Genomic DNA, 137,293 nt, shown 5'->3' on the forward strand with positions numbered 1-137,293 from the left:
GTACAGGAGTCTTCTGTGACCAACCAAGGTGGAGAAAAAAGGATAAGCAGTTATACTTTTAGCCTTGGTAAATCATTTACCTGAGTTCTCACTTGAGTAGAATGGTACCATTGTTCCCAGCTTGGGTTATGGCCAGGACGGAAACTTGGAATTGATAGGAAAGATGTGATAAGAAAGAGAATTTAGGCATTACTTTATTCTGGCCAGGATGTACAACAGAAATTATTTCATCCACACATGCCTGGGTTGTGCAGTGAAATTCATTCCATCACACATGCATCTTTACCAGACTTTTCACATATTTATACATACAAAACCACAAAGAAATTCTTGTTCATTGGTCGTAAATTACACAATTCTTAGTATTCAATCTCCTATTGGTTATTGATCCCTTTGCCTTCAATGCTAGTTTGGTCTTCATTCTTTGGTTCCCTTATCAATCTTTTCCCAGACCAGATGTCGCCAGCTGCACCACTGGGGGTAAGTTCATGAATAGTCATTTATGTCCATTTATGTGTATCTTCTGGCTACTCCCAACCCGTAGATACTAAGCTCATCAGGCCTTGCCGGGTGAACAGAGTCTTTTGAAGAGAAACTGCAATTCCCCTCCCCCTGGGCAAAGCTGAGCAAACTCCTGACTAAAGTTACATAAAAAGTTTTGAAAGTTGTATCATTTCTGACACCATGGGCAGGGACACCTTCCACTAGACCAGGACCCTCCAAGCCCTGTCCAACCTTGAACACTTCCAGGGATGGGGCAGCCACAGCTTCTCTTGGCAACCTGCGCCAGTGTACTTCTGTCGTATCTAACTTATGGGTGACTAAAGCCAATCATTTTGTGATCCTACCAGCTGAGGTCCGGAGCCTTTGGAGCTCTCCTGGACCACAGTGGCTGCACCTGCACCTGCCTTGGAATGGGAGTTCATGAACCCTCAAGTTTGTGATAACAGTCATGAACCCTCAAGTTTGGAAAGATGGAGGCTGAGGAGGCTTTGGCTGATCCCCCCACCACACTCCTCAAGGTGCAAGCCCCACCTGTTGAGATTCACTAAGGGATGTGACATATGTCCCTGAACCTGAGGGGAACTTTTGGCAGACTCCTCTGCAGGGATCAGCACAGATGTTACACGTCTCTGCATGTGTGTGAATTGATTATGCTATGAGTGCTTTTGTTGTGAGCCTGTTATTAAGTCACTGTTAAAATGTAGCCAATGCTATTGAATGTTTAATTGTTAAATCAGTCCATGACTGAGTGCTGCAAAACTCTTTTGCACCCTGACTCTTTTGCATCCTCGGTCTCCATGTAAATCATCCTAAATGGATTCCAGTCTGATTTTCCTATGCATACTTCAGCCATGTAGTCAGTAACAGGGTGAACATCGTAATTGAACTCCCTTAAGTTGCACTTTCACAAATTTGTATTAAAATATGCTTTTTGTCATCACCTTTGTATTAAAATCTACTTTTTGTCATCACCTTTGAGTGCCCAAACCATTCACCGGTGACACCAGTGGGCACACACAACTCCATACACGTGTGGATATACCCATATGTGAGTCTGGCCACAGAGATGGAGCCCTCACAGGAACATCACCAGCAGCACCAAAGCCTCATGCTGCTCCCCGCTGGCTAACCAGTCCCTCAGTCCTTGACTGGAAGAATACACACACACCCCCCCAGACGCGTGTAGGTCCATGCACACACGCGTGCAGATCCCTGTGCACACGCGGTGTGCAGAAGCCAGCTCAGCCTCTCCGCCTGCCCGGCAGCTCTCCCTGGATCTCGCCCCGTCTCTCCACTTGCGGCCACCCGCAAACACCAGCACTCGCTGTCCCCCGTGAATTCCCACCCGAAGGCGGCCCGAGGCCCTGCTCCGCTCCCGGGAGCGAGTCGGGGGCCGTGCGGGCACGGAACCGCCCGGCAGCGCAGCAGCTCCGGACCGACCGGCGGGACGGCAGCGGGGCGGGGAGAGGGGCGGGCAGCGGGGCCGCGGAGGAACCGGGACCGGGGCGGGGAGAGGGAGCCGGGAGAGGATGGGGAGGGAGTGTGGCTGGCAGCGGCGCCGGACGAGCGGCAGAACGGGTCGGAGAGCGGCGTACGGCAGTTTTTGGCTCGGCTCAGCGGCAGGAGATGGCACCTGCGGGAGTCAGACCCCCATCACGGCCCAGCTCCCTTTGGGACCCTTCCCAAGGCCGTGCCAGTGCGGTGATGGAGCGGGAGAGGGACATGCAGGCCCAGGAAGTGTGCGAGGAAGAGGAGAAGGGCTGTGAGGGGGTTTCACGAGGAAGCAGCCTCTCGCTGCCCAGCAGGTGAGAAGCGGCTCCGTCGGGCAGAGCGCTGCAGCGTGTGCGGGAGCCGTGCCGGGTCCGGGGGTGCCCCGTGCGAACCGCTCCCGGCCGGGCGAGGGGCGGCTCCGGGGGTCTGCGAACCCAGAGGGGCTTCGGGGATCCCTCCCACAGCCCCTGCCCGCTCCTCGCTCGCAGCCCCCGTCCCCCTCCTCCTCGAGGTCCCCGGGCGTCCCAGGCAGATGTTCCTCCCGGAGATCCCCACTAGATGGGCCCCGCGGCTTTGCGGTCCCTGGACAGGTTCTTCTGCACAGGCAGCAGCGGGAATGTGGCTCCTGGCTTCCACTTAGGGTTGAGGGGGCAAATGACGGCTAAGTGAGAAGAGGGATCTGCCTCACGCGGAGGCGAGGCTGGACCCCGCGGCAGAAATGGACTCTGATTTGCACAAAACGCAACAGAATGGTGTAGAAGGGGGCAGATTGCTAATTTAACCCTAGTGAAAGGTGCCCTTGGCCACGGCAGGGGGGTGGGACGGGATAATCTTCAAAGTCCCTTCCAACCCAAGCTACTCCGGGATTCTATGAACCCCTTTACAACCGAGGCCACCTTCCTCCAAAGTACACCAACACTGGCTGGAGCAGCTGCAGGAGTTGCTCTCCCTGCCGTGGGCTCCCCGATCACTCCTTTCTGGCCCCCAGCACAGCCGGCTGCACTCCTGGCAAGCATTTCCCTCGCCAGCAGAATGACCCCACGAAGCTGCGAGCAGGGCAGCACAGTCCCGTGGGTGGAGCAGCACCCTGGGGTGCAGGAGGTGGAGTGGGGCTCACTGGTCAGTCACAACAGCTGTAACATCTGGGCACCAGGGAGGCCATTTGCTGTGGGACATTGCTGTAAGCAATTAGATCTCTGCAGTTATTTTGCTGACAGTCTAGAAAACCCCAGGAAAACCCTCATGAATAACACTTCTGGTGCCTCAGTCCCCTGCTGTGGAAGGTGCTGATAACCCGCCTCTCTCCTTACCTCAGCTCGGGAGTTACCATACCATTCATCCAGTTAGGCTTTCCCAAGGCCAGCAGGGCTTGGCAGGACACAAATCCAACCCCTTGCTGGGTTCCTGCATCCCCAGACATCCTCCATACCCTGCATGCAGGACTTACCTCCGTAAGGCTGAGCAAGTGGTTGAGTGACTGGTGCCAGCCAAGGGTTTCCTCTGTGCCTCCAGAAGAGCAAGCCTGAGCACTTTTTGGACTCACCAGGATTCCCTGGAGCTCTGAGATTGGATCTCCAGCCAGTGAAATGGACCCAGCCTCAAAGACCCTGTAGCCCCCCAGTACCACACGGCCCAGGGCTCAGGTGACCAGTGTGCACCGGCTGATGGTGAAATCCTGCAGAGAACTGCAGATGGGATGAAGGGGGGACACTGGCCGGAGCTGGCTTCTCCATCTCCCCCTGCTGTGATTCAGCAAATGCAGGTAGCCCCAGGCTGCTTCCCAGTGCAGGGGGGACGCTGGGGACAGAGCTGACCTGGGACACAGGCGCTTCTCTTTCGGAGACAGTGCCCAGCACGGGCAGCCTGTCCCACCCCCAGCCCAGCCAGTGGCACGCCAAGCACTCGCCCGACTCCCCATGTGCTGGTAAAGAGGGAACAGCTGCAGGGGCCCTTCTGCTGCCTCAGGAGCTGGGACAGCACCCAGAGTCGGGCCGGGATCTAAATTTAAACTCGTGCTTTGTGTGTTTGTACATGCGAGCGCAGGCTCCAGCCCCCACTCCCCCACCACCTCCCCTGCTGCAGGGAGCAGACAGAGACCCAGAGGAGCTCCAGCTGGCTGGGACCTGGGGAAGGGGGGCTCGACTGCAGGGGAGGAGGGGGAGAGACAGCTAGGGGAGCAACACCATGGAGCCTGCTTCTCCCCAGGGTGACGTGAAGAAGAGGCAACAGAAGGAGAAGTCCAAGAAGCCGGTACCACCGATAGCTCCTCGTCCACCCAGGGCTCTGTTCTGCTTAACCCTGGAAAACCCTCTGCGGAAGGCGTGCATCAGCATCGTGGAGTGGAAGTATCCTCTGGCTGCGGGGGCTTGGGGGCAGTGTGTGGGTGCCTGTGAGCATGGCACGGGTGCTGGGGGGCACGAGAGCTGTCAGCCTGTTCCAGGCTCGTGCTGACTGTCCCATCAGGCCTGTAAAAGGCAGCGAGGCACTCAGGGAGCCCTGGCCTAGGCAATGGCTGTGCAAACTGGGGCATGAATAGGCTGGTGGGGAAAGCTGGGGCTGAGGAGCGGGTCAGGCCACGGGGCCTTTGGTGGGGTAGGACAGGGACAGGCAGGGACAGCCTGGGGGCAAGGGACTTGTGGGAGTGAATGTGCTGTGCGTGTTGTGTGCTGGGGAGAAATGGGGGACAGGCTGTTGAGAGGGGAGGGGGTTTGGTGTGTCAGGAGGGGGCACAGTGCCCATCCTGGGGCGGGGTGGGGTCAGGCTGGGGGAGTGAGGGCTGGGGACAAGGTGACACCCTGGGAGAGAGGTTTGGGGGTGGGTAGTGAGACCATGGTGGGTCACTTGGGATGGCTCTTTGTGTGTATCACCATTTGCCTGATCCCACAGCTGTGCTGTGCCCTGGTGGGGGGCTCCACCAAATCCTTGCTGACATGATTGTCCTCTCAGCTCCCTTTCTCATCCCTCCCTGGTACTGCTGTCACAGGTGAAGGCTTTTGTAGGTGATACTGTTCAGAGGGATAGTCTTTCTTTGTGCCTTTGGCTTACTGTTGTAGCGTGGGTGTTGCTTTTTGACCTTTTCACTGGGGCACTGTAGCTCAGAAATACCAAAAAGTCATGTTTCTGCCATGCATCCAGGAACTATCACTTTGTTCGCCTGTATTTTATGTAAAGGAAGAGAGTGGGAGATGAAATATTTCACTTTGATTTCAGCAAAACATTTGGGCTCTAGCAAAAATGATGGACTGGGGAATGGAATCAAGTTCTTCCACCACAACTTTTCTCATATTCTCTTATCTTTGTATTCCTGGCCTAGGCAGGATGATCCCAGCCCTGGCCAGGCTTTACTCTAGGAGGTGGCTTGGTCACTTTAGGCTGGATGTGTTGCTGTGGGGATACCAAAACCATGCCCAGAGATGCTGCTTTGTCCAAAGCCCAGGGAGCCCTTGGCAGGCGTGAGGTCATGCTCACAGCTCTGGTGGTGCTGAGTTTGAGGCCTCTTTCCTGTACTGCAAAGGGACTCTCTGCCCTTCAGGGAGTGGGAGCAGAGCCAAAATTGGGGGATTCTCATTTTATGTGTCTCTGGCAAGAGAAACGATGGTTCTGTGGGCACACAGAAGGGAGCTGTGCCTGTGTCTTAAACAGGCACTGAGTAGGGAAGAAACTCGTGTGTGCACCCGAGTGGCAGGGGAGGAGCTGGAAATAGGACTTACATCTTCCAGCAGGCTCAAACACGTTCTTCCTCCGGGGCCAGCACATGCCAGAGCAAATGCATAGCACAGTGGGGGGATCTTTCCTGCATCAGGGCTCTCTGGAAGGGCAGAAGGGTGGGGATAAGTGGGTGCCCCAGCAGAAAGGTGGCATGTGCAGGTGGTTCTGACCTGTGCAGGACAAGTGATCCAGGGAGTCAGGTTTCTCCAGCCCCTGGCTGTATTTATACCCAGATGCACCTGGCTGCCCTCACTCAGGGATCAGGGTATGCCAGGCGTGACAGGGTCGGGTTGTTCCAGTTCCTGTGGGTTATTATGGTCTGCAGGGACATGCAGGCTGCCGAGGGGAGATTAGCTGTGACCCTCTTCTGTGGGGATACCAGGGCTGTGGGTTCAGTGTGGCAGTATGTATTCCTGCTCCTTGGGCCCATCACTGCTGTGTAGCTGCTGCTGTCAGGGTACAAAGCTGAGCCACAGGAGTGGTCCTGATGCCTTAAGATGTCCTTTCTGGTGCTGCCTAAGAACTGATGCCTTAAGAGGCCTCCTAGAATCAGAGACTAGACAGGAGTAAGGGAATAAGAGGTATTTATTTGAAAGGCCTTCAAAGGTACACCCTGGGGAGCCTGAAGCTGTTCTCAAAATGGATCCCAAGATGGACCCCAGGTCACAAATTCTTCACACTTTTATAGGTTTGGTTCATTTTCATAGCAGGGTTAATTCTCCAATGAAAGCTTCAGTTTTCCCCTCAGCTTACCCCCCTTTTGAGGCTCTTTGGTTTATACTTTTGGCCTAGGACAGTCTTGGTGTCCTAGGAAAGCAGGGCTGGAGAGGCTTTGTTATGTCTACCTAGCATGAGAGAGCAGAAATTAACAGGCTACAAGAAACTTCAGAATCACACACCAAGCAGTACAGAATTTGAAAAATATAAAGGTTAAAACCTAAGGCATCAGGCCAGGGTCTTTTTCAAGTAGTTAAAGGGTGGGTGCCATCACTCCACTCAGCCCAGAGTGGGTGAAAGTCAGGCTGACTTGAGGCAGAGGGGGTTTTATGCTGAAATTTGCTCTCATCTCAAAAAACCCATGCTCATTAGAACAAGGAAATCTGAATGTTGTGCAGCTTACTGGGTGTTGTGTGCATGACAGCCGGTCCAACAGCTTGGTGGTTGTTGGGATGTGTCTCACTTTGTGACGCCATTCTGGTATTTCAGGTCATTTTGCAGCCAGGAGAACTTAAGGCAGATGGGTGAGGAGTCTGGGGACCCTGGAGGGCCACAGAGCTGCAAGAGGCAAAGGCCTAATTCCTGCTGCAAGGAAGATGTGGGGACCCTTGGATGCTGTGTGGGGGGAGCACACTGGAGAGAAAGAAGTCAAATTGCAGGACAAGGAGATGAGGAGGATGCTCTGGGTCAGTGGCAGGAGGCAGAGACACTGTACCTGGTCACACTTCATGTCTGGGTTTTGGTTCAATTTGTTTGATTCCCACTGCATTTCTACCTCATAACTGTGCCAGACTTGAAGAACCACAAGCAGCAAGTGGATTCCAGTTACAGGAGCTCCAGCCGAGGTCACCCTTCAAGGAGGGCTTGTCTTGCTCTGTCCAAGCAGGCAGGGAAGCCTCCAACCCCTGGGCTCTGCCTCATTCATTACCTGGCCACAAAGGGGAGCAGCTTTTCCAGCTGACTTCAGTTTTTAACGTGTCATCAGGTTGATGGATAGAAAGGTTCAGAAAAGGAGAAAAAGCCTGTGATGAGCCCAGGACACAGCTGACAGCACTCAGCCAGCTCAGCTGGCCATTGTGGATGGCATGCTGCCCAGGTGCCCCTCGCTCTGTGATGCTGGACTGGACACTGGTATGGCCACCAGAGCCCAAGGCAGCCCTCAAGGGTGAGTGCTGGGGGAAGCAGAGAGTGGGGGTCCCTGGAGGGAGAGCCTGGCTGCAAATGATGCCCTGGAGCCAGAGTTTGAGCTCTTTGGAGGCTTCAGGAAGGTGATAGCTGAAGCTTGTCCAAGCAGAGCAGTGACAGCAGCAGGAGCCTGCGAGTGACCAAGTGCTTGTCCCAGGGTCTTCATGGGGTAATAGTAAGTCACCCCTTTCCTTCTGAGATGTCAAACAGCAGAGTTTCTCTCTCAAAGGGGGTGGTACAGTCCCAGGCTGAGCACTCTGTTCTCTCCCAGCCCCAGGCACTCCTGGGGACAGTCGCAGGAGCGCTGCCTGTCCTGGGGCACCGAGGCTGGAAGGACACCTGGGGCTGTTCTGCCAGAGGAGACCCTGGATGAGCTGGTTTGCCCCTGGATACCTTCCAGCTAGGGCCATACAGCCCTTGTGAGGCCTGAGCAGCAGGAGTCTCCCTCGAGGATGCTGAGTGCAGGTGCTTAGGTTCAGTGCCTACATTCTGCAAACGGGTCCTGACCCTTTGTGATGGTTCACTGAAGGATGAGGAGGGGGAAGCCACCAGCTCTCCTGTCCCTTTGTCCTGTGCCACAGCTGACCCTCTGCAGCAGCCATGCACTGAGTGTCCAGGCCCTGCAGCTCCTGAGGATGTGCTGAGGCTGAGGTCTGGCTGCTCTATGTGCTCTGCCCCCGTGGGGGGCTGGTTCTCCACCCACACCCCAGCAGGACAGGACAGGGCAGGGGTGGGATGGTACCTGCTTTTGCTTTCCTGTCTCCACTCCTTAACACTTCCTCTCAGACCCTTTGAGATCATCATCCTCCTCACCATCTTTGCCAACTGTGTTGCGCTGGCCATCTACCTGCCCATGCCTGAAGATGACACCAACATCGCCAACTCCAGCCTGGTAAGGAACAGTTGGGACCCCTGCCCGTGGCCCCGGGTGGCCGAGGGCTCTGCAGAGCTGCTCGCTTGGTGTGACACGGGTACAGGCTGGCAATACCTCTTCTGGGGGCATCTGCTGCCCCAGGGGTGCAGTCAGGCAAGTGTGGGTCCAGCCAAAGCTGCTGCACTCAAAGGCAGGCAGGGATGGGAAGAAGTGGCTGCTAAATGGGTTTTCAGAGGGGCTGAAACCACCTCTGGGCTGAGGTCAAAGGCAGCAGGTCGGTGTGTGAAGTACATGTGAAGGAAGAATTGATGCCAATTAAAATAAAAAAATCCCACTGATTTTTTAAAATCACACTTTCAAAAGGAAACATTCTGTTCCAGAAAGGCTCAAATGGTTTGTTTCAGTGTTTTGGAGTAAATTCTTCTGGCCTTTCCTTTCAAAACTGTATTTTAATTTTGCTACTTTTTATTTAAGAGGGGGAAAAAACCTGTTTCTGTTAGGCAGAAACATTACTCCTTTCCAATCATTCCATTTTCTTCCTCAGTCGCTCCAGTTTTCCTGGAATACGATGTTTTGATGTGACCCAAATCAACAGTCTGCACTATTTTTAGTTTACCACTCCTTTCTACTCTTCAGATCCCCGCTGTGGTTCAATCCACATTGATTTCCATTGAGAGACTGAGGGTGATTGAATCAAAACGTCTCAATCCCTCCTTTTAATGAAATGCTCTCTCCTGCTGGTTTCAGGGCTCCTCAGGGTAAATGCCCACGGAGGGGCAGTTCCTGGGGTGTTCCTTCAGCCTCCTGGCCGGTCTGACCAGCTTCCCCAACCCCTCGCACTGGTTTTGGATTCTTCCCTGGCTGGGGCAGCATAGCAGGGTTTGGTAGGTGCAGTTACCTCAGGGGAGAGGTTAAAGAGGCAAAGCTGGGCAGGCTGACCATGGGAAGCAGGAGATGGGGACATGTTGCTGTTGTACCGGGAATGGTGAAAAAAGCGGCATACTTCGATCCAGAGGAAGGGGATGGGATTATTTATTAATTTCCAAACTCGTTTCTATAACCTGGTTCACTTGAATGACATAAGGTTATTGTCCTTTGACCATCCACCTCTCAGGATGATTGATTAAACCCTACAACACCCATTTCAAAATATTTCTCCAGTCAGTATCCTAACAATACTGCATAACAAGCTGCAGGTGGCAAGATAAAAGTATTGTTTACAAAAACCTCTCACTGTTCCCAGCTAGCGTGCGTGTGAAAGCGAAACTTCCACATGGATTCTGGCAGAAAGCTGGAAAATTTCTCTGCATCAAGCTTTCAGCATCCACAGGGCCAGTGGGGATGGGGGCTTCCCTCTGGGGGGGCTCGGGATGTGGCTGAGCCCAGTGAGGGCAGAGCTGGGGGAAGCCCAGCGGCGTGTGGGGGTAAGGGCATGAAGTGGCAGCGGCCTCTCAGGGCTCCCAGAGCTGCCCAAGGACCTCTTCCATGAGCAAGAGGCAGGTGGGCAAGGACCAAGTGATGCATGAATGAAATTCCATCTGGTTTTATTTATTGTACATTAGATGACTTATGCTGTACCCTGCTGGGCGATTTTTCAGCCTGTTGCCATGCCAACAGCCCGTGGTATCAAGAGCCAGAGGCAGCCCCAGGCTGCTGTTCTTTCATCCCTGCTGGCTGTCCCTTTGTCACCACATTCTGGTGGCTTTGCAGGAGCAAACCCAGCTGAGAATTTAGCCAGGGACCCATCGCCTGGGGCATCCTGCAGGTAGTGAGGAAAGGCTTGCTGAGGCATTTTCCTGCAGCAGAGAGGTGCTGTGATGCATTTCATCTCTCCCTGTCCCTTTTCTGGCTCTCTTCATTACCCAATCCTCTCTGGAGAGGGTTGAGTTTATAAAAAGACGTTGAAATTATTGAGAAGGCAAAATGTATGAGGGGAAACTGAGTCAGAGCAGTGAGGACGTTGCCCCACGTTGTTTGTGGAGGCAGGAGTGAGGTTCCCTCTCATCCAGGGAGCCTCCTGCAGCCCAGGCCCTCAGAGCAGTGACAGCCACTCTGCTTCAAAGCTCTCCAGCAAGGAGAGTCTCAGGGGGAGAGGATTCCTAGGAGACCTCTGCTGCCACTGCCTCCCTGCAAGGTTGGAACACCTGGAGAGCAGCCCCACTCTGTGTTTGCAGGACCAGCCAGGGAAGAGGTGCAGTCAGAGTTTACACTGGGTTTAGAATTAGGCTCATGAAAGCTTGGTTAATCAGCACTCATTTTTGGGGGGTGAAAAAATGCAATACCATAAAAATGAAAATAGTGAAATTAAATAACCCATAAATTTTCTAAGAATCCATTTTGCTTTGTCCTGGAAGAAGCACAGTTGTTTAATTTCAGCACATTTCATTATTATTCTTTCTATATTAGATTTCTTTAGATCCAGAAGGGTTTTTTTAACCCTGTTTTTATCTTTTCCTAATGGAATCAAATTATTTTCTTCAACCCTGATGAAAGGATTTTGACTTTTCAACTTGTTCAAAAATTCACAGCATTTATTTGGACTTCTACTTGAGTTTCCAGAGTTTCAAATCCCACTGTTTTTCACCGGACACCTTACTCCAGGAGCAAGCAGCTTCAGAGTGTGTTTAGCAAGGCAGGTTATTCACAGGGATTCCCCCAAGAAAATACAGGTGGCTCTGTGTGACCTGGCTGCCTGACCTCTGTTTATGAGCAGAGAAGAAATAAAGCTGAATTTAGAGTACAGTTCATCTCCCAGGGCAGTTGAGCCATTCCTGCAGTTCCAGTGGGTGGTGTTTGACACACTGCACACACTGAAATATCTGGTTTTCATAGGATCATAGAATTGTTGTATGGTTTGGGCCAGGAGGCTCATTCCACCCTCTGCCATGGCAGGGACACCTCCCACTATCCCAGGTTGCTCCAAGCCCCGTCCAGCCTGGCCTTGGACACTTCCAGGGATGGGGCAGCCCCAGCTGCTCTGTGCCAGGGCCTCCCCACCCTCACAGGGGAGAATTTTTTCCTAATATTTAAATCTACTCTCTGTCAATTTAAAGCCAACTCTCTTCAAAGTGTTTCCCCGCCAGTGGGATTCAAGGGTGGCTGCTTGGAGGGAGGCCAGCCTTTCAGACCACCAAAAAGCAGCTGTCCTGAGTCCTGTGGGCTTTGTAGGAGAACCAGGTAGGACATGGGGCCCAGGGAGTGGGGGACAGAGCTGGAGCTCGGACTGTCAAGAAGACAATTCAAGCAGCACAGGTAGTGGCCTCTGTGCAGGCACGCTGCTGTGTCACACGTGATGGCTTTAGGTGCTGTTCAGGAAGAATGAATGTTTGATGCTGAGGAGTATGCTTCTGAAAATCCCACCATTTTGGGCTGTATCTCAGCCCTGGGGTCAGGGAATTCAGTGCTTTTAAAGCCTGAACATAGCCTCAGGTGCAACTCGGTGACAGGAAGATGGACGTCTGATGCAGTTGCAGGAGTCCCAGCTTTTCATCTGCTCTGGAGAGCTGTAGTTACTTGTGAGTCCTGCATGATGTCTGTCACCCCAGGGCTGTGTCATGGGCATCTCGAGGAACACAGGAACAGCTGCATTTGGGCAGCTGGCTCGTGTCCCACAGTCCCTGAGCACAGTTTGCTGGCCCATTGCTGGTTTTGAGGAGCTGTTGGGGCCTGTGCCTGGAGGTTGGCATGGGTTCCTTGCTGCTGGAGAGTCGTGATTGCATGTGGCTTTCCTAGAGCTTGGGGTCACCCTGGATCTCCTGGAGCCTTCCAGCAGCTGTGACAACAGGCAACACCCCTGCATGTCTGCACGCACAGACTCGATGCCTGAGCTGCAGAAACTGCTGCTGCTCTGCTGCTGGCACCTGGAGGGGTGCACATGCAGCTGTGTGAGCCACCCCTGCCTCCCTCCTTCCCCTCACTCTGGCCTGGGGCCACTGGCAAGGGCTGGCACCCTGCCCAGCTTGTGGCTTGGCCACCTCTGTGGTCACCCTGGGGTTTTGGGTAGGCAGATGGGCCGGGCCCCTCTCATCTCACCCTCCAGAGCTCACTGCTCATTCTGAGTGTCACTCACAACACCACAGCCTCCTTGCCCTGCGGTCCCCAGCTCCACAGCAAGGCTTCCTTGGAAAGGACCTTGCTTGTCCTGCGGTCCCCAGCTCCACAGCAAGGCTTCCTTGGAAAGGACCTTGCTGCCCCTCTGCTCCCAGCCCTGGAGGAGGCTGGATTGGCTGCAGCTTCTTGAGATTTCTGTTCTTCCAGCTGGGCTCTGCATGCCCTGGGTCTGACAGGCACCACTGAGCCCTTGTTCATACTGCAGTCAAATCCATCTGGTTTTGGTGACTGAGCTGGTAGCACCCACCAAAGCCTTTTCAAACCAAGCAGACCTAAGACATCTAGTGCAGGGAGAAGCCTCGGGAATGCCACCAGGGTGTCTCACAGACGTGGGAACAGTTGTGGGACAGCTGGTGTGATGTGAGGCAGTGAGGAGCTCTGGATAGCCAGCGAGGGAGATGCAGTGGAGAACAACTTGTAGGACCTGTCCACTCTGAGCTCTCAGAGCTGCTGTAGGGGGGTTATGGCTTTCCTGGTTCCTGTGTCTGCAGCCCTGGTGTGTCTCTTGTTTGTGGGCAAGGAGGAGCTGTGGCTGGAGAATGTGGCAGGCAAGTCACAGCATTGCAGAGCAGCTAGGGGTGGAGTGTCCTCTGGAGATGATCTGCTCCAACTACCCGCTCTAAAAAATCTGTGCTACCAATTCAAAAATTCTCCCAAATTCTTTCCTGCACGTCTTCCCATCCCAAGTACTTCCTGTGCTGTGACAGAGGCCATTGTGGAGAGCAGAAGTGTTTCTCTTGATGTCTCGTCCTGGCTGTGGTCTGCAGCAGTCCCAAACCCCGCCTGCCTTCCACTGTGCCCTTCCCAAGCTGGGTGCCAGGGTTTCCCACCGCTCAAGGGAGACTTCCTTGGCTCCAGCTCTCACTTTCATCTTGTTTTCCAAAGGAAGGGGATCCTGTGAGATTGCTGTAAATGTATTTCCATGCATTACCTGTCCTGTCCCCTTCTCTGTCCCACATCTGCAGGGTTTCGTTCACCTCCATTCGGGGAATAGGAGAAGGACTCTGAGCTGCTCTGTTTTGCAGAGGATGACTGCTGCAAGCCTCTGGGGAACACCTTTACAGATGTTTTATGGTTACAAAGGGCTTAGAAAGACTTGAGCAGCGCAGCTCCCTGTCCTGCATGTCCTGGTGCTGGCATCCCGTGCCTGTGTCCTGGTCAACCCATTGCTGCACCTCCAAAAAATGTTTCTATTAGGGTGGGCTGGAGCTGCAGGGGAGAAGGGGAGCAGGGCCCAGCTGGGACTGGGAGGCTCAGGGGGAGGTGCAGGGCTGATGGCACAGGAGCAAATGGCACGGAGAAGGGCAGAGAGCTGGAGACAGTTTGGAGGAGTCGATGGGGAGGGTGAGGGCTGTGAGGTCTTGTTGCAGGTGGATGTGGCAGGGGTAACTCTCCACCTGTGGTCATGCTGTGCCCTCACCACCTATGCCCCACTTTGCCCAGCTGGGAGACTCCATTCAGACCCTGCTTCCCCTGCTCCCTGGGAGAGGGCCCCAGGTGATGCCTTGAGAGGCCACCTAAAAACAGAGACTAGACAGGAGTAAGGGAATAAAGGTAGGTATTTATTTGAAAGGCCTTCAAAGGTACCCCTGGAGAGCCAGAGGCCGTTCTCAAAATGGACCCCGAGATGGATGACAGGTCATGAGTTCTTCACACTTTTATAGGTTTGGTTCATTTGCATAGCAGGGTTAATTCTCCAATTAAAGCTTCAGTTAATGATGTTATTTCCCCAAGCTTACCCCCCCTTTAGAGGCTTTTGGTTTATACTTTTTGGGCCTAGGATGGTCTGGGTGTCCTTGAAGAGCAGGCCCGGAGAGGCTTTGTTATGTCTACCCAGCACAAGAGAGCAGAAGTGAACAGGCTGCAAGAAACTTCAGAGTTACACACTGGGCAGTACAGGATTTGAAAAATATAAAAGTTAAAACCTAAAGCATCAAGGGACACAAAGGTGGGGCTCGTTCCAGAGTCCCGTGTGGCTGCTGGGACTGGGAGCTGACGATGCTGAGCAGGCTGGGGCTGTGTCTGTGATGTTGTGTCACATCAGCGTGGTGCACACTGTCACCCTGCTGCCCACAGCTCATCCAGCACCATGGGTGGGGTTCCTGTGTGCCCAGAGGGTTACAGAGACCTGTATCTCTTCCTAGTGGCTTTTTGGCTCTTCACACCTCCAATGCCAGCTGTGCCAGACAGCCCTGTGCCCTGCCCTAAGCATCCCTCAGTGGGGAGCCAACCCTGAGTTCTGGGGTGAGGAGGGGACAGTGGGTGGCAGTGGCACAGAGTGTGGGTCCCCAGCTGCCAGAAGCTGGCCAGGGCTTCAGTGAAGCCAGCAGAGCTGTGTCTGTCCATGGCACGTGCAGGCTGTGCAGTGTGGCCCTCATGGCATGGGCACGGGGTGGCGACTGGGCCGTGAGTGCAGTCCCTGTGCTGACCTGCAGCCTGGGCAGCACCAGGGCTGGAGGAAGCACTGGGTGATTTCTTCTCAAACCAGCCTGGGCACAGGAAGTGGGGTCTGCACCAGTGAGGGACGTGTGGTCCCTGACTTGGTGTGAAGTCTGCCAGGATGAAATATCCTTCAGCTTCTTCCTGCTGGTCTTTGGAGGCTGCACTAAGTTTGCCCTGGCTTAGGCTGCTGCATTGTAGCCATGTAAGTTTAATTGCCAGTACTGTACTTGATCGCAGCCCAAAAAGCCACCCATGGCCTGGGCTCACCCCCACAGCAGGGAGGGGATGCAGGTACTGGTGGGGATTCTGGCCCTGTGCCCCGCTCAGGTGAGACCCCACCTGCAGAGCTGCCTCCAGCCCTGGGCTCCCAGCACGGGAAGGACCTGGAGCTGTTGGAGCAGGTCCAGAGAAGGCCACAAAGATGCTCTAAGCCTGGAGCCCCTCTGCTCTGGAGCCAGGCTGGGAGAGCTGGGGGTGTTCACCTGGAGAAGAGAAGGCTCTGAGGCCTCATTGCAGCCTTCCAGTACTTGGAGAGGGCTTATAAGAAAGATTGAGACAAACTTTATAGCAGGGTGTGTTGCAGTAGGACAGAGGGTGATGGTTTTAAACTGAAAGAGGGTAGATTTAGATTAGTTATAAGAAAAAAATGTAATACAGTGAGGGTGGTGAGGCCCTGGCACAGGCTGCCCAGAGAAGCTGGAATTTGCTGTTCTGTCCCTCCCAGGCTGGGGGAGGGTGGCTGGGAGCAGGGGGCTGCCTGCTGCCTCTTCCTTGGCCCAGGTTTGAACCTTGCTGCTCACTGGCTGGACCTGGTGAGCAAATACCCTTGAAGCTGTCCAAAGCACCATTCATCTGCTGTGGGCTTCTCAAAGGGAGCTCTGAGGAAGAGCAAGTCACCTTTTGATTCTGGGCAAGGGGTTTTCAGAGAGAGATCCCTTCTTGTGAGAGACCCTGGAGCCTGAGTCTGTTCTGCTGGAAAATCAGGGCATGGAATTGACTTTTTGCAGTGCTGGATCCTGACATCAGCCTCAGCAGCTGCATCCCGCTCCAGGCTGGATCCTGACACTCACCAGCCTCAGCAGCTGCAGGGCTGCTGTAGCTTGTAGTGGGCTTTCCTGCTTTTCCTCTGCAGCCGGGGGGACACCCCACCACACCACTGGCTGCTGGCATGGTTCTGCAGCCCCTCTGTACCTGAAATGATCCCCATGGCAGTTTTATTTGCATGGGATTAGCAAGGACAGGCTTTGGGGGACAGTCCAGGGGGCATTTGTCCCCTAAGGGTGGGAGGTGAGCAGTGTTGAGTTGCCATAGCTAAAACCTTGAAGACAGAGGCAATGCCAAGATCTCTGCCCTCAGAGCCAACAAGAAACTGGCATTGTGTGGGTGACAGTCACCTGGGGACACGCATCATGCTCACTGCTTTTGGACATGGTAACTGAGTGAGCAATGCTTCTGTCTTGGGCTCTGGCCCTGGCTTTGTAAAAGGAGAGGATTTTCCATTTGGCAGGGCATGGGGACCCTGGGAGAAAGGTGTGCTCACAGCACTACAGCATTTCCCAGTGGAGACCCACTCCCAGTTTGGTCTCAGAGAGACATTTGTGCCTTTCTGAGGGTGATTCCCTGGAGATCCCAAGCAGGGATGCTCTTTGCCCTTCAGGGGATATAGGCTGAGGAGAGGGACCAGGGAACACCAGAAATATAAATAGCCCCATCCACCTGGCTGCTTCAGAAGGCTTCTAATCCCAGTCTGAAAGGGACATGGGCAGCAAGGGCAGGGATGGCAGTGATGGGCAGAGCCAGCTGGGCACAGGCAGCTCTTGGCTGCGCTCCAGGGACAGATGAGCCATCCTGGCCCTGCAGCTGCAGGGCTGTGCCAAGCCCCTGCAGTGGGGTGCCAGCTCCTGCCTGGGAGGGGGTGCAGCACCTCTGCCCAGTGAGCCCCAGGCCCGTTTCCAGCAGGTCACTTTGCCAGGCAAATGTCTGGCATTAGGCAGGAGTCCTGAGCCCAAGGCCTCCATTCCCTGGGAGCTTCCTTATCACCCCAGACAAAAGGGAATGCCTGATACAGCTGGCTTGTCCCACAGTGACTGTGCAGGGTCTCCAGGACAGACCCAGCAAGCCCTCAGCTGGAGAGGATGAGAAGGTGAGGTCAGTGCTGCCTGTAGGAGGAAGGCTGTGAGGGAATGAGAGATGAGCAGCAGGGAGGAGAGGCACAGAGGAGCAGTGCCTTGGGCCAGGCACCTTTAGGTGGCTTTGCTGGAGCAGTTTGTAGGAATAGGCTCAGGGCAGGGTCCTGGCAGGGGCTGTTAAAGGGATGGGAGGGGCATGCTGCAGGCCAGAGAGTGGCAGGGGGACATTAAAGGGATGGGAGGGTCATGCTGCAGGCCAGAGAGTGGCAGGGGGACATTAAAGGGATGGGGGGCATGCTGCAGGCCAGAGAGTGGCAGGGGGACATTAAAGGGATGGGGGGCATGCTGCAGGCCAGAGAGCTGCATGTGGTGGCTCAGCACTGGTGCCACCCCTTGTCCCCAGGGTGCTGGTTGGGGTGTGTAGGGGGGTACAGATGGGGTGGCAGCAGGGACTGAGCCGGAGTCACAGGGGGTGACTGTGCACGGTGAGGACCCCAGGGGAGGTGACAGTCTGGTCTGATGAAGCATTCTCTCCTGCTTGCCTTTGCAATCCCCAGGAGAAGATCGAATATGCCTTCCTCATCTTCTTTGCCATCGAGGCGATGCTCAAGATAATTGCCTACGGCTTTCTTTTCCACACGGATGCCTATCTCCGGAACGGCTGGAATGTGCTCGACTTTTCCATTGTGACTCTAGGGTAAGGAAAAGTGGGAAGGCTGCTGCTGTTCAGCTTGTGCCAGGCCTGTTCCACAGCCAGTCAGGGACTGGTTTTTCTGGTGATTGCAATGTGTTTGGGGATAACTCCTTGACTAAGTTCATGGCCTTCTCCCATGGGCTCCCTTTTCCTGCTCTGACATCCACTGGGATCCTCTCTCACTCCTGTTTCTTCCTGTCTTGACTCCTTCATGCTTCTTAGGTCCCCTGGAGAAAGGGGGTGGCATGGGGTCCTCCAGGGTTTGCACACAGGGTGGGAGGTCCCAGGCTGTCAGCAGTGGAGCCGTGCCCAGGAGCTGGACTTGCCAAGAGCTGCCCCCTGGGTGAGGCTGAGCACAGCTGGCAGTCCTGGCCTCGCTTTTCTGCCTGCAGAGCTCTGAATCCTTAGCTCAGATTCCTTGGTCTCCATTCTCATGCTCTTCTCTTTTTCCTTGTCCTTCCTTCTGCTTCTCCTCCTTCCCTCCCTATGCCCTGGCTCTTTCAGGCTCATCACCATGACCCTGGAGCAGGTCAACGTGAAGCAGGGAGGGCCTTCGGGGGGAAAAGGCGGCTTTGACGTGAAGGCCCTGCGAGCATTCCGTGTGCTGAGACCCCTGCGCCTGGTGTCCGGAGTGCCAAGTGGGTGCTGGGTGCCCTGCTGTCAGGAAGGGCTGGTGGCTGGATGGGACCTCTGGGCCTGGCCAGGGTGGGGAGCCATGGGATGGGTTTCTTATTGCTGCTGGATCAAGCCCAGCCACAAAGTAGGTGTAAAGGAGGCACAGGTCCTTGCTTGTTCCTCCAGGTGGTAGTTGTCAGCCCTGGGGATCTGCAGGTTGGCACACATGTGGGTGCCTCCAGGGCTCAGCATCAGTGCCTTTGTGTGGCCAGGATCTCGCTCAAATTTCTCAGAGCAGGGATCTTGTTCTTCCGTAACTGCTGTGAATACAGCCAGGATGAGAGCACCAGAACAAAGGGAGGGGCATGAAGCAGCCTTCAGCACTGCCTGGCTCTGTTGTGCTCTTCCACGTGCATTCATGGTGGGTAGAAGAAAGGATTTCCTGCTTCAGAGATTTCAGTCCCGCCCCACCTGTGCCCCTCTTCCCTTGGCAAGGGGCATTTCAAAGGCTGCTTGTTGGTGGGCTGGCAGGGATGCAAGGTGCACCCAAAGCTGTTTAGGAAGTGGTTGACCTCCTCTCCCTTCATCTTTGTGCAGGCCTTCAGGTCGTCCTGAACTCCATCATCAAGGCCATGGTGCCCCTGCTCCACATCGCCTTGCTGGTCCTCTTCATGATCATCATCTACGCCATCGTCGGGCAGGAGCTCTTCAAGGGCCGGATGCACAAGACCTGCTACTACCTCGGGACAGGTAGAGTGTGGTGGGAGGATGCAGCAGAGGCGTCTCTGTGTGGCTGCTGTGAGACCACAGGGATTCTGTGTTCAGCAGAAAGTGTGGCCTTGCCAGCATCAGGCCTGGGAGCGCGGCAGGACTGAGGGATGTGTGAAACAGCGTGAAGCTGGGCGTGAGGGGTGGTGAAAGAGGCGCCATTTGGAAGGGGAGGAAGTGTGGGCTGCTGTGTTAGGCCTGACCTGCTGCTCACACCATGGCTTTGCTCCTCAGATGTGATTGCCACGGTGGCATCAGAGAAGCCAGCCCCATGCACCAGCTCCGGCCACGGGCGACACTGCACCATCAACGGCACCGAGTGCCGCAGTGGCTGGCCAGGGCCCAACAACGGCATCACCCACTTCGATAACTTTGGCTTTGCCATGCTCACTGTCTACCAGTGCATCACCATGGAGGGCTGGACTGAAGTTCTCTACTGGGTAGGCTGCAGCACTTTGTGCCCAGTTTGGTGGAGGTGATCCTGGTCTTGGCTCAGGGCAGGGAATGCCCTCCTGGAGACAGCACCCCATGGCAGGGCTCTACCTGTGAAAGACTTCTGCCCCCACCAACCTTCTTACTGAGATGCACATCCCATAACACACCAGTCATGTCTCTGCGTCCCTGCAGGCACTGCCTGAGCTGTCCTTGCTCTCCAGGTAGACAGGAGATTGCTCCAGCTCCCACCCTCGTGTGGGCCAGGCACAGCAATGCCTGTGGATGCTCCTCCAGCAAAGCCCATGTTTTGCAGTCCTTGGGAGACAGTTGTGCTGAAGCTTAGGCTTGGGGCTGATGTTTAAGTCTGCTCCCAAAATGCTTGGGTCCAGCTGTAAACCAGACACAGTGTTCTAGGCAGCCAGGACTTGGAGCCGGGTTTATGTGCCACCATCCCAAGCACTCCCTTTGGAGGGGGCAAAGATCCCAGAGGCTGTTGAGGGGCTCTAAGGGGAAGCAGACAGTGGACAGTGCCTTCAGAATATTTCACCTGCATCTCTCCTTGCCAGGTAAATGATGCCATGGGGAATGAATGGCCCTGGATCTACTTTGTCAGCCTTATCTTACTTGGCTCCTTCTTCGTGCTCAACCTGGTGCTGGGGGTGCTCAGTGGGTAAGTGCCACCCTACCCTTTCTGCCAGCAGAGGAGTTTTAACTATACAAGAAAGAAGCCTGGAAAAGTTCTGTTCTTTTTCCTCTCTCATTCCTCACCCTTTTTTTGTTTTGCATGCTTAGAAACACTGAGCCGTGAGTTACGTTTTGTGTTAGTGTCCATAGCTTTCTGACATTTTAGCTCAACACTCAACACAGAAATCTTTTCCCTGTGGCACAAGCAGCTGTCAGCAAGCCCAGCCTGGGAGCACGTGGGTTGTGGTGTGTTCTGCCAGCACACCCAGCAAAAGGAGCTGAGCGGGCAGCAGTGGTCACTCCACGGCTGTGGGTCTGGACACTCCTCACTGGTCCCTCCAGCTGCCCTCCTGCTGTGAGCACACACAGTTTTCTCATGGCCAGCCTAAGGAGAACATCTTTGATGAGTGCAAGGGATCCAAGAGAATGATTGTTAGTCTAATTACTGCTTCAACAGCCTCGTCCAAGTACACCAATGAGCTGTCATCAGTCTGTTATGACAGTCTAGGCCAAATTCAATTAGTGTTAATTCCCCCAGTGGTACAGTTAAAACCTGAGATGTTACGCTCAACCTACCAAGCATTGCTGTGGGACTGCTACCATCCCAGTTTTGTTGCTTGGAAATATGTGTTGTCCTGGGAAGTGAGGGGGGCTTTTCTCCTCAAGTCTGTGTAGGGTCAGGGTCTTTTTTATGTGTTTCAATCCTTGTTTGTGCAAGTGGATCACTCTTGTCATCTCTGTTAGTTCACAGGGTTCGTTATACCCTAATTACTTGGATTTGTTAGGCCTCTAGTATGACAAGAGCCATGCCACTGCAACATTAAAACAAATTGGGTATTACTATAACTAAAACAAGTTAAAAAGCACAAGATAAACCACAGGAACCTGACTCTTGTATAGGGTTGGCTGTAACAGCAGGACAAGCTGGACTACAGTCATCTGATCCTGGAGTAAGTTGCTGGCATGGTAAAGGTTCTGGAATAACATTGCAAATACAGCTAAATTATGTTTGAGATCAGGAAAATTATTGTTACCATGTCTGAGACCTATTACTAACACAGGCACCACCAGCACGGCTGGGCAGCAGGTCCACAGTCCTGCCAGACACCAGGAGAGAAAAGAAATTAATTGAAAGAGAGCAGGAAGAGTGGGCAAGGACATTGGCAGACCTGTCCTTTCCATGTTACCATGAAAAGAGTGTCCTGTTTACCTGCCATGTGATGAGCTTACCTTCTTTCCATGTGGAGAGCTTGGGGCACATTTTTGGCCCCAGGATGGGTGAGACCCCACTCTGATGCTTAGCAGGACAGGGGAACTGCCCTGGCCTCCAGCATCTGGTGTCCAGCTGCAGCACCCCGCAGCGAGGAGCTCCCAAAGAGCAGCAGTGGTGGGGAAGGAGCCCTGCCTGCCATCAGGTGATGGCCCCATGACCCTGCATCGTGGGCCAAGAAAGAGGAAAGTCACCGGAGCAGTGGAGGGGCAGCGCTGGTGGCAGGGTACTTCAGGACTTTCTACAAGGGCTGGCCTGGCACAGAGCTGTGGTTCCTGACCTCCACGCCATCCCCTGAGCCTGTGCTGCTTGCCTTGTCGCAGAGAGTTCACCAAGGAGCGCGAGAAGGCCAAGTCACGGGGCACGTTCCAGAAGCTGCGGGAGAAGCAGCAGCTGGAGGAGGATCTGAAGGGCTACATGGACTGGATCACCCACGCTGAGGTCATGGACAGTGATCGGGCCAGGGGAGAAGGTACCAGCTCTGCTTGGTCACAGACCCTTAGTGGGGGAGTTGGGTTCCTAATGCTGGTCACCTAGAGAGGCAAGGTGGGAATCTCTGAAGAAGTCACAAAGACTCATTTTGCCTAAAAGACCCATGAAACAAAATGCTTTGGCTTCTGCAGAACAGTTTCCCTCCTCTTTTTTTTTTTTTTAATTTTTCTGAATCTGACCCAAACTAGCAATGATTTATCCCTGGTGCTAATCCTCCACCTCAACCACAGTATTTAATATCTGCAGACCCCAAGCAAGGCCTGAGTCTCCTTTGGCAAGAGGCACTTAAATGGCCTTGAGGAGCGTGTGCCCCTGGTGTGCAGGGGTGCCGTGCAGGGCCACAAGCTCTCACACTAGCAGATGCATGAATTTCTTGCCATCACTTGACAATTTCAAGGGGTTAGAAGGGGTTAGCCTGTATATCCACCTCAGGGAAGGAGGTGGATATACAGGCATCTAAAAAAGCTCAGCAAAGCCTGGGGAGCTCTACCACAGAGCCACAGTGTCTGCCGTGCCACCCTGCCTGGTGAAAGCACTTTAAATGCCTCGAGCTGAGTGATGCATGTGTGCAGAGAGCCTTGGGAAACACTGGGACAGACAAAATGCCTCTTCCAGAGCTGTAGCCCGTGTTCTGTTCAGCCTTTGCTCAGATCCCAACTGGCCCCAGTTTTTTCCATGCTGGGGTACCTTCTGCTGTCCATCTCTGGGCTGCCTCTGCTCTTCCTGCAGGGCAGGGATTCCTGGTGCTTCGTGCTTGGTTTGCACCTGATCCTCAGAGCCTTCTGCCCAACTTTTGGTTGCTGACTCCCTGGGATGGCATTGTTTTGAGTTCCCTTCTGATGGGGAACCTCTTCCTGGTGTACTTCTGGAAGAGGTTCCCTCCTACATGTTCTTCCCAAGGGCTCCAAGAAAAGCCTGTAAATGTCCTTCCCTCTAGGTATGATGGCATCGGATGAAGGAGGGTCAGAGACAGGGAGCTTGTATGAAATTGAGGGCATGAACAAGTGGATTCTCTTCTTGTAAGTGTGCTCTGGCTGAACCATCTGCTTGTATGTGGGCTTCCACTGCCTCTCACTTGCTGGCCCAGCTGGGCCAGGCTTTCCTGGTCAGCCACCAGTTTCTGGCAGAGAGACAGGGACTGGTGCTTGGGGGAAGATGCAAACATCGGGCAGCGAACAGGGAATTTGGCTGGTACTGGCAAAAAGCTTTTCAAGGTGAACAGTGTCCTTGCTGTGGGACCAGGCTCCAAGCATCCTCCCATGGCCTGTGCAGCACGGCATGTAATTCAGGAGCTGTGCCTGCAGCTCCTAACCAGAGGTGCTGGAGGCCAAAATTAAGCCAGGAGGGTGAATGACCTGCAGTGCCTGAGTGAATGCACTGAGTTCCAGGGGCAGGTTGTGGTCCTCATCCCTTTTCAGGGAAGGCACTCAGAAGAGGGAGCAGGGGTGGCTTTGCCCTGCAGGCACAGCCCAGGAGCCTGGGTCTGGCCAGCTCTGCTGATCCTTTGCCATCTCTCCAGCCGTCAGTGGAGGCGTTGGAACCGAATGTTTCGTAGGAAGTGCAGGGATGTGGTGAAGTCCAAGTTCTTCTACTGGCTTGTCATCCTGATGGTGGCACTGAACACCCTCTCCATCGCCTCTGAGCACCACTTACAGCCAGACTGGCTGACACAAGTGCAAGGTAAGCAAAGAGCCTAAGAGAGAAGGAGGGCCCAGGACACCCTGCTGCCCCAGAGACTTGTGTGAACTGCTGTGAGTGCACAGCCACAGCGGCACTGCACAGAGGCTCTTAGACACACACAGAGCCTTGTTGCCACACAACTCACACTGACCATGCGTGTGTACTCTTAGGGACATGATCTTGCCTGGTGAGCACACACACAGTGTATCCATGGCACCTCTGCACATGAACACACGTGGCACGCACTTGAGCAGTGCAGCCACTGCACCTCCACCCACCCACACACACCCAGAGGCACATGGAGCACAGGTGTGCACACACACACACAGCTCAGCCCCACGTGCACACGCACACCCCACGTGCCCACCCTGCAAGGACTCACGGGCGCTGTACAGCCGTGTGCTCACACACACCAGCACACAGTTGCACATCACCCCCTCACCTTCCTCCCGTGTGGTCCGCGAAAAACAGCAGCTCAGGGCTGGGTGGGCCAGAGGAGGGTGAGCAGCCCTGCCCTCCTTCCCTGCCTGCTCAGCCATGCTGGGATTGAGGCCCCTGCTCTGACAGGCCGGATCTCCCACCCCAGACAATGCCAACCGGTTGCTGCTTGCCCTCTTTGTGGCCGAGATGCTGCTGAAGATGTACGCGCTGGGGCTGCGCCAGTACTTCATGTCGCTCTTCAACCGCTTCGACTGCTTTGTGGTGTGCTCGGGGATCCTGGAGACCATCCTCGTGGAGCTGGGCACCTTGTCCCCGCTGGGCATCTCGGTGCTGCGCTGCATCCGACTCCTCCGCATCTTCAAGATCACCAGGTTGGGGAGGGAGCTGTGGGTACTGGCAGCTCACGGTGCCCAGGCATCACTCACAGTTCCTGGGCATCACTGGCCCCGTCCCCAGGGGAGGCTGCAGCGTGAACAGAGCTGGTGGCTGCTGGGTGGAGGAACTAGGCCGAACTGGGGATTTGTCTCCAGGCCATGGTTTACTGGGAGTGGCGAGTAGGACAGAGCTGAGGCCCCACTCTAGCTCGGGGTTCTAGGATGTTGTGAATGGGGGTGCTGTGGGCCAGGACTCGTAGCTCTTCTTTGTGGCCCCAACCCACTGTGTTCACCCCTCTTCCCCATCCTGCTTGCTGGTGCCCTGTGCAGGCAGCAGCGTTATCTTGCTTGTCACACCATGTCTGCAGCTTTGTTTCTTCCTCTTGGAGCCTGCCTGGAGCAGTCCCAGAGCCCAGCCTGGGTCCAGAGTCCCCCTTGTTGGGCTGCTGACACATCACCTTGGTCCCTTTGGCTAGATTCCCTGTGCCTGCCTGGTCCTGCCCACAGCCTTCCCCACTCTTTCACCTCCCACATGCCCCTATCTCTCCTCTTCCCAGGTACTGGACATCTTTGAGCAACCTGGTGGCCTCTCTGCTCAACTCAGTCCGCTCCATTGCCTCTCTGCTCCTCCTCCTCTTCCTCTTTATCATAGTTTTTGCCCTGCTGGGCATGCAGCTCTTTGGGGGCAAGTTTGATTTCGAGGACATGGAAGTGCGCCGCAGCACATTTGACAACTTTCCCCAGGCCCTCATCAGTGTCTTCCAGGTTTGGGGCTGTGGGAAGGACAGCGGGGGGCTGGGGGTCTCCAGGCAGGAGTTAGGTCTCAGGGGGATATGGGTTTGTGGGAGTGATGTGGCTTTGGGACAGGAACAGGGAAATGCAACTGGAGTCATGAGCAGTAGTTCAGGTTCAGGGCTGAGCAGAAAGGAGGGTTTGACCATGGGGCTGGAGGGGCTGTGAAGGTTTGGGGCTGGAGCCAGCAGGGTAGGATCAGTCTGTGGGGTTCTGTCATGCTCTGCTGTGAATGCTCCTGAGTCTTTATTACTGCTCTGCTCCCAGATCCTGACTGGAGAGGACTGGAATTCCATCATGTATGATGGGATCATGGCCTACGGGGGCCCATCCTTTCCTGGCATGCTGGTCTGCATCTACTTCATCATCCTCTTTGTTTGTGGGAACTGTATCCTCTGCCTGCAAAGCCAGGCCCAGGCCCCCTGCACCCAGCCCCATAGCATCAGCTGCACAGGACTGGGAAGGTGGGAAACAGGGGCTCCCCTCAGTGATTCAATGCTTGCCTTAAGCTTTTCGGTTCTGAACAGCAGTGGAATAAACCACGGGCTTCAGGGCTTGCACTGGTGGTGGCTGAAGGCTGGTGTCTGGAGGAAAGCACATCTGGAGCAGGTCTGGATGTCTGGCAGGCAGAGATTCAGCCAGAGAGGGCAGCCAGCTCAGAGCTCAGTGCTCACAAGGGATGGATGCTGGTTAGGGATCACCAGCCAGGGTTATCACAAGGGCCAAGCTCCAGGAGGGTTTCTAAGGGCACCCTGGAGACCATGGATGGCTCTGGCCACATCCTCCAGACGGGAACCAAGTCCGTGTCCTTAGCACTGTTCTCCCAGATATCCTCCTCAATGTTTTCCTGGCCATCGCCGTCGATAACCTGGCTGAGGCTGAGAGCCTGACTTTAGCCCAGAAGGCCAAAGCAGAGGAACGCAAACGGCGGAAGATGTCCAGGTGAGCGCTGCCATCCCCAGCCATGGGAGCTCCCAAACGAGGTGCTTGGGTGTGAGGGGACAGAATGACCTTTCCTGTGGCCCCTGCCCAAACTTCAGTTCCTGCTCTCCCCTCCTCTCTGCTTAGAGGTTACCCAGAGAAGACTGAAGAGGAGAAGCAGATGATGGCAAAGAAACTGGAGCAGAAAGCAAAGGGAGAAGGGATTCCCACAACAGCCAAGGTCAGTTCTGGTGGAGGTGAACCTTGGAGAGCTCCTGGGGAGGGCCCAGGCTCCTTCTCCCACCAGCCAGGATAGACAAAGGCTTGGAGCCAGCCTGGGTCTGGGCTCTTGACCAGAATCGCTCCTCGTTGTAGCATCCACTGGTGATGGGTGCTGTTGGTGATGGGGGCTCTCTGGGCCCAGGCAGGACACGTTGCCTGGTGACACAGCTCCATTGCTGGGGATCCTTTTTCTCAGATCCATTTCCTTGCCCATAGCCAGTGGTCAGTGGCTGAGATGGTCTGGTGCACACCAGTGTGGAGTGGAGCAAAGCAAGTCAGCAGCATCCCAGACCTCCCTTATGTCCACACCAGCCCCTCCACAGGCAATCCCCTCTGTTCAGCCGTGCTGGCTGCGTGCTGAGCTGCCCCTGAGGAGCATCTGGCCAGCAGCTACTTCCCTGTCCACTTTGCAGAGATGCCCTTAGAAACTCACACAGGAGTTGCTCCATATCTTACTCCACCCCTGGCATATTTGCGTGGCTCCAGGCTCTTGCTCAGCACACATTCCCATTTCCCATCCTCTTTCCCTCGATTGCAGCATCCCCTCACCCAGCTCCAGCCTGGGCCAGCACTCCATGTGCCTGGTGCTCTGTTGGCCAAATGTAGAGATGCTGCTTATCCCACATGGCTTCCAGGATGAGAGGGTCTGGCCAGCTGGCACATCCTCCTCTCTGTCTCTCCCTTGTTTCAGTTGAAAGTGGATGAATTTGAATCCAATGTCAATGAGATCAAAGACCCCTACCCTTCTGCAGACTTCCCAGGTAAGACTTGTCCCTGGCAGGGCAGCAGGAAGGCTGGGCAGGCACTGCAGAGGGATGTGTGTGAGGAGCAAAGGATGTGGTGACCTTTCACCAGCCTTGGGGTACTGAGGTCCCTGTGGCTTGCATGCCAGATCAGGATTATGGGATCGGAAGCTTGTCCATGAGGTTGTATTCCCTTTCCCACTCTGGATGATTCTTTTCTTTTCCCTTCTCGTGGCCACCCTGCAGGTGATGATGAGGAAGATGAGCCTGAAATCCCCCTGAGTCCTCGGCCACGTCCCCTTGCAGAGCTACAGCTGAAGGAGAAGGCTGTGCCCATGCCTGAAGCCAGCTCCTTCTTCATCTTCAGCCCAACCAACAAGTAGGCACTGGCCCTTGTCCCTGCCCTGTAGGGCCAGGCATGGCCCAGGTGCCTCTGGCACCAAGTGCTCACAGCGGGGTCCTGTTTGTGCATGACAGCCAGTTCTGAAGGGAACCAGCTCACAGACATCCTTCCATGCCTGGGGCCTTCCTGTGCTCAGGGTTTCTGCCATGCTGCCATGACCCCATCTCATGTCCCTCTGGCCCCTTGCAGCATCTCAAGGCATTTCTGTCCCTGGCAGGTTTCGGGTCCTGTGCCACAGGACTGTTAATGCCACCTGGTTCACCAACTTCATCCTGCTCTTCATCCTGCTCAGCAGCATTTCCCTGGCAGCTGAGGATCCCATCCGGGCCGAGTCCTTCCGCAACAAGGTGCCCGTGGAGATGTAGAGGGTTGGGATGGGTGGGGGAGACCTCGTGGAGACTCCCAGCCCCCCAGCAAGCAGGGACTTACTTGCCAGATGCTGTGCCTAGCCTGGGATTGCAGCCCTGCCCCTGGGAGGGCAGTGCCCTCTGGCAGGAGAGGCTGGATGTGCTTTCCATTCTGGGTGCAGTTGGGACAGCGTTTTACTGCTCCATGTCTCAGTTTACTTCTGGGTGAAGAGATCCACCAGACAGGGTGTGCAAGATTATTTTGGTTTGAAACTGTGGTGACTTACTGGGGAAAGAGACATGCTGTGAGGTGGCAAACTGGATCTTTGGTGTGTGCAGTGCCCTCGGATGCTGCTGGCATGCAGTGGTTGGAGCCACGGCTCCTGTCCTGCAAGGTACCAGTGGGTCTGGCAGGGACTGGGGGATCTCACATGAGACAGCCTCCCAGGGCCCTTGGGGTTTTTGGGGATCTGATGCTTTCAGGTGAATCAGGTCAAGCCTAACTCACCTGGAAAGGGAGAGCTTTGTCCCAGCTGCAGATTGGATCGTGCACTGGAGAAAATCAGCAAAGCTGGGAAAAGTTCTGGAGTCTTCTTGGTACTGGGCTTAGAGACTGTTGAGCTGGATGGGCTCCCTAGTCCACAGAGTGGACAATTCCAGGATGTTTGAACACACTGAAGCATTTCCCAGGTCACCCAAATCTCATCCAGTATTGGTGTCTCTGTCCCCAGATTCTCGGATACTTTGACATCGGCTTCACCTCTGTCTTCACAGTCGAAATTGTCTTGAAGGTGAGTCCTTTGCCCCATGGTCCTGCCATGAGCATGGCCAAGCACATAGGTCTAGACTGTTGTGGCCATGGACACTCACACTCTTTAGACATTCATGCTCCTGAAGGTCTCAGTGAGGAGGAGCTGCCAGCTGATCCTCCCCGAGAGTTCCTTCATGCACTCTGGGTAGTGCATGACCTGTCCCAGAGGCCATGTGTCTTCTCTAGTGGGGTCCAGCAGCTAAGTCAGCTGTGCTGTGACACGGGGACACATCAGCCGTGGCACCAGCTTTTTCATTCTGACGTGCCATTAAGAAAAAGAGAGAAAGAGAAAGCAGTGAAAACCTGTGGACCAAAGTCGTAACCCAAGCTGCTGCCACATGTTGTTCCACTCCAAGAGTCTTTACTATTCTCTTCTTTAATTTGCTGACTGACTGGGAGAGTTTTGTCTCCAGCCAGTGCTGCACAGAGGATTTCCACCTGAAGTCACCTGCAGAGGTCTGAGCAGGACAGGGTCCCCAGGCCAAGGAGCTGGGACCTTGTCCCTTGTCCACCCTTCCCCCTGTGGAGGGACCATGCCCCTGAGCCCTGCCTGACCTCTTTCCTAACTCCTTCTGCTCCCCAGATGACAACCTATGGTGCTTTCCTGCACAAAGGCTCCTTCTGCAGGAACTCCTTCAATATCCTTGACTTACTGGTGGTCGCTGTCTCCCTCATCTCCATGGGAATCGAGTAAGCACCTCCATGTGCCACAGAGTGGGCACTGGTCTCTTCAGGCTGGTGGGGCAGCTGGGGATGGTGGGTGGAGGAGGAGCAGCTGGCCCAATGACCGCCCATGTGTTCGTAATGTCACGTTTAGGGGACACGGACAGCTGCCCGCAAACTCCTTGAGTGTCAAAGGTCAAGGAGGTCAAAGGACACTCCTTGAGTGTCAAAGGTCTATGGGTAGAAATTCAGTTTGGATCTGCTTTCTCCAGCTGCCAGTGTCACCTGGCCTTACATGGGGTGATGGCCGGTGACATCCGCGTGTCTCTGCCATCCCTTGTCCCTCACTGCTGGCCCCAGCCTGCCCTCCATGGCTGCTTGGTGGGGCTGTGCCAGCCTGGCCTGGGCAGGGAGGTCACCTCGTCTCAGCTGTGCCTTCCTCCCCAGGTCCAGTACCATCTCTGTGGTGAAGATCCTACGGGTGCTGAGGGTGCTGAGGCCTCTGCGAGCCATTAACAGGGCAAAGGGGCTGAAGGTAAGCGAGAGGCTGGGACGGGGGGACCTCTTCCCGTGGGTATGTGGCAGGCATCGTGCCCTGTTCCCGATTCCCACCACCCGTCTGTGAAGGGCTCTGCCCACTCCCTCTGCCCTTGGGTGTGGGATACAGAGCAGGGGCTTGCCCCAAACGTGGTCACACCTGCACTGTCCTTCACCTCTGCAGCACGTGGTCCAGTGTGTGTTCGTGGCCATCAAGACCATAGGTAACATTGTGGTTGTCACGACACTGCTGCAGTTCATGTTTGCCTGCATCGGAGTTCAGCTCTTCAAGGTGAGTGGTGCCTCAAGTGGGCTTCTGCTCGAGCACATCCTGGCCAGGCTGTCCTGGACATCACCTGGGGATGGTGTCTGCCGGTGCTGGGGTCAGCACAGGCTGTGCTCTCGGTGCTCTGTGAGGGGACCCGCCTGCTCCAGGCCTGGCAGTGAGAGGAGGGCAGGAAGCACCCAGGGTACTGCCAGGCCCTGCACCTGCAAAGGGGCCAACTGCCTCACCTCACTTCGTGCCTCAGTTTCCTCTTTCTAAGGCAGCTGGTGCTTCTGACTGATTTCCTCTGTGCTTTGATTGTGAAGGGTTTCCTTTCTCAGGGCACCACTCCTGCTCTCTGGGCCTCGGCTGCTCTAAGGCAGAGCTGGCCCTGGCTGAGCTCAGTTTTATTCTAATAACTGAGCTTAAATTCTGAGCTGATGTAGGAAGAGCTTTCAGGACACCCAGCAGACTGAGCAGACCTGTCAGCATACCGTAGATTTTAGTTAATTCTCTGGTTACTGCTTTCTTCCCTATTTTCCAAATAGTTGACTCCCAGATAGGGTGAGCTAGGTAGGCCTCAGCTCAGGGCCATGGAAGGTTTGTTCCCATCACCAGGCAGTGCTTCTTGATCTCAGCCTGGGATTGACCCCAGGTCTGCCATGACTCTGGAAACCCCTTGTGAACTGGGCTGTGTTGGCAGGCACAGTGGGGAGGCCAGTGGTGGTGGTGGGCCAGGGTGGGAGGCTGCGTGGAGATGGTGGGGGAGGGACTGACTGAGGGCTGGGAAAAAGTCAAAACTCCCCAGGGCTTCTGAAGTCAAAGCAACACCACTTCTGGTCTCTGTTGAATGCAGGGCAAGTTCTACATGTGCACAGACCCATCCAAGCTGACAGAGAAGGAGTGCAGGTAAGAGCTCTCTGCAGCTTCCAGGTGGGCAGTGGCCAGGGGTGGGAGCTGGGGGGATGTGGTGGGGGATGCTTGTGTTCCTGCATGGGAATGTTGCATCCAAAAAGTGGACCTGAGGTGTCGTCGTGTTCTCCCTCACCCTGGGGTAAATCGGGAGCAAGCACAGGGCTGTCCTCCCCTCCCAGGGACCGAGGCCAGTGCTGCAGCACGTGGGCTGAGGGGGGCCCTGCACTGTGTCCCTTCTGCTGCAGGGGTCAGTTCATCAACTATGTGGACGCGGACCCCACGCAGATTGAGGTCCAGCAGCGGGTCTGGGTGCACAGCGACTTCCACTTCAACAACGTCTTCTCAGCCATGATGTCGCTTTTCACAGTCTCCACCTTCGAGGGCTGGCCACAGTGAGTCTGTGCTGAGGGAAGGTCTGTGCTGGGAGCAGAGCACTGCCATGGGCCTTGGCCAGGGTAGAGAAAGGAGAGCTATCCAGGTTGAGAAGCAGGACTGCTCACCCTGGCAGTGGCTGTGCAGTTGGCAAGGTTACCCAAGCAACCCTGTCCCACCACTGTTGGATGTCCCCAAAGCTCTCTGTAACCTTCAAGAGGAGACATGGTCTTTCCCACCCACTTAGGATTTCTGTTGCCTCCATTTCCCTCCTGTAGGCTGCTGTACATGGCCATTGACACCAATGCTGAGGACGCAGGCCCTATCTACAACTACCGGGTGGAGATTGCAATGTTCTTCATCATCTACATCATCCTCATTGCCTTCTTCATGATGAACATCTTTGTGGGCTTTGTCATCGTCACCTTCCAGGAGCAAGGGGAGAATGAGTACAAGAACTGTGAGCTGGACAAGAACCAGGTAATGGGAGTGCTGGAACAGGAGAAGGAGGACCAGCCCTGGGTCTGGCACTGCTGGGGCTGGATGGTTTGGATCAGCCCTTCTTTGTGGTGACACTGCTGACACAGATGAGTTGCACCTGCCCCAGGTCTGTTTGCTGCTGGGGCAGGGCCAGCTGGACCCATGTCTAGCACAAAACAAGCCTTCTGAGGGAAGGGCAGAGGGGACCAGAAACAGGGAGTGGGTCTCACCTGGTAGGGTGTCCAGAGTGAGCTGGAGCAGAGGGCTGTGCCCAGTTCTGGGCCCCCCAGCACAAAAGCAACATAGATGTACTGGAGTGAGTCCAACAAAGGTGGTGATGGAGGGTCTGGAGCATCTAAGGAGGGTCTGGGAGTCAAGTCTGGTGTTGAGAAGGCTCATAGGGATCTTACCTATGGGTATAAACACCAATGGGAAGGCACAGAGGAGGCTGAGCCAGGCTCTTTTCAGTCGTGCCCAGTGACAGGAAAAAATGCAATGGACACAAACTGAAGAAAACAAGAAATTCCATTTAAACATTAAAAAAGCCCTTTTTAAAATGGTGATGGTGATCAAGCACTGGAACAGGTTGCCCAGAGAGGCTGTGAAGCCTCCATCTTTGGAGCTATTCAAAAGTCAGCTGTCCTGGGCAGCATGCTGCAGTTGGCCCTGCTTTGGGCAGGAAGCTGTGACTAGACCAGCTCCAGAGGTACCTTCCGCAACATCGCCTTCTGTGATGCTCTCATGCCATCCTTCTGGCTGGGGACAGCAAGGCTGAAAGCAGCAGAGGCGTTGGCAGAGGATGTGGGACACACTGGGGAGGACATTGGACAGGAGTGGCTGCTGGCCCAGGAGTGCTGTCACGCTCCTGCACTGAGGCAGCAGGGGCAGCTCGAGCTGGGGGTGCCAGGGTGATGTGAACCACACAGAAACGCAGCAGAGATGGCCCTGGGCTGCTGGGGAGGGACAGGCCTGTGCAGCCATCTCAGTGCCCCCTTCAGCCCTGGTTCATCTGATGTCTTCAGGGTGCTCTAAGCTGGTCCTGCTGGGATAAGCAGGCAGGCTCTGGGCTGGAGGGGTCAGGCCAAGGGCAGATGGCCATTGTTAGAGGCAAAAGATGACTTTGGAAACTTGTCCCCTGTGGGTGCTCCGGGGTGTTTTTGCAGGAAGCACAGTGGTTGCATGCCCCACTGCTGTACCTGGCCCATGTGGTTGGGCTGGGAGAGAAGGGTGATCCAGCCTGGTTCTGGGGGGTGTGCAGTATTGCTGGTGGTGCTGAGTGTGTGCCCTGCAGTGGGATCACACCTCCCCTCCCTCCCTCCCCAGCGCCAGTGCGTGCAGTACGCACTAAAGGCTCGCCCGCTGCGCCGCTACATCCCCAAGAACCCCTACCAGTACCAGATCTGGTACGTGGTCACCTCCTCCTACTTCGAGTACCTCATGTTCTTCCTGATCCTGCTGAACACCATCTGCCTGGGCATGCAGGTAATGGCACAGGGTGGTGGAGGGGTGTCTGGAAGTGCACAGGCTGGCTCAGCCCAGTGATCCCCAAGGGAACTTCCTGATAGGAGGTACTTGCTTATGGTGTGATAGGGGCAAAATGGGACTGGTGGTGATGCCTTTTCCTGGTCTTAAAATCAAGAGTCAGACACGGTTAGAAGGGAAAAAGGGATTTTACCCTGGTATTTATTTTAAGGATCCTTAGGTGCACCACGTCCAGGTCGAATGCACCTCAGTGCCCACTGCAATGCACCCCCAAAAGATCTGGATTCACATTATAGGTGTTACTAATTAGCAGATCTATCAAAGATTCCCCAGTGAGAGGCTCGAATGAGCCCTGCTCCCCAAGGAGCCTTCCCCTGGATGGTTCTATCTTGGTTTACAGAGTGTGTTCTGGAGAGGACCTTGGGGTCTGGGGCACACTGATCCCTAGCTACGAAGCTTCTAAAATGTTGAGTCTCTTAGGTTGACAAACAAGTCCAAGAATGTAGGGAAAAAGCACTGAGAGTACAGAAGTTATAAAAAGTATAACAGGGGTATAAAAGGCAAAAAATCATCGTGGCATCAGTGGGATGTGGGGACCCCAGAGAAGGGCCTGTAGGGGGGAAATCTCCTTTTTCCTGAGCCGTAGGCCTGTCTGTGGGAGGGGGATCTGCATCCAGCACACACCTCTGAGCTCACAATGGAGGCTGGATCTGCCGTCAGCTGATGGCTCCTTCTGCCTTACCCTCAGCATTACAACCAGTCTGCAGAAATGAACCACATCTCAGATATCCTCAACGTGGCCTTCACCATCCTCTTCACCCTGGAGATGGTCCTCAAGCTCATGGCCTTTAAAGTCAAGGTGAGAGAAGAGCACGATTGGCATGGAAAGCAGGCCAGGCCAGGGGATCCATTTATCCTGCATTTGGCGTCTCTTGAAGACAAGCACCCCTAGCCCTGCAGCTCCAGAAAACTTCTCCTTGTGAGACCTTTAGGGACCCCCATGTGCAGGACCTTGGAGTTTCTGGGGGAACTGCTGCTTGTCAGGGCTACCCTTGCTAGCCAAATCCCACCCAGTCCAGCTGGCCATTATTCCCATCTTCAGGGTCACTAGTGGGGTCAGCTTTAGCCATCCTGACCCACCCTCCTCATTCCCCTCCACTGCAAGACAGGACCAAATAACCGAGCAGAGGGTGCCAGGTCTGGCTACCATCCCTTCTTCTGAGGGTCACAGTCACTGAAGAACCTTCTGTATCCCTTCCTCTGGGCTCCAGCATCTGTCTCCTCCTTGACTTACACACTTGCATGTTCACTCTTCTCTGGCTCCTCCCTGACAGGGCTACTTCGGAGACCCCTGGAATGTCTTTGACTTCCTCATAGTGATTGGCAGCATCATCGATGTCATCCTCAGTGAGATTGATGTAAGTGCCGGGGGGCTCGGGTCCCCACCCGAGGCTGCACTGTAGCACCTGCCCTGGGACGAGGCAGCAGTGCTGGGATGGTGTCCAGCTCTGCAGGGGGATGGTGTCCTCTCCTCTCTCCCTGCTCTGCTTGGTTCTGAGGAGGGACAAGCCAGGATCAGCACCTGGCATGAGTGCATGGAGAGCACAGCTGTGGCCCTTGGAGCATTGAAGCCCTATTCAAACATCCCCAACTGCCCAGCATGTCACATTGCCCCCTCCCCTCTGGTCTCCTGAATCTGTAGGCACTGCACTCCTGTGGAAAGCAGTTGCTCAGGACTGTAAGCAGCAGGCTGTGTGCCAGCCCCTGCCCCACTCACTCTGTGCATGCCTGGATCCACACATCCAGCCTCAGATCAGTGCAGGTGGGAGTAAAAGGGTTCCCACAGCTCGCTGTCCCCACAGGAACGATCAGACACATCAGATTTCAGACATTTGCTTTGTGTGTGTCCCTTTACACAGTGGCCTGTACACATACCCACACCGGTGGTGTCTGTGTGCCTGTGTGAGCTGCAGACATCCCTGCAGGAGCTCTGCACTGTGTAACCCGTGGGGCTGGTGCCTCAGGCAGTGCCTGCATGGTGAGTGCTCTGCTGGGAGCATTTTCAAAGCAGTGCTAGGAAGCCAGCATGCCCCTTCCTTCCACAGCACGGGGACATGCACACCTGTGTCTGGCCCTGAAAATGCCCCCCTGCTGTGGGAGGTGTGTGCTTCCTTCAGCAGCCCTGACGGCAGCTCCAGGAGCAGCTGCAGAATGGGGCAGAAGATGGATTAACCCTCTCCAGTGACTTGGCAGTGCCTCCTCAAAGGGGCAGGGCTTGCCAGCTGTGCTGCACTGCAGGGCTGGGTCTGGCACTGCTGCTGCCTCTGCCACCCCTGCACAGGGTCACCTTCAGATGTTCCCTGTGCAGGAAGGTGAGGCCCTTGGGAGCAGTCATCTTCTTCTCTGTAGGGTGGTCCAGGTGTCACAGAGCTGGGATGAGCAAAAACCATCCACCTTCCTCTCCTGTGAGAGCCCTGTGTCCCTCTGCACAGTCCTGCCCATCAGGACAGCCATCCTCTGGGCTTCTCAGCCTTCATGGGCTCCCAGATTTCGTGCAAGTGCCAACAGCTTTCATCTGTCATCGGCTCCTCCTCATCCTTGCCCATCAGCTCTCTGCACCTGTGACTTGGTTTCCTGCCGGGTCTCCTTCCCCAGCCTGCTGCCACTCAGCTGAAGTTCAAGGCGTGCTCCAGGCCCTGGACTGGGCAGTGGTTTTCAGTCCCTCTGGAGCAAGAGACCACTTGGCACGGGTACCAAAATCCTGCTGTCCTTGGCTGAGCGTCTGTGGGGATGCCCAGGACACAGATCCCAGGCACTGGGAGGGGTCTGGTGCCCTGACTGGGCTGGCAAGGACTGACCCAGGTACTGTGCTCTGTGTGCTGCAGCACTGTTGACAGCAGCAGGGCTGTGCAGAAGGCCAGGCAGAATTTTGGGAATGTTCTATGTGGCCTGAGCTTCCTAGATCCTTTCTGCTGGGTCTGTGTGCAGGAGCACTAAGGGCACTGGTCTCCTTCCCCAGTTCCCCAAGATCTTCAGGGACCCCTGTCACAGCCAGCCCTGCTCTGGCAGTGTTCATCTCTGTCCCCTCAGGGCTGTCTTACCTTTCCTAATGTGCTGTCTTCTCATTTCCCACATCTCTCCCAGCACTGCCAAGTGTTTCTCAGCCATCTGGGATGTGCAGGGGGTTGTGATTAGGATTAGGAGGCATGGAGAGAGGGGGTGGGGGCAACCTCACCTTCCCTTCTGAAAAGTCTCCTCTCCTCTCCTCTCCTCTCCTCTCCTCTCCTCTCCTCTCCTCTCCTCTCCTCTCCTCTCCTCTCCTCTCCTCTCCTCTCCCAGATCCTCATGGCTCTTCAGTCCCCGTCTGAGTTCCCCAGATCCCCGGGGGTATTGGGAGGTCTGAGGGAAGCAGGGATGGGGGCCCCACTGGCAGTGCTACCCCAGGCTCTGAAATGTGGGAGACTGGAGTGCTCCTGCTGCTGTGCTGCTCCTGTCACTGCCCTGGAAGCTCAGTCCCTGGCAAGGGCCAACCCCTACAACCTGCCCACTCCCCAGTTGCTGGCTGGGACCCCAAGAATGAGCCTGGGCTGAGCAGGGGGCACAGGGGCTGGAGTCAGGGGTTGGTGTTGAGCCCCCTGCCCCAGAGTATCCCGGGCAGAGAGGAGCGTGTCTCCGACTGGCTTTGAGGAGCCCCAGGGGGTTTGCCTGCTGCCCACCCCTGGCACTGCCAGGCTGGGTGGCAAACCTGCACCAGTTTCACCAGTCCAAGCTGCCATCCTGGGAGCAGCCCAGCTGGCTGCAGAGGAGGTCAGCTGCCTCCAGATCCCTGGGCCTGACCATGGGAGGCAGCAGAATTCCTGAGGGTTGGCCCAGCTGTCCTGGGCACAGCCCTGCCCCTTTGAGGGTGTGTCACAGCAGGCACAGCGGTGGGTGAGTCCCTCATGGTCTGTGTGTTTCCTTGCTCACCCAGATGCTGCCTCTGCCTACCAGCAGTCACATCACCTTGTCCCTGGGCCCAAGGGATGGAGGGCCTCTGCCTGCCCTTTGCTGTTCCCCTCCTCTCCAATTTCCATCTTCTTGTGTAACCACCCCTCCCTCCCTGTCCTTCCTGCCTCTCTTGTGCTGACTCTCTTGTTCTCTTGACAGACTATTCTTGCACCCAGTGGCGGATTGTACTGCCTCGGTGGAGGCTGTGATGGCATTGTAAATATCAGCTGCATGTGCCTGCTGTGCTCCCCTGCTCCTCTCTGCCTGTGGCCAGCGTTTGCATGTGCCCTGCATGTCCCTGAGGCACACCAGAGCCAGCTGTTCTCTCTGGGGTGTAACTCTGCCCTCGCTGAGAGGGATTTGGGGTGACACCCCACCCACACAGACCCCCCTTCCCACCCTGAGAGGTGCAAGGCTGTTCCCCAGCCCTCCTGGGCCCATCTGAAAGCCCAACCCTGCCCTTCACCATCCCATCCCCTGGAACTGCCATATTGGAGGACCTCTTCAGCTGTAGGGGGCAGGAAAGCTGGCCTTGGTCCTCCTGCCCATCACCCTGGCTGCCTAAAGCCTGGAGGGATGCAGCCAGAGAAATGGCTAAAGGGGTGATCCCTGCACTGTGCCTTCCCCCAGAGCTGGCTGTGTCCCCTGGGTGCAGCCCAATGTCCTGGAGGGCTGAATGAGCCAAGCCCTGCACCGGTGGCCAAAGATCACCAAGGGGGTGCAGTGGCAATGGGGTGTCCTGGGTTGGTCTGAAAATGTGGAGGGAGCTGACTGCAGGGACGTGCCAGAGCCTCTTCCCAGGGCCCTGGTGCTGGGAACTGCAGGGTGCAAGGTGGTCTGCACAGGACACTGCCCAGATCCCAGTGGTGGGGACGTGGTGCCCTGGGGCTGATGGGATGTTCATGATCACTGCACTCACTGGATGGTCACGAGGCACCGGGAGAGTGACAGGCAAAAGAAAGAGGTGGGAGAGGAGATGGAGTTGTTCAGTGCAGCCCTGGGAACTCAGAAGTGTGATGCTGAGGAAAGTAGAGCTTCTGGGAGGGGCATTTACAGCTGGATTTTGTTGCCCTGAAATAGCTGGGAGTGGGTGGCCTGAGTGAGGGGAGTGAGAGGGATCCGGTGGCAGCAGTAAAGCCCTGGGAGGCTAAGGGGGCAGTGGGAAAAGCATCCCAAGCAGTGCCAGAGTCCAGACAGACAGTGCCAGGAGGGTCTGTGCCAGGAGGGCTGCTGGTGGCAGAGACTGTGGCTGAGGCTGTGCCATGCTGGAGCTCTCAAGGGCACAGGTGACCAAGCCCCCAGCATCTCCAACCACCACTGTTAGGTGCTCCCAGACAAAACCTGCTCCTTTCAGGCCAGGAGCCATGCCTCATGGCTCACCTCCTGCCTGCCCACTCCGCCCTGAACCCCTGGGAACATGGCTGTTCCCCCTTCAAGGGGGATACCCACAGAGAGGAGGCATCACTGCATGGCCAGGTGACGCTGGGCAGCACCCCCCAGAGACTCCTCTCTTCAGTCCCTCCTTTGGTTAAAGTCCTGCTGGAACATTCTCAAAACAGCCCTTCTCTGCTTAAACAGCTGTCATTACCCCCTCCTGTGCCTGGTGCCCACCCTACACCTCACCCTGCAAATACAGGATGTGCTGGGCAACAGCCTGGTGGGACTCAGCCTGTGTGTGGTGGCCCTGTGGCCCTCACAGCTCTCCCAGTCCCCGTGTGGCAGCATGTCTTCCTTCCTGCGTTATCCCAGTGTCAAAGGCGTGAGCATGGGGGCCTGGGGAGATGAGATCCCTGGGAAGGCTGGGGGGAGAAGTGCCAGGGGGAAAAGCACCAGCACATCTTCCTTGCAGTCTGATCCTGTGTGCAGGGAAGGGCTGTGGGCACCGTGACGGGTGCCTGGGGGTGGGGTCTCCTTACCCTTCCTCACCCCAGGACCTGGACCCCCCCCTGCCTCGAAAGCCTGGAGGCTTCAGCACTCCCTGTCCTGCAGCTGCTGTGCTCTGCCTGCAGGACTCTGATGACAACTCCCGCGTCTCCATCACTTTTTTCCGGCTCTTCCGGGTGATGCGTCTGGTGAAGCTGCTGAGCCGGGGTGAAGGTGTCAGGACCCTCCTGTGGACCTTCATCAAGTCCTTTCAGGTGTGTCAGGAGCAGTGCTCCTCTCCCAAACACACACAGGCCCGGGGCTGGCAGCAGTGGCTGGTCCTCAGGCTGGTAGCACAAGCAGCCTGTCCTCAGCAGGCAGGGCAGAAAGCTCCAGCACTGGGAGGCTGCTGACCTCAGATTGGGCCGGGGGCTTGTGGTGTGTAGAACATTGCCCATGTGGGGGAAAGGTGTGTGGGACTCCCTGGCTGACAGCACTGTGTGTCAGAGCTGGGCCAGGTGCTGGCAGGACCTGCCTGGGCCCATTTGTCCTGGTCCCAGCTGGCTGGGATCTGCAGGTGGGTACCTCAGGGCACGCTGCAGCATCAGCTCACAGCCCTGACCTGGGCAGTTCCCTCAGCCCTGGGCAGCCCTGGGGTGTGCTGAGCCTCTGTCCAGTCAGCGAGACCCCGTGGGGGCTGCCATCAGCCTCCCATGAACCCCAGAGAAGGGGCCAGCAGGAGGGTGGTGAGAGGAGCAGGTAAGCTGTCCCTCCCCACACAGGGACCTTGATGCTGGCCTCCTGCAGCACCTCCAGAGCTGAGCCCTGTCCCTGGGTTGTGTCTCACACAAGCCGTGGTCCTTTTGTCGTAGGCTCTGCCATATGTGGCCCTGCTGATTGTGATGCTTTTCTTCATCTATGCTGTGATTGGGATGCAGGTGAGGGGCACAGGGGCAGGGGGGTGGGAATTGGTCTTCATCAGATGCCCTGAGCCTGATGGCACCTGGGGAGGTGGGACAGGGAGGGACTGGTTCCTCTGCCAGGCCTTCTCTGGGACTTTGCACATGATGGGACCTGTTTACCCTGGTCTGCAAGGATGTTTGCCACCCCAGCAGCCGCCCATCCCTGGGTTTTAGCCAGGGCAGCTGAGGCACACGGCAAAGAGCGCCTGGGGAGTCAGTGGCACGGCCCAGACACACAGGCACCAGTGCTCGTGCTGGCTCAGGAGACCTTGTCTCCTCGGCCCAGATGGAGTGCAGTTGTAGTCAGGGGTGTTTTCAGAACTGGCAGGAATGTCCAAGTAGCTTCTAAGCCCCAGAGCTCCCACACCCCAATCTCAATCTCTTTTGGGCATGCCCAAAGCCAAATAAACAAGAGGAAGGGGAGCTCAGGCACCAGAGGTGCTCTGGAGGGTGGTTGGTGCCTTAGAAGGGATGGCACCCTGGAGACCTCACACTGGGACTTACAGATGTTTGGGAAGATTGCCATGGTGGATGGGACCCAGATCAACCGAAACAACAACTTCCAGACCTTTCCACAAGCTGTGCTGCTGCTCTTCAGGTCAGTCTTGTCCTGTTGTGTGAGCAGCTCCAAAGGGAGCCGGGCTCTGAGCCTGTGGGAATGCCCAGCTTGGAGTGAGGGAGCACCAGCATTGCAGTAGCTGATTTCTTTTTTGTCCCACAGAAAGGCTCCTGCAGCAGTGGGAGTGTTTCAGGAGAGGCCGTGGGTTAACCTGGTGTGGCTGGGCTGCCGGAGACAGGGGCATTTTGGGGCTGCTATTCTGAATATTTCCTTCCCAGACTGGATTTTAATTTGTGAATTGTGAGGAAACTCATGGGAAGCAGGAGCTCAGCCCAAGGCTTTTCTTGACTCCAGATGCTTCACTTGGAAGCTTTCAGTGGCCCTACAGCAGCAAGCCCAGAATCCTGACTGCTCCTTTCCCAGCAGCTTCCCATTCCCCTGTGCACTGGACCGGCCTCAGCCCTCCCTGCATGCCCAGCTCCTGCCCAGGACAGGCAGGGACCAGCAGCTGTCCCCTCTTCCCAGGTGTGCAACCGGCGAGGCCTGGCAGGAGATCCTGCTGGACTGCAGCTACGGCCGGCGCTGTGACCCAGAGTCGGACTATGCCGAGGGCGAGGAGTACACCTGTGGCACCGGCTTTGCCTACTTCTATTTCATCAGCTTCTACATGCTCTGTGCCTTCCTGGTACGCTGGCTCCCACAGGGCCCCTCTGGCACCCCTGTTAACAATAACAGGCTGTTGTTGGCTGTGTGTCCCATGGGGTGAGCCCCCAACCCACCTACCCAGCCATGCTGGAAACTGGCACTGCACTCCTGGGGGACCCAGGAGCCCCTTTTAGTTTCTTCCCACAGCCTCCGTGTGCTGCCTTCCAGATGTTTGTGTTGGCCTTTGCCAGGGTGGAGAGGGACAAGATGCCGATGTGCCTGTCCTTTCACAAGCCCTGCTTGAGCAGGGGGTTCCTCTCTGCATGGGAAGACCCTCCCCCAGCATCCCCTGATTCCAGGAGGTCCCAAGCCCCTTCTGCTCCAGAACACATCCTCCCATGTTTTCGTGCTGCTGCCTGGGTCTCTCTCCCCTAACTGGGTCCTTCCCATCCATTCCTCTGCCCTCAGATCATTAACCTCTTTGTGGCTGTCATCATGGACAACTTTGACTACCTGACACGGGACTGGTCCATCCTCGGGCCGCATCACCTGGATGAGTTCAAACGGATCTGGGCTGAGTACGACCCCGAGGCCAAGTGAGTGTCAGTGGGTGAGCAAGGAGAGGGTGTTCCATGGAGTGGGAAACCTGCATGGCAGGGTAGGCTGTGGCACTGCCTGCGAGTTAGGTTCCACCATCTCAGAGGTGGATGTGGGCTTGCCAGAGTTGGTCCAGATCTGATAAAAGCCATCGGGATATTTGGGAACATAAGACTTTCAGTTCCCTCTTCATCCAGCTGTGGTGAGGCCGCCAGCTCTTCCCATGCCACTGCACACCTCTCCCTCCTCCCTGGAGCCAAAGGGAGCAGCTGCTTTCCCCAGGGGGAGCACAGGGAAGAGCAGGGATTTGCCCAGTGCAGAAGCATGGGGGAGATCCCGGGGATGAGCTCCCAGAGCACCTCCCCAAGCCATCGTTAAGCAGATCTGCTGAGCTGGTGTGTTCCCTCTGCAGGGGCAGAATCAAACACTTGGATGTGGTGACTCTGCTGAGGCGTATCCAACCTCCCCTGGGCTTTGGGAAGTTCTGCCCACACCGTGTAGCTTGTAAGGTAAGAGCCAAGGGGGTGACAAGGTGTGTGAGCACAGGGACACCTTCTCCAAGCTGTCACTGTGTCCTTGCGGGAGGCTGAGAGTGACACTCAGCCAGCTTCCCAGTGCCATGGCTTACACTCTGCCCTGACCTCTCCTTTTTAGTGAAGGGGTGTATTCGGGGGGCAAGGAGAGGTGCTGCTGATGTGGTTCAGGCTCCTGAAGATCAGAACTTACCTGTGCTCACCTCCTGCCTCAAAGGTGTGGCACTGAAGGGCTGGCTCTGCCCGCAGCGCTCCGTGCAGGGGAGTGCCAGGCCTCCCCTGTGCAGCTGGTGCAGGAGGGCAGTGCAGGGCCTGAGCGTGTGGCCATGTCAGCTGGGCTGCAGAGCTTGGTGCTTAGGGAGCAGGAAACCCCAACGTTCTTGGCAGAAATACACTTTTCCTGGCTCAGCTCCTTCTGAACAAATCCAGGGTGTGTGCGAGGCTTGTGTGTAACTTGCATGGGCAGGAGCTCAGGCACTGGTGCCACCCCTCCTGGTTTTGGGCAAACACATCGGGAAATTTGATCCCCGGATTCCTCACAGCAGCCTGGAGCGTGTTTTGGAGTGGGGAGCACAAAACAAAATGATTCCTGTCTCTCTGGAAGCAGCTGGGGGGATTCAGCCTGCAGAAAGAGGGGGCTCAGAGGGGACCTTCTTGCTCTCTACAGCTCCCTGACAGGAGGCTGAAGCCAAGTGGGAGTCGGTCTCTACTCTCAAGTAACAAGTGACAGTACAAGAGGAAACAGTCTCAAGTTGCAGGATGAGAGGTTTAGGATGGATACTAGGGAAAATTTTTTCGCCGAAAGATTGGTTAGGCTCGGGGACAGGCGGTCCAGGGCAGCTGTGGGTCACCCTGGAGGGATTTAAAAGCTGTGTGGGTGTGGCACTTGTGTACATGGTATTTCTGGTGGCCTTGGCAGTGCTGGGGGAACCTGATGATCTTACAGATCTTTTCCAACCTAAATTCTGTGATTCTGTCCACCTGGGGCTGCAGCAGGCTGCTGGGCTCCATGAAGCTGTCGACCTGGCCAAACAACAATTGTGTGATTCCATGATTTTCTCCCATGGCACCCATGCCCCTATAGGTTATTTCCCCTGGCTCTACCCATCCCTTGCCCTGGTTCAGCTGGCTGGGACAAGGGATGTCCCTGCCTCTGGCAGTTGTGGTAGCAGGGGTGGTGCAGAGCCCCTGGGCCAGGGCAGGTAGGGCTGGGAGAGCTCCATGCCCTGAGCAGAGCCTCTGGCCAAGACAGGCCCTGAGTCTGGGGGCTGCCAGCCTCCTCTGCCGCCTGGGGTCACAGGTGCTGGTTTGCTGTGCAGCGTCTGGTGTGCATGAACATGCCCCTGAACAGCGACGGCACCGTCACCTTCAACGCCACCCTCTTTGCGCTGGTGAGGACGGCCCTCAAGATCAAGACAGAAGGTAAGCAGTGATCTTGTCTGCCTCTACAGCCTGACAGGGACCTTCCTTGTGGTGCCGGGTGCGGGTTCCACACCCCTGGCAGGGATCTCAGGGCACTTGTCTGTGGGATCAGAGCCTCGGGACAAACCCTCAGCTCTGTGTTCATTGCCCATCTCTTGGCACCAGAGCCCTGGGTGTGGGCATTGCACTGCTCAGGCTGAGCCTGGAGGATGGTTTTAGCTGAAGGCCCACGTGTTGCAGCCCCGAGGAGTGAACCAGTGCCACCCTGAACAGCTTGGGAGTGGGGCTCCTCCAGCTCCCATCCTCTGAACTGAGCTGTGCTGGGGAGGAGTTGCTTTCACCCCTTCCTTGCCAGCAGCACAGTTTGCTGAGCCTTGCTGTGGGAAGGTGTCCCACCAGCTTGTTCCTGTGCCTGTGGGCTGTGCCTGTGCCATGAGCAGCTCTGGGCTGTGGCAGGAGCCGAGGCCAGGCAGTGGTGAGCTGCTGGGATCAGCATCTTCCAGCAGTGTGGCATGGTGCATCCCTCTGGCTGGGGTGAGAACATGGCAGCCTGGGAGAAGCCCAGGAGATCTTGGGGATAGACTGGGATTTCAGGAATGATGAACCCTGTGGGAGCATCAAAGGGGAGGTCAAAATCTGTCAAGTATTTTGGCTAAAATCAAAGCCTCTGTCTTACTAAGCTCATTTTTGTTGGGTGGGGAGACAGAGAGGAGCTGCCACACCCTCGAGGAGGTTGGCCAGGTGTTCACATGCTTTGTCTTCACTCCTGTTCACGTCCCTGGGAATGAACTGCTCTGTCCTGCTCGCTTTCCTCAGGTAATTTTGAACAGGCCAATGAGGAGCTCAGAGCTATTATCAAAAAAATCTGGAAGCGAACAAGTATGAAGCTTTTGGACCAGGTTATCCCACCTATTGGAGGTATGTCACCAGGTGGCACTTCCCAGAGGGACAGAGCCACTCCTGGTCAGGGTCTCGCTGCTCCAGCCACTTGGGGTCCTGTGACAGGCAGAATCATCATGTTGGTTTCCTCCCTCCAGATGATGAGGTGACAGTGGGCAAATTCTATGCTACTTTCCTGATCCAAGAGCATTTCAGAAAGTTCATGAAGCGCCAGGAAGAATATTACGGGTACCGGCCCAAGAAAAACCCTGTGGAGATCCAGGTTGGTGTGTGGGTGGTGCCAGAGGGATGATTCCTCCTGGAGGCAGGCAAGGAATTCTGCAGGTCAGGGAAGAGGCTCCCCCAGCCTGGGGAAGTCCAGGGTGACTCAGAGAGTGGCAGAGACCCCTGTGCCTCAGGCCTCTGGAAGTGAGGTGAGCCCCAGGTAAACCAACACTGAACTGGCCATGAGACCCCAGCGCTGAGCGTGACCTCAGTGTCCAGGGTGCAGGTGGCTCAGAAAGCAGAAGAGGGTTTTGACTCTCTGCTCCACTGACTCCAGTTGTAGAGAGGGCTTGGCAGGATCTGGTGCCTCACCAAGGAGTTTTCAGACCTGGAAACTCCCACCACAGATGACTGTCTGTGCCAAATGCTGCCCATCCAAGCCCTTACCCACCTGCTCTGCTCTAATCCCAGGGCCTTCTCCCTCTTCTCCCCTTAGCAGTGTCTGGATAGCTCCGTGTGCCTGGTGGTCTCTGTTCTCTCAGCCTCGTGGAGCATCAGGTGGAGGGGAGTCAATGTGGCTGGCTTTGAGTGGGACCACAGAGACGCCTGCGCAGCAGGCCTGAGGGGTGCTGGTGGAGGATTTCTGTGCCTGGCCAGAAGGATGGGATGCCCCTAGACTCTCCTGACTTTATAGGGAGGAAATCACCTGTAGAGATAAAAGACCAGGCCCCAAAGGTGCAAAGCAAGGAAAAGAGCCAGGTCCCAGATCAGGACAGAGGCCCAGCCTGCCCTCAGCTGTCACCAGCCTGACCCTCTGCCAGGCTGCCCCTGGCATTCCCTTTTGTGGGACAGCCTGAGCCCAGAAGCTGTGGGGCGGCTGTGGGACAGCCTGAGCCCAGAAGCACTTCCACCAAGCACAGAGCCAGCTGCAGGGTGTGAGCCCTGGCCTGTCCTTGGTAGGACACCTGGCAAGGTGAGCAGGCCTTGTCATGTTTCCTTTTCCCAAGACCAAGGTGAGAGGGGTGGTGGGGCACAGCCACATCAGCCCTGCCTTCCTGTCCCCTCCAGGCTGGGCTGAGGAGCATTGAAGAAGAAGCTGCTCCTGAAATCCATCGGGCCATTTCTGGGGACTTGACTGCTGAGGAGGAGCTGGAAAGAGCCATGGTGGAGGCTGCCATGGAGGAAGGGATATACAGGGTGAGTTCAGCCCTCAGGGTGGTTTGGTGGTCCCACCCAGCCCTGATTTCAGAGTGGTGCTGGTGGGTCAGCTTGGCTACTAGCACTGGGGGGCAGTCTGCAAGGATGATCAGCACCTCTTTCTGTGAGCATCAGGACATCCTGGTTGTGTCATCTTGGGCAAGCTGCTCTCTGCCTCGGTCTCCCCTCTGTGAAAGGACCCAGCCCATGTGCCTGGCAGAGTTGTACTGGATGTTTACCTGCTGGTTTGGAGGTTCCCACTCACACCTTCTGCCAGGCTAAGGCAGGACAGCTCTGGTGTCACAGGAGCTGATTCACTGCCCACTCCTTGGGAGTCTCAGACACAGCCTGGGCAGCTGTGGAGTTGCAGATTTGCACATCTTTCTGTGTCCAGAGGTGCCACCACCTCAGGCTGTCCCACAGAGGTGACAGGATTTGTCATGGGCTGGCTTATCCCAGTGCTGTTGCATGGCCATCGACCCTCAGTGCCTCAGTTTTCCCACCTGGGCAATGAGGCTTTTGGGTCTGCAAGGCCTGAGCAGAGCAATCGCTGTTCTGACATGGGAATGGTCCCAGAGCAGCCTGCAGCTCCAGGCTTCCGCTGATGCCCTCCCTGTTGGTTGCAGAGGACAGGTGGCTTGTTTGGCCAGGTCGACAGCTTCATGGAGCCCAGCAGCCCGCTGCAGCCCCAGGTGGCCAGCCAGAGGCCCCTGCAGTTCACTGAGGTGGGCAATGAGGATCTCGACTCTCCCGTGTTCCTTGATGACTTCCCCCAGGAAGGCAACACCAACATCAACAATGCCAACAGCAGCAGCTGGCTGGAGGGGTAAGGGCAGTCAGCCTCAGTGCATGGGCAAAGAGGGGCAGTGCTGGCCGTGCCACACTGCCCTGGGCTGTCCTGGCAGCTGGCTGCACCCTGGCCTACCCAGGGGCTCCCATCCCATCACCCCTTCATCTCAGTGCCATGAGGATGGAGGTGGACAGCAGGGCTCCAGGGACTGCAGGAACCATCCCTCCCCCTTACCTGCCAATGTCTGAGGGCCAAGGCCCAGGCTGGGGCCACCAGCACATGCCTGGGCACAGGCAGAAGGGACAAAGATTACCAGTGTGCTTGGTCCTGCTTCTTGGGGTCTCCACCCTGTTCATCCATTCCAGTTGTCCCTACAGGTCTGTCCCCCCAGGGTGGAGAAGGTGGGGAGGGCTGCACCCCCAGGGGGAGCTGGGCTCAGTGCGTGGGCCCTGCTCAGGCTGACCCACCTGCCTGCCCTTGCCAGGGTGCAGTATGAGGATGAGGTGCTGAGGAAGACGGTACCAGCAGCACGCAGGCGCCCAGCGTGGGGTGAGTCTGGCTTCGTTGTTCTTCTGCAGGACTGGGACCAGCCCAGGGGCCAGGGCAGGGGGACGGGTCTGATGTGGATGGGTGGAAGGAGGAGATGCAGGCCCCAGTAAGCTGGAGGTTTGCTGAGAGCACTGAGCACATCAGGACCTCTCTGGAGAGCTCCAGGAGACTCTTCTCCTCCTTCTACCGTTTGGGGAGATGGAACACGGAGACAGTGCCTCAGGCTGGGGGAGCACTGGCCATCCCAGGGCAGCAGGGCCACAAGACCTCCTCAGACAGGGACTTTGGGTGCTGCTGAACTTCTAAATCCTTTGTTTCCCCCAGTCTAGCGAGCCCATTCCCATCTCTGGCAGTGGTGTCCTTGCTCTTGTACCCATCTAATGTCCCTACCTTTCCCTCCCACAGAGCACAGCCGCCCCATACCCATGGAGAGGCTGAGCAGGAGGCGAGGGGCCACCTCTGCGGGTCCCTCATCACCAGGGCCACTCCTCCCCCAGCAGGTAAAAGGGTCAGTGCATGTCCAGAGGGGATGTGTAATGTGGGGGACACGGGGGAACCTCCCTCCTATCCTGGGAAAGGCTGTCACAGCTGTGCTGGGACAGAGCCACACTCCAGGGCTCACTGTGTGAATCCAGCCTTGCCAGAGCTTTTCCCTTGGATCAGCCTGGAGATGGAGCTGGGCTCCCACCCCACTGCTGTAGCAGTACTGGGGAGCTCCTGGAAGCTGGAACAGCTGCAAGCACATTCCTCTGGCTCCCCATCAGCCTCCAGAACCAGGGCAGGCAGAAGGGGCGCATCGGATTTGCCCCCATGCTCCCTTTGCTGGGCACAGTGCCTCATGCCCAGCACGTGCCAGGGCAGGGGGCTGGGGCTGGTTCCCAGCTCTCTGTTCACATGGCCCTGCTGGTCCCATTTTGGGGGTGCCCTGGACCCAGGAGCTCCAGCAGGATGGCATTGCCTGTCCAGGCCCTGGACAGGGACAGGGGACAGAACCTGCAGCCCCCACACTAACATGGGAGAGATCTTCCCTGGGCAGTGTCCCAGCCCAGGTTGCAGCTCTGTGCTACTCTCACCCAGCTGCCCACAGAGGATGGCACTGTGACAGGAACAGCATCCAGCTCAAGGTTCCAGCAGGGAGAAACTGGTCAGCCAGGAACATCCTCCACCCCAGCCATCACCTTCCTCATTCAGGAGGTAAGGCAAGGGCACAGCCTGGCAGAGGGAACAGCAGGGATGAGACAGGAAGTTCCAGGGATACCATGCTTATGCCATGATGGGAGACTGGGGGGCAAAGCTTAGCTGCAAGGGCAAGCAGCAGGTATGTGCCAGCCCTGAGGGCAGAAGGGCGGAGAAGAGGGTGGGTGCCTGCAGCCAGGGCAGCTCCCCAGGCTGAGCACCCAGGCTGTGCTCTCCTCTTCTGCACAGGCTCTGATCTCCGGAGGCCTCGAGGCTCTGGCCTGTGACTCATCATTTGTAGCAGTGACCAGGGACGAGATGGCGGCCAGCAGCCAGCTGGAGATGGATGAAGTGGAGAAAGCAGCCGTGGAGCTGCTAAAGGGAAGAGAAGCACTGCAGGGCACAAAAACTCGCTCTGCCCCACTGGACACCTCAGCCGTGCTGCCAGGCAGCTCCCCAGGGCTCGGTGCAGCCCCCTCCCAAAAGACTGTCGCTGCCACTCGCCTGTGAGCTGCCCGCTGCAATAGCCCAGCGTCCTGTCACAGGGGGTGCTGGAGCAGAGCCACACTGTTCCCTGCTGCTGCCTGTGGTCCTGAGGTCCTCTGGCCAGCTGTGGCATTATTTTTGGGACAGGTCTCTGGGATGCTGGTGCAGAACAGGACAGTGCTGTTCCAGCGGGGTCTTGCAAGAGCTGGACAGGTCATTAAAGTGTTCCTGCTGTGTGACTCTGGATCCCCCTCCCCTCCTTCCTCTGCTGCCCTGCCTGCACAGCCAGTGGAGGGGGTTGCAAATGCGAGACCACGTGTAACCAGAGCTGGCAGAGATTCACGTGGCAGCCTCCAGTCCAGTCATTTTGAGGTTGCCAAGCTCTGGGGGTCTCCTGATATCCCAGCACTGGACCCTGCATCCTCATATCTCTGCTGGAGCCTGCAGCCTCCTGCCTGCAGCCAACTCTGGCCTGTGAGGGGGAGATGTGCCAAGGGCTGGGCAGCAAAATGGGGCCTGGGGGCTTCTTGGCTCCTTGTCCCAGCTGTGTATGAACCTGGGTATGGGGCAGAGGTGTGAAAGCACGTTCAGGCTGGGGCAGCAGCCCTGGGGGCTGGCCAAGAGGAGAGTTGGACACTGTGATGCCATTTCTGCCCCTTCCACTATTTCCACACTGTGCTCTTGGGGTCAGGCATCCATCCCAGTCTCTGGGAAGGTTCAGCCCATGATGTCCATCCCCACAGCTCAGCGGGGCACGGGCCAGGAGAGTGCGGAGCTGTTCCTGCAGCACTCCCAGCACTGCCTGCGCTGGTGCTGAGCAGCAGCCGAGGTTATTCCTCTCGGGGCTGCCCAGGCGTTGTGTTAGAGATCACAGTGCCCCCATGGGATCTGGGTGCTGAGCACTGGGGCAGCCCCATCTCCCAGCCCAGCTCTTTGGTGGGATCTGGCTCCCGAGGGCCCCTGGCCCAGCCTGACTGGGAACTGGGGGACTCTTGAGCACCTAATATATATTAAAATGCGGAGAGTGGATGGGTCCCAGGGGAGGAGCAGATCAATGAGCCAGCCTGCTCCCCAGCATGGCTTTTATTAACTCAGTCTGAGTTCCAGCTGCAGCCTGAGCACCAGAGCCAGCCTGGTGCCTGGCCATGGCAGTGCAGCTTCCACTACAGCACGCAGCCAGCAGAGATGGATGCTGTGGGGGAAACTGCTGCATCCCTTCCTCTTGCTTCTTTGCCCTGGGGCAGGACCTGCACCCTTTCACACCCATACCCTCACACCCACTGCTGATGGAGGTGCATGGGGGTTGGCACTTCGACTCTGGCAGCTGCTCTGCCAGGGGATGTCAAGGGCATGTTATGGGGTGAGGGGTCGTGGTCTCCTGGTGGGTTTAGGGAGGTGCAGGACTGTGTGTGTCACTTGCCAAGACAAGTGAGTGCTCACTGGAGACTAAACATGAAGGGTGACACTATGGTGGGGACAATCCCACTGTGGTGGGGCCTCTGCACCCTCTCCTGGGGCTGCACAGTGGATGATTTGCTCCATCTCATGTGGTGTGTGTGGTGTGTCTCAAGGTGATTCTAGCTGGACTGGGGGACAGATGTGATTTGTGGTACAGCTGGCACATGGGTGGGAATAGGAAGAGAGCAACATCACGGCACAGTCACTGCCCCTCTCTGCCTAGAGCTTCAGTGGGGAAGAGTCCAGCCTCAGGAAAACCAGCAGCTCAGGGTGGGAACTGCACCATGGACCAGGTGTCCTTGCAAATATGGGACAAAGAAAGAGGAACATTAGCTCCTCACATCCTTGCAGGAAGACAGGCAGGCCATGTCCTGCTCATCCCCATGATTTTGTACCACATACGGTGCCCTGGGACTTACCCATCCCAGCAGAACTGAGGAGCTCCTGCGGGATGCAGAGTCCTGTGTGCACGTGGCCCGTGGTCCTGGCACCTTGGGAGGAGCACGAGTGGATGGGGTAAAGGGCCAGTGCTGCTGAGGTGAAGGTACCAGACTCCAGAACAGAGGGCAGGCGCTGGGCTCTGGGCCAAGCGCAGCACTGCCTCACTGGCTGTTGGCCACCAGTGCTGGAATGTCCTGGCTATCCTTCTCCCAGGGTACAGCCTGGACTCCTCAAAAGAAACCTCTGTGTGCCTCAGTTTGCCCTCACGCTCCATTGCTCTTTGCCCTGACATTGACACCAACCTGCAGAGCTCAGAGTCCCCTGTAGGTCCCACAGCTGCTGGAAGATGCTTTCTCCTGCTGAGCCAGGGCCTGTCTGCATCAGGCTGCCATCAGCCCCGGCAACGCGAATGCAGCTCAGGAAAGCCGTAAGCTCCTTCAGCTCCCCAGTGCTTGCCCGTCTCCAGTCCTGCTCCCTGATGGCCTCTGGATGTGTCTCCCTCACCAGCCTCCCAGGACCAGCTCCTAGGATGGAGCCAATGGCCCTGTGGGCACGGCTCTGTGGGCAGTGCCCTGAGCTGTGTGGGACCCCAGCCCCGCAGTACAAACTGTGCACGCTGGAGAGCCGTACTGGCACCTGGCCACCATCCTGCCGTGCCACCGGCCCCATGCCCTGTCCTCTTAGGAATGACCCTCACCACAGCCTTGCACAGCCCAGACGGTTACCAGACCCCCGGCCCAGGGGCTCTGTCCGGAGCACTGAGCTCACCCCCGCCCTGCTTTGTATCCTGCTGCTCCATGGTGCCACCCCCAACACCACACAGAGGGGACGGGATCCAGCGGAGCCAAGGAGGTGTCTGAGTAATGCCAACCACGGGGAAACACGCCATTCGGTACAGCCCGGAACAGCCCTCAGTACAGCCCCGGTACAGCTCCGGTAAATCCCAGAAGAGCCCGGAGCAGCGCAGGCGGCGGTGGGGCCGCGGGCCTGGCAGGGGGCAGCACGGAATGACGAGTGTGAGTGAGCGTGAGTGAGTGCGAGTGCCAGCTGTGTCCGTGTGTCCGTGTGTCCGTGTGTCCGTGTGTCCGTGTGTCCGTGTGTCCGTGCGCGAGCCTCCCCCCTCCGAGCGCGATCCCGCTCCCTCCTCCCCGTGCCCGCGCTCCGGCTCTGGGGGCGAGGCCTGGCCCGGCCCCGCCCCGCACCTGGCCCGGCCCCGCCCCGCCCGCGGCCCCGCCCCTCCCGCCCCGCGGATGCTCCGGGGCAGCGGCGGCCGCGGTGCCGGCGCGGGGCCATGGCGGCCCCGGACAGCTGCGTGAAGGTGGCCGTGAGGTGAGCGCGGGGATCGCTGCTTCCGGCGGGGGAGGGCCGAGCGTCCTGGGGGGGGCGCGCACGGAGCGCGGTGCGCCCGGGACCGATGCCGAAAGGCGGGGCGGGCGCTGCAGCTGCGGGTGCGAGCGGGGGTTGGTGGGTGCCCGCTCGGCTCTGAGCCCCCCCAGGGCAGTGAGACCCCGCCGAGCCGGTCTCTGCCGCACCCCCCGCGCCCTCCACCGCTCTCCTCCCCACCCCCCGCTCCCCGCCGTTTCGGGATGTGTCCCCCCTCTCCCCACCGGCTCCGGCGCCGCGCAGCCCCGCACTGCTCTCCCTCCACCCACCCCCACCGCCCGCCATCCCCCGTGGCCGGCGGAGGGCGAGGCCGGGAGCCCCCGGCTTCTCCACCTGCAGAGCCGGCTGGCGCCCAGCCTGGGCAGTTCCCGGCTGCTGCGCGGGTGGCTTTGGCCGTCCGAAGTGTCACCAGGATGCCGGCGGTTGTGGGGGCTCCCTGCCCGCCCCCCCCCCCCCCGCTGGGTGGTGGGGAAACGATGCGGTATCTCGGTGTCCTTTGTGCTGGGAACAATGCGCCTGCAGACCCGCACCTCACAGAGGAGCTGCTGGCTGCCTCTGAGCCCGCCGGGGCTCGGGGGGCTGCGGGAGCTCGGGGGGCGTGGGCCGGGCGAGGCCGAGCCCCGCAGGAACGGGTGACACCCCCCAGTGTCACCCTCGTCTTTGTGAGCGCCATGCCCGGGCCGGTGCGCGCCGTACGGGCGGAGGGGCTCTGCCGCTCCCTGCCCCTCGGGAGGAAGGAGTCCCCGGGGAAGGAGGGGATCTGAATCCCACGGAGCGGGATTCCGGCAATTGCGGATTCCGGCAATGCCGGACCCTGCCCGGGCCGGGACCCTGTCGCGGCAGAGCCGCCGTCACGCGGGGGAAGGGACCGGCCGGTCCCCGCTCACCCCGTGCCTGTGCCGGGGCAGTCGCATCTGCCGCGCCCGTGGCGTGGGAGCGGATCGGACCCCGCGGGAGCCCGGCCCCGCAGCCCGTCCCACCCGGCCGGGCACGCCGTGCCTCCCCCCGTCTGTCCCCTGTGCCCCCGGCACGGGCAGGAGAGGGCTGGTGGCTGCGGGGACTGCGCGGGGCTCGGAGGGCACTGCCCGCGCCCTGCCTGGTCGGAGCGGGAGCACAAAAGATGCTGCTGGTGCAGCGGCAGTGATGGAGGGAGAGCGGGTGGGTGTGGGGCTGTGTGTGCGTGTGCACGCCGATGTGCAGGGCTGTGTGCGTGTGCACGCGTGTGTGCACCACCACACCTCCCGGCCCCCCTGCCCTTCCAGTCCGCTCGCCCTGGGAGCAGCCGGAGGGGATTTTTTTGCCATTCTCCTCTCGAGAGGCCGAGGGTCGAGGCCGGGCTTTGGCTGTGAAGGATGGGGGAGCTGCAGGAGTGACGGCAGCTCCTGCTGCGGCTGCTGCTGGGGTGCCTGCACAGGGGCAGGGAGGGCTGTGCCAAGATCGAGTGGCTGTGCCAGGACACTGACCTGGGAATCGAGTTAATGCCGTCGCTGGGGGTGGAGATTTCCTCCTGGCCAGACTCTTCCCGTCTCCATCCTGCATTCTCTCGAGATGATGCCTTTTAACATCATCCTGGAGATGGGGTGGGTGCCCCGCGGGATGGCGGCTGTGGAGTCGTTTCTGCTGGGCTCTCCTAATCCCTCAGGTCCCTTCCGGCAGTGGGGTCCTGGGCTGGCTGGTGCTGGGGCAGGGGATCGCAGCCGGGAGGCGACTGGGGTATGCAGCATTGCAGTGGGGCTGGAGTGGTCATGGTGAGGAACCAGGGAGGGGGGAGAGGTCCAACCCTCTTCCACCCCTCCCTTGAGGGAGTGAGCCAACATCCCGCTCAGTGCAGCTGGTGAGAGCTGGGCAGATGGGGGGATGTGGTGGTGGAGGTGAGTCGGGAGGACAAAGGAGCAAGGCTGGGAACAAGGAGGCTGCAAAACAAAGCCGTCAGGTCGCCGTGCAGCAAGGTGGCTCTGATGCTGAGCTGAGTGTGCAAGGGCTGAACTGTTCTCCCTGCAGACCACCCACCTTTTCTGCCACAGCAGCCCCGGGGGGCTGGGGCTGGATCCCCTCCTGTCCTGGACTTGGAGCAGAGCGAGGTTTTCCTTTGTCGGTGCTGGTGACACCCTGCTGGTGGAGCAGCCAGGCTGCAGGATTCTCTAAGACCCTTGAAGTAAACCTGCCCCAGATCCCACCTCTCTCAGCCATCAGAGCATGGGGGGGATTGAATGTTTCTGGGATGCAGCAGGACACGGATCAAAGCTCCCCCTTTGTCCCTTGTTAATAACATGAATGGGCCAGCTGTGCTGTTTCTTTGGGGTCTCTGTGTCTGTGCTGCTGGTGGGAGCAAGGTGGGACCTGGGGAAGAGCCAAGGACACTGGGAAGTGTTGGTGGACACTGGGTGGTGTTGGTGGAATGCACTGTTATTTGCTGGGGTCAAACAGCTGGGGATGATCCAGCTGATGTCAAGAGGTGCCAGAGCCATCAGGACCCATCTCTGTGGTCCCACAGAGCCCTTAGGGTGGGAGGAGTAGGGACAGTTGAACAGAGATGCTGGATCTGTGTGCCCCAGTTCCTGCTGATTGTCTTGGTGTGGCAGGGGAAGGCAGGAGCGATGCTGTGGTGTTTCACTCTCAGCCTTACAGGCTCCCATCTTCTCCTCGAGGCCCTCATCTGCCCCATTTGTGCTGGGCTCCAAAGAACCCGGGTGCTGAGCCCCCAGTTGTGCTGCGGTGACATTATTTAGGCTTCCCACGTGCTGGGAGGGAAATGGCCGGTACCTGCGGCAGCGCTGCTGTCAGCAGAAGGAAATGCAGGCCCAGCAGCTCCTCCTGGCCCAGGGGCTGATTTGTTCCTATACCTTGTACCTGCAGCTCAGACCTGCACTGTCTGCAAGGGCAGGGCTGGATCCTGCCCCGGCCCTTGCCCTCCCTGCCAGCAGGGTCTGCCTTTGCTTGCCCCTTACCCCCAAGTGTGGCTTGTGGCTCCACGGGCGGGGAAGGACCGGCAGGGCCGAGCTGGCACCGCAGTCAGGCCGTGCCCGCGTGCCCTGCGCCAGGGCAGCGGCCTCAGCAGGAAGCTGCGTCCTGCCAGAATGGTGCTGAGCAGGGCCTGGGGGCCACCCCTCCTCAGACAGCAGCCGCTGCTTCCTTCTTGGAGGTGACCTTCAAGCGGGTGGCTGCAATGCAGCCAGCGCCGCAGCTCCCCACTCCTGCCCTCTGTCTAGGAGCACAGCCTTGGTTTGAGGCTTGGGACAGAAATTTGAGGTTTGTGCCTTGAGGCTCGGCAGCCCCTCTCCCCACAGCCCCCTCCAAGACTGCAGACAGGTGCTGCAGCTCCTGCAGCCACAGTGAGCCGGGGAGTGCGACTCGCTGTGCTGGCTGCAGGAAGCAGAGCTCAGCCCAGTAGTTTTGCAGTGTCAGGAAGGGCTGATGGCATGTATTGACCCCAGAAACCATTAAACTCCTTGGCTGGAGGCCTGAGTGGCCTGGCTGGCTGCAGAGCTGCTCCCTGAGGGCACCTCCAAACTGGCAGGCTCATCGGAGAGAGACAGGGGCATCCCCTGTGCCAGAGCTGCCCCTGGCACTGAGCATGCCTGGCCCACTGCAGAGACGCAGGAAACGGAGCTTGTGAAATTGGGGAAGGAAGTTGAGTCGTATTTCAAGTTTATTTAAACTCTGCAACCTCCAGTGCTCTGCTGCTCTCGCAGACGCCCCTGCTGCGATGCTCTGTGGTCCACGCCAACATCCCGCTGCTGGCTCATGCCTCGGGGAGTGACTCCCAGCTCCTCCTCGGAGTCCCCCCTCCCCTCATCATCGGGCACCCCTGGGAGTGCTTCGGCCAAGTGGCTGAGCTGGCAAAGGCCTGGTGGTGGGATCAGCTGGGCTCCAGCCCTGCCAGGGTCCTGGCATCTCTACTGCCACACGGCTGGGGCTCTCTGCCTGCTGGGATGCTTTCTGTGAATCCAAAGTGTCTGGAACCAGCTGGGGTCAGTCCCCGAGGAAGTGAAGTTGTAGCCCTTCCACATCAGCTCTCTGGGATGGATTTGGGTCCAGCTGGAAAGGTGGTATGAACCCAACTCGTGCCAGCGTCTGTGCTGCCCAAGGGCTCCAGTGGGGAGAGGGAGGCTGCAGCCCTGGTACCTGCTGCCCACCGTCACCTGCTGCTGCTGCTGTAGCTTGGAGCCCCTTTGTGTGGTCCTGGGGGGCACTGTCTCCTGCCAGCTTTGCTGGTGTGGGGCTGGCTTTGCTCAGCTGTCACAGGGCCGTGCAGGGAGAGATAAGGCAATCAATTCTACCCCAAGGCATGGGATGTGACTGTCTCCTGGAGGGGGAGGGGTAGGGAAGGGGAAGGGGGAGGGGAGCAGCCCATCCTGGTGTTGGGCACAGCCCTGGGGTGCTCTGTCTCCCGTCTGCAGGGTCAGGGGGCAGCCCTGATCCCCGGAAGGAAAGATCTCAGGAGGCTGCTGTATCCTCAGGGTGCTGGGCTGGCAGACCACCGGTGTGGGCACCCCAGCCCCTTTCTCTCCACCCTTTGCGCCTACTGAGGGCAACTCAGCCCTGGCAGCGGCCCCTGCCCCATTCTGTGACTGTTTTGCTGCTGGGCTGAACCCACCCAGAGGAGCTGCTGCTCTTTGCTTTCGCTTTGTGGGTTCCCAGCCTGCTGTGGCTCGGGGCTGCTGTTCAGAGAGCGGCGAGGCAGCGGCTGCCCAGCCTGGAGGGAGGTGTCGGGGACCGCGGAGGGCAGGGACTGCCCGGGCTCTGGGGCAGTGCTGAGCCCAGGTGTGTGGGTGCAGGGCGTTCTGTGCCTGGCTTCAATCAGGCTCTCAATCGGCTTTTACAGCGGAAATGTCAGAAAGGGGATGGGGACGGTGCGAGGGGGGAGCAGGGCTGCGCCCCGCGGTCCCGCCGGATGCGCCATCGCCCACAGCAAAGCTGCTTGGGGAGGCTTTTGGTGCCTGCACACATCACCCATCGGCAGGGGATTTAACTGAGCACCGTGGAGCCTCAGGAGCTTGGGAGGCCAGGGCCTCCCAAGGATCAGCCAGAGGACGGAGCCAGCTGCTGCCTCAGCAGTGAAATTGGAGGCAGGAGAAAATTGCGGATGAAGCCCCAAACAAAGCTGTCAGGAACATGGCTCCTGGCCCCAGGAGAGGGAAGGTGATAGCCCCTGCGAGCCCGACGTGAACCACGGAGCCAGGCCTGGCCAGTGGCTGTACTGCTGTTCCCGCTGGGGGTGGGGGGCTGGCCCCGGTGGTCCCACAGGGCTATTTCCTGCTGGAGGCTGTCAAAACACTCCGTGCCACTGGTTAAACAGCCGCCAGATTTGGGATGTGGTGGATTGTGAGGGCAGCTGCCGCTGGGATCTGCTGCAGGAGATCAGTCTGCAGGGGGTGACTCTGCACCCTGGTCAGCTGCTGATGGGTTTTACTTTGCCTTGGTGGAAGGGACAGTGACTGGCCACCTGCCCACCACCCCTTCCCTCTCTGGGCAGAGCAGGAGCCGGTCCAGTGCTGCCCTGGTACGTGCTTGTGTCCCCACTGGCACCGCACTGCTGTGTGAGTGGAGGCTGCCTCACCTTGCCTGGAGTCTGTCCCTTTCCATACGGATGCCGTACAGTCATTACCCCCATTGCCAAGTGAGGCTTCAGAGCCGGGCCCGAGGACCTGGGGATTCCAGTGCAGTCCCTTTCCCTGCTCTGCAGCTCCTTGGAGCCTGACGTGGGTGGGGATGATTTCTTGTCACAGCTTGCTGTAGTGGAGCCTGGTGCCAAGCTCCCCGTCCATGGTCCACCTGCCCCATGTAACTGTGTGGGGCTGTGGACACCTTCCTGCCCACTGCCCATGCCCAAATTTGGCAGAGCGAGGTGTCTCCATCCCTGCTCTGGTCTGGGATGCTGGCTGATGCTGGCAGGGAGCGGAACTGCTGCTTCTCCTCTTCCTCTAAGCCTTCAAGCATTGAGTTCCCTGGCCCAACGTTGCAGGGCTGGAAAGCACAACCCAGCCCCTCCATGGGGGAGGGGGTCTCTGGGTCCGTGGTGCTGAGGTCTCTGCTCATCCATTATCTCAGGCTGCACCTCCCTGAGGGAGACATTAGGTCAAAACATTCCCTGTTCCTTGCCCAGGTGAGGGACTGGGTTTGCTCCTGGGTGCTTCACAGCATCCCCATCCTGCTGGCCAAGGGCTTGGCATTTATTTGTATTTTGGGGAGGGGTTGGAGAGGCATCCCTTTTGTGCCATCTACTCCTGCATCTTGTGGGCAAGACAAGCAAATTTGCTCTGGCGTTCCCCGTGGGCTGTGGTATCTTCTGCCAAGGTCAGGTTGTTGTTTCCCAGTGGCAGTCAGAGTGCACTGGGGGCTGCCAGCGTGCTGGCTTTAGGGCAGCCTGATCTCCAGTATGGGCACACCATACTGGTACTGGGGTGGAAGTGGGACGTGGGGACCTTGCAGGGGCACCTGGGGAAGGGCGAGATCCTGTGGATGTGATTCACTGACTTGGGAGGAAATGGGAGCCTCAGTACTGGGGTGCAGAGCTGGGTGGGGAAATGTGTCTGTCTGTCTCCACAGGGATGTCTGTGCTTCGCAGGATCAGGCTGATGGCCGATCAGGCCCAGGGTCTACCGGTGAACAATGGTTTCCTTTTAACTCCCTGTTAATTGCTGATACTGCTGCTGAGCCAGTGGTTTTGGGGCCGTTCCTGCATGGCTGGAGGGGAGTGGGGGCCCTGCTGGGGCATGTGTCACATCGTGTGTGCTGTCACACGTGTGTTTCCCACCCCACCTGGGGTCTTGTGACACTGCACCGCTTTACAGGTGACTGTCCTGGGTCTGTTGTTTGCAAACATCCTCGTGGGAGGAGCTGGAGGTATCATCAGTCACTTATGGGGCTGAAGGTGGAGTCCAGGGAGATCCCAAACTGGGCTGGCTCCTGCTCCCCTCTGGGCTGAGCAGAGAACGATCCCATGCATCCCCTGGCCCCTGCTGGTCCATGCCTGCTGCCAAGGGCTGGGTGTCCCCAGTGCTGGCCTGTGCAGGCAGCACATCCCTGCGCCACGATGGGTTCAGCGCAGAGCAGATGGTGCAGCTCAGAGCCTCGTGCTCCTGCCAGAGCTAATGAGCAGCACATGCTGCCTGCCAGGGCCTGATTTAAAGGTTTCCCTAAGCCTGGGAAAGTCTGGAGTGGTAGGATTAGGGGGAGCCCCGGGGGGCTCTGGGGTCCAAGGCAGCGGGGCTTGCCCTGCAGGGGAGCAGGCTGGGTGGCATTGGGATGGCTTCCTTGGGGGATGGATGTGGTGTGGAGGCATGTCCCCCCTTTGAGCTGTGCCCAGTGGGCCTCTGGGTGCACCCCAGCTCTATGGGGTGTCCCCAGGCTGCCCAGTGCTGATCCAGTCGTGCTGGCTGTGGCACCCCCTGCCTCGGTAGGGTCTGATGGGGACACAGTGGCATGGGGGGCTCTGTGCTGTGCTTGCTTCTGCTGGGAGGTGCCTGGCTTTATCTCTTAATTGGACCATTTGCTGACCAGACCTGGCAGTCTCTGGGGAGCCTGATTCAATTTTCTCTGATTGCTGAGCCACTTCCCTGCCGTGGTAATTAAATGCTGAACTTTGTCTTGGTTTGTGTCCAATATAACCTGTGTGCAGAGAGCCAGCCCTTGGCAGCCAGCGCTCCCCCGGGCCCCCATGCTCAGGGGGAATGGGGCTGGGAGATCCTTCCCCAGGCAAGGGGGAAGATTCCCCCATGGGATCTGGGCCTGGGGAGCCACTGGTGAGGGCAGGCAGCCCCAGGCATGCTTGCTGTGTTGGCCTGGAGATGTGGGAAAACCTGGAGAACGTTGTTCTGATCCTGCCCTGGGGAGCTGCTTGGCCAAGCTGAGTGCCCCCCACACTGCCGTGCTGCACCCCATGTGCCACACCCCACCTCACCTGCTGGGTCTGTGGTGCCTGGGCTGTCCAAGACCCATGAGATGTCCTGGGAGAGCATCAGAGGATGTGAGAGCTGCTCCTCCTGGCTGACCTGGGCTGCTTGGTGGGATTGACAGGGCAGCAGCAAAGTGTGGGGGGCAGGCTTGGGGCAGAGGAGAGTGAGGTGCACGGGGAGCTGTGTGCAGGGCTGGGCTGCTGGGCTGGTGCTGCTGCAGCTCTGAGCTGGGGAGGCTGGAGGGAGCCAGTGGCAGAGGGAGCAGAGATGGGGCATGGGAGGAGTGGGGATGGGAGCAGGGCAAGCAGAGGGGATGTGGGCGTGCGAGTGGGATGAGTGCAGGGTCGTGTGGGGAGGGGAAATGGGGTGAAGGCAGATGATGTGGGGAGTGGGGTGAGCACAGGTGATGTGGGAACAGAGAAGGGAGCAGAATGTGTGCAGGCAGTGCGGGGAGAAGAGCCAGGTGCTGTCTGGGCTTGCCCAGCCCAGCTGCTCTGACAGGCTCACAGAGCTGGGCTGTGCCCTGGTGGGGTCTGCCAGCTCCAGCCTCTGCCAGCCCACGGCAGCTGGTGCCTGTGGCTGGGTGAGGGGCAGTGCTTCCCCAGCATCGCAGTGGGCAGCCTTGCCCCTCTGCAGGCAAAGTGGACAAGAGGTCGTGGCTATGAGCATCTGAGGCCTGGCACAGAGAGGGAAAGTCCCATGGAGCTCTTCCACCCATCACTCTCCAGCTCTCTGGCTCTGCTCCCTGGGCAGCCAGCCCTTCCTGGCTGGGCAGCCTCCTTGGGAGGGAAGAGGAACAGCTCTTTGTAGGGTTTGCAGGCGGCTTGCAGAGAGGTCTCAGAGGGACAGGAACTCTTTGTGACCCCCCCAGTCTGTGAGCAGCTGCCCTACAGACCCCTGACAGAGCTGGGAAATGTTGGAGGGTGTGTGTGCTCAGGTTCCCTGGAAGGTGCAACAGCCCCTGTGTGATGTGGGTGATCCTGGGTGATGGGTCTGGGTCCCTCTGTCTCTGTGCCAGGGCAGCTGTGTCCCAGCAGGATGGCATGGCCTGGCATGATGCCTTTTCCTGGTCTTAAAATCAAGAGGCATACACGGTTAGAAGGGGAAAAGGGATTTTACCTTGGTATTTATTTTTAAGGATCCTTAGGTGCACACATCCAGGTCATGTGCATCGAGATGCACCCCGCCGAGTCTGTCTCTGTGTCTCTGTCCCCCTCCCCTCCCAACATTGGGTATAACATTATAGATTTTACTAATTAGCAGATCTATCAAAGATTCCCCAATGAGAGGCTCAAGTGAGCCCCCCCTCCCCAAGGAGCCTTCCCCTGGATGGTTCTATCTTGGTTTACAGAGTGTGTTCTGGAGAGGACCTTGGGGTCTGGGGCACACTGATCCCTAGCTACGAAGCTTCTAAAATGTTGAGTCTCTTAGGTTGACAAACAAGGCCAAGAATGTAGGGAAAAAGCACTGAGAGTACAGAAGTTGTAAAAAGGTATAACAGGGGTATAAAAGAAAAGGCAAAAATCTTCATGGCATCAGCATGTGCCCACAGGCAGTTTGGTGGGATGCGGCTGTCGTGGCTCTGGCTCTGTGCTGGAGGGCTGTGGGAGGGTGCTGCCATGGCTTTGGCAAAGTGCTGGGGGCCAAGGATGCTCCGAGCCCCTTGGGGCTGCCATGGTGGTGGGCTGGGAGACAGGAAGGTGAGGCAGTTGGGTGAGGAGGACATGAACCCAGCAGTCCCCATCAGCCAAACTGTGCTGTCCCGTGCGAGGAGACAGCCTCCCTTCGGAGTGCAGGAGGCTGGTGGTGTGTGCAGCCCTGCAGTGGGGACACTGGCTGTGCCTGGTGTGGTCAACCCCATCCCCTGGCCTCTTGTAGGGCTTGAGATGCTGGGATGGGCAGCTCCCTCCCCGGGAGGCTGTGCCTGCTGCGATCAGGGACCCCAGGCTGACCCTGCCTGTGGAGCTGCCTCACAGTGCCCACCTGGCACTTGGCTCCCAGCCCCTCCTCCGCTCCCCCAGGCCTGGCACAGGGCAGCGGTGCAGAACAGCTCACCCTTTGTGCCTGCCGAAGCTCCTGCCCCTCAGCTCCTGCTCCTCGGGGTGCAGGACCCGCTCCCCGCCCTCTTCCCAGATGCTCGGTCTCCCTGGCAGCTCAGCCATGGAGACAGCGCTTTCAGAGCCTGCCAGCCTGGCAGGGATGGGAAGGGGAGCAGTGGAGACGCTCCAGCCGAGGTCCCCTTTGTGTGTGTCCCTGTGTGGCTGCGGCTCTCCTGGCACGCACAGCACAGCTCGTGCTGATGGCTGTGGATGCTGAGGCTGGATCAGGCTCCTGCTGAGATGCCCAGCGGGAGCTGCTGGCTGGGGAGGGATTTTCTGCACCCCCACCTGCTCCTCTGTGTGCTCATCCATCCACCTCCTGCCTGGGGGACGGGGTGCCTGGGAAGGTTTTCCTGGCAGGAGCATTTGGCTGGGAGCGTGCAGCTCTGTCCTGGCTCTCCATTCCTTGTCACCGTCCCTTCGGGGGGAGCTGAGGGGGTGGGGGTTGGTGTGGTCCTGCTGGCTCTCTCCTTCCTGGGGTGCTGCCTGTGCTGAGGCCAGTGTGTTCATGTGGGCGGGAGGGAGATGAGCACTGAGCACCTTGCTGGCCTCAGGACAGGCTGTATCCTCCCCACAGCCACTTAGGGCACAAGTGGTCACCAGTGCCAGTGTGGGGCTGGCTGGGCACGGACTGGCTGGGAGAGCTGGGGCTTGGGTCACTCCTGCCAAGCTGGAGGGTGGAAGGCAGCACCCCACTGGTTAATTAACTGCTGGTTAATTTTGGCTGTGCTTGGCAGCGAGGTTCCTAAGGGCCACATAACCACAGGAGCCTGTGCCATGGACCCTCAGGAGGGCAGCAAGGCTCTCGGTGGGTGTCCCAGTCCTGTAGGCCAGGGCACCCCAATGCGTTTGGCTCTGCTGTGGGTCCCATTGGTTGGCACAAGCTGTGCTCAGGGCTGGGGGCTCATGTCTGGGTGCGGAGCAGGTTGGCTGGCGGGTGAGGGAGCATCTCCATCACTCACAGGTTTGACCCTGACAGCATCACACCCAGTTCTTCTGGACCTATGAACAGACAGCATGTGGCCAGGATCTTCTTTGGTGTGGCAGGGACAAGGAGTGCCAGAACACACTCAGATGGTGACTTTATGGCCACCAAAGTTGCTCATCTGTGGGAGAACATGGGAAGCTGAGGCAGAGGATGGCAGCACTGCAACCTCCCACAGTGTCACCAGCAGGGGTTGAGAACAGGGCCAAGGAGAGAGCCCGGGCTGGCTCTGTAGGTGGTTGTCATGTTTGGCTGGAAAGCTGCTGGCAGGAAAGGACCTGGGGGATGCTGGTCAGTGGTGGCTGAACATGAGCCCAGGTGTGCCCAGGTGGCCAAGAAGGTGACCTGGCTTGTACCAGCCTTAGGACTCATCCCTCTGAGCTGGGCACTGCTGAGGCACCTCCATTCCTGAGGGCAGCCTTGGAACCCTCACAAGAAAGAGATTGAGGGGCTGGAGAAGGGGCATGTCCAGAGAAGGGAGTGGGGCTAGAAAAGGGTCTGGAGCACCGGGAGGGACTGAGGGAACTGGGGGGGGCTCAGCCTGGAGAAAAGGAGGGTCAGAGGGGACCTTCTTGCTCTCTATAACTCCCTGACAGGAGCATGGAGCCAGGTTGAGCTCTGCTCCCAGGTAAAAAGTGACAGGACAAGAGGAAACGGCCTCAAGTTGTCCTGGGGAGGTTTAGGTTGGATATAGGGAAAAATTTCTTCCCTGAAAGGGTGGTCAGGCACAGGGTGCCCAGGGCAGTGGTGGAGTCGCCATCCCTGAGAGTGTCCAAAAGATGTGTGGGTGTGGCACCAGGGGACGTGGGTTAGTGGTGAGTATGGCAGAGCTGGGGGAATGGTTGGACTCAATGATCTTCGAGAACTTTTTCAACCTAAACAATTCCATGATTCCATGTTTGGAGGAGGTGTCATGGTGCCTGGGCATGACTTGGAACTACATGTGAACACCTCCCTAACCCAACCAGAGTCTCATGTTGCCCAGTGCCCAGCCTGGTGGGCTTCCTGAGAGGGCAGGGGTGCCACACTCTGGTACAGGAGAGCTGGGCCAGTTGCACACTGGGGAGCAGGAGGAGCAGCTGCACTGGCCTAGAGAAACCCTCTGAGATGTCTCCTGGTGGCCACATAAGACCCCCATGATGCTTTGTGATGTCTCTGTGCTTTCCCACACGAGTTTTGGCAGCTGGTGCCTGTCCTTGCTCTCTTGCTCCACTCATCCCACTCTCATAGCAGAGTCTGTAGTATTTGTCCACCAGCTGGCAGCAGCTCCCAGGGACATCCCTGGGTGATGCTCGGGCAATTGCCTGAAGAGCAAGACCTTCTTGGGGGGGTTCCTGCATCTCCCATGCCTCTCACGCTGGGGAGCCAGGACAGGATGGCATGGGGGAGCACTCCGGGTATTGGCACACTGGGTCCTCTCCAGCCTCACAGGTCCCCTGGCTGGGAGAGCCAGGGTGAGGAATGGGTCTCTTGGGTGCTTGGAGCTGGTTGGGCAGTGAGGTTTGGGGAATGGGAGTGGGGCAGATGTTGGTGTATGGACACTGGAACAGCCCAGCATGGCCAGGCTCAAAGTGAGTTCCTAAATGCCCTGTGGAAAATTCATGTGTGCACACCCCTCCAGTGCTGCTTCTCATGCTGCTGCAAACCCCCCTTGCAGGTATTTAACCCTCTGGAGGGAGTGGAGGGAGAGTGGAGAGACAAAGAAATACTTTGCTGAAAACCTGCTCTCTTTTCTCCTGACAGGAAAAAAATTCCCAAACGTATTGTAGCTCCAGTTGGTTCCTCTGCCCATTCCCTGGGGCCGCAGTTGCTGTGCATGTCTAGGGTGGGGATGGGGGAAGCACATCATCTTGTTCCAAAAGTAATTAAAGTCAGGGATAATTTTTCTGGAGGAGGGTGGAACCCTGGGAAGGCGACAGGAATGAGTCTGGGACTGAGCACATCAGAAGCTGCTTTTTATTGTGGCTGCTGAGCTAAATATATCCACAGAGGCACAGAGCTGTTCCCATGCCTCTGCTGTGAGGGGGTGAGGGGGTGCCTGTGCACTGCCTGCCCTGCCAGGGACACCCTGTGCCCCCAAACACAGCCCAGGGGTTGGGCCCTCCTGGGCTTTGTGTGCCACTGGCTGGGTGGGTGAGGAGTGGTGACTCAGGCGTGGAGCTGTGCCAGGGCAGGGTCAGGCTGGAGATCAGGGAAAGGTTCTTTCCCCGAGGGTGCTGGGCACTGCCCAGGCTCCCCAGGGAATGAATGGGCACAGCCCCAAGGCTGCCAGAGCTCCAGGAGCGTTTGGACAGCACTGCCAGGGATGCCCAGGGTGGGATTTGGGGCTGTCTGCAGGGCCAGGGGTTGGACTGGGTGATCCTGGTGGGTCCTTTCCAGCTCAGGAGATTCCATGATTCTGAGTCCCAATCCACACAGCAGCTGCTCAGGTCTCGATGTGGCTTGCCAGGGATGTGGTTTGAAGGAATTAATAGCTGTGTTTATGGAGCACCCGGGGACGAGAGCTGTGCAGTCATTAGCACTAATGAGAACTATTTGCATGGTGCTTGGCTCCAGACTCCTTTCTCCATGAGTCCCCTGGGAGCCCCCAGCTTCCTGCAGCCAGTGCATCCACTGACAGCCCTGAAGAGGAGCAGTGTCAGTGCAGGTCCAGCTGCTCCGCTCCCACGTTCTCGGGCAGGGGCTGAGTGCCGTGGGTGGGATGCGATGGGTGGCTCACGCTCTCTGCCCAAGCCAGGAGCCAGCGCAACCTCGCCTGTCGCGATCCCATCGTCGAGTCCATGGCTGGGGACAGCTGTTGGGCTGGGCAGGGGTTTGGTTCAAATGGTGGGGACTGTCTCATCATGTGTCTGCATTTTGCATTTCAAGCCTTTGTAGCTGCGGTTTGATGTGTCTGCGTCGGCAGCGAGCGGGGCTGTGCTGTGGCCTGGCTGCCTGACTGTGCCCCGGTCCCTGACGGGGCTGCTGCGATGCCATGGCCTGTGCCCAGCCCCTCTTTGATGCCATGGCCCGTGTCTGTGCCCAGCCCCTCTTTGATGCCATGGCCCGTGTCTGTGCCCAGCCCTGCTGCGATGCTGTGATCCATGTCTGTGCCCAGCCCCTCTGCGATCCCATGGCCCGAGTCTGTGCCCAGCCCCTCTGCGATCCCATGGCCCGAGTCTGTGCCCAGCCCTGCTGTGATCCCATGGCCCGTGTCTGTGCCCAGCCCTGCTGTGATCCCATGGCCCGTGTCTGTGCCCAGCCCCTCTTTGATGCCATGGCCCGTGTCTGTGCCTGCCGGGGGCATCGGGGTGCATGAGCCAGCACAGGCGTGGGGGCTGCCTGGCCTGGGCTGATGGTCCGGGGGCAGTTTTGGGTGCAGGCTGTGTGTTGCTACCAGCTCTGTGCCCAGCCCTGCCTGTCACCTCAGGAGTGGAGGTGTCTGCTGGTAGTTCTGGGATGTGTCAATCTCTGTTCTCAGCTACAAAGAGGTCAGGGTGATGGCTGGCTGCAGGAGCTGAGGCTTCCCCTGCCCTGTATGCTCCATGTTGCAGGCAGAGGTGCTGCCCGTGCCCTGCCTGCATGAGCCATGTTTCCAGCAGAGATTGGAGAATGTCCTGAGCTGGAGGGGACCCACAAGGTTCACTGATTCCAACCCCTGGCCCTGCACAGACACCCCAACAATCCCACCCTGGGCATCCCTGGGAGCGGTGTCCAAACACTCCTGGAGCTCTGGCAGCCTCGGGGCTGTGCCCATTCCCTGGGGAGCCTGGGCAGTGCCCAGCACCCTCTGGGGGAAGAACCTTTCCCTGATCTCCAGCCTGACCCTCCCCTGGCACAGCTCCAGCTGTTACACTGGGTCCTGTCCCTGTCACAGAGAGCAGAGATTGGAGCTGCTCCTTGTGGGGAAGCTGCAGAGCTCGATAAGGTCTGACCTCATGGTGCTTTTATCCAGTCTGAACAAGCCAAGTGACCTCAGCTGCTTCTCATATGGTTCCTCAAGGCCCTTCGCTGTTCTCCTGTCCCTCCTTTGGACACTCCCTAATACCTTTATGTCTTTCTTACACTGCAGTGCCCAAAACTGCACACAGCGCTCAAGGTGAGGCTGTGCCAGTGCAGAGCAGTGGGGAACAGTCTTTTGCCTCCAGTTGTGCTGGACTAGACACACTCTAGGACACGGCACCCAGCATGGGCTGTGCTCGCATCCTCAGGACCAGACTGGTGTCCCTCAAGGCTGGGCTGCCCTCAGCCTGCTTCTCTTCCCATAGGATCCGTCCGCAGCTGCCCAAAGAGAAGATAGAGGGATGTCACATCTGTACCTCAGTGACACCTGGCGAGCCCCAGGTGCTGCTGGGCAAGGACAAGGCCTTCACCTATGACTTTGTCTTTGACCTGGACACATGGCAGGAGCGGATCTACACAACCTGTATGGGGAAGCTCATCGAGGGCTGCTTCGAGGGCTACAATGCCACTGTGCTGGCCTACGGGCAGGTACAGGCCCTGCCCGCTCTGAGGGCTCTGCCCCCAGTGTTGGGCTCTCCAGCAGCACTGGGGATACTGGGAGGGCACCTGCAGAGGTTAAGGAAGGTGCAGGGTGTGTGAGATCCTGGGTATGGAGAGAACAGAGCTGCCCCTGGTTGGGTGAGAGCTGGGGGCAGGGGTGGCACTGGGTGGGAAGAGGCAGGGCTGGGATGGGAATGTGGGAGCTGATGTGTTGCTGGGGGTCACGGTGGCTCAGTGAGGGTGTTTGGGGAGCCTAAAGGAGCAGGGGGAGAATGTGGGGTGCATTGAGCTGAGCCTGGGAGGGCCCAATCAGCTGCCTCTCTCTGTCTCTGCACAGACTGGCGCAGGGAAGACGTACACCATGGGCACTGGCTTCGACATGAGCATCTCCGAGGAGGAGCAGGGCATCATCCCGCGGGCCATCAGCCACCTCTTCAGCGGCATCGAGGAGCGCAAGCGAGCGGCCCAGAGCCAGGGCGTGGCAGCACCTGAGTTCAAAGTCAGCGCCCAGTTCCTGGAGGTGGGTGGTGGGAGGTCTGGGGGACACCCTGCCCCGTCCTTGCTCCTCTCCCATGCTTTGGGTGCCTTGAGATCTCCGTGCCCTGACTGCTTCCCGACAGAGCTGGAGCCCTCAGTGGGCATGGGACTGGGGATGTGTGCTGGTGCCGTGGAGACTCAAAGCACCTCGATGTTGTTGGCCTCACGATGGCTGCAAACTGGGTGGAGGGAGCTCCCACCATGGGAAGGGTCTTATGGCTTGGTCCCCTGGTGATCCAGGGGCTCTGGGCTGTCTTGCCCCTGTTTGAGGTCAAGGATAGCGGGATACCTGCTACCTTGGACCAGAGTTGCCAGTGAAACAGGAAGAGGAGAAGGTGCCACTCTTGGTGGGGTTGTGAGAAGGACTGTGCTATTTTCCATGTCCTTTGTTGCATCTCTGACGTTGAGAATGCATCCTCTCCTGCCTCTGTCCTGGCTTCTCCTATTCAAAAGCCCCTTCTGTTAACGGCTTCATTCCCTGGAGAAGTTTGTCCTGGGAAGCCCATGGACCTCGTGTGTTGGCAGCGTTTTTCTTGGGGTTGCTCCTGGGCTGAAAGAGCCAAGAGATGCAGGTGGGAACTGGTTGAAGGCCCCAGTGAGAAAGCACAGGGTGATGTTGAGCAAAGCTGAGCTCCCAAGCAAGCTTCATCTGGTTGAGGTTGTGACCTGGGATGTGCCCAGAGGAGATGGGCAGGGAGGGACCCCGTGCTGTGATCTCGCCTCCAGGTGGCTTTCTTGGCCATCACATCTTGGTGTCTTCAGATGCTGATGGCTTGGAGAGGGCCCAAAGTCACCTCCTTGCTGGGGAAATCCTTCCCACTTATGTCTCCATCTGCAGAGCCCCTGTTAGCTCCTGTGGTGCTGTTGCGTCCTCCCATTCCCATCACTTGGCCTAGCCAAGCTCCTGGTTGCCTTCCCAATTGTGCTCAGCTCATGGGGCTTCTCTTCAGGGATCCTGTGTGCTGGGATGGAAATGGGGGCAGTTTCCTGCCTGTCCTGAAGTCCTGCATGGATAAAGCAGCACATGGCCTCATCAGCCACTGGTCACCAACCCTCCTGTCCTGGCAGGGGCACAGGACTTGTTCTGGCTGATCCCTGTCTTGTGACTGTGCTCCTGGGAGCAGGCTCTGGGAGGTTTAAACCTTTGAGGAGCCTGGTGGCACCTGGGGCAGCCAGGGATGGATTAGCCTGATCCGTTCTGCTGGCCAGGCACCTGCAGTCCTCGGGTGACCCAGCACTCTGCACTGGGGTGGCGGTACAAGAGGGTGACATGGAATGGTGATAGTGGGGGGACAGATGGGCAGGAGTGTCCCTCCACCCCCAGCTGAGAGAGGATGCTGCAGAGTTGAGATAAGGATGGAGTCAGCTCTGGGGCAGCAGGGTTTTCCTGCTTGTTCAGCACTCCCTGGTCCCCCTTATCCCCTTTCCACTTGACAGATGACTTCAAGGAGCTGTGATGAGAGGGGTTTCACTGGCTCCTATGGCCAGGTGAGCCAGGAAGGTCAGGGGGATGTGTAGCTCCTGGGTGTCTGCTCAGTGGATAGGCCAGGGAGTGGACAGGGTTGGGCTGTGGAAACCAACCCAGACTGAAGCTCAGAGCTTTGCATGGCGGGTTCTGGAGCCCCAGTCTGGTGAGGAGTGGCTAAGGGAACTGTGGGGCTCAGCCTGGAGAAGAGGAGGCTCAGGGAGGACCTTCTCTCTCTCTACAGCTTCCTGACAGGAGGGTGGGGGGCCAAGCGGGGGTTGAGCTCTGCTCCCAGGGAACAGGGACAGGACAAGAGGAAACGGCCTCAAGCTGTGCCAGTTGAGGTTTAGATTGGATATTAGGAAAAATTTCTTCCCTGAAAGGGTGGTCTGGCATTGGCACAGGGTGCCCAGGGCAGTGCTGTAGCCACCACCCCTGGAAATGTCCAAAAGATGTGTGGGTGTGGCACCTGGGGACATGGGTTAGTGATTAACATGGCAGTGCTGGGGTAAATGGTTGGAGTTGATGATCTTAGAGGCCTTTTCCAGTCTGAAGGGTTCCATGACTCTGTGCATCATCTCCTCTCTGCATGCACATGCTTGTGCCTCCTCTCCTACACCTGCACACACCCTAGCTCCCTGCTCAGCCTTGCACACGCGTGTGAGCACACGAGCATCCCCAGCTGTGGGGGGAGTGGCAGCAGGGTGCCAGAGGGCAGCTCCTGCCAGTGCCAGGCTTGAGCAGCCTCGTGCTTCTTCTGCTCACCCCACGCCCACTGCTGCCCCGCTCAGCTCTACAACGAGGAGATCCTGGACCTGTTCGACAGCACCCGCGACCCTGATGCGCGGCACCGCAAATCCAACATCAAAATCCACGAGGATGCCAGCGGAAGCATCTACACCACGGGGGTCACGTCACGCCTCATCAGCTCCCAGGATGAGGTGGGTGCAGGGGGGGCAGACACAAAGCAGGGGTGGCAGCTGGCTGCCCCTGGCCAGGGATGTGCTACGTGGGGACAGCTTGGTGGGGGGAGATCTCTCCCAGGATGGGACGGTGCAGTCCTGGGGGTGTTCTGGAAAAGGTCAGTGTGCCCACTGAGCTGCACAGGGTCTGTCCTGACTCACCAGAAGGGTGCTTTAAGGTTTCCTTCCCTGCCTGGTGTCATTGTAGCTGATCCAGTGCCTAAAACAAGGAGCTCTTTCCCGCACCACTGCCAGCACCCAGATGAACGTGCAGAGCTCCCGGTCCCATGCCATCTTCACCATTCACCTGTGCCAGACGAGAGTGTGTGCCCGCCCAGAGCTGGTGAGATGTGGTCCTGCCTCATGGCCAGGCTGTTCCTGGGTTCCATATCCAGGTGATGCATGAAGTTCCCTTGGGAAGGGGAGAGGGTTTGAAGTCTGGTGAAGAGAAGCAGGGATTTTTCTGTCTTCTTTCCAGTCATGGCCAGCATTAGGATTTAATGGGAGCTGAGGGTGGCTCAGAGCAAGCTGCTCTTGGGATCCTGTCCCCATCTCTGAGGGGCTGGATACGGAGGGGGAATGCTCAGACTCTCATTGACATCTGAGTGAAGCCAGGGGAGCTTCTGCCTGCTCCAGTCTGGGGTGGTGACCCCTCGTGTGTCCCTGGCTGCAGGTGAATGGGGAGGTGAGCAGCCTTCTGGATGGATCCCAACCCGCCACTGAGTACGAGACCTTGACAGCCAAGTTTCACTTCGTGGACCTGGCTGGCTCGGAGAGGCTGAAGCGGACGGGTGCCACTGGCGAGAGGGCAAAGGAAGGGATCTCCATCAACTGCGGGCTGGTACGGCACCAGGCTGCACGGGGTAGGGCCAGTGGCAAGGCAAGGCCTGCCAGGGAAAGCCTGTGACACTTCTGGGTCTTGCTCGGAGCTACCATGGGCTGTTGGGGTGCTGCTGTCTTGGCTGGGGTTCGTGCTGCCCGTGCCTGATGGCAGGAGTGTGCACAGTGCCAGCGGTGAGAGCACAGCTCTGCTGCCGAAGGAGACGTGTGCTGTGGGGAGGGGTGCAGCTGGGCACAGTGGTGCAGGTCCCAAAAGGGTGAGATCTGCTAATCAGAGCTACAAAACCAACCCTGGGGCTTGATGCTGCTTCTCAGTGCAGCATGGGAGAGAGGCACAGCCCAGGCTAAGGGAAGACCAGTGCCTGCCCCTTGTGCAACCCAAACCTGTGCTGCAGTGTGTGCCCCAGGCCTGACGTGCTGGCTACCTGGCAGCTGTATCCTCAGCCAGGGCTGAATCTGGGGGGGGGGCTTCCCTCTGTGTTGGTAGCTGGCCTTGGGGAATGTCATCAGTGCCCTCGGAGACCAGAGCAAGAAGGTTGTGCACGTGCCCTACCGCGACTCCAAGCTCACCCGCCTGCTGCAGGACTCCCTCGGGGGCAACAGGTAAGGGGGTCCCAGGTGGGGGCTGAGCTTGGGGTGAGGGCTGCTGGGGCTGTCCCTCTGCAGATGGGGCTGAGGGGCTCTGGAGCTGTGTAGGAGCTGTCTCAGGGCTCCAGGGGCTGCTCGGTGGGGAAGGGATGCCTTCTCCCAGGCACGGCATGACTTTGCAGATGTAAAGATTGTGGCTCCTCACCAGCCTTAGGTGCAATTAGCAGCTTTGGCAGAATCAGGTGGTGCAAAACCCTCCTGAGCCCTCGCAGATCTGGGACTTGGCAAGTGGTTGTGCCCAGCATGGGACTGAATTCCCTGCCTCTCCTGCAGAGAGGGAGGCACTGAGGGAGGGCTGCCTTTGCTCAGCGCTGTGTGATGTGCTTGAGGGGTCCTGTGAGTTCTCTGGCCCTGGGAGGGATGAACCCAGTTCGTAGCTTGTTTTAAAACACAGAAGGGCCCAGGATGGGTGTCTGGGGCGTGTGTTCTGTGCCGGCTCCTGGGTTTCCACCTGCTGGGTTGCCGAACAGCGCAGGGACTTTCTCTCACCCTGCCCTTGCACCCCCAAGCCAAACCATCATGATCGCCTGCGTGAGCCCCTCTGACCGGGATTTCATGGAGACCCTGAACACGCTCAAGTACGCGAACCGGGCCCGCAACATCAAGAACAAAGTGGTGGTGAACCAGGACAAGACGAGCCAGCAGATCAGCGCCTTGCGGGCTGAGATCGCCCGGCTGCAGATGGAGCTGATGGAGTACAAGGCAGTGAGTGGCCCCGTGTCCTGCTGTGACCCTGGCCAGCAAGGGAACCCCGTGCAGCCAGCTGTTCACTGCCCCCCAATGGGATGGGGGAGAGAATTCCAAGAGGAGCAGGGAGAAAACTTGTTGGCTCAGATACAGTTTAAGAAGTAAAGCAAGCCAAGGAACTCACTGCCCATGTCCCATCACAGGGAGGTGTTCAGCCATCCCCAGCCCAGCAGGGCTCTGTCAAGTGTAACAGTGACTCGGGACAGCACTGCAGGCACCCCCTGTTTCTTCTTCCTACCTCCAGCTTTATATGCTGAGCATGACATCCCATGGTTTGGGATATCCCTGTGGTGAGTGGGGGACAGCTGTCCTGGATGTGTTCCCCCAGCTCCTTGTGCACCCCTGGCCCAACGCTGGTGGGTCAGGGTGAGGGGCAGAACAGCCCCTGGTGCTGTGCAAGCCCTGCTCAGCATGAGCTAAATCATCCCTGTGGGATCAGTGCTGTTTTCAGCACAGATCCCAGACACAGCACCATGCAAAGCTGCTGGGAGGAAAATTAGCTCCACCAAAGGCAAACCCAGCTGATGGAGTGACCCTGGTGAGGAGGCAGAGATGGATGCAGAAAGCCCCCTCCTTGTGTTTGAATTGGGGCAGGGTTAGTGGGACAGACCCTCCTGCCTCCCATCTCCTGCCCCTCTGCATAGGAGTCACTGCTAGGAGGAGTCAGGAGGCTTAAGAAACAGGGTCCCAGCTCCTGCCTGTCAAGGCGGGACCTTGGCCAGGTTTTGGGGGTGGTAAGGCAGGGAGAAGCCCTGAAGCATCTCTCACCCTCTGCCTGCTCAGCTCGGACTTCCCTGGTCCCTCGGTTTGTCCCTGCTTTCATGTCTGGGCTTGCCCCAGGGCTGCAGTGCTGGGTCTCCGTGTCCCAGCTTGCCCTGCACTCAGGGCCTTCCCTCCTGTCCCCACAGGGCAAGCGGGTGATCGGGGAGGATGGCGCAGAGGGCTACAGTGACCTGTTCCGTGAGAACGCCATGCTGCAGAAGGAGAACAGCGCCCTGCGCATGAGGGTGAAGGCCATGCAGGAGGCCATCGATGCCATCAACAGCAGGGTCACCTACCTCATGAGCCAGGAGGCCAACCTGATGCTGGCCAAAGCAGGTGAGGCTGGGCTGGTGTGTGGCATGGTGGGTCAGCCCAGGCAGCAGCTGGGACGGGGGCTGTGGTACAGCTGTGCCTGCCTCCATCCCCCTGTGCCTCTGCAGGTGATGGCAACGAAGCCATCGGCACCCTCATCCAGAACTACATCCGTGAGATTGAGGAGCTGAGGTGAGTGGGCACACTGGGGTCCTGGTGCCAGGGGCTGGGGCTGGGTGGCTCACACAGCTCAGTGCCTCCAGCGTTGCTGGGGTGAACTGTAAGCCTCGTGGAACAGCAGCTGCTGGCACTGCTGCTATACAGTGTTGAAGGAGGCCCGGCCTTGGTGCCAGGCAGTGCTTTGGCCATTGTTGTCCTTGGTGTGGGCACTGATAGAGGGGGAGGTCCTGTTTGGAGTGCCTGGGGTCTTCCAGGGACTGCTGCCTCCCAAAGTTGGGTCCATCCCAGTCTCTTGCACGATCCTGGTACCCTGTCTGGCAGCATTGTGGCTTTCTGAGCCATCATTAGCGGGAATGGCTTAGTAGTGACTCTGTCCCTGGCTGACACCATCCAAGCACATCATGGTCAGTCTGTAGAAGACTCTGGGGAGATCTTAGAGCCCCTTCCACTGCCTAAAGGAGGCTTATGAGAAAGAGGGAGAGTGCTGGATTTTTTTTTTACATGGACAGATAGTGATAGGACAAGGGGGAATGGCTTTAAACTAAAAGTGGAGAGATTTAGGTTAGAAGTTAGGAAGAAATTCTCCTCTGTGAGAGTGGTGAGGCAATGGTACAGTTGTGGTTATCCCATCCCTGCAAGTGGGTGGAGCTTGGAGCAACCTGGTCTAGTGGAAGGTGTCCCTGCCCACAGCAGGGCTGTGGAATGAGGCGAGATTTAAGGTCCCCTCCAACCCAATTTATTCTGTGATTCTCAACTCAGGCAAGATCCCCCCCTCTAGGGGCAGTGGGATGGCCCCTCTTTGACTACTCCCTGTTTCCACTCCCTAGGACAAAGCTCCTGGAGAGCGAGTCCATGAACGAGTCCCTGCGCCGCAGCCTCTCGCGCGTCTCTGCCCGGCCCCCCTACTCCATGGGCTCCTCGCCGGCCGCTGGCCTGGCTGGTCTGTGCAGCCCCGCGGCCCCGCTGGAGACAGAGGCCTCTGATGTCCTCCGAAGGGCCAAGCAGGACCTGGAGCGCCTGAAAAAGAAGGAGCGGCGGCAGCAGAGGAAGAGGTGACGGCGGCTGCTGCTGGGGAGGGGGAGCTGAGCGCCGGTCTGTCCCTGTGGGGTTGGGTATGCTGCTTCCCCGCACGCCTGGGCTCCCCTCCCAGCCCTGCCTTGCCCTTGGTCTCCTTTTCACCCATCACATAATTCCAGAGGCTCTTTTCCCCAAAAGCAGCAGGGAGGGTGGTCCCGGCAGAAGCTGTTTCTGGCCTCTCCCATGCTGGGACTCACCAGGCCCCCTCTGCTCCCCCCAGCCCAGAGAAGGAGGCGTTTAAGAAGCGGCAGAAGCTGCAGCAGGACAACGGGGAGGAGACGGATGAGAACGAGGTCGAAGAGGTGAGTGGGCATCGTGCTCACACTGCGGGGCTGCCTGGGTGTGGAGCACTGTAATTGCCACACGTGGGACAGGGACCAAGCTGGGCCTGGCCCTGAAGTGGCCTGGAAGGGTCATTTTGCTGAGGACTCTGTGCTGGAGCAGGGGGAAGTTGGATACTCCCCAGCCAGCCCTGCTGTAGGAGTCCACATTTTTGGGGGCTTGGTTTCAATCAGCAGAGATGAAGAGGGGTCAGGCTGCTCAGCTGGGAAGGGATGGATGCAAGAATGGATGGGTCAAATTGCTGCTCCTCTCAATGGTGTGTGCTGGGGGTCCAGAAATGGTGCTGCAGCCCCTGGGCATCCTGTGTGGGAGGCTGGGTACCACTTGTGTGGCTGTGGCTCATTGCTGTAGGGTGAGCTCAGGTTTGAGGGAGGGAGAAGCTGTGGGGAGAGGGACAGGCCCTCCTGCTCGCTGAGATTAGGCACTCATTTTGTAGGAGGAGGAAGAACAGGATGAGAGTGGCTGTGAGGAAGAGGATGGGCGCGAGGATGAAGATGAGGACTCGGGCAGTGAAGAGAGCCTGGTGGACTCAGACTCGGATGCAGAGGAGAAGGGTAAAGTGCAGATCTGCACGCAGCTGTGGGCATGGGGGGGCATTTGCTGGTATCTCTGGCAATGAGCTCTGCTCTCTTGGCAAGACAGAGTTCACCAAAACACCCCAGCCACGTCTGCCCTGTGGGACTTGCAAGAGCCCCAGGGTTGCTGCAGTGCTCTTTGGGGTGCTGCTGCTCCCCAGCAGCGTGGGCTGCCATCAGCCGCTCTGCCCTCTTGTCTCGGTTTTGAAAGACAGGTGTCTGCTAAGGAAGGCAGAGGCCCCCCTTGAAGTGGCAGATATAACCCCTTTTCCCTCCAAGTTATTATATTTTGAAATCAAGGGCCTTTAGGCAAAGATGTGGGAAATAGGAATAACAGTTCTTTACTCTATATATATATGTATATAACCAGTCAAACAAAACAACAACAACTATGGCAGTAACAGCAATCACAAACCCAGTCCCAGCCTTCTCGGCTGTCAGGCCCTTTCCCCTCGGGTGCAGTTCCGCTCGCAGCCGGCAGGGGCGCTGGCGGCTCCCGGTGAGCAGGGCAGGTGCGATGGTTCCCCCGCGGCTGCAGGGGGCGCTCCGGAGCGAGCTCGGGGAGCACGCGGCACCGGTGCCCTGGGATCCCGGGAAGGGATGGAACAAAGGCTTCACAAACCCCTGGGCAGCTGATCCCGGGCTCTCGGGAACGGCAGGCTGGAACGGCAGGGACGAACGCAAATCCCGGGTGGCAGACGAGATGTATCCAGATGGGAGAACCCCACGGAGGCCCAGGCAGGCAGGGCGAGCAGGGCTACAGCGTAGCGAAAGCTCGAAGCAGCAGCGGAGCAGGGCAGCCACAGCTCGGTCTCCAGCAGGGCAGGGAAAGCGGCTTTTGGGGTCCCGGCGTTGTTTCCAGCAGGAAGAAAGAACGGCCAAAAAGAAAGAAGCAGCAGCTCCTTTCTCTGCAGCTTCTCTCTCTGGACGCTCAGAGCGAACTGACCCCACACCCCGGTGTAGACAAAGGAGTAGCCAGGCCCGCCCCACTCCCCTTTTTGTCTTTCTTAAGTACAGCTATTTGTCCCCTAGCAACATGCATATGGGAGAAAATTCCTTTAACAGGAAAAAAAACTAAGACTAAACTAAAACCCCAACACTTCTCTGTGTGCTGTGACTCAGTGGGGCCATGGAAGTGATGCTCCCCCATCCCTCCCAGCCTGACTTTCTCCTCTGCCTCCAGCTGTGAATTTCCAGGCCGACCTGGCAGATCTGACCTGTGAGATTGAGATCAAGCAGAAGCTGATTGATGAGCTGGAGAACAGCCAGCGGCGTTTGCAGACCCTCAAGCACCAGTATGAGGAGAAGCTGATCCTACTGCAGAACAAGATTCGGGACACGCAGCTGGAGCGGGACCGGGTCCTGCAAAACCTCAGTGAGAACCGCCTCACCCGTGGGATCCCATCCCCAGTTCCAGCTTGAGCCCAGCTAACTCTAAGTCAAAGCATCCACCCCTGGCTCTGGTAGAGCTTTGTCATCCCCCTGCCTCTACTTGAATCCCTGGCACCCCCAAGGCTCTGCTTGTTTTGCCATGGGAGCAGCATCAGTCAGCTGCACAGCTCTGGACCCTGCTGCTGCTGGAGAAGGATGGCGAGGCAAAGCCTCTCCCAGCCTGGAGCACCACTTCATGAGCTGTGGGGACTCCTGGGGAAACTGAGGGGCTGAGGGGCAAAAGACCCAGTGGCATGGCTGATCTCCAGGCTTAAATAGCGTCACCCATATATGTGGCTGTGGGTCTCAGTCTGCAGCTCTGCTCAGCCCAGCCGCTGTGTCTTCTCTCTGTGCTGAGCTCCTCCAGTGGGTATTCCCAGGCAGACCCCAGGTCACAATGGGGTGAGGGCGGCTCTGATGGGACAGGGAGGGACACAGTGCCTGGTGCCTCCAGGCAGGGTACGTGGGTGCAGGAGGATCCTGGGGTGCATGGCCCTCTCCTCACCCGCCAGGCACCATGGAGTGCTACACGGAGGAAAAAGCCAACAAGATCAAAGCAGACTATGAGAAGCGGCTGAAGGAGATGAACCGGGACCTGCAGAAGCTCCAGGCGGCCCAGAAGGAGCATGCTCGCCTGCTCAAGAACCAGTCCCGCTATGAGCGGGAGCTGCGGAAGCTGCAGGCAGAAGTGGCTGAGATGAAGAAGGCAAAGGTACCTGGATGCTCCAGGGCAGGGAGGAATCACCTGGACGAGCCCGGCTCTCCGCTTGGAGCAATGTTCCCCGCTCTGGTGGCAAGTGCAGAGCGTGTCCGCTGGGCGGGTGGGTGCCCCAGGGCAGTGGCACACACGGGACCCTCCGTTGCAGGTGGCGCTGATGAAGCAGATGCGGGAGGAGCAGCAGCGGAGGCGGCTGGCGGAGACCAAGAGGAACCGGGAGATCGCGCAGCTCAAGAAGGAGCAGCGCCGGCAGGAGGTGAGAGCCTGGCTGGCCACATGCTGCCCATGGCCCCGTGCAGGGGCTGGCCTGGCTGGGGACGGGGTGTTTGTCCTGCTCTGGCACTCCAGGGGCTCACAGGTACCTCGAAGCTCGGTGCCCTGCTGCGCTCGTGGCCTCCCTGGAGCCTGCACAGTCCTAGCAGAGCACAGCTGGGTGAACGGTTCCCAAAGGCTTCCCACAGCTCCTGTTGCAGTTGTGGGGGAGGCTGTGGGAGGGGGGATGTCCAACCAGAGCCAGCTCAAGGCTGGGAGCCTGCTCGTTGTTAGAATCAGGAGTGAGACTCTGCCAAAGGGAGCACTGGGACTGCGACCACCACTGGAGTGTTTGGACTGGACCTCAGGGGTGTCTTTTTCTTTCTCACTCGTGCAGTTCCAGATCAGGGCTCTGGAATCTCAGAAGCGGCAGCAGGAAATAGTGCTGCGGAGGAAAACACAGGAGGTGAGGAAAGGGGGTTTCCTCCACATAGCCCCCAGCTCCCATGGACGTCTGGGCCCCAGTGCTTGGCTTAGAGAAATCCCATTCTCCAGACAGGGCTGGCTTTGGGAATGAGGTTCCCAAAAGGACAGGAGGGGGTTTTATGGCTCAGGAACTGGGTGTGAAATGGCTGTAGGCAGCAGCAGAATTCCCCGTGCTGAGCAGCAGAGCCTGGGGGCAGGGGTGGGCTGTGAGGGAGGAGAGGGAAACCCATGAGGCACAAATGTCCCTGGGCTTTGGGTCTACAGAGCTGCCACTCTCAGACCTGTGGGGACCTGGGGGTGATGCCAATGGGTTTAGGCTGGCTGGGGCTGCCCAGCTGACACCCTCTCTTCTGTCCTTGCTCCGGGCAGGTGTCAGCTCTGCGCCGCCTGGCCAAGCCCATGTCAGACCGGGTGGCGGGCAGGATGGGCCAGAAGCCGGCCATGCTGGACTCAGGCGCAGAGGTCTCGGCCAGCACCACCTCCTCTGAGCCCGAGTCTGGCGCTCGCTCCGTCTCCACCATCGTGCGCCAGTGGAACAGGAAAATCAACAACTTCCTGGGAGACCCCTCGTCCTCCATTAATGGGGCCCGGCCTGCCAGGTCAGGGCAGGGGCTGGGTGGTAGGGGGTGAGACATCCCAGGGACCCCCATGCCTGGCTTTTGGCTGGTGGCAGAGGTTGAAGGGTGGCTTCTTAGTGTCCACTTGACCCATATTAAATCAGTGACCCTGGGATAAGCTGTGCTGGCAGAGTGTGACTGTCACCTGGGCTTGAGCCCAAAGCTGGCCTTCCACGAGGATTAAATGCCGTGGCACAAACCCTGCTGGACTCATCTCTTGTCCCACTTTGCTAGGAGGAAACGGAAAAGTTGGGCAATGTGGAAACAACACAGATGCATCCTCTGTTTCTGGCCAGCCAGATCCCAGATATCTTCCTGGGGCAATCCCAGCTCTCCAGCACGGTGTGGCCATCTGCCCATATGCCTCTTCTTCCCTCTGGCTGTAGGAAGAAGTTCCCCAAGAAGGGGACGAGCCAGACCTTCAGCAAAGCTGCCCGTCTCAAATGGCAGTCGCTGGAGCGGCGCATCTTTGACATTGTAATGCAGAGAATGACCATCGTCAACCTGGAGGCAGACATGGAGAGGCTCATCAAGGTGGCTGTGGCACTGGGGACGGAGAGGGCTGGGTGGTGGGTGTGGGACAGGGAGATGGCCACGTGGGCAGTGCTGATCCCCCTTCCCTTTTCCCCCAGAAACGCGAGGAGCTGTCACTGCTGCAGGAGGCGTTGCTGGGCAAGCGAGCAAAGCTGCAGGCAGAGAGCCCCAAGGAGCAGAAGGGGCTGCAAGAGCTGAACGAGGAGATTGAGGTGCTAGGGGCCAACATTGACTACATCAACGACAGCATTTCGGACTGCCAGGCCACCATCATGCAGATTGAGGAGACCAAGGTGGGCAGTGGGACTGGGTCTGGCTGGCAGGGAGAAAGTGAGAGCATCCCTCTGTGGAAAGAGCATCCTTGGGCACAGCCAGTTGGGGCTGGGCTCTGGTCAGAGGACCCAGAGTCCTCTGAGCTGTGTCACACTTGGTGGGGCTTCACCCACAGTCACTTCTCATTAGGTGATTAATTACAGAGACGAGTTCTGGCAGGTCCTTGCATGTCCATAGACAGGCTGCTGGTGTCCCACCGCCCTGGAATTGTGGCCCCCATTTGCCCATGGGGCTGGTGGTCACTTGTCCCCATGGTTGCTTCGTGTGCTGGAAACATCCCAGGAGGACTGGCTTTTTCCCAGCAGAAACCATCTAGGTTTTGTGTCCAGTTGTGATCCTGGGCATGCCACTGTGCAGATCCCAACTCCCCTCAATGCCTGCAGCCTGAAACAGAGGCTATGTGCTGTCCCTGGCTTGTCCCCAGCTGTCACCTTGACTGGCAGGGAAGGAGGGCTGCTGTTAATTCACACTCAGCTTTGGGTTGTGGATTTGGGTGAGCCTGGTGTCTGTTCAGTGTCCAGTTAAGTGCTGGAACCAGGATTTCTGGAGCAGTGCATAAGCCCTTCAGGCTGCGTTGGACAGCCCCATGGCCGGATCTCCCCAGCAGCCACTGGGCAGACTGGGGAGGGTGAGCGTTGGACTGGGCAGTGCTTGCAGGGTGGTGGAAGTGCTGTGCTGGCCATGGAGGCCCTTCCACCTGTCCCACGTCCAGCAGCAAAGCTTCCCTGCTGCATCCAGCTCTTGTCTCTCCACGTTTCAGGAGGAGCTGGACTCCACGGACACCTCGGTGGTGATCAGCTCCTGCTCCCTGGCCGAAGCCCGGCTGCTGCTGGACAACTTCCTGAAAGCCTCCATCGACAAGGTGTGGGGCTGGGCTGGGGTGTGGATGTGTGACAGGGTATCTTGCTGGGTGCCAGGGTGGGAACCTGGTGGCAAGGACCTGTGGCACCTCTCTGAGCAGCAACATTTCTTCCTCAGGGGCTGCAGGTGGCCCAGAAGGAGGCCCAGATCCGCCTGCTGGAGGGGCGGCTGCGGCAGAACGACGTGGCCAGCTCCTCGCAGAACCACGCCCTCCTGGATGCCCTTCGGGAGAAGGCTGAGTCACACCCTGAGCTGCAGGCACTGATCCACAACGTCCAGCAAGGTGGGACGAGAGGCAGGTGCATCCTCAGGCCGGCTGTGCTGCCCGTGGGGTGGGTGCCCACCCGTAGCGGCCCTCCAGAAAGCACCTGGAGGTGCTGTGGCTGGGACCCTGCCCCAAGGGCCGTGCTGGGTGGGAGCATGTGCCCTGGCCATGGACAACAGGGACAAGGGCTGGGTCGCCCCCCACGGCTGCCTGGGCTGTCCCTCCGCTGTGCGGTCGCATGGGGCTGGTGACAGTGGTGTCCCCTGATGCCTTGTGTCCCTCTCACACAGAGAACGGCTACACCAGCACGGATGAGGAAGTTTCTGAGTTCAGCCTGGCCTCAGATGGGAGGTGAGCACCCAGCCTGGCTGCCTGAGGTGGTGGTGGCCGGGGCACAATGCCTGGTGCCATTCATGGGACCTCGTAGAGGGGCGTGGACGAACAAAGCCCCACCTGAGCTTTTCTGTGGTGGCCAGCCCTTGGTGGGGGGAGCAGGATGTCTCTTGGACATGAGCAGGGAGTGAAGACTTGGTCATTCCTTGGAGAAAAGGTGCTGGGGAGCAGAGGGTGACCCAAGGAGTCTGGTGGACCAGTGGCACCAGCTTTCTGAAGAGAGTTTGGCACTGAAGGTCCATCTTTGCTCCTTTCTCCTTGCAGCATCTCCCAGTCTTTCACCATGAAGGGCTCAGCAAGCCAGGATGACTTCAAGTTCAAGGTTAGTTGGCCTTTTTTGTGTGGCCTTGTCCCAGAGCCTGGGAGGAGGGATGGAGGGATGTTCAGTGATGCTTCAGGCCTCTACTGTGCAGTCTGCACCTCAGGGAACCAGGCTTGGCATAAGGCAGTATGGCTGCTCTCTGGATGGGCAGAACCAAGGTCTCCTGGCACAGTGCTCCTGTCCTGAGGCCCAAGAGACTTGGGAAACACCCACCACATCAGCCAGTGCCCCCAAACCTGGCACTAAGTGGCACCAAGGAGGTCCCCATGTGGGGCAGAGGTGGAGGGAAGCAGCCCTTGTTCTGTGCAGGCTGTGGTGTTTGCGCGGAGAGCTGGCTGTGATGGGCATCCCAGTGGGACAGGGGGAGCTGCTCTGTGGCCAGAGAGCACAAACGCTTCCAACCCACAGCACTGGCTGCTCCCACTGCCCCCCTGCTGCCCACCCCTGAGCCCTCTGCCCTGCTCTAGGGAGAACCCAAGCTCTCAGGGCAGATGAAGGCAGTGTCAGCTGAGTGTCTGGGACCCACGCTGGACGTCTCCACCAAGAACATCACCAAGTCTTTGGCATCCCTCATGGAGATCAAAGAGGATGGGATCGGCTTCTCCATCCGAGACCCCTACTACAAGGAGAAGGTGTCACGCACCATCAGCCTGCCCACGCGAGGAAGCACCTTGTGAGCATGGGGCGATAGTGTCTGGGCACTGGGAGGCCCGTGGAGGCATGGGCCTGTGGGAGGCTGTGCCTGGCCTGTGGAGGGGCAGAGGGGTGAAGGTGAGCCCAATCCTGCATCTGTCCATGCTGGGCTACAGCATGCAGCGGTGAATTTCTTCAGCGGGGCTTGGAGAGGGTGTAGGAGTACGTTGGTATCCTTTGCAGGTGGAGAGGAGGGTGCTTCAGGAGGAGGGAAAGAAGGGGGGTGCGAGGGTCCTCAACTCCCTGCTCGGGATTATCAGCCTTTTTGAAGGTTTCTTGGGTTGCCAAAAGCCTCTGTGCTCATGGGCTGCCTCAAGATTCACTCCAGGGTAGCCTGATCTCTCATTTGCTCTTCTGGGGGAGGACACCAGTGTTCATTGTGGAGGGATCCTGGTGCAGGGGTGGGCACCCACTCTGCTTTTTTCACTTGCTTCAGTCCCAGGCAGTCTCGGGGCTCGGACACTTCACCTCTGACAAGGCGGAAATCCTATGACCGCGGGCAACCTGCCAGGTGAGCTTGGGCGAAGTGGTGATGTGGGCAGGGGAGGCTGTGTGGCCCAGAGCAGTGTGGAAGGATGCTGTCTGGGCAGCTCTTCTGGACCCTGGTGTGCCAGGTGAGCAGTTCCCAAGTCACGTGTCCCTCTGGTCCTTTTGGCTCAGGCCTGCAGACATTGGCTACACACCACCCTCATCCCCACCCACCCGTCCACGCAATGACCGCAACGTCTTCTCCCGTCTCACGAGCACCCAGAGCCAGGGATCTGCCTTGGATAAGTAAGTCCTGGTGGGGTGAGAGCGTCTGAGTGAGGGGGACCCAGACTGTGATAGCACATGGCATGACCTGAGTCCTGTGGGGTCTATAGGAGCACCAGGGCTTGGGTTGGCTCCAGCCAGTGTCCTATCACCACTTTACCTCCCTGCTTCTCCCTGTGGTGGAGCAGCTGCCATGCCAATGCTGTGCTCCTGCCCACTGTGCCCCCTCTGAGCTCACAGTCCTGGCCTCTGCCTGCAGACAGGGTGGTGCCAGACTTGGACCCCTGGAAAGGCGAGGGAGCAGGATGGGGTGAGGGGATGAGGGCTCAGAGGAAGCTGATGGACTGGCATCCACCCACAAGTGCTGCTCCAGCCTCTCCTGCCAGCAGGGCAGGTGCTGCTCGTGGCTCAGGTGTTGCTAGCAGCGCTGGTGTTCCCTGATGGAGACCTGCTGTCTGATCCTCACATGCCCTCCTGCTCTTCTGCTCTCCCCTGGTTCTCCATGTGTGCTTCTCCTTCTCCTTCCCTCCACTCCTCCTCTCTGTCCTACACTGGCTTGGATGCAATAACAATCTTCTACCTCTTACTCCACTGCTGCCTTCTCTAGTCTGGGTTTTCTCTCCCATAATCCTGCTAATTTTCTGCCCCTAGGTCTGATGACAGCGATTCCTCTGTCTCGGAGGTGCTGAGGTATAGACAACTTTCTATTTATTATCCCTTTCTCGGCTCCTCCTTCTCTCTGTCAGACGCCTGCTCTCCCTGGCCCCCCCTGGCCTGCCTGCACCTTGCTGCTCTACCCCGCTCCCGGCCTGTGTGTCTGTCCCCTCCTGGCATGCTGCCTCTGGTGCCCGATGCTGTCCCTCAGCTGCAAGTTCAAGCTGTTCCTGCTTGGATTAGCCCTTGGTGCACGGTGCTGGGCTCACTAATGGGTGCTGGCTGCTTTGGGTTGGCAGCATGTTCTCCTCCATCTCTGATGGTTTCTCGCCAGCATGAGGCCACCATGTCCCACCCTGTCCCACCCCTTCCCCAGCTCTCCAGCAGGATGGTGAGATGGTGGGGAAGGGTGCTTGCAGCACGTCCTTTGTGCAAGCTTCTTCCAGGCAAATATCTCAGGTTCCCCTCGTGCCTGGTTGTGCTTCCCTGGTGCTGAGTTGGAAAAGATCAGTCTCTTCCCTAAAGAAGTCAGATTGTGATGCCGACCTCAGCCTTGGAGTTAAGGTTCTCCTGGGCTTCTCCCCCTGCATCCACCTGACTATAGAGGTTTCCCAATACAAGGACCACCTTTCCCCCATCCTTTAGGGACATTGCAGCCTTCCAGTGCCTAAAGGGGCTTATAAAAAAGAGGGAGAGCAACTTTCAATAGTGACAGGACAAAACTGAAAGAGGAGAGATTTAGACTAGATTTTAGGAAGAAATTCTTCCCTATGAGGGTGGTGAGGCCCTGGCACAGCTTTTCCAGAGAAGCCATGGCTGCCCCATCCCTGGGAGTGTCCAAGGCCAGGCTGGACAGGGCTTGGAGCCACCTGGTCTAGTGGAAGGTGTCCCTGTCCATGGCAGGGGCATGGAATGAGGTGATGTCTAAAGTCCCTTCCAACCCAAACCATTCCATGATTCTGTGATCAGCCCTTCAGCACCCAGGTGTCCCCTCACTCTGCCTGTGCCCTGAGCTCCCCTGGCCACTGGGGAAGTGACACCAGACCACTCTGAGCTGGGTCACCCTGGGCAGTTTGTAGGCAGGCAACCACTCACAGTCCATGGAAGATGTCTCACCCTGCAGAGCAGGGATTTCCCCTTGGGTTCAGTGTTGCTTTGAGCCTGGTGGAAGCACTAGGGGTGAGGGGGGAAGGCTGTTGGCTTGGCATTGGTAAGTGCAGAGCTGAGGAACATCACGTGCATGCAATTTCCAAACCCAAATTAATGAGCCTGTGCTTCTCCTCATGACTAATGCAAACCTTGCCCTTCCCTAGCCCTTCTCATGCCTCAGTTTCCCTGCCTGTAAGAAGAAACTAGCACAACTTGGGGTCTTGTGGCTGTGCTTGATGACCAGGCACATCGGGGCTGCCAGGGGTCACACACGGGAGGGTCAGGCTGGTGGTCCTCAGCACCCTGAGCATGTCTGAAGTGGAGGGGGTCAGCAGATGATGTGTACCCCAGGACAGACCGTAGTGTCCCTTGGAAGCAGGTTGGGCAGGGTAGGTCCTGTCCTGCCCAGGGCCAGTGGTGGGGGCAGGAACAGCCATTGCAGCAGGGATGTGGGGTGCAGATGCTGGTGCTGCCCTTTGTCACCCTTGGGGTCTCTGTAAAGGAGTGAGGCCCTGTCTCCAAATGTCACCAGCCAAAGGCTGACAGCCTCCAAGGGACAGGAGTGCTGATATTGGTACCCTGAAACATTTATCCCAGCAGAGCTTCCGCTTCAGGCTGGAGAGGGCACAGTTTGTCCCAAAAGGGACCTCAGGGCCAATGAGCTGAGTGTCCTGAGCCATCTGTGCTGGGTCTGTGCTGGCAAATGAGAGGTTTGGGGGAGAGCAGAGGCCACTGGGCAGCCTCCCCCTTTCCCTTTCTGTGTTGCTGGGGCAGAGGCAGGCAGGGGCTGCCTTGGGGAGATTCCTGGGGTTTCCACAGAGACCTCAGCTCAGACATGCCACGTTCAGGTGCAGGAGCCCGTCTCACTGCTGGGCAGTGGAAGATGCTTGGTGTGAGACAGCTCACGTTCTTCCATGCCCTGGGCCTGTGGGCACAGTGCCTCTCCACCCCTGCACTGTACCTGTTCTCTCTCTCCTGTGAAGGGGCATCATTAACCCAGTGGGTGGCACCAAGAACGCCCGGACAGCCCCGCTGCAGTGTGTCTCGGTGGCAGAGGGACACACCAAGCCTGTGCTCTGCCTGGATGCCACCGACGAGCTGCTCTTCACTGGGTCCAAAGGTGGGTGATGGGCAGAGGGGACAGGGAAGATGCAGATGCTGTGGGAGCAGGTTGGCATTGGGAATGTGGGAGGTGTTGGGCATTACATCCCTGTCTTCAGTGTTGAGCCCTGCCTTGCCCTGTCCTGCCCTGGGGCTGGCTGGCTCCTTTCCTCTGGCCCTGTGAGTGGGGGGAGATGCTCATATTGTCCCCAGGCCACCATGCCCTTGCAGGAGACACCCCCAACACTCCTGGGCATGTTCTTCCTCCCACAGACCGGAGCTGCAAAATGTGGAACCTGGTGACAGGCCAAGAAATCGCTTCTCTCAAGGGTCACCCAAACAATGTGGTTTCCATCAAGTACTGCAGCCACACGGGGCTGGTGTTCACCGTGTCCACGTCGTACATCAAAGTGTGGGACATCCGCGACTCGGCCCGGTGCATCCGCACCCTCACGTACGTGCAGCTTTGGGGGACCTGGGGCACTCTGGGCATCTCTGGCTTTGCAGAAGCCAGTTCCAGAACCTGCAGGGACAGGGGACATGGCCAGACACAGCTCCTTTAGTGCCAGTTTGCAGTGCTGCTTCCTTAGGGAACAGAGAGGCTGGGAGAGAGTTTGGGGTGAGGGAACTCATGGGGACCTCCTGCAGCAAAGACTCAGGGTCATAAAGTCACAGAATAGGCTGAGTTGGAAGGGACTCCAGGATCATCAAGCCCACCTCCTGGCCCTGCACAGACACCCCAACAATCCCACCCTGTGCCTGGGAGCGTTGTCCAAACACTTCTTGAACTCACACAGGCTTGGAGCTGTGCCCATTCCCTGTTCAGTGCCCAACCACCCTCTGGGGGAAGAACCTTTTCCTGATATCCAACCTAAACATCTCCCAACTCAGCTCCAGCCATTCCCTTGGGTCCTGTCACTTGTCATGAGAGGGAACAGATTGGTACCTGTCCCTCTGCTGCCCCTCGTGAGGATGCTGAAGGCCCCAGTGAGGTCTCCCCTCAGTCTCCACTGAACAAACCAAGTGACCTCAGCTGCCCCTCACGAGGCTTCCCCTCCAGACCCTTCACCATTCTCGTGGCCCTCCTTAGGATGCTCTCCAATGTCTTTTCTATATTGTGGTGCTCAAAACTGCACCAAGGATTTGAGGTGAGGCTGCCCCAGCGCAGAGCAGGGCGGGACAATCCCCTCCTTTGCCCAGCTGTGCCTGGTGCCTCCCAGGACATGGATGTCCCTCCTGGCTGCCAGGGCACTGCTGACTCACACTGAACTTTCTGTTGACCAGGATCCCCAGGTCCTTTCCCACCTCTCCAGCCTCCGTTCCCTGCTGTATGCACACAACCAGGGGTGCTGTGTCCCAGCTGCAGAATCCTGTGCTTGCCCTTGTTAAGGGTCAGGAGCTTTGAAGAGATCTTGCAGCTGTTCTGGGGGTGGCCAGGAGAGCTGGCAGCTCCAGCAGGGGGGCACAGCCCCAAACTGCATCGTGGCTGGGCACATCACAGGCTCTTCAGTGGGAAACTTGGATCCCTGTGCAGACCAGAAAGGAGCATGGGACAGACTGCAGCTGTGGCTGCCAGTCTGGAGTAGGACTCAAAGGTTAGGACAGGATGGTAGGTCAGAGTTACCCACTAGCTCTGGCACAGATCTCCTTTCTCCATCCAGCCTCTGCTCATCTGCCTCAGCCTGAAGGTGCTTCTCTCATGGTACAGAGGCCAAGACCTCTGCTTCCCTGTGCTGGATGCCAGCACTCAGCAGCTCTTCCTGTGGGAAGCAGAGAGGCATGGGAGGAGAGCAGAGTGGCCCTCAGGTGGAAACCCAGGCAGGATGCTCCGAGTCACGCACAGACCCTACATCCTTGGCTGCCTCTGCAGGCCGGGCACTGGTCTGTGGGACAGAGCTCTTGTTGGTCCCATTGTGGCCAGAAAGACAGGGATACCTGCAGGGCCTTTCCTCAGGGTGGGACCCAGCTGTGCCAGCCTGGAGCCAACAGCCCCGGGCGCTTCCTCAGTGGCTCTGGTCTCCACTCATCCTCCCCCTTTGAACCCTCCCTGCTTCAGATCTTCTGGCCAGGTGATCTCTGGGGACGCGTGTGCTGGGACCACCACCCGCACTGTCACCAGCGTGCAGGGGGAGCACCAGATCAACCAGATCGCGCTCAACCCCACGGGCACCACGCTCTACGCCGCTGCGGGAAACTCCGTCCGCGTCTGGGAGCTGAGCAGGTGAGGGGAGTGCTGGCATGGGCAGGACATCCTACGGGTGCCAGGTGGGCACTGGCTGCTCAGAGGGGCCTGAAATGATCCTCCTGGGGAACGTGAAAGCCTTTTTCACAATGGAAGTTGCCTGGAATAAGGATTTTCGGGACCCCTTCCTATGGGACCCAAGGGGAGATGAGCAGCACTGGAGCTGCTTGGGGTGGGGGGTTTTTCTGTGCACGGGGCAGAGCTTAGCAGAAGGGAAAAGGCAAGTGGGATGAGCAGCAGTGCCTTGCTTTTGCCTTGTCCTCCTACCTGCCCAGTGGGCACTGGGCTGCGAACCCTGTGCTGCAGCCTGGGCTCTGCAGCCAGATGTTGGCACACTCCGAGGCTGCCATCCTCCCCCAGAATCACAGGGAATGGGGTCTCCCTGCCCACTCTCCCCCGAAGGGAACAACCCCTCCTGAGGTGCTCCAGGGCTGGGGGAGGCTGTGCTTGGGAGGGCCCTTTGGATGAGCTCCAGCACGCAGGAGGGGCTGACCTGTGCCCTTGAACCCAGGCTGCAGCCCGTGGGGAAGCTGAGTGGCCACATCGGGCCGGTGATGTGTCTCACGGTGAACCAGACGGCGAGCAACCACGACCTGGTGGTCACAGGCTCCAAAGATCACTACGTCAAGGTACTCTCCCCCCTGAGGAGCAGCACCCCCAGTCCTGTAGGGAAGCCCAGATGTTGGCAACCCCTGACTCCTCTCTCCTTCTGAAAGCTGAGCCCAGATTCTGTTTTCACCTCTGCATGTGAGGTTTTCACTTGTTTCCTTTTCCTAAATCTTGCCTTTTGCTTGGTCCACAATGCACCTTTGGAGAAGAAGTTGCATTTCTCTCATGCATCAGACTCCATGGCTGGGACTTGCATGTGATGGCCAACCCAGATGAGCAGCTCACCCTGTTCTCCTCGATAATACCCCCTGATAAAGATGCCTTGTGCCCACTCTGTCACAGCTCCAGCACAGCAGGAGCCTGTCCCTTCCTGTCAGGTTTCAGCAGGTTGAAGTAGAGCTGTCACCAGGGAAGTGAGGAGGGGTGGTGAGACAGTGAGTGAGACAGGGTCCCACTCAGCTCTCAGCTTGGCTCCTGAGGAGTGTGAAGGCTCACCATGAGTAAAATGCAGCAGAGTGGGGCTGTCCCTGGTGGCAGATCTCTGCTTGTGGCAGGACCCTCAGTCCCAAAAAGCCTCCAGCAGCCAATGCCCAGTCCCCTTTCCAGCATCACTGTAGGTGCCCTGAGCCTAGAACACAGAGGGTGGTGGCCAAACTCCCCAGGAGAGGGCCAGCTCTGTCCCCAGTGCCATCTGTGGCCTGTTACCTGCTGCTCTTCCCCAGGTGTTTGAGCTCTCGGAGGGCATGGTGGGCAATATTGGCCCCACGCACAACTTCGAGCCCCCTCACTACGACGGCATCGAGTGCCTGGCCATCCAGGGAGATGTCCTCTTCAGCGGCTCCAGGGACAACGGCATCAAGAAGTGGGATCTGGAGCAGCAGGAACTTATCCAGGTCTGGAGGGGAGCAGAGCACAGGTCCTGTGGTGACACAGGGCACAGGGGTGTTGCTGCTGGGGCCTGGGGGGTTGTCCAGGAACCTCGTGCCAGTGTCCTGCATGGAGCTCACCAGGGAGCACACTCCCAGTCCTGGGCCATGTGTGGGTGTGCTGTGCCCCCACAGTTGTCCAGCAGGGTGCTTGGGATCGCCAGCTCTCCTTCAGACAGGCTGTGGCATCATTTGCAATGTGGGGGCTTGTGTTCCACCTTGAATTCTGGGTTGATGTCTCCTGCCCAGGGGAGAAGCCAAGCCATGACTTTCAAGTCCATACCCTTGGCTGCTAACTGGGCATTGCCAGTTGCATGGTCCCAGTCAGTCCCAGGGTGTCAGTGAGGGCCTGAGGACCCAGGCTGGGTGCATGGGGCTGCTCGTGGGGCTGCAGGTGAGGTTGGTCACGGCCTCTGCTCTGTGCCTGTACCTACAGCAAATCCCCAATGCCCACAAAGACTGGGTCTGTGCCCTGGCCTTCATCCCCGGCCGCCCCATGGTGCTGAGCGCCTGCCGAGGAGGCGTCATCAAAGTCTGGAACGTGGACACCTTCACCCCGGTCGGGGAGATCAAGGGGCACGACAGCCCCATCAACGCCATCTGCACCAACTCAAAGCACATCTTCACTGCCTCCAGGTGAGCCTCGCACGTTCTGCCCCCACGGCCCCTGGGAAGGGGGAGACCCTGGGTTTGAGCCGTCGCCCCTGGGCCTGGGTGGGTGTGGGCTGGGTGAGCAGGGAGCGGGGAGGGAGTCTTGCAGCTTTTTAGTCCCTCTGCTCCTTCCTCTCCTTTTGCCCGCTGTAGCCTGCCCACGGCACGGCCTGCCCACCGCAGTGCCAAGAGCTGTCCCTGGGCAGCCCCCCCGCGCTCTGGTGATGCCCTGGGTTACTCCCCACGCAGGGACCCCTCTCCCTCGGGGCTGGGCATTGTCTGCTGCTCTCGGGGAGCTCTTCGGCAGCAAGACTCTGATATCCTCTTTTCGACCATGTCCCTTTTCTCCCTTCCTTTTTCTCTGTCTCTCTCTGCCTCTCCTTCTCCCCACTTCCCATCTGTGCCACAGCGACTGCCGGGTAAAGTTATGGAATTACGTGCCTGGGCTCACCCCTTGCCTTCCACGACGCGTCCTTGCCATAAAGGGCCGTGCTACTAGTCTGCCTTGACCCTCCTGCTCTTTGACTCTCTTGCTCATATGCTCTTCTTCCGTCCCTCCTTCCCTTCTCTCTCCATCTCTCCCTCCCTCTGTCCCTCTCACTGTTGCTTTTGCTCCTCTCTCTCTTTCCCCCCCCACCCCCCTTTCTCTCTGGTCTGAGCTGCTTCTTCACGGTATGAAACTATTCTGCGTTTTTCCCCACTTGATAAGTCTTTGTTAGAATGGACTCGCCCCCTTGTCCCAGTCATAGCCCTGCCTTGGTTTCACTGGCTTTTTGTTTTTCTTTCCTTCCCACATCTACTTTGGCAACTCTGTGGGAAGCCATGGCCTGCCCGTGCCTTTGCATGGATAGTGGGTTGGGAGTCAGCAGCCACCCCCAAATCAGCCCATGCCCCAGGAGCAAAGCAGCTCCCTGGATATCACTGCTGGGACCTAGGTGGAGCTCGTTCAAGGCGGGTAGGAGTCCTGGTGTGGGGTCAGCCCTGGAGGTCACCATTTCCCCTTGTCCCCAGCTTCTGCCAGTGGGGTGAGCTGGAGGCCGAGCCCCATTGGGCTTGCCTTCTCCCCAAAGTGCATCGGACAAACTCCTGCCAAGGGAAAAGGGCCTGGAAGTCTGGGGGGGCTGCATGCTGCCGTGGCGGGGGAAGGGGGAGCGAGCGTGTTCTCTCGTGGTGCCTCTGGTGCAGTGTCCGTGGGGCTCCTGCCCCGACCCCTGGGTCATGCTGTCCCTCTCACCTTTGTTCCTCAGCGACTTGACAGTGAAGCTCTGGAGTGGGAGGAGGTTGCCTGCGGGGTCAAACTAGGAACTGCAGAAAGACTGGAAGGCGTGGGGGCAGGGTGAAGGTCAGGGTGCCTCCTCTGCTATCAGGACTCAGTCACCTCCCGGAGCTCAGCCCAGGACAGGGATTTCTTTGTGCCTGACCCAGCGAGGTGGACAATGCTGCATCTGGTACTTTGAGCGCTGTCAGCTCCTGCGAGGAAGCAGCTCTGTGGGGCACCAGCAGCTCCACCTGCCCTCCTGCGGAGGTTTCTCGATGGTTCTCCAGTGAACAGGAAATGTTTCATCCCTCCTCCCACCCATCCTGCTGTGAGGACTTCTGGGGGTCAGAGATCCTTGACTCCTTCTCAGAGACACCCAGTTCCCTCCTGCCACTGTGGGCTCATGTGGCCTCTGCCATGCTGTGCTGCTCCCGGGCTGGTTCCTGCAGGAGTCTTTCTCCACTCCACGAGGACATTTGGTGTCTGCTGGCCAGGACCGCAACACAGAGGGTGCTTCTCTGGAGCCATTCCTCGTGGGACGCCTCTGCTGTGGGGGCTACAGAAGGATTTCCTGGTACTCCTGGCCTTACCTGTCCTCTGTGGACCTGTCCCCAGTGGTCAGAGGGGTGCACCTCTACGCTCCTCTGCCATGTCCCATCTCATGAGGCACGGCAAGCCTGGGAAGATCTCCATCGGGCAACTTCCAGACAGACCTGCTGCAGTTCCCTTTGACATTCTCCAAACCCCAGCTGTAAACTCAACTGCCCCATGGCTCTGGGCTCTTCCCCATGTGCCCAGCCTGCTCTGCAGTGGGAAGGGCTGCTCAGCCCTGCTCGGGACATCGTGACCCCCATCACAGGTTTGTGGTGGCTTCCTGCAGCGAGTTAACCCCCTTGGGTTGGAGAAAGGAAGCAAGAATGGAGGTTACAGGGCAAAAAAGCCAAGGATTTGTCACCCCACTGCTGTGGCTCTGTCTGTCCTTCCCTTAGGTTCTGCCCTCAGACCTCTGCCTGGATTGGAGCTTGCTTAGGCTGGGCCTGCTGGCCCGCATGGATCCAAGGACAGAGAGGAGCCAGCAAGGCACGGAGCAGCTGCTGGGGCAGGAGCACAGTGAGGAGGGGGTTGCACACACTGATCTCGCACAAGTCCCCTGATTCCCCCTGTGCTCCAAGGACAATCCTGCAGTGGATGATCTTGCACAATCTCATCTCCCTGAGGGTCTGGGGGCTCCATCCAGGAGTGTTTCCCCAAGGACGTACATTCTGCAGGCTCCTTCCTGTCTCTCTCCTGTTCAAGGGGGGGCCTGGTAAGGCCCTGGTCTCACACTGGAGCTTTCCTCCATCTCTCCTATGGCCCATTGGACCATACCCTGCTCTGTCCTGCCCTGGGCCACCCAGGGCTCTTGTGGGATGGCTGAGGAGACCCCAGGATGGGTGTTCTTGCCTCACACGCTCTCCTTTCCCTTTTGTCACAGAAGAAGCAGCACCTGAACTCAAATTTAAGGATTTCTTCATGTGATCCCACCAGCACTGAACTGGGATCTTGGAGGCCAGGGGCTCCAGGACCTGCCCCATAAAGCACAGACCATTTCCCCTCTGCTCTCTCCAACCACAGTGATACCTTGACCGGCCCCATTTGCCACCAGGCCTTGTTCGAAGTATTCTGGCTGGAGTGTGGGGATTCCTCTGCATCATGAAAGACAGGAGCATCTCTATTGGTTTGATGGGGGAGGGGGATTGCCTTTTTTTGGGAAAAGTTCCATCCTACTGGCTTGCCTTGTTGGAGGGTAAATGGTACCTGTGTGTGTGTGTGTGAGTGTGTGTGTAACCCTGCCCAGGACAGTCGCTGCCCCCCTGTGATTGTGGCTGAGCCCTGCCCAGCTAGGCCTGATGACTGTGCTGAGGAGAGGAGCGCATCCATCCCGTGTGACCTGTGGAGCTGAGGGTGCAGCCAAAAATGCACAGGGACCTCACCACCCAGTAGCACACAGACACGGGGGGCTGGGGGAGGTGTCCCCCCACCCCAAGCCTGTCTTGGAGAGGGTTTCTGCACTCATTCCTCAGCTGGTTTATCCCTTGCCTGGCTGGAGGGGCTGTGTGTGTATGGGGGGGTCTGTGGCAGAGTGTGTTTGGCTGTAGCCAGGTGTCGTGTGTGAATCTGTGTCTGCTCTGAGCTCTCCAGTGCCTGCCCTGAAGCCTTCCTGCTCCCTGCTGCCGTGGGTGAAGGTGTCTCTGGGGGACCTGGGGTCAGACCTGCCTTGCCTTTTGCCACCAGTTTCTTCCCATGTGCAGGCTGTAAGTGCCTGTTGAGTATTCCAGGCCTGAGTGACCAGTCCTGGATGATGCTGAGCCTCTATTGCTGCTGTGGCCAGCAGCGTGTTGAGGAGCTTCAAGGCTCTCACAGCCCGTGAAGGGAGGGAGCTGATGCTGGGGCAGCAGCACCCTAAGGCAGGGGGAGTTTGAAGTGAGGGGTGTCCTGGTTTAGGAATAGTATTCTCCAGTTTAGTGCTCCCACTAAAACCATGCACCACTCACACCCCCATCCCCAGCAGGGTGGAGAGGGGAATTGGAGGCACAAAAGATGAAGATCACAGGTTGAGATAAGAGCAATTTACTGGAAACAGCAGTGAGATAAAAAACAAACAGTAAAACAGCAACAATATTAACAGAAGTGTACAAAAGAGAGAATGATTCACATGCAGATCACTCACCCTGGAGCCCTGACCTGGCTGCAGCTGTGTTTTCCTGACCAGAATAGACCCCCCCTGCCCAGAAGAGAAGAAATGGATCCTGCCCCTGTGTACCTCAAGGGCATCAGGGTACGTTGTGCTAAAGCCTTACACCCGTGGGGCTCTGCTGTGCCGGGCCGTGGATCCACACAGTCCGACAGATCCCGTTGCTGCTCTCCCCACCTGGCTGGGGGCAGGGCCCCTCTAGTTCTCATGGTCCTCACTGCTCACTTCTTGCAGATGTGAAGTGAAGGTGCATTCAGGAGGATCAGAAGTGACATTGGCCCTTTTATTCTGTCTGAGCACGTGCCCACTGGAAACTGGAGCGGCATTAATCCTTGAAGAATTTCCTGCAGTTGTTGTTTTTGCTCTCAGCTCACACACCCATGCTGCCAGGGCAGAGGTGGGTTTTCCATCCCACTTCCTCTTGTCCTCTGCATAGTCATGCAGGTAAAACCATAGGTTGCCTTGTGGTGTGTCCCCTCTCTGGTCCGTGCTGGTGTGATGTGGGACATTTCCTCAGTCCACAGTCCATGGGCTGGTCCACGGGCTTAGACAGTCTTTTTACACAGTTGAGACACAGGTTGGTAGGAAGGAAGAAAGATGATCGTCATCAGAGTTGGGGAGCCACCTCTAACACTGTTTGTTCTCCTTCTGTTGACATCAGAGCCAATGAGTCTGTGCTCTGTACAACCTTCCTCCACGTGGACTGTGTGCACTGGACCTCATCTGCACCTACAGGGGACTGTTGGTTATTGGAATCTCTATGGACTCCCTCTAACACAGCGAATTCCCTCAGGTCCTGGGTACCTTCTCCACGGCGTTCCATCTGCTTGGGTGCACTACTCGATCATCCTTGGGAGAAGACCTTTCCCTCATGCTTGACAGGAGTCACGTCCAGAGGCTGAGAGTTTCTGTCCTCTTCCCAGTCCCCCTGTCAATGCCCACATCCCAGGACAGGGATCCCAGTTACTTGGCTTCTCTACCATCCGGTTCCACAGCGTTGGCTGTAGTTTCCCAGCGTTGGAGCAGTTGGGTCACCAGGGGCTCAACCCAGCTGGCAGCTGAAATCTTTTCACATCGCAGCTCACCTGGGGATGGGGATTGGGTGATTATCTCCAGCCCTGCCTCTTCCTCCTGTTGTGAGGGCCCTGCTTCCTCTATATCCCTCTCTGTGCAAACTGATTTGGTCTTGGATTTCTTCTTCTGCTCCCAGCACGGGTTGTTCCCGTGGTGCAGCTGCAGTTTGGCCATGGTCCCTGTTGCTCTGCTGTCTAGTGAAAAGCAGTGTCTGATAAATGCTAACCAGGGCCCAGCACACTGCAATGAGTCGCTCCTCTCTGGAGCTGCCCCGGCATTCTCCTTGCCAATGCTCTGTCACTTTTTCAGCGTCTTGTACTTGTTCAGGGGGAGTTTCCAAACCACTGGAGGAGAGAATTTCTTCCAGAAGTGGCCCATTTTCTCCCACATTCCATGCCAGTCTTGACTATTCCCCATCAGGGCAGATTGCTGAATAACCTCCCTAGAAATCTCTCTTGACTCCAAAGATGATGTGGACTTCACTAAGGAGACCTGGCAAGAATATGATTTCCTTAACATCCCAAGGGAATTCAGAACTTCAAAAGCTGTTTTAACAGGCCTCAAGGAGGAAAAGTGGGTGAAAAACTGGGCGAAGTCATCCTCCCCTGTTCCCCCCACAGGCTGGTTATGATTGTTAATGGACTCCCAAAGGAGTGCCCAATGTAAGGGTAGAAGAGCAACACTCAAGACACATCCCAAATGACCCTCAGTGCCCTTGATGTTATCATGTCATAAACTGATATCCCACAGTACATCAACAGAGCAATCCTGATGCCTCTCCCTGCTCTGAGGAAGAGCACTGTGATGGGAACACACAGAAATACTTACAGGGTTAGGTACCCACATGAGCAGACCAAGCCACATTGTGACCACTGGCTCAGTACCTAATACAGAAGATGTTTAGATCAAATTTGTTTCCAGCCCACTCTGGGCAGTTCTGTTGTTGTCTCGACCATTCCAGCCCTGCCTTGGATGCCAAAAAAAGCTGTTGTGGTTTAGGAACGCTATTGCCCAATTTAGTGTTCCCACTACAGCCATGTGCTGCCCACTACCCCCCACCCCCTTCCTTCCCTGCAGTGGAACGGAGAGGAGAACTGGAGGCACAAAAAGTAAAAATCACAGGTTGAGATAGGAACAGTTTACTGGAAACAGCAATGAGATATGAAAACAAATTACCAGCAACAATATTAACAACAAAAGCGTACAAAAGAGAGAGCGAATCGCATGCAGAATGTTCACTGCAGCACATGCTACCCGGATGGGAAGAGATCCCTTCTCCCTGGAAGAGACTCCGGTCCCCCTGCCCCAGTAATGACGTGAGGTGGTACAGAAGGGGTTCTGGCCACATCCCCTCCTGGCTACTGCAAAAATTAACTCTGTCCTGGCTGGAACCAGGACAGGGGTGACTGTGATCCCATAGCTCTGTGTGTGTGTGTGTGTGTGTGTGTGTGTAGGTCTCAGTACCTGTGTGGGCTGCTGTTTCTCATGCAAAAGAGCATGTCTTGGGTGTTGATCTGGTTTAGCTACCTCACGGTGCAAGCTGGGTGCTGTTGTCATTGGGTTTCGTATTGGGGATGGGGTGGGGAGTTTGTGGTGTAAGACTTTTTTTTTTATTCTCTTAATTATTGTTATTGTTACGGTTTTGACACTTGAATTCATCCTGGGGACTGGTGGCCTCACTCCTGCCTTGCATGTCTGAGCTACCCCCCTGTGTTCCCCTCCCTGCCTCCTCCTGGGCAGGGCAGCAGGGCTGGCATCCCCTGCACTGCCAGCTCCTACCTGTGCAGTGGGATCCCCCAGTGCAGTGGCAACACTGAGGTTTTGCTCCCATTTCTAGTGGGATTCTTTGTCCGAGGATCTGTGGTGTTGCCCTTGGTTATTCGGTTGATTGGCAGCCTGGATGTGCTTCCCATCTTGTCCCGCAGAAGGGTGGAAAGGGAACTCTGAAGGGCTCAGTTCAGCCCGTTTCTTCCTCTGCTCTCACAGATATTCTCTGTAGATGTGATGAAGTTCTTGACTGGGAAATGTCTGTGCAAAGCACATTGCTGGAATGGGCTGGTTCCAGCCACCGTGTTCCAGAGCCTGCTGCAGCTGCAGGGCAGCAGGGACTCGGTGCTGTACAAGCCTCTGCTCAAGCTGGGCATGGTCTGTGAGAAGCTGATTCTGGTGTGTGATGTTTGATTTTTCACTCCTAGGAAACGTAGCTGTGTCTAGATTCAGTCCCAGGCACTGAACATAAACAAGGGTAGCCCTGGAGTCCCCAGCTTGTCCCCAGCTTGACGGTGGGGGCTGCCCTGGGCCAGACCTCGCTGCCCTGGCACAGGGAGGTTGGGGAGCTCCGAGCCACCCTGTCAGTTTGGGGTGCAGGTCCTCCCAAACAGTAAAGCACAAGGTCCCCACACGCAGCTGGGTGTAGGAGGGGCGGCCCCTTGGACTCTGACGCTTCAGAGCTCAGACTGGGACCATGGGCTGAGCCAGCTGAGGAGGAGCTGGGCTGGGATGAGGGCTCTGTGCCTGCCGGTGGCCGTGGGTGAGCTGTTCCATCCCTTTGCACTGTGCTGGCTGCTCCCTCAGGGGTCAGGGGCTCTGCTGCACCACTGAAGTCCCCTCTGGTGGTCTCAGAGCCCCTCTGACAGCCCCTCAGGGCAAGGACAGTCTGGAGCTGCCTTCGTGCCATGCACCTCATTTTTCTTTGCCCTTGGGCACCTTGTTTTGTGACAAGGGTGTGATCATACCTGCAGTCCTTCCTCCAGCTGCTGGGTTATGCTTTTTTCCCCAGGGCCTAACTCTCGCTCTGGGGGTCTCCTCAACCCCTGCACACAGGGGCCAGCTCCAGGCTCTGTGGAGGCTGCAGGGCTGCCCCAGAGCTGAGCTTTGCACAACAGGGGTGGAAAAGTGTCAGGAGCCTAAAAGCACTGGATCCCCAAACCACTGTGAGCCCCCCCAGGCGGTGTCCCCTCCCTGTCACCTACAGCCCTGATGACACAGGATGGGCTGGCCAGCTGCAAGGAATGGCAGCTCCGGGCTCCCATCCTGTCCCCCCCAGGTGCGTTGTTCCTCCCCACCACCTCTGAGCACAGCTGCCTTGGGGTCTCAGATGCTGCCTCCTGCCTTGGTGCTGCAAAACCAGTGCCTGCTTCCCAGGGAGCTCTCCCAGTGCCCCACACCAGTCCCTCCCCTGCCCCACGCTGAACAGAGCCCAGGTATGACCCCTGTGAAGCACAGGGTTCCAACTTGCTTTCCACAGGCTCCCTGGAGCTTCACCATCCCCTGCAGGCTGCATGCCCTTCTGAGCCCCCCTCGCCCTTCTGGGAAGGGACGAGGACCCCCAGCCCCTCCAGGTGCTGCATGGTGCTCCAGCTGTAACTGGGACAGAGGCCAGCACAGACCCAGCTCCCAGAAAAGTACAGCCCTGCACCTTCCTCCTGCCCCAGGGCTTGTCCCCTCATCCATCACAGCTCTGCCCTGGTTCCTGCCAATTGCTCCACCTGGCCTGGGACCCCCAGGTGCAGCCCCACACAAGGCTGGGGCAGCTGCAGCACTGTGTCACCTGCTCCATCACTCCTTTCCGCACAAGGAGCACAATAGCAGATGCCTTTTCACACTCGGAGCTTTTTCCAGAGGCCAGCTCTGTGAAGGCTGGTGTTGTCTCTGTGGGCTTGTGCAGCCCGGCCCCGGGCTGGGTTTGTCAGAGCACGAGATGTGTGCGTGTGTTTTATACCTTGGTGTGTTCCTGTAAATAGTGTAAGTTATTGTGGTCTCCTGCTGTACGTTTTTCAATGGCTGTGTTTGTTTCTTGCCTTTTTGTCTTTGCAAATAAAATGTTCCTGACATGAAGGGACGGAGCAGAGAGGTGGCTTTGAGGAGGGCAAGAGCACAGCCAGGAGCCTCCCATCCCCTCCTGCTCCCATGTGCCTGGCCCAGGGGCTGGGGGAGAGATGGGGAGGGGGGACTGTGGCCTCAGCCCTTCTGGTCCTGCCCGGGGAGTGGAAAGTGTCCCTCCCCATGCCAGGGGGACCCTTAAAGGTCCCTCCCGCCCCAAACCATTCGGTGACTTTGTAATGGGGAGGGGAGGGGAGGGGAGGGGAGGGGAGGGGAGGGGAGGGGAGGGAGGGGAGGGGAGGGGAGGGGAGGGGAGGGGAGGGGAGGGAGGGGAGGGGAGGGGAGGGGAGGGGAGGGGAAGGGCTGCGAGCGGGGCAGTGGCGCGGGGCCGCCGGCAGAGGGCAGCGCTGGCTGCGGGACAGCGGCGCCCGGAGCGTGGCCGGGGGGACACGGGGGGACACGGGGGGGGTTCGGGGTCCTGCCGGGGGTGGGGGGAGATGTTGGGGGGGGTCGGGGTCCTGCCGGGGGTGGGGGGAGATGCTGGGGGGGGATTCGGGGTCCTGAGGGGTGGGGGGAGATGCTTGTGGGGGGTTCAGGGTCCTGCCGGGGGTGGGGGGAGATGCTGGTGGAGGGGGGGTTCGGGGTCCTGAGGGAGTGGGGAGAGATGCTGGGGGTGGGGGTTCGGGGTCCTGCCGGGGCTGGGGGGAGATGCTGGGGGGGTCGGGGTCTTGCCGGGGGTGGGGGGAGATGCTGGGGGGGGTTCGGGGTCCTGCCGGGGGGTGGGGGGAGATGCTGGGGGGGGGGGCTCGGGGTCCTGCCGGGGGGTGGGGGAGATGCTGGGGGGGGGCTCGGGGTCCTGCCGGGGGTGCGGGGAGATGATGGGGGGGGCTTCGGGGTCCTGTCGGGGTGGGGGGAGATTCTAGGGGGGTTCGGGGTCCTGAGGGGGTGGGGGGAGATGCTGGGGGCGCTGGGGAGAAGGGGGTGCAGTGCAGGGCCCTGTGGGATGGGGGATGTCGGGAGAGTGCAGGGTCCTGCTGGTGGGAGATTTTGGGGGAGATGCTGGGAGGTGAGGCCGGCAGGGGCCTTGCCGGGGCGGGTTGCAGTGGGGGGATGTGTGACACGGTGCCAGTGTGTGGTGGTGCCCTCCAGGGTGGGGAGGGGGACAGCGACCTGTACCCGCAACCCCTCAGGGCCGGGCTCAGCTCCTGCAGCTTCCATTTTCTCTTTTCCAGCCAGCCGGCACTGGTTGAACTGGTCAGACAGAGCAGCTGAGCGGGAGCTGCCAGCCTCGGGGCTGTGCCCATGCTGACCCCCCAGATGCCATCACTCCCACGCAAACCCTGCCCCCTGCCTGGGCACCCCCTACCCTGAGAACCTGGGGCTGCAGCCTGGGTTTCAAACACACCTGCAGGGCTGGTGCTGAGCAGTGCCAGGCAGCTCTGAGGTGTCTCGGGGCTGGCAGTGCCCAGGGGTATCCCAGCCCCCAGCACCATGCCCTGCATCACCCTCAGCCTGTGACATGGCTGTCACCTGTGCGTGAGCCTCCGTACCAACAGCCACCATGGTGCTGCCTTGGGTCACACACCTGGGGGTGTCACGGGCCCAACTACCCCTGGCAGGGCAGGTGACACCGCAGCATCCTGCTCCCACCTGGCGTCCCAGCCACTCGTGGCACCACAGACGCTTTTTCTTGCCAGTCACCATGTCACCATGTCACTCCACACTCATGGCCACCTCTTTCTTGCTGCAGCAAGATGCCAAGCCTGGGCTGGCAGCACCCTGTGCCATGCACCCCACGTGCCTGAAGGTGCACTGGGAGCTTGGGCTAGCAGCAAGGGGACAGCAGGGACACAGCCCTGGGAGGTACCAGCTCTGGCGATGAGATGCTGGCAGCCCTGTGCCACCCATCCTCAGGCTCAAGGTGGAGTTGCTCAGAGCCATCAGGGCTGCGGCTGCTCCTGGGCAGGGGAGGGTCCCATGGGCACCATTCTGCACCTTGCTGTGCCCTGTGGCTCTGGGGAGTCCATGGGGACACCTCAGGAGAGGCTTATGCCCTCCCAAGCTCCCAGCACAGTGCTTCAGCATCTCCAGGGAGTGTTGCCCACGGCGATCTCCCCAGGGCCCATTATAGGGCCCAGGTTGTGGCACATCAGTGGGCAAAGGGGCAGGAAGGGCATTCCTGCAGGCAGGAAAGCTGGAGGGTACCCGCAGGGGCTTGGGGAGGATTGCTCAGATCCACTGGCCTCCTGATTCCCAAACCCCAGGGGAAGGAAGGGGCAGGCTGCGTCACAGAAGGACCTGGAGGGCTCCTGTCATGCCAGGCACACATCAGAGGCTGAGGGTATCACCCACTGAGAGCAGCTCTCTCACGGGGGGTGGCATTGCCGGGGCGCACGGACTGGCTGTGGTGCCTCCCTCAGGGCCACTGTCAGCCTGCAGGGAAGGGGGACCTGGGAAAGGGGTGCTCAGGGTGGTCTGTGCCAGACAGCCCTGTCAGGCAGCCCCCAGATTCCCTGCGATGGGAAGAGCTGCGGGTGGGCTGCGCGTGGCTCGGGCAGGAGACTCCCAAATGCCACATGGCCACCTCATCACCGCTTGGCTTGTGGCCCAGGGGCTGGCACAATGTGGGCATGTCCCACCCTGCTGCAGGGACACCAGCATTGCAGCAGTGGGTGGAAAAGCCTTCCCCAGGGGCAGGTTTCCAACCACAGGCAGGTTTCCCCAGTGGGCAGCTGGGTCCCCAGGCACGGGGGAGCCCTGGGCTCAGTCCCTGGCAGGATGCATGTTCAGGCTCTGTGTCTGCCCACCCTGGTGGCCCTGGCTTGCCCTGTGGCACTGACAGACAGGGCTGCTCCCTGGCACGGGGATGTCCCTGTGGGATGCGTGTCCAGGAAACAAAAGGGCCTGGCAGCACCAAGCACTCGTGACTGTGCTGCGGAGGAATGAAGCTGGGGTAGGTGATCAGCTGCTGGGACCCGGTGCCTCCTGGTTGGCACACGGGCCCTGCCTGCCTCGGGGCTGGGGGATGTGACAAGGGGGACAGGACATGAGCCCCCCTGCCCTTGCTGGTCCTCGTGCCAAGGTGCAGGATCCATGTTTGAAACAGTCTGTCACCACTGTGGTGTCACAGGAGATGGTTTGAAGTGATAAGGGCCCTGAAGTGACAAGGAGGTGGCTGTGTGATGCCAGGGTCTGCCCTGCTCCCAAGTGCCCAGCATTGCCTCAGCCCGATGGGGCATGGATGTGGCTGGCTCGGCAAAGTACCAGAACCAGGCAAAGAGGTGCCCAGCTGTGGCTGGGACTGGCCTGGCCTCCCTTGCCAGCACAGGGCTAAACCCAGCAGTAACAGACCTCAAAAGGGCCCCAGGTACCCCTGCCCAAAGCCAGAGGGGCAAGAGCCACCACAGGTAATTCCCCAAATGCATCCCACAACCCTGCCTTGTCCCTTGGCACATGCCCTGGTGAGTGTGCCTGTCTGTCTGTGCCAGGCGCGTGTGACACGGCAGGGATGGGCTGTCCCAGCTCTGCAGCCTGTCCCAGACCTCCCCCAGGCAAAACCCGACCCATTCTGACAGACAGAGCAGCGATTCTCGGGCACTTGCATGGTCTCTGCTCCACCCCCACAAAGACCACTGTCCCCACCTGAGCCCTGTCCCCAGCGCGTGTCCTGTCCCCAGCGCATGTCCTGCTTGGTCACTGAGACCCTCTGCCTGCTTTGTGCCAGTCCCAGCCTGGGCCCCAAGCATGGCCAGGGCACCCACACACCCCTGCTGACTACCAGGGCTGGGCTGCCCACCAGGCCTGGAGGCTGCTGGGGGCAGTGGCCAGGGGCAGTGGCCGGGGGCAGTGGCCAGGGGCAGTGTCCTGGCTCCCTCGCTGCGGGCAAACCCCAGGCAGGGATCCATAGGCCCCAGGGCCTGCTCTGACCCCAGGGTGTTTTTGGCTGCAGGAGCTGAGCGAACCTGCTGCTGTGAGCAAACAAACATAAGCCTGGCAAATGGCAGCAAAGAAAACAGCCCATGAAGGCAGTGTGGGTGAAACTCTGGGCACCGGTGGGGCACGGGCTCTGACAATGATTAAACTGGCCAACCCAGATTTCCCGGCAAGGCAGCTCAGGGCTGGGACCCGGTGGTTCATATTATGCAAATCACCTGGATCTGGGAGCATGAACGTTTGGGGCTGGAATTCCCCTCGGGCTGCCAGATTGTTACGCCGCCCAAGCTATAAAAGCAGAGGCACGGGCAGGGCTTGCCCATCGGCACCAGCCTCCCGGGGCCCATGAGCAGTGGCTAGCGGCCAGCCTGGCCTCCGTCTCCCCTTGCTCCTCTCTGGATTACCCGCCGCTCCTGGAGTTGCCATCACAGAAGGTACCAAAGCTTTTTTTTGCCGAGGCCTGGTGACGTCCCTGAGGCCAGGACAGCTGCTTTGCTCTCCTCCCCGTGCACCTTCGCTCTCACCGGGGGATGCGCTTTGGTCTTTTCTCGCTCCACGTTTGCTCTCCCACCGCAGCTGATGCCCTTCGGGGGCCAGCGGGACGGCAGCTCCCTCCAGCCCCCAGGGTTTATAAAGCAGACAGCACGATTTGGCTTTTTGTGAGGGCCGGGCAGGGGCTTGGTCCTGTCCTGGCTGCAGTTTTTTGGGATGTGCTTATGGCGACTGGTTGAGAGGACTGGAGCCGCTGGTGCTGAAGTCCAGCGGTGGGCAGCAGGGCAGCTGGCTGTGCCATGGGGCTCAGGAGTGGCCAAGTGCCCGTAGCCCCCACGCACCGAGGGGCTGTGTATTGCTGTTCTCTGCCAGCCACCTTCTTGCTGTCACCTCTTGCTGGCTGCCAGCAGGGTGAGGCCAGGCTGCTGGGGACAGGGCTCTTCACAAGCACAGTGACGCCACGTCCCCAGCTCGCTCCGGCTCAGCCTCCCTCTCTCCTGGCCCCTGAGGAGGTGGTGAGTCAGGCCCCAGCCCCAACCAGCAGGTGCTGGGTGGATATTTCTGCAGAAGTGACCTGAGAGGCGACGATGGGTGGAGGGAGGGACGGCCCAACCTCACCCAGCCTGACTCTGGGGTGCTGCAGGTGCTGCAGGCCTGGGTCCCCCTGCCTGCACAGGGCTGGGGCTCACTGTCATCTCTCGGCACAGAGCTCCATGGCAGGATCGTGTGAGATCAGCAACATCTTCTCTAACTACATCAGTGCCATGTACCAGCCGGACGAGGTGCAGCCAACCTTGGACATGCTGGGACACCTCGGGGATGACAGCAGCCTGGGGCTGAGCCTCCCCGCCAGCCAGCCCCCCACACAGAGCACAGGTAGGACAGGGGAGTGGCAGTAGGGCAGTTGTGAGGCAGTGCCGCTGGCTAGGAAGAGCACTGTAAGGTCCTTGTCCCACTGGGACAGGTCAGCAGCTTCTACCATGCCTCAGTTTCCCCAGGGAAAGGCCAAAAGGCTGTGGGAGGAGACCCTGGGTGGCCCTAGGTACGGCTGCTGGGAGCACGTGTGACTTATACAGGAGATGGGGGAATCATTGTCCTCCTCCCGCAGCACAGGCCAGGGGACAGGCTGCCAGGGCTCACCAGGAGCTGGAGTTTGGAAGTATAATCCTGGTGATGGGGGCCCATCATGTGATGGTGCTCAGGGGGGCATGAGAAACCCCAGCAGAGCAGCACCAACAGGACAAATGGCACCGAAACCAGCGGTGCGGGCAGTGCGGGGTCACTGCTGTCTGCAGGGCAGGGCGCTAAGGACCCTTTAGTCCTACAGCTCTTCAAGTGTGGGCCCTGCTGTGCCCCGCAGGATCGCCACTGGACCAGAGCAGATGTCCAGTGGCCACCGGCAGCCCACACGAGGCACACGGTGCCGGCACGGCCTGCTCTGAGCCCTGCTCTCCATCCCTTGCAGACAAGCCGGAGTGGTTCAGCGAGCTCCCGTACTTCTGGACCAAGGTGCAGGTGCTGGAGTGGATCAGCTACCATGTGGAGAAGAACAAGTACGACGCCAGCTCCATCGACTTCTCCTGCTGCAACATGGATGGGCACACGCTCTGCCACTGCAGCAGGGACCAGATGCGCCTCATCTTTGGGCCCCTCGGGGACGAGCTCTACGACCGCCTGCACGAGATCAGTGAGTGAACCAAAGTCTCCTCCATCTGCAGGCCTGGCAGCTTGAGGAATGAGGCTGAGAGCCCTCCACCAGCCCAGCATCCCCTGCTTCCCAGGCACTGCAGGGGCTTTGTGGGAGGGTCTGGGGGCACAGACCAGAGTCCAGGCACGGCTGGGCTCAGCTCCCAGTGTGCACTATTCCCCTTCAAATGGAACAGGCATTGCTAATCCCAGTCCTTCACCCCTGTAGCCTCTGATGAGCTGAACTGGATCATTGATTTGCTGGAAAAAGAGGATGCGACTTCCCAGACCTTCCTGAACTCCAGCCACCTGGGTAAGAGAGGGGCCCTGGCCCAGCCTTTTTCCCAGGGATCACATACCGATGGCAGCAAGGCTAATCCCTTCTTCCCTTCTCTGCCCCTTCCAGAGCTGGGAAATCCCTGTGCCAAGGACTCCCTGGAGGACTTAAAGCCCACAAACCCTTTCACAGACTTCACCTGGTTGCCAGGTGCCATGTCCCCAGGCAGCTCTGATGTCTCAGGTCAGTGTTTTGACAAGGGTGGGTTTGGGTCTTGCAGCACTCTGGTGGTGGGGGAAGTGGTGGGAACCAGGAGAAAAGTCTCCAGATGCTCAGCGGTCTGAGCCCTGATCCTTTGCCTCTCAGGGCCTGTGATGTCCCACAGCCCCAACTCTCAGGACTCCGGTGGAAGTGACCTCGACCTTGACCCTGCAGAATCAAAGCTCTTCCCTGATGGTGAGTTGTTAGCTTCCACACAGGAGCTGGGAGGAGAGGGCTGGGTCCCAGGCAGTTCTGCACATCCTACCTGGCAGTGATTTAGGGACAACACCTGAACACCCATCCTCACACTGGGAGGGAGGGAAAGGTCTGTTTCCCTGAGCGCTCTGCTTCTGTTTCTCTCCACTGAGCAGGGTGAAGGGCAGGACTGGGATAGCTGGGCAGTGGTCATACTGGGGGAAAGGGGTGGGTGGTGGCAGGTGGGTGAAGACTGCAGCCAGAGATCCTGGGCACAGAAATGAGTGTTTGGTATTGATCCCAGCTGGTGATGGTACTGGGAATTACCAGGAATGCAAGGAAGCAGTAGGGTTTGGGGAAGGAACAGCATGCTGCCCTAAGCATACTGTCAGGGATGAGGGTGGAATGAGGCTGGAGGGAATGGGGCGACCTTGTTCTCAGGGGGTATTTCCCTGGTACCTGGGCCTGAAAAGAGGGCACTTCTGGTCCCCAGGAGGACAGGGAGGGGGAGGCTGTGGCCCAGCATGCACTGGCCAGCCTGACATGTGCCCCTCTCTGTGTGCACAGAGCACTTTTCAGGCAGCAAAAAAGGGGACAGCAAACACGGCAAGCGGAAACGGGGACGGCCCCGAAAACTCAGCAAGGAGAGCAGAGACTGCCTGGAGAACAGGAAGAGCAAGCACTGTATGTGAACCCTTCAGCCCTTGGCTCTTGGCTTCGTGGGGGTGATGGGAGGAAGGGCCATGGGCCTTGGCAGGGGCGTTTAGGGAGATCCAAAGTACAAGGACCTGCAGGAGCCTCCCTCCTTTACAGCTCAATCTCCTCTTTCAGCCCCAAGAGGTACCCACCTGTGGGAGTTCATCCGGGACATCCTGATCCACCCCGAGCTGAATGAGGGGCTAATGAAGTGGGAGGACCGGCGGGAAGGGGTCTTCAAGTTCCTGCGCTCGGAGGCAGTGGCTCAGCTCTGGGGCCAGAAGAAGAAAAACAGCAGCATGACCTACGAGAAGCTGAGCAGAGCCATGCGGTAAGTGCCCTGCTTTGTCCTGGGGGCACCTGCCCCACACAGCTGGCTCAGCCCCACCAGCCCTCCAGCAGCTCCTCAGTGCCTGGGGCTGCATCCAGAGCCCTGATTCCACCTCCATCTCCTGCAGATATTACTACAAACGAGAGATCTTGGAGAGAGTGGATGGGCGACGGCTGGTGTACAAGTTTGGGAAGAACTCCAGCGGCTGGAAGGAAGAGGAGGTGCTCAACAGGGACAAGGAGCTGTAGGAGTCCTGGATGAGCCAGGGTCTGAGAAGCCCCTCAGGGCCAGCCCTGAGCTGGGCTCCTTGACAGGAAACTTTGCCTGCAGCTGTACCTGGAAGCCGCTGCCCCATGCAGCGTGTGGAACTCCGACCCTCGCAGGGGCATGCTCGTGTGTGCGGGTGGCTGCCAGCACCAAGGTGTTCAGAGCCAACATTTTGGCTCCAGTAGGTTATTGCAAACTGTGACTTCCCTTGCTGGATTCCTACCTCCACCTGGAGCCGCAGGGACTGGGGCTGTTTCAAAGCCTGAACAGATGCAAAGGGGAAGAGAATTTCAAGCCCCGCTGTGAGAGCCCAGCAGGTCTCCTGCTGTCACCCACCTCCTGACTGGGCAGAGGAGCAGCACGTCTGTATCACCTGTGTCTGGACAGATCCCAGCTCTGGGGTCTTCCCTCTCACTGCTTGCACCGTGAGGAAGGTGCCCCCTGTCCTGTGGGCTGGGTGAGACCCCCTTTGTGTAGCAGCTTCTCAATGTGGCACCTGCTGAGAGAAGATGGGAACATTGTGGAGCTTCACCTGGCCCCAGAAGGCCCTCAATGAGAAGAGGATGTGGGACAGCAGGGCCATGCTGCATTTCCAGCCCAGCTGCTGGGCTGTGTCTAGAGACAGGCCTTTTCCCCAAAAGGAGCTTCTAATTTATGTAAGACCCAAAAAGAGCACAGAGTGAATGTACAGATCTATTTTTCCATGAGTAAGATGTTCCTGTGTGAGAGTGTGCATCGTGGGGCACACGGGTGTGTGGTGGCTGGTGGTGATGCTCAGCTGGACTGAAGTGATGTCACAGGGCACAGACTGGTGCTGTGCCAGCCACAGAAGGGGACTCCAACCGAGCCAGGCACCCGGCAGGTGCATGTGGTTTCCTCCATTTCAAATGGGAATATAAGATGAATAAATGGTTGGTTTGTTGGGGTTTTGTACCTACCTGTAATTTTTCTTGTTTTTCTTAAAGACATGGTGAGAACCAGGCTCGTGTTACTTGGGATGTCCCATGGCATGAACGTGATCTGCCACCATCTCCTGCCTGCTGTGGCCTGGACCTGCCTGGTCATCCTGGCACAGGGTCACAGGGTCTTCTCAGGGTGAGGTGGGCTTGTCCCAGCCTGGCTCAAAGCCACCCATGGAGGGGCATCTTACACCCGCTCCCAAACCTTGGCCCCTCTGAGAACCCTTTAGAATTCTAGCCCTGGCACTCGCCTTTCCTGGAGCACTGGCTCCAAGCCAGAGTTCACCAGCTGCAGGCTGATGGGAAGCAAAGCCCTGGAGGATCTGGGGAGGGGGATCTGGGGAGGGGTCTCTCTCAGCACCCTCCACATTAACATCCCCAGCTGGCTGGGGGTCACAGCCTGTGGGAGGACCTTCAGCTCTCTCTGGCCAGGGACACATGAAGGGATATCCAGAAGCAGCACAGGCACTACACTATGATTAATGCTTGCTCATCTTCCAGCCTGGCTGTTTTCTGGCCCTTCTAAAACCTGGGTGGCATCAAGGACCAGATCTCAGGAGAGGGGACTGCAATGACCTGGCAGTGTGAGCAGCCCAAACACATCATGTTCCCCTTCTTGCCCAATGCCATCTTGCTTCCCCCATCCAGCCCAGCTGTGAGGAGGTGGGAGGTTGTCCCAGGGGTGCTGAGATGATCTCTCCAACCCACAGGATACATCTTGGGGTGGCAAGAAGGAGTTCAGGGTGTTGAACTCCAAGCAGACTCTCAGATATGTTCCTACCCTGAACATGGCAAACAGCAGTCCCTGCGTGGCTTCTGGCTGGCACACACTGCGTTCCACAATGAGTCTCTCTGAACACTGCTGGGCACCAGGACCTGCTGAACTTGGGGCATGTAGGGCACTGGGCACTGCTCAGTTCCTGCTTGCCCCCAAAGAGAAAAGCCCTGGGACCTGTCCTCTGAGTTTGGAGCTGGACCAGGGCTGGGATGCCCAGGCAAAAGCCATGCCACATCCTTCTCAGTGGTTTCAGCCACTTTCTGGAGGGACTAAGGAAAGAAGCCAGACCACCAGCAGGAGGGTGAGGGGAGGTTTTGCTGCCTAGACAGTAAAGGTGCTTTGCAAAGCCTGAGATGCATTTTTGGCAGGGGGATCCAGCCATTATCATAGAATCACAGAATCATAGAATCCTAGAACAGCTTGGTTTGGTAGGGGCCATAAAGTTCATCTCATTCCACACCCCTGCCATGGCAGGGACGCCTTCCACTATCCCAGGTTGCTCCAAGCCACATCCAACCTGGCCTTGGATACTTCCAGGGATCCAGGGGCAGCCACAGCTGCTCTGGGCACCCTGTGCCAGGGCATCACCACCGCCATGGGGAAGAATTTTTTCCTAAGATCTAATCTAAATCTCTCCTCTATTAATTTAAAACCATTCTCCCTGTCCTATCTGCCCATGTTCCCTTCATTACTGCCAGAGCCACGGTACCGTTCAACATCCCCCATCCTGCACTTGCAGGAGTGGGACACGTTGCAAAAGAGAGCAGTAAACCCTCCAAAGCAAGATCTCTCACAGACCACCTGGGCTGTCCCCCATGAGCTGTACTGGCTGAAGCAGCTGGAATTGCTCCCAGTCTGCCTGGCCTCAGCTTGAGTGTGAGGTTGGTGGCTTGAGCATCCTCCTAGAGATGCTGCAGCAACATCAAGGGCATGACCCACCTGCTTTGCAGGGGCAGAAGGTGCCCATGGGCCAGACCCAACTTCTTTTTTGTGGGTTCGACTGCTGTTTATATGTGGAGTTGCCCTGCTGGTCCACCTGGGATGCCTGGTCTCATACAGAAGACTTCTCTTCCTTGCCTTCCAGTATGCTGGGCTGAAGTTGTATTGCTCCCAGATACACGCTGGGATGAGGCGACCAGGGCTGCCCTGTGGTGCAAGGAGAGGCCCCAATCCCTGGGTGTGAACCTGGAGCCAGTCCATGGTCTGGGCTGCAGCCAGACCTCCGTCAGGTTCCTTGCGTAACCCTCCCCAGGGAACAGGTTTTCCTGGCTGGTGTCTGCTGGCTTCAGTGAGTGGAGGGTGCTCCAGCTCCATCCCTGACCTCCTGGAGCTGCTGCAGAGAGCAGGCTGGAGGGGTGGCAGCAGGCACAGTGTCGATCTTGCTGCCTGGACAAGCAGCACACGGGGGAGGGGCCAGGCCAGTCACGGTGGCCATCAGCGTGTCCGGGAGGAGAGCGGGGAGCGGGGCAAGCCCAGCCCCAGGCTGGGTCTCGCAGGAGCCGGCTGTGCTCCTGGCTGCTGTCCCTCGAGTTTGGGGTTGTGGGCGAGGTGTTTATTCTCCGTAAATAGATAACCCCAGCAGGTTGGCAGTGAGAGGGGAGCACTTTGTCACGCAGCCTGGTGCCCTGCCAAGTGCGCCTTGTTTGCTCAAGCAGTTTCATTTCTTCCCCGCTGCAGTTTGTGTTACCTAACTGGCCTGGGACAATGTTTAACCAGCTCCAACAGCAGCAGGGAACCTGTCTGCCTCGCCTCCTGTGCCCCCAGTGTCCCCACTGCCCATCACTGCCACCCCACTGCCATCGCTCAGGGGGTGGCACACCAGGAGGGAGGCTTGGGGCAGAGGCAGGGTCTGTGGATCATAAAGCCTGAAAATGGTTTGGAAGGGAATTCACAGACATCGTGATCTACCCCCTCTGCCATGGGCAGGGACACCTTCCACTATCCCAGGGTGCTCCAAGCCCCATCCAACCTTTCCAGGGATGGGGCAGCCACAGCTTCTCTGGGCACCCTGTGCCAGGGCCTCCCCACCCTCACAGAGAAGAATGCCCTCCTAAAATCTAATCTAACCCTACCCTCTGTCAGTGTGAAGCCATTCCCCCTCGTCCCTTGAGGTCCTCCAGCTGGGGGTACCTTGTGAGAGAGGAGGAGGAGGAGGCAGGGGTGTGTGGGCACGGGCGGGGGGACCAGATCCTGCAGCCTCTCATGAAATCTGTGTAGGTCTGTGGGATGAAGAGCCAGGAAGGACTGGAGAGAGAGCAAGGCTAGAGACAGGCACACACATACACCAACATGTGCACAACCAGCACACACTCGGGGTAACCCCTACAGTGACGTCCGAGCCCATACTGAGCTACCCTCGCAGAGCCTCCCAGCACACTGGCATGAAAAACAGATGATTTGTTTATTTTTTTATTCTCTTTGGAAGTGCCTGGATTTTATGACTGTGGCAAGCCATGACAAGAACTGAAGAAAAAGACAGTTTTCTTACAAGACAGCCTCCCCTCACCCTTTTACCCTGGGTCTGTTGGGAGACTTTTCCCATCAGGTGGTGCCAAGTTGGACATGGTTCTGGCACACAGTTCCCATGGAAATATCTTGGGGACCCTTCAAGTCTCAGCATTAAGGTGTGTTTTGTCTCCCTCAAGACTTCCCAAAGGGCCACAGGGGCCATTGCTCAGCCCTGGTCCCAGTTAGGGAAGAGACCAGCTTGCCCTGGCCACTGCTTCCCTAGGACCTGTGGCCAAAAGCAGGTTGCTGTGGCTGAAATGTGCTGAGTGAGAACAGAGAAATTGGGTGAGGGGAGAGGTTTCATCCGGACCAGCAAGAAGGTGTCCAATGTCCCACATGCCAGACCATGAACTGCCCCTGAGCGCAACAGCCTGACCTGATTTTCCAGCCGAGCCAGACCGTGGCCATCACCGAGCAGATCGGAGTAGATGGGAATGCAGTGCGGATGGGGACAGCTGGTGGGAGGCAGGGACCCTCTTTCTGGTTCCCAGTGCTCCCACTGCCTTCGAGCTCCCTGCAGTCCCTGCTGGCTTTCACCCTGCCTTACCCTTCTGCCGCTGCAGCCGAGGGCAGTGCTCAGGGATGGCACAGCAGGAAGCCACAATGGGAACCACGCACACTTTGGGGGCCACGGAGGGGAATTGCTGCACAGCATGGGAGAAAAGGGCGTGGAGCAGGTGGAACCACTGCTGAGGGGCTCGTGGATGGAGCTGTGCTGGGGGCAGGAAGGTGAATGTTTGGGGGGCTCGTGGATGGAGCTGTAGGGGCTGTGCTGGGGGCAGGAAGGTGAATGTTTGGGGGGCCATACAGTGAGGGAGGGGCTGTTACATACCTGCACTTCTGCAAGTGGAATTGCAGAGGGGAGGGCTGTGCTCAGGTCAGGTGTGGAGGGCAGAGCTGTTGCCTAGGGGACCTGCGTCGCCCAGGAGCTGGGCAGGCCGGCGCTGCCAGGGGCTCGCAGCAGGGTGCTGCCTGCTTTCAGGGCTGGGCTGGCATGCCCAGGGCTGGGCAGGACCCCTGCTCCCCGGGGTGACTGCAGTTACCTGGGCACCCAGAACACCCTCCCCCCTGCCCCGCAGCCTGACGGTTTCTTTGATAATCACTTCCAGCAGTAGCTGCCAGGGGTATCTACTCGGCCAGGGCAGCTGCCTGCTGACAGGAGCTCGTCTGGCAAGCCTGGGCTCTCTTGTTTAACAAGAGAATGGCTGTTGCCACTGGAGGAATGGGGAAGCTGGTGCAGTTGCCTGGAACAGAGGCAGCAGGTAGCCAGGGACATCGGGAAGCACCCCGGGAGCATGAGGGTACCACTCTGGGGAAGCAGGGTGCCACCCTGGCACACACTACCTGCCTCTGCCCGTTCATGCCCATTGTAGGAACCCAGAGTGCTGAGAATATTTCTCTGCCTGTTTTTAAGGGTTCTTACCCCCCTGAACAACACTGTTTTAACTTCCAACCTTGGAAAAAATTACCAATGATCACACAGGAACTAGAAAATACAGTGGTGTGAATTAGGTGATAGACTGCTATGTAAGATTGTCACAGGGTGAAAAATTTAGAGGTTTTGGGCTTCTCTTTGTAATACATAGATAAGAGTAAAAAATATCAAAATGGAGGATTGTTGTTGTTCTCTAAACCTTCTTCTTCTTCTACTACTCCACATTCTGCAGTAAAAGTAGTTTGGGATGATTGGATAGAGAATTCCACAGTTCCTGCCCGTGTTACTGAATAATTGGTAGGAAAGTGAAAATAACATATGTTTTTAGTAACTATTGGTTAAATTATCTTTAAAAGGCCGTGTAAATCTTGATGATTAGACTTCTCTCCTGCCTTCTGTGCTCTACGCTGTACCTGGGTCACGCTTGTGGCTCTGTTCCTCTGATAAGACTTAATAAACAACTATCTGGCAGCATTGAAACTCCAGGAAAAGTCTGGGTTTATCTTTGAAACTCCTTGCAAGGACTTCTAGAAAATTCTCTCCCATCAGGAGGGGTTTGATTTATGGCACAGTTCAGTGTCACCCATCTTTCCCTCTCACTGTGGTCAGCACTGTGTTTCAACTTGTGCATCCCACCTATCCCTTGCTTCCAGCCAGAGTTCCCGGGGTCTGGACTAGGACATCCTTTGCTTGTCCATGCAGGATGGGACTGGAGGCTTCAAGCTCCCAAATGGTTGGCTCCTGGTTTTGCACTTGGTGATTCAGCACCAAGCATTTTCCCTGCAGCCTGAGAGGAAAGCAGAAGCTGCCCTATCATCCATGGGGAAGGATTCTCCCAGCCTCACGGCCCCATGCTGTGTTTGCTGCTTCTCTGGGACCAGAGCTCTGCTTGCACTCTGGCTCCTGCCGGCCACGGCAGCTGGTCCCTGCTCCTCAGGGACAGGCTGCATGAACAGTTTGCCCAAAAATGTCGTGGCTGCCCCATCCCTGAAAGTGTCCAAGGCTGGGCTTGGAGCAGCCTGGGATAGTGGAAGGTGTCACTGCCCATGGCAGAGGGGTGGAACTGGATGGGCTTTAAGATCCTTTCCAACATAAACCATTCTATAACTCTGATTACATGACCTGATTCCAGCCCAAAGCTTTATTCTCACACAAGTTTGACAAAGCTGCATCTCTGCATCCTCCCCAGCTCCTGCTCCTGCTCAGATGCTTCCCCTCCTACAGAAAATACCAGGTCTCAGACTTCCCAGGTTGGGATACGTGTTCAGCCCTTGGTTTCTGGCATCCTGAAAAGGGTCTTCTTGAGTGGAGGTCTCCCAGCTTCCTTCATTCCCCTCTCTCTCTCATTGCCACCAATAACCCCAGGCCTGTTTCATCGTGGAAGAAAAAGAAATGCTCATTGCATTCTTGTTTCCTGGCCAGCCCTGCCCTTTGTTATCCACCAAACACGATATGGAGCCTGGCACTCCACCAGCTTGAAATGGAGTCTCTGGGCAGAGCACAAGCTGGGGAGTCCAGGAATGGCAAAGCACAAACTGAAGGCCCAGTCAAGCTCATGGCATCCCTGGTAGGCTGGCAGATGCCAAGAGGCTGTCAAGGGCTCCTGCAGCTTCCATCACACGGACATTTCACTTCAGCTGACCAACGCCACCTGAGAGCTCCCACCTTCCCACAGGCAATCAGGCACCACGAGCTCTTCTCTTTGCTTCCTCCTGAGCAGGCCACATGCAAACAAGCCCAGAAGCCCTTTGCCAAGCCGCCATGATGTGTGGTCCTCAAAGCCCTGTGTCCCTGTGTTCCAGGGACTGGAGCCTGGGGCTTGGTGATGAGAGCCCATGGGGATGGGGGCAGCTGCAGAAGCTGGGGCTGTGTGATGGGGACGGAGCTGTGTGAACTCACAGGCTGCAGCTCCGAGCTGGTGTTTTCTTTCCTCCAGTCTGTGCAGATTCAGTTCACAGTGAGGTCACCAGGAGCCCCCATCTCCTCCACTTGCTGCTCACCTTCCCACCCAGTCATGGCCACATGCTCATGTGTAAGTTTTCACTGAGGATACAGATTGTAAATTAAGGTGTTTGAGCCCACCAAACCATTCTGGGTACATTCTGGCCCCAGCTCAGCACAGCACTAAGCAGCAAGAGTTACTCTTCAAAAGCCAGAATGCTGAAAGCCAGTGTGGCCCGGACACTGCTCTGGCCTCTCCTGCCCTGCTCCAGGTGTGTGAGCGAGGCCGTCCCAGCTCCCTGCCTTCCCCTGCTGCAGCATCCCAGCACGGGAGCACATCAGTGAGAGAGGAAGGAGAGCAGAACGCTGTGGCGGGGGGAGAAGGAAAATGACAAGCAGTGGTGTCTGAAATGCCTGAGAGAAGATGCAAGAGGTGGTGAGAACTGGGAGAAGGAGCTACCACCCTGCTGCATTGCGATGATGCCCAGTGAAGCCAGAGACACGGGGAACCCCTGGCTGAGCATTTCATTGTGTCCATCAAGCCTGAACAGAAAGGGAAATGTTTCTGTCTCTGGGTGCTCCACAGAGAATTCTGCAGGTTCCTGACCTGCAGCACTGGGCACGTTGTGAGGGCTGCCGATAGCCAGAGATGTCACAAGAGCATGCAGGGAGGAAATGGGAACTGTCACACGGGCAGTGTGTCACCCTGTGGCAGGCCAGGGAGGTCAGCACCACCATGGCCATGGACAGGAGCACCATCACCCTCCTGTGTCTCTTTCTGGCAGGATTCCAAGGGTCAGTGAGCAGAGGTAGGAGACAGGTATAATAAAATCTCCAGCCTGCTGTGCCATGCAGTGTGTTGTGCTGTGGTGTTCGCTGTACTTCCCTGCCTGCCTGCCCTTGAATCATAGAACCGTCGGGTTGGAAGGGAACTTAGAGACCATCTTGTTCCACCCCCTTCCATGGGCAGGGACAACTTCCACTAGCTCAGGTTGCTCAAAGACCCATCCAACCGGGCACTGAACAGTTCCAGGGATGGGGCAGCCACAGCTGCTCTGGGCACCCTGTGCCAGGGCCTCCCCACCCTCACAGGGAACAATTCCTGCCCAATATCCCATCTAACCCTGCCCTCCAGCAGTGGGAAGCCATTCCCCCTTGTGCTGACACTCCAGGCCCTTGTCCCAAGTCCCTCTCCAGCTCTCCTGGATCCCCTTTAGGCACTGGAAGGGGCTCTAAGGTCTCCGCAGAGCCTTTTCTTCTCCGGGCTGAACAGTTCCATATTCCCTTAGCCTTTCCTGTCACCATCCACAAACACCAGAGGTTTCCATCTGCCCAGCATGCCCGTTGGGTAGGACAGGGCTGGTGGTGCCCTGAGAGCTGTGGGCACACCTGCTGAGCACAGGACACGCTTGTGTGTCTCCTGCGTCAGCCCTGCTCTCTGCCTGAGCCCCGGGGCAAAGGTCTGCTTGGGGTTGAGGTGCCAGAGCCCCCTCCATCTCTAAAGGACGGGGTGAGCCAGGCAGGTAAAGAGCTGAGGATCTAGTCCTGGTCATCCCAACACAAAACCTTGGAAGATATCACTCCACATCCACCTGGCTGGGGGTAGATCCCGCTGCCTGGGCGCTCCTCATCCAGGGAACTCATCTCTTGGGTGGTGGGGTCTCTGCTGCTAAAACACACCCCAGGGCAAAGTGACTGCGGACTGGTGGCCACAGTGTCCAGGCCGTGGATGCCAGCCTCAGCTGGGGCACATCCAGCTGGCCAACGGGCTGCCATTGTGTGGCTGCCACGTGGCAGCTCCCGTGTGATCCTCAGGCTCCCTGGAGAGCTGGCGCTCCTCCAGGCTTTGCCTTCAGGACTGCAGGTGAGCAAGTCCAGGCCTGAGCCTGCTCTTGGGCAAAGGGTGGGTCTGACAAGATCTCATCGCTCCAGGCCTGTCTAAAACGAGCCGAGTTTCAGAGCAGTCTCTGCGGGAGCCACCAACACCACTGGCGTTACATAAGGCATGTGCGGGGGGCAGGCAGCGGGCTGAACTGAGAAGGAGCCCAGCTCCTGGGCCATAGTGGTGGTGCAAAAACAGGGACTTTGGGGGCAGGTCCTGAGGGATGAGACAGTTGTATTTTCCCCATGGGATCTGCATTATTGCAGCACCAGGATGACAAGCCTTGGCTCTTTCTGAGCTCGAGCAGCACCCGACACAGCGGGCACAGTGTGGCCTGTGCCTTTGGGGGGTCTGCACAGGCTCCTGCATGTGGGGATGCCTGTCCCGGTTTCCCTCCTTGCATATTCCCAGTGTACCAGCTGAGCACAGCAAGACCTGGCTCTGTCTGACACTGGGCTCCAGCTGGTGGCATCCGAGGTGCTGGCCTTGTCGGGAGCGAGGCCAGAGCAGGCAGGAGGCCCGCCAGGACACACAAAAAATGTTTGACCCCAGGTCTGCTTCTGGCAGCAGCCAGGATGTTCTGTGTAGGATCTACAGGGGCGGATGGACACCTTGGGGTTTGCAGGAGAAGCCCTTCTCCTCCTCCACCCCAACAGGTTGGTGGAATCCAAGCGCAGGAAACCCTTCTCCAACAACAGGACTAAGAGGGAGGGTGCCCTGGCACGTGCCTCAAGGGCTCTTTGAGCACAGCAGGAGAGGGGACAGGCACATGGAGGAGCTGATTGTCTGTCCCCTCTCCCTGGGCACAGGCAGGGACACCCTGAGGCTTCCTAGGGCCCCTGGTACTGCGAGCCCTTCCCAAGCCATCCCAGGGAGCAGGTCCCAAGGGTCACTTTACCCATGGGCAGGTCCTCAGCCTTTGTGCAGACCCATCCCTCCCGCATCCTCCCTTCCCAGAAGTGACGGTGGCAGGCGGTGGCAGGTGGCCAGCTCCACCTGTCTGACAGGTAGAGCAAGGGTGGGGGCAGTGCCTGGCACCCGCTGCCTGTCCCAACCTGCCAGGGTCCTGCCAGGAATCACCTGCTGCAGGAGCAGGAGGAATGGTGCCCCCAGCCAGCAGTGCCACTGTGCAGGGACAGCTCTGTCCCACCACAGAGGGAAACCAGGAGGTGAGGCACTGCTGGGTGAGGATATCTGAGAAAGGGAGTTGGGGTTGTTCATCCTGGAAAAGAGAAGGCTCCAGACAGACCTTGGAGCCCCTTCCAGTGCCTAAAAGAGGCTTCTAGAAAAAAGGGTGAGCAACTTTTTACATGGGAAGATAGTGGCAGGACAAGGGGGAATAGCCTTAAACTGAAAGAGGAGAGACTTAGATTAGATGTCAGGAAGAAATTCTTCCCTGTGAGGGTGGGGAGGCCCTGGCACAGGGTGCCCAGAGCAGCTGTGGCTGCCCCATGCCTGGAAATGTCCAAGGCCAGGTTGGACGGGGCTTGGAGACAGCTGGGATAGTGGAAGGTGTCCCTGCCCATGGCAGGGGTGGGATTGGATGACCCTCAAGGTCCCTTCCAACCCAGGCCTTCCCACAGTTTTGTGCCTCTTTGGCTCTGTGATCCTGCACCCTGTCAGGTTACCCGCACACACACACAGCAGCACTTGCGTGACCACACACAGGGGAGGCACGGGGTGTCCGACACTGCAGACACAGCTGCAGGCACACACAGAGCGTGTTACACTGGAAACACTCCCAAACACAGAGACACAACTGATCCAGGCACGTGAAGGGTACAGGCACAGCCACACATGGACACACAGACACACAGACACACACAGACACACACGGACACACATGGACACACAGTCACATACGGACACACAGACACATGGACACACAGACAGACGCAGACACACAGACACACACAGACACACACAGACAGACACACAGACACATGGACACACACGGACACAGAGACACAGAGACACACACAGACACACACAGACACACACAGACACACAGACAGACAGACACACACACACACACAGACACACACAGACACACACAGACAGACACACAGACACACACAGACACACACAGACACACAGACAGACACACACACACACACAGACACACACAGACACACACAGACAGACACACACAGACACAGACACACAGACACAGACACACAGACACAGACACACAGACAGACACACACAGACAGACACACACAGACACAGACACACACAGACACAGACACACAGACACAGACACACACAGACACACAGACACACACAGACACACACAGACACACACACAGACACAGACACACAGACAGACACACACAGACACAGACACACAGACACAGACACAGACACAGACACACACAGACACACAGACACACACAGACACACAGACACACACAGACACACAGACAGACACACAGACACACACAGACACACACAGACACACACAGACACACACAGACACAGACACACAGACACAGACACACAGACAGACACACACAGACACACACAGACACAGACACACACAGACAGACACAGACACACACAGACACACACAGACACACAGACAGACACACACAGACACACACAGACAGACACACAGACACACACGGACACACACGGACACACACAGACAGACAGACACACACAGACACACGGACCCACAGCGTGCAGTGCATGCACACAGGGACACGCAGTGTGTGAGCTGCAGGTGTGCGCAGACACGCAGAGTTGCACGCTGCATCCCTCAGGTGTGTCAGCAGTTACACACGGGGTTACTCACGAGCAGTTACTCACACGAGCCCCCACACAGCTCCTCGCCCCCTGGGCTCACACACTCTCTCAGGCAGGTTGCACCCAACATAGTGCTGGTGGCCCAAGTCACACCCATGTCCCACCTCCACCACCCACGGAAGATGTCGGGGTGTCCCCTCGCCCTCAGCCATGCTGTGGCCAGCCCTACACACCCCAGCCTGTCTCTACTCCCAGGTCCCTGGATTGAGAAGGGCTTTGGGATGGGCAGAAATCCCTGAGGGGTGCTGATGGGACTGAGGAATCACGGTGGTGTGTCATGCCCTGTGATCCAGCCCAGCTGGAGGCAACAGGGAAGGGCACCTGATGATGTAGGGTGAGTGCTCCCTGCTTCATGGCAGCAGAACCCCCAGCTGTCAGGAGCTGACCCCCAGCCTTGCCTGGGGAAGGTGCAAGCAGACCACGGGTGGACTCTTGCCCGTCCCTGGCATTTTATCAGGAGATGGCGAAGACAGGCTTGTACCTGCTAGCCAGCACCCTGCCTGCTCTGGCACCCATCCACCCAAGTGTGTCCCCAGCAGGGGCTGTGGGGCCCGTTTGGGGCACGGCTGGGCAGTGTCCAAGGGCTGTGTGACCTCACACTGTGTATTTTCCTAGTTTCAGTCCCCACAGACTGATGGCCTCAGAGCTGCAAGGACAGGCTCACCTGGGCTCAGAGACCTCCAGCATTCACAGCACCTCAGCATTACCTGAGAGTCACAAACACCCTCCCGGATCTGGCTGGGCCACTCCAGCCCTGAGTGACAACCAGCAGCATCTTGCCCGGCCACTTCCAAACAAGCCAAACAGCTTGAGGTCTTCCAAAGGCGCTGCAGACATCTCAAGCCAAGCTGAGGTCTGGGCTGTGCCTCTCTCCTCCAGGCAGGGGTGAGAGTGCCCTGCAGCTGCCCAGATGCAGAGGTAGGTGGGCACCTCTGCCCTGGCAAGCCAACCACAGTGAGTCACACACACCAGCCCAGCTGACTGCTATCTACCTCAGTTTGCCCAGGCAAAAGCCACCAAGCATCCCTGGGGCTGTGGGGTGTGGAGGACACGAGTCCCAGAACACAGGGGAGGGTGATGGAGCTCCCTGGGATGAAAGCAGCGATCAGGTCTCCATGAGGCAGACACGCTGGCCAGGGTTCAAAGCAAACTTCTGCAGCTGAGGGAGGTGAGGAGGGCTCAGTACAGCAAGAGGTGCCTTGGCACTGTGCAGAACTCCTGGTGCACAGGGCTTTGGGGAGACCAGTTCTTGCTCTTGGATCTACAACAGCGTGCTGGGAATCCCAGTGCAGAGACTACAGCAGTCGACAGCTTGGTTCCTCCCCTCGTCCCCAAACAGTGAGCGAATCCCATTTGTCCTGAGGAAACCTAACTTGGGGTGTGCCACAGGGAAAGCTGGATGGGGAAAGGGCCATCGGCTGCAGCTGCGATGACCCTATGACTGTCCCTCACTGCCCCCGGGGTGGCGATGAGCTCATTCCGCTGTGGTTACCCTCGCACTGCATGCCAGGTGCTTTGTCATGAGGCAAGAGGAGGAGGGGGAACAGGTTATTCAAGGTCTGCAGGGCCCAGGGCACAAACAGGGTGAGGGCAGGGGTGGGGGCAGGAGAGCTGGGCCAGCAGGCAGGGTGCAGCCCCCTCCCCTTTGCACAGGAGCTCCAGGAAAGGGGGGCTCAGGAAGGAGTCAGCGCCGGGCACCGCAGTACAGCCACAGGGCACGAATGGAGGGAGCAGCAGACTTTGCCCCCGCCTACAAGGTGTGGCACAGAGACTGAACAGTCTGCAGGGCGTAATTATCATCAAAGCCGGAACAGGTGGGTTGGGATCAGGAGGGGTCATATTTGGGTCAGGTCAGGAGAGCTGACCTGCATGGGATCAACAGAACGCCCCTGTGATGGGTTTTGTAGCATGACAGCCACCCTCCGTGCCTGGGGCTCCTCACTAGTCGGTGTGTCCCCCACTGTCACATTCCCAGCCTGAGAACCAGCAGGTTCAATGTGCCCAGATGGACCAGAACAATTCCACAGCACTGGAGCACCTCCTGCCCTCCCCAGGCTCTTCTTTACCACCTATCCAGCAAACTGGACAAACTCCTTTTGGGGAGGCCACGACCCTGCAAGGCACAGGGACTGGGCACAGGAGCCCTTCTGCTCTGCTATCCCAGGGCATTGGACCCTCTGGGCACCTTGGAGACCTGGTGATGCTCCACAGAATACAGTTCCTTCTCTTCTGCTTCAACCACTGGCTGCAGCCAGAGCCCCTGAGCCCCACGTGCTCATCCCACATGCCTTTGGGGAGGCTGTAGTGCTGTGCCCCCTTCCCCTGCACTGTACCCCCTGTGAGTTACTCACACGAGCCCCCACACAGCTCCTCGCCCCCTGGGCTCACACACTCTCTCAGGCAGGTTGCACCCAACATGGTGGTGGTGGCCCAAGTCACACCCATGTCCCACCTCCATCACCCACGGAAGACTGGAGGCTGACCCTCCTGTCACGCACATCCCAACCCTGCACACACACACACTCACCATCCTTGCCCCCATCTTTCCCCTCATCCATGTCCCTCCCTGCTCTACTCCTTGGGCTGGAGGTTGGGGTCTTGCAGGGGGTCATGGATGCTGACACTGAGGGTTGTCTTGGAGAGCTCAGGGCTGGGAACTTGGCACCACATTTGTACAAAGATTTGGCTTCTGCCAAGGTCTCCAGGAAACAGAGGAGGGGCTGGGGAAGCACTACGAGAGGTGAGGATGCTCCCAAACCTGCCAACCCCATGGTGTCCCAGAGCCAGCCCTGTCACCAGCACACAACTGGACACCGGCAAAGGACTTATGGGGCTCCATTCCTAGCCCAGGGCAAGAGCCAGCAGGGACCTCTGCTCACAAGGGCTGAGGGACTACAGGAGTCCCCTTCTTGTGGAGAGGTCAAGCATTTCCCCAACAGTGCATCTGGTCCTTGTTCCAGACACCTGCCTGGGAAATGGTTGCAGCTCCTCCCTGTCCTGATGATAGCTGGAAATTTTCTCTTTTCGTGTTGCAGTATGGCCAGAGACACTGTCGTCCAGTCACTTCTCTTTCTGTGACCTTTGTGTGTGGCCAGAAGAGCTGTCCCCCACTCCTGACAGTACTTGTTGGAGGCCATCAGGCTGGGCTGCACCCACACCCCGATATCTGGGGATGGAGGGAACAGCAGAGCTGAGGGCACCTGCCCTGGATGGGTGCAGAAGGACGCCCTGCAGAGGGATGACCCCACACAGAAGCACCAGCCCAGTGCAGGGGGCACGTCAGCAGCGTAAAGGAGAGAGGGTTTGGGAGACCTACACACCTGCACCCTGCCAGGGGCACGGCCAGGCACGGCTGAGCTGCACGATGCCTGCTGCCAGAGCGGGTCCCTGGGTCCCTCCCTGACCTGGTGGGTGGAGGGAGCTCCTTGCAGGGCCCCCCTGGCGTGGTGTGACCCAGGTGCTGTTTGTGCTGTGGGAGGTGAGTGTGCGCACGCGTGCGTACGTGTGGGCAGGGCCCCCGCGCATGGAGCTCGGTGAGAATGCCGTGTCAGACGGGCTGGGCACCACCCATACATTCATTTTGCAAACAGTCGTGGGGTCATGAGCAGCATAAAGGGCAAGTGTAGGTAGTGCCAATGCCCATGCCGAACCTCATCTCCCATCCCGGGAGATGCAGTGGGGCACAGGGAGTGCATGGAAGGACGCAGGGAAACTCCCAGCCCTGGGACAAATAAAGCACAGCACCAACTCATGCGAAACCAAGACCAGGGACGGAGGATTCCCCCAGCCAAGTGCCTGGTGGGTCTGTAACAGCTGGAGCTGCATTCCTGTGCACCTCCCCCAGCACAAGGATCTGGGGTTCATGACCAGCTGGCTGGACTCCCAGTGGAGATGTGGGAAGCCAGGGAGGTTCCTGGCACCCATCCAGATCTCCAGGGCAGCTGGGGATCTTGCAGTCTTGCTGGGTCTCCCGGGGCTGCTGAAGGGTAGCCAGGCTTCTGATTCAGTTTAGCTGTGGTGACCCCAACACCACTTACCTGTTCCTTGGTGCAGTGGCCAAAGCCAGGGCTGGATGTTCTGGCCGAGATGCTCCTGCCCCTGCCCTCCCTGCTCTCACGGCAGTCCTGCAGTGGCTGGGGATCCCACTGTCTGCTATTCCACCTTCCATCCCAGACATCCTGCAGGCAGGGACAGCAGGGCACAGCCCGGTGGGACCCAAGGACACCTCATCAGCCTGAACTGCTGGTTTCCCAGAAAAGGGATGTGGAAGCCTTGACACAGCGCTGCTTCTCCAGCGCCTTGGGTGGTTCTCTCAGCTGCAGAGGGCATTTAGGGTGCAGGGGCGGCTCTGTGCCCCAGAGGGAACCTTGTGGGGCTGCAGACTCTGGGGAGCTGTCTCTTTTCAGACGTGCTGGTCCTGAAACTAATTTGCCTTCAAACCTGTTGCTCACAGAAATAAAATGCAACACTGAAGGTGCCAGTGGAGAGCCCAAGCTAAGGCCCATTTTGGAAGCCCTCCTTTCCCCCAGCCTGCAGCCCTGCAGCCCTGCTCTCGCAGGTGCTCGCCTGCCCCTGCCCCCTGACACAGAGCTGTGCAGGCCCTGGACAGCAGATCAGGGGCTCAGCGAGGGTCGCAGAGCTCTTACTCCTTTTAATGCAGGACTGGATGAGATACCCACTCAGATAAAGGCAGCACCGTGCCCCCATTTCTCGGAGAAAGGAAGAGCAGTCAGGGAGGGGAAGGACTGTGGGACCCTCTGAACTTCGCTCCTGGTAACAGGGCAGTCCATGTGGCACCCTGGAGCCCTGCAGCCCCAGAGGCATTGCCTGGCTGCCCCACACGCCGTGGGGTCTGCAGGCTGTCCCCAGCCCTGCCCCTCGCTGCCCGACCTCGCGCTGGCACCGCGGCTCCCCTGTCACCGGACTTTGCGGGGACTGGGCTGGGCTCAGCTGCCCGTGGAAATTCCCCACCTCCCTCCCAAGGCAGGACCTGCTCCGCCTCAGTGCCCAGAGAGCCCGAGGGCTGTCCCGAGGCCGGGCTGCGCCTCTCCCCCGTGCCTGGAGCGCAGCCCGTGTCCTGACGCTGCAAAAGCCGTGATGAGCAAGCCCTGACAGCGCTGCAGGCAGAGCTGGCTGCGAACAGTGGCCTCTTTGTATGGCCGGGAGCAGGCGGGTGCCGTGCTCCCGGGACTGATTTATCTATTTACGGAGGTGAACGCTTACAGCTTGTTTGAAAGGAAAACACGGCACCTCGGGGTGCAGGCAGCGGTGCCTCCCCACGGTCCAGCCCGGGCACGCAGAGCTGGGCATGTGTCCTGCAGGGTGGGAAAGGCTCGGCGCACCCAGGTGTCACTCAGTGCCAGTGCAGAGCCCACCCCAGCCCTGCTGCCGGCTTTTTGGGAAAGGGGACACTGAGGCAAGACGGACAGGACAGTGAAAGTGCTTGTCCAGGATCGTTCTAGCACTGTCCTGTGGCTAGGACTTGAGGCAAGCACCACATCCAGCCCCTCAGGGCTTGTCTGGATCTGCTCCAGCCCTGACACAAGCTCATCCCACACCTGGACCAGCGCATGGAGTGCTGCACCCACAGCGGGCAGCTCCTCCCTGCCTTTGGCTCACAACCATAGTGAAGATGCCACGAGGCTGCCGCAGAATGCCTGATGTGACAGCTGATGCCACATCCCCCGGAATCCCTCTGCTCCTGGGACTGGGAGCAGTGGGCAGGGAAGATCAGGAGGCAAACTTAGTGAGGTTGCAGTTAGGAAAAGGAACGGTCTTGATCAATTTTGGGCTGTCCTGTGGGCAGAGGAGCTTCATGTCTACCCAAACTACAGGTCTTGGCTGCCATTAGACTTCACTCCCACAGCCTGGCAGCAGCAGAGTTCTCCGTGGCATGAGCTCAGCTGGCCAAACCCCTCCCAAGGTGCAGCTCACTTGCCTGCAGAGAGGAGTGTCTGTGTGTTTTGGGGACAGGCAAGTGAGAAGCTGGTAGGTGTGCTGGGGGGAAATGTGTGTAGCCTTGGGCTGTGGAGGGAAGCTGCTGAAATGCTCATATTTATCCTCCCCTCAGTGAGTGTCATCTCACTAACCACGGTGCCACCTTGGCCACCCTGTGCCTGGTACACCGGGGCATCTTCTTCCCCACCAGTGGAGATGGCAGAGTGGTCCTGCCTCTCCTCCATCAAGGAGCATCATCAGATCCTTGGGGCAGTTCCTGCTGGAGTCTCACCCAGTTGGCCCCGTGCTGATCACAGCCACAGGGGTGACTCCCTCCAGGAGGTAATGGTAATTTTGGGTCAGGACCTCAGGAAGCCTGAGGTGTTCCAGCAGCGTGTGCTCATTCGTCAGTGCCAGTGACCTGCAGAGGGGAATGTGTGCTTCTGGGGACACCCAGCTCTCCAGCCTCTGGCATCCTGTGGGATGATGACCAGCAGTGATGGTGTGAGTGTCTGGGTCATGCCCATCGGTCCTGCTGCAGCTTGGCTAGTGGTCTCCCAACAGCACAGCATCATGGCCCTCATGTCTAGTGAGGCTGGGGCAGGTTCAGTGGGAGCAGGTGGGATTTAAGCTCATCACCAGGAGAAGCTGATGGCCAGCAGTGCTTTAGGATGAGGTCCAGCAGATCTGGGGAGCTGTAGGAGCACCCTGACCTATTGCAGCTGCTTCTCTGAGCACAGCTGATGTTGCTGATGGGGTGGCCAAACCAGCCTGGACCATCTCCAGCCTTCTCCACACACACAGAGCTGGACTTGGCTGGCCTGGGAATGGCCACAGGAGGGCAATGACCACACAGGACACCTGGACAGTACTTGTAACAAGCTCTATCAATTGAGACCTGTCCTACATGGAGCTGGTGAGCCCACGTAACACTGTGGGCTTCCCTCCAGGCACAGAGCTGGGCTGTTTGTTCTTTTGCTTGTATAGCACGGGCTGTCTTCCAGTTTGGCTTCAGAGCTCTCAAGTGACAGAAATGAGCACATCAACTGTTCCATTTCTGCTGAAAAAAGACACCTGCAGCAACCAGTGTGTAACTTTCCTGCTTTGAATCCATCGAAGACTGAGTCTGGAGAGGTTTTGCTCTGTCAGCAGACTGGTCTGTAGATGTCTTTGTGTTATCCTTCTGAACAAGGAGAAATCAGTTCAAACCAGCCCAGCTGTTTGATCAGTGCAGTTCCCCAGTGGCCACTTGCCTGGGAGAAGCCTGACAAGTCACTGGGGTGCTTGAGCTCTCCCCAGCCCTCAGCTGTGGACAGCCACCAAACAGGAGATAACAGACCCTAAGAGCAAAAAGCAGAGTTCAGTGCCCTGTCATGGCTGAGACCATGGGAGAATGATTGCACAGAGGAGGGTACAGGTTCAGGTGCCATGGCTAGACTTGTTCTGACCCTTGCTCCCAGCACTCACCCAGTCAGGGCAAGTTGCCTTTCCCATGTAGAAATTCTTGTGTCATCCCTGCGACCATCATATGGGGATGACAGCATCTGCAGGATAATGCAGGCCTGTTCACTCCTGGAAGCAAGCTGGTGAATCCCTCCTGTGCCCCACAACAACCCTTCTGCTCTGGCAGTCGTGGCTTGCCAGTATCCCCCACCCTGCAGCCTCCCAGCTCAAACTGGATCTGCGTTTTTATTGCAAAGCCTGCTATGGGAGGAGCAGGGGAGGCAGCCCTGGGGACACAGCCAGCGCTGTTCCTCCCTGCCAGCTGCTGGCTCTCCCCATGTGCTGTTTGCTCAGCGCTGGGTACCGTGTGATGGCAAACACGGCTGTGTCGGGAGGAGCAGAAACGAGGGCAAACAGAAGCTGTCCCAGTCCTGCAGCCACCGGGCGTGCTGAGTGGTGTTTGGGGGTTTCCAGGGCACAGCCGAAGCCGATGGCACCCCAGGGCCCCGAGAGCCCCTCACCTCTTTCAGTGGTGTGGGACTCCCTGTCCAGGGGCTCTGGCTGCCACAGCCCCGCAGTGTCCCCCTGTCCTCCCAAACTGCTTTCACAGAGTGCAGATTCAAACTGTGCCATGTGAACCAGGCGGACCGAACTCCCCAGAACAGAGAGCTTGGTGGTTCCTGAGGACACAGAGACAGTCCCCAGCAGGAGAGTGGCTAATGCCATCACACTAAATTTGCCATCGTTGTGTGCCATCCTGAGAAGAAGAGCCTGGACTGGTCGGTGACCCTGTGCACCATTGGCAGTGTCCCCCCACCCCACAGGCAGTGCCTGTCCCTCCTCTCTAAGCCCCAGGCATGTCCTCTGATGCTGTCACCTCTGCAGCCCGTCCCCCTCTGCTCTCAGCTCCCTTTGGCTGCCCCAGTGGAGGGGAGGGAAGGGAGAAGGCGAAGGATCTTTCCAGTGCTGCTGGGGAAGGACAAGCCAAGTTCAAACCAGCAGCACCTGGGGCAGACATGGTGCCCATCTGACCCAAAAAGAGACATGGTGGGACTTTGCACATCTGGCTCCTCGGGAGTCTGCACCCCACAACCAGAGAGCTGACCCTGTGCCAGGCTGGGACCTGGCTGACCCTTGGCCGTAGGAGCCTCTGAACAATGTAAGTCACCTCCTCCACCTCTAATTAGCACAGCCATTTGCTGGGGAGCTGTGCTAATTTTCTCCTATGACATCTCAGGTCAGGGACAGTCCTGGTTTTCCTCCTAACGCCTGCTGAGCCTGACCTGCTGAGAACAGAGCCCGCTCATCACACGTGTGCCGCAGCAGCCTTTGCTCTCTGCTGGGCCCACGCAGGAGGGTGCCTGCCCCTGCACTTTGGGAGCCATTCTTACACCTCTGAAGAGGGCACCCAAAATAACTTCTCACCTCCCCCCATCCACCCCACAGGTAGTGGCAGAGGGGCCACAGCGTCCCTGCCGTGCCAGGAGCCACCCTGACCCAGGCCAAAGGGATGTGACCCGGGTTGCACAAAACCACGGGCATTTCCAGAACCACCTCTGCCAATTCAAAGCAGAAAGAGAAATCCAGCGTTCACAGGCTGATCGTTGCGTACTTGAGGTGTGTCTGCAGATACATTATCTGTCCCACGGTGGGGTCTGAAGTCCAGGAGATAAGAGGCTGGGGAAAGCACTCTGTGGAGCTGCTGTGGGAGAGATTCCAGGGTCTGGCAGAGGGTGTGGAACAGGTTCCCAGTGCAGAGTGCTGGTGCTGCCAGCTTGTGCTGGGAGAGGTCAGGTCCCCAGCAGCACCGGTCCAGTGCGGGGCTGGCTGCCTCCTATCCGGCCAGCTGTGCAGAGGGGCAGGGGGACATCACTGGGACGTGCTGGAGCAGCGGGAACTGCCCAGCCCAGCCCAGCCTGCCCATGCAGGAGGTGGGAGAGAGCAAGAGGCATGGCTGGGGCTCACAGCAGGCAGGGGAGAGCAAATGCTGCTCTGCCAAAGCTCCCTGCACCCACCCATCCCCACACAAGAGTCCTTTGTTCCTGCCATGTCCCTGTCCCCACTGCTGCTCCATGAGTGAGGGACGAGCCCCATGGCCCTGGTGACTCTGGCAGGCAAAATGAGAATAATTAGAAGGAGGTGCCTTTATTACAGGTGTCTGTGAGGGCCTGCAGAGTCTGACCCGGGGGGCCCTTTGATCTCAGCTTTTGAAACCCTATAGATTTGCTGACAGAGCTGCTCTGTATTTCCAGGTCACCAGGATGATCATTTCCATCTGGGAACAATGAGGCCTTTATGCTGCCCTGTGTGCTGGACTATCCCTGTGTGGAACGAGCTGCTGTGCAGGAGGATGTGCTGCTGCACAAGCCCTGTTGGCCTCAAGTCCTTCTCTGGGTGGGTGAGGGACAGCAGCAGGAGAGCCCACCCAGCTCAGCATCCTCATTCCCAATGGAAAATGGGGAATTTTCCATTTGACCTCTTAATGCCAGGAGGTCAAATTTACCCAATGCACAGCCCTGTGAGAGAGCCTTTAGTCCCCAGCATGTACCCAGAACCTTCCTGTCCCCCTGGAGAAAAGCCCTGCACATCCCCAGCCCCAGTGGCAAAGTCCGGCCTCTGGGATGGGTCACACAGGGAGTCTGCACATGGGGGAATTTCTGTGCCTTCCAGTGCAGTGGACCCAACACCTCATGGTGGGGAGCAGGAAATGTCAGGGTTCCTGAGCAGGTCCCCAAGCCAGGGCACTGCAGGGTGGGCACCTCTGCTGTGTGCTGTTTGGAGGGCTCCTGGCATAGCCCCCAAACCAGCAGGTCCCCAGCACTGTCCTGGGTCTCCTCACTGCCCCACGCTCAGCCCCTGTGCTCTGCTGGTGCCCAGGCAGTAGCAGAAAGCCCTAAGCCTGTATTTCTCAGGGCAACATGGACTTTGCTGGGGGGAGAGCCATGCTGTAGAGCCTAGAAGCTGGGGACAAGGCAAGGACAGAGAAGGACTTGGGGAGGACATGCCCCTCAACACTCCCAACACTACGGGATTTTGTCTGAACTGAAAAAGCAGCATCTGAAAAAACCCAGCATTTTCCTGGTTGATGTGGTCTGTCCGTGCCTTTTCCAGCTCCACAGCCTTCCTCAGCCTGGGAATCTGCAGTGACACCTTCCTCTCCCTTTCCTCTCCTGTCAGGCTCCCTGGGAGTCTGTACCCATCTCCTGCTGGTCCCAGCTTGGCTGGGGCTGCTGGAGGCTGTGGTTTTGCCTTTGTCAAAACAACGAATTGTTTGGTGGCAGCTGCAGGCGTGGGGACCGGTCCTGCCAGTTCCCTTGGTTGGGGCAGTTTTTGCTGGGGTACAAGGTAAGATTTTAACTGGATAAGCTCCAAGGTCTGGTCCCTGGGGAACAGGGTGTCCCCACAGGTGCTCTGGGAACACACACTGGGGACACCCACTGAGTCCACTCTGACCCCCTTGGGCTGTGCTTGGGTGATGATTTCACCCCTCTATGCCTGATGGAGCATGGCTGTTCCCGGCCTGAGGAATGCAATGAGTTGTCCATGTGGAGGCCGGCAGTGTCAGCCACAGCCTTCCACGTTCCAACAGCAACCGGCTCCAGTGCCAGAGACCAGCCCACGTCTCTCTGTACCCACGGAGGCTTGGTAGGCACTGTGGGATGGGGCATGCTGAAGCCAGAGCACAGATCCTGTGCAGCAGCTGGTGTGGAGGTCTGTGGTGGTGGTAACGGCCTGGCTGATCGATTCATGGACAACGGGAACGCAGCCAGCAGGGCGCAGTTTGTCTGTGTGCTTGCTGGCCTCTCCTTGCACTGCATGTCACCTCCTGGTTTTGCAAAGCAAATCCTGGCGGTGCAGGGGCAATGCCGTGGGGACACCTGCTTTTTGGACGATCAATTCCCCAGGGACCAGAGCTGCAGCCAGCTGTCAGCCTCTCTGTCAGTGGGGTGTGGGACGTGGGGGCACACACACCCCACCCTGCTCCCTCTCCCCACCATGCTCTAGCAGAGCTGTCTCCAGGCAACCCAGCCAGAGCAAGGAGAGTCTCTCCCCTGCCGAGGTGTGCTGGTGCCACACATACCTCACATAGCTGGATGCAGGCATCACCACGCACCAGGATTGCTAACCCTTTCCCATTGTCCAGGCAGCAACGCCAGCTGAGTGCTGGTCTCCCAAGGGTGCTGCTGGTCTCCCAAGGGTGCCACTGGCCTCCAGACCCAGTTCCAGCACCCTGAGGGTCCTGCACACCACAGTGTAGGCAGTGCTGGCACACCCCTAGGCAAGGAGCCAAGAGCCTCGGTGGTGCCAAAACTTGGCTTTGCTGCCTCTGCACGTGTCCTTCCAGCCATGAACAAACTACAGCACAGCTCACCCTCCTCTAACCCTGTCACCTATTCTGCTACCACCCCTGTGGCACTGTGACTGCACCTCCCTCCATCATCCCCTCAGACAAGGATGCTCCCAGCTGCCTTAGAGAAACAGAAGTCATAGAATGGTTTGGGTTGGAAGGGACAATAAATCACCACATTCCACCCCCCTGCCACGGGCAGGGACACCTTTCACTATCCCAGGGTGCTCCAAGTCCTGTCCAACCTGGCCTTGGACACCTCCAGGGATGGGGCAGCCACTCTGGGGGTTGCCTCTCTGGGCAGCCTGTGCCAGAGTCTCAGCATGCTCACAGGGAAGAATTTCTTCCCATTCTCCAATGTAACCCTGCCCTCAGGATTTGAACCATTCCCCCTTCTCCTACGTCCTAAGTCACCATGCAAGTCACAATGTACAGAGTCCACTGCAGGTGGCAGCTTCCCTGCAGCTCTTTGTCTGCCCTAAGCAGTGTTCAGGGGGATCAGACTGGATCCCTGCTTATCTCCAGGATGCTGAAAGGTCCACCACATTCCCTGCAGCATCTCCCTCTCCCAGATGCAGCATGGCCAGCTACCCACTGGCTACTGGTGGCCGCTCCCAGCAAGCACTCACCCCATGCTCAGGCCGTGGCGATCTGACACATCCTGCACCCAAACCTGGAACATGCAGGAAGGGAGCCTGGGGACAAATCAACCTGATCCACAGCTGTGTGGCTCCTCTGGTTCATTGCAAACCTCCCAGCTCACACTTCACATCCTTGGAGGAGGAAGATGTCTTTTCTGCTGGAGTCTGAGATCCAGCTGAGCCCATGTCAGAGCAGACAGGAAGCTCTTCGTGCATGACTGGGGATGCAAGTGCTGTGTTTCCATTTTGGCATGCATGTGGATGTGTGTGCCTTTGTGTAGATGCCTCAGAAGGTGAGAGTCTGCATACAGCTGGGTCCCCAGGCTGCTTTCAGGTGTTTGTGTGTTCTCCTGGTTCTGGGTGCTCTCTGCAGGGTGGATGCCTGGAGAAGAGAATCCCATTATGCCTGTCCAGGAGCTACAACTCCTACTCTTTCACCATCAGTTCTCATTGCAAGGACTCCATAAGATCTCCCCACTCATCTTTCTGCCACGTCCTGCTTAACCCACTGTCTTGGAGTGATTTATGATGATAGTCTATTCCATGACCCTCTGCTTTATGCCCCAAAACAGTTGCTGTATCTCTCAGTCCCAGGACTGGGTGCGTGCAGGGCCAGGGAAGGAGGGGAGCTTTGGGTTTTTTGGTGGCATTTTCAAAGCCTTGCTACCCAGGTGTTCCGTGGCACTTTGCAGTTTGGTTTTGCTTGGCTTGCTTGTTTTTTTTTTTTGGCCCAGGCAAAAAGCTTTTCCCTTCCCTGGCTTGGAGAAGCTGCAGCAGCAATCTTTCAGCTGCCTTGAGGTGAACTGAACAGCTGCTGGTTGGAGGCTGGAGAAGTGGGACTGGTGGGAGTGGGGCACGCTGTTGCAGCCCCAAGCCTACGGGAGCTGAGCCCGGGAGAAAGCACACCAAGAGAATCCAGCCCAGCTGCTTCAGCTGCCCTGGAGAGGAGGTCGACACCAGAGAGCCACCAGGGTTTTGCCTCCTGCTGGAGCTCCTCTGTGGAAGCTCCACTTCCCTCAGTGTGAAATCTCATACCACGTGTTGGGAAGGGGTATGTATTTCTTCAATGTTTGCCCCATTCTCCAGGCATTTTTGGGTCTTTGTTCCTGTTGGTGGGGGATGTGAGTTCTGACAGTTCCGTGTGTAGCTGTTGTTTCCTCTTCTTCCTTGCTTTGTGGGCACTGTTGTTAATGAATTGTTGGGTTTTTTTTTTTCACTTTCCCCTATCACCCTTCATTTTTCCATCAGTGGAGGGAGATTGTTGAAACCCTTTGGAGGAGACTACTCATTGCAGAGTGTCTCCTCTTAAATTTCTCTCAAAACTGAGACACCCACACTACAAGCTTCTCCTGCATCCTCCAGCCTGCTGTCTGCCTGGCTTCAGGCAGCCCATGCTGCAGAGTTTGACACCCTGGGACTGCCTGAAGTGATTCTTCCCCCTGAGCCTATCCTGACAGTATCCAGAGACTCATGCCATCCAGGTCCATGCTCCAAGAGCCCTCTAGCCAAAGCCCTAACTTCACAGGGGTGTGGGGGTGGTCTGGACACCCTCAGCCTCTCTGCTGCAGCTCCAGCTCCTCACAAACCTGCACAGCCCACAGTGGAGCAGGAGGTCTACAGGATGGGGCAAAACCATGAGTGGGAAGTTCTGTGCCTGAGACCAGAGAAGAAGAGAGAGCCCAAGCATCAGGACTGGCATGGCTCTCGGGGGTGCTGGGTGTTAGCAGCGATATTTTGAAGCCCTAGCAAGTGGCACAAAGAAGGAAAGGGGCAGGCCCACCATGAAGCATCATGTGAGACCATGCAGGTGCCTCTGGAGGACACTAAAGGTGAGCTACACACAGGCAGCACCCAGTGCACACCGTGCTCCAGGTCCTTTGCTAGGTAGAAGGGTGGGATGGAGTCTGAGCTGCCCAGGGGGGCCAGCAGGTTTTTGTTGGTTTCCTGGAGAGGTGGATCCCAGGAGATTTGTGGGACTGCTAGCCCAGAGACTCCTCAGCTGTGAGTTCTGCCCACTGGCCCTGTAGTCCAAGAGGCTCTGCCAGGTGGTGGCTGGTCCAGGCTGTGCCAGCCTGAGCTCAGCTCTCCCCACCAGCACGCTCTGGCTGGTGGGTATTTCGCAGGCCTCTAATGGCAGCACCCAAGCGAGTGGTCCCTGAGAGCAAGCTGAGCTGACCTGAGCTGGGGATGCAGCTCTCAGTGACAGAGCTCTGCTACAGTGCCGGGGACACGGCATGGAGGTGAGCAGGGAAAGCCAGGCAAGGAGCTCAGAGCAGCTGGAGCAGAGATGGGTCTGGCACATATGCTGTATTTCCATCTCCTCAGGTGTTACTGCTGTTCCAGTATTGCCAGCTCTGGAGTGAAAGGAGTTTAGGGAAACCCCAGCTTGGTGACGAGACCAGATTTAGATCTTGTGGCTAAGGAAGGAAGTCTGCTCCAGGGCATCTTCCAGCACCAGCACCCAGCCTGGAGCAGGTTTCCGGGCACTCTGTTCAGTCCCAGGCAGTATGGCTCATGCTCAGCAAGGCTGCTCACAGCCACAGGGCAGCCCCATGCTGGAAGAAGTGGTGGGTGGAAGTGCCCAGGGTGATAAACAGCAGCATGTGCAGAGCCAAAGGATGGGGATCCCCATGGTATGCAAACCAGTAAAGTGGAGGAGCACGTGATTGTGGGGTTCACCTGCCTGAGACAGAAATGCCGGGCAGCCCCAGGAGCTGACCTACCACTTCCACCTCTCCAAGCTGGTGGGCTGTGCCTGGACCAGCTCCAGGCACATGGGAATGAGCCAGTGACTCACACCAGCCTGCTCCCCTAACATGGCACAAGTCTCCCTGGGCACTGCCAGGTGCTGGGGTGAGCCAAGAGCTGAGACCCGACACTGCCGTAGAGGGCTGCTCACGCCTTCCCCATGAAGCTGGCGCTGGCAGCAGCACCCAGGCTGACGGCCCACGGGCAGGGCTGGGCCCCAGCACAGGCTCTGTGGCCACCAGCCCAGTGGAGGCCAGCCCGGACCCCTCCAGCCCCTGCCTCTCCTTTTGCCCATGGGTGCTGGGAGCAGAGCCACGGCTGGGCTCCTGGAGCAGCCCAGGCTGGGAGTTTTGGGGAACTCCCAGCCCAGTGCCCCGTGCCACAGGTCCTTGTGCCACCCTGCACCAGGTGGGTGCCAGCACCATCCTGCCACGCTGCCATAAGGAGCATTACTTCAGAACAAGGGTAAAGGAGCTGAAGTCCTCCCTCATGGAACCTTGGCACAGCTGGCTCTTCTCAGAGGTCCTGCAAGATGTAGAGATTGCCTTGAGAGTCTCCAGCACCAGTCCTGACTGGGCCCCAGTGTTGAAGGAGTGAGGGACCAGCTGAGCACCGCTGCCAGGGAGAGGGTTCAGGCTGGCTCAGAGGCAGAGTCAAATTCTCCACGCAAGCACTTTTTTTCCAAGCTGCATTTTCACTGTGCTCGGCTAAGAGTCATTTCCCTCTGCCAGCAGCAGTGGCTGGCCCTGGGTGCGCGTCCTGATGGAACTTGGAAGGGGCGCACTGCCAAACCTTTGCAGGGTGCAGAAATTACCCCCAGCTCTGAGACTCCTCTTGGGAAGCTGAGGGGTTTGGGTCGTGCTGTCCTCCCTGCATGGGGTAGAGCGTGATGTGCTCAGCCTGGGTCTGATGGGTCTGTCCGGTCTGTCCTCTCACTGCTAAACTGAGGCAGCTGCCTCCTACCTGGGAGCCCTTCTGCCATGGACGGGGAAACCAAAGCAGTGAGAAGTCGTGACTTACTCCCATTTTCAGGCATGCTGAGGAGGATCTGGGCCCCGACACCTCGCAGGAGAGGGGACCCACACTGCTGGCACTGTGGAGTGAGAGGAGAGGGCAGGATGGTGGCAGGAGGAGCAGCCTGGGATGACTCAGCTGTGATG

At 58.0% G+C, this 137,293-nt stretch overlaps 3 protein-coding genes across 9 annotated transcripts; all 3 read left to right on the top strand.

The window, feature by feature from the left end:
* The first annotated feature begins 2,059 nt into the window (after positions 1 to 2,059).
* Positions 2,060 to 49,735, top strand: CACNA1S (calcium voltage-gated channel subunit alpha1 S). 3 transcript variants are annotated; one of them, XM_039565489.1, is made up of 45 exons: positions 2,060 to 2,309; positions 4,201 to 4,340; positions 8,392 to 8,497; positions 17,718 to 17,857; positions 18,359 to 18,492; positions 19,067 to 19,219; positions 19,472 to 19,677; positions 20,239 to 20,342; positions 21,950 to 22,098; positions 23,056 to 23,137; positions 23,638 to 23,798; positions 24,385 to 24,610; positions 25,171 to 25,378; positions 25,673 to 25,793; positions 26,233 to 26,347; positions 26,474 to 26,567; positions 27,300 to 27,369; positions 27,598 to 27,730; positions 27,972 to 28,101; positions 28,833 to 28,892; positions 29,496 to 29,602; positions 30,023 to 30,110; positions 30,297 to 30,404; positions 31,234 to 31,286; positions 31,538 to 31,684; positions 31,943 to 32,144; positions 33,468 to 33,626; positions 34,375 to 34,485; positions 34,961 to 35,044; positions 37,773 to 37,829; positions 39,623 to 39,751; positions 40,349 to 40,414; positions 40,945 to 41,036; positions 41,523 to 41,682; positions 42,111 to 42,238; positions 42,652 to 42,748; positions 44,092 to 44,194; positions 45,011 to 45,112; positions 45,232 to 45,356; positions 46,367 to 46,495; positions 47,122 to 47,321; positions 47,770 to 47,834; positions 48,240 to 48,334; positions 48,912 to 49,028; positions 49,260 to 49,735. In XM_039565489.1, exons 3-45 carry the CDS (start codon positions 8,459 to 8,461, stop codon positions 49,518 to 49,520), a joined length of 5,310 nt encoding a protein of 1,769 aa, XP_039421423.1. In that variant the 5' UTR covers positions 2,060 to 2,309; positions 4,201 to 4,340; positions 8,392 to 8,458; the 3' UTR covers positions 49,521 to 49,735. The 3 variants fall into 3 exon arrangements, with proteins under 3 accessions (XP_039421423.1, XP_039421421.1, XP_039421422.1); XM_039565487.1 differs by lacking the exon at positions 2,060 to 2,309 and having other exon boundaries at positions 4,087 to 4,340; XM_039565488.1 differs by lacking the exons at positions 2,060 to 2,309; positions 37,773 to 37,829 and having other exon boundaries at positions 4,087 to 4,340.
* Positions 49,736 to 52,646: 2,911 nt separating this feature from the next.
* Positions 52,647 to 100,582, top strand: KIF21B (kinesin family member 21B). 5 transcript variants are annotated; one of them, XR_005603657.1, is made up of 36 exons: positions 52,647 to 52,724; positions 68,008 to 68,230; positions 68,580 to 68,762; positions 71,036 to 71,185; positions 71,415 to 71,549; positions 71,880 to 72,047; positions 72,534 to 72,649; positions 73,204 to 73,399; positions 74,350 to 74,539; positions 74,644 to 74,707; positions 75,523 to 75,747; positions 75,993 to 76,074; positions 76,551 to 76,668; positions 77,873 to 78,064; positions 78,633 to 78,832; positions 78,987 to 79,094; positions 79,488 to 79,556; positions 79,946 to 80,175; positions 80,580 to 80,727; positions 80,826 to 81,020; positions 81,821 to 81,922; positions 82,039 to 82,204; positions 82,477 to 82,537; positions 82,844 to 82,901; positions 83,369 to 83,574; positions 84,031 to 84,105; positions 84,255 to 84,368; positions 84,999 to 85,037; positions 87,134 to 87,270; positions 87,525 to 87,705; positions 89,308 to 89,472; positions 90,005 to 90,122; positions 90,825 to 90,995; positions 91,465 to 91,664; positions 92,089 to 92,351; positions 92,927 to 100,582. XR_005603657.1 is itself a non-coding variant. In XM_039565286.1 (35 exons), exons 1-35 carry the CDS (start codon positions 52,687 to 52,689, stop codon positions 92,186 to 92,188), a joined length of 4,923 nt encoding a protein of 1,640 aa, XP_039421220.1. In that variant the 5' UTR covers positions 52,647 to 52,686; the 3' UTR covers positions 92,189 to 100,582. The 5 variants fall into 5 exon arrangements, 4 of the variants coding, with proteins under 4 accessions (XP_039421220.1, XP_039421223.1, XP_039421222.1 ...); XM_039565286.1 differs by having other exon boundaries at positions 92,089 to 100,582; XM_039565289.1 differs by lacking the exon at positions 92,089 to 92,351.
* Positions 100,583 to 104,585: 4,003 nt separating this feature from the next.
* Positions 104,586 to 109,649, top strand: ELF3 (E74 like ETS transcription factor 3). Its single transcript, XM_010404492.2, has 9 exons — positions 104,586 to 104,934; positions 105,700 to 105,868; positions 106,458 to 106,679; positions 106,908 to 106,991; positions 107,085 to 107,198; positions 107,322 to 107,411; positions 107,979 to 108,095; positions 108,243 to 108,438; positions 108,566 to 109,649. The coding sequence occupies exons 2-9, from the start codon at positions 105,706 to 105,708 to the stop codon at positions 108,684 to 108,686; spliced, it is 1,107 nt and encodes a 368-aa protein (XP_010402794.1). The 5' UTR covers positions 104,586 to 104,934; positions 105,700 to 105,705; the 3' UTR covers positions 108,687 to 109,649.
* Positions 109,650 to 137,293: the final 27,644 nt, after the last annotated feature.

This window comes from Corvus cornix, chromosome 26, assembly GCF_000738735.6.
Source record: "Corvus cornix cornix isolate S_Up_H32 chromosome 26, ASM73873v5, whole genome shotgun sequence".
NCBI classification, from domain to species: Eukaryota; Metazoa; Chordata; class Aves; order Passeriformes; family Corvidae; genus Corvus; species Corvus cornix.

Bases quoted from the DNA above. Each gene is read 5' to 3' on its own strand.
- CACNA1S (XM_039565487.1), top strand. From the start codon at position 4,180: ATGGAGCCTGCTTCTCCCCAGGGTGACGTGAAGAAGAGGCAACAGAAG. The intron at 25,379-25,672 runs GTTTGGGGCTGT...CTCTGCTCCCAG, and splicing joins CCCTCATCAGTGTCTTCCAG to ATCCTGACTGGAGAGGACTG. The intron at 26,568-27,299 runs GTCAGTTCTGGT...CCCTTGTTTCAG, and splicing joins GGATTCCCACAACAGCCAAG to TTGAAAGTGGATGAATTTGA.
- KIF21B (XM_039565286.1), top strand. From the start codon at position 52,687: ATGGCGGCCCCGGACAGCTGCGTGAAGGTGGCCGTGAG. The intron at 71,550-71,879 runs GTGAGATGTGGT...CCCTGGCTGCAG, and splicing joins TGTGTGCCCGCCCAGAGCTG to GTGAATGGGGAGGTGAGCAG. The intron at 87,706-89,307 runs GTACGTGCAGCT...TCCCTGCTTCAG, and splicing joins CGGTGCATCCGCACCCTCAC to ATCTTCTGGCCAGGTGATCT.
- ELF3 (XM_010404492.2), top strand. From the start codon at position 105,706: ATGGCAGGATCGTGTGAGATCAGCAACATCTTCTCTAACTACATCAGT. The intron at 106,992-107,084 runs GTAAGAGAGGGG...TGCCCCTTCCAG, and splicing joins CCTGAACTCCAGCCACCTGG to AGCTGGGAAATCCCTGTGCC. The intron at 108,096-108,242 runs GTATGTGAACCC...CTCCTCTTTCAG, and splicing joins GAACAGGAAGAGCAAGCACT to CCCCAAGAGGTACCCACCTG.